Source organism: Homo sapiens, chromosome 7, assembly GCF_000001405.40.
Source record: "Homo sapiens chromosome 7, GRCh38.p14 Primary Assembly".
Classification (NCBI taxonomy): Eukaryota; Metazoa; Chordata; class Mammalia; order Primates; family Hominidae; genus Homo; species Homo sapiens.
In genome coordinates, this window is record NC_000007.14 from 35,945,963 (window position 1) to 36,078,279 (window position 132,317).

Consider the following 132,317-nt stretch of genomic DNA (forward strand, 5'->3'; position numbering starts at 1 on the left):
AAATGACCTAAAGTCATTATTCTGGAAATCAACCAGAGAAATTCCTTTCTGGAGTTTTACATCTCTTTTGGAACTCTTTTGATATGATAGCTGTATGACTTCAACACTTCTGAAGTAAATGGATTTGGTGTTTATATATCAACTTTACAGTTTTAAAAAAAAAAGACCAGCATAATACTTTAACTTTAGATTACAACTTTGCATCATTAAAAAAACAGTAAAGGATGTGGAAACAAGGAGCCATATAGGAATCTAAGAAGCATGTAATAAACATAAGACTAATGTACTAATTATGTATGGTGCTCTTTTGCTGACTACTTCCATTTTAGATAAAGAAATCCAAGAACATAACGTTAAAATACATGAATTTCCAGAAACAGATGATGAAGAAGAAAAAAAACTTGTTAAAAAGATAAAGGTAGGTTCATCCCTGTACATACACTAAAGTAATCTGAGGCCTTAAAAACATACTACAGCGTCCACAGGAAAGATCAAAAGTATCAGTGTTTTAAGTAGTTGGCTTACAAAATACCTAGGGAGATTTAATGTTGAATTCAACTTTATAGTTAACTTTGAAGATTAGCTAGTAGATATAATAAGCAATTGTGTAAACTACTGAGGTGAATAACACAATCCTTATTTCAAATTGTTTTTAATTAACTGGCTTTCATATTATATAATTTTTTCCCTCTTAAGAAACAAGTGATGAGAAAGGAGAGAATTCCTTCTGTTATGTTTTAATTGCCAGACAAAAATTGTATTTCTTTTATCTTTATAAAAGCCAACAAAAATTACAGCTAGATAGGAGGAATAAGTTCTAGCGTTCTGTAGCATTGTAGGGTGGCTGTAGTTAACAGTAATTTAGTCTATATTTTCAAATAGCTAGAAGAGAGGATTATGAATGTTCCCAATACAGAAAAATAAGTGTGAGTTGATAAATGTGCTAATTACCCTAATTTGATCATTACATATTTGTATACAGGTATCAGAATACCATACTCTACCCCACAAATATGTACAATTATGTTTCAATTAAAAATAATAAAAACCAACCAAAAATTCACATCAACACAATTTTCTGTATTTTAATTTATTGTGGTTTTCTAAGTACTTTGTCCCTGAAAATGGTATACTGAATAATGGCATTATGTAGGCAAATACCTTGGAATAATGAAATGCTTATACCTCGCCAGTGAAGAATTTCTGCAGTTATATAAAATAGCTGGTTAGATATTTCCGGGAGCCACAGAATTGTGAAGGGCTATACATGGATGAATACAAATCCAGTCACCTGGATTTGAAGTTCCAAAGTTAGAGCTTAGCAAATATACTATTCCCTGCTTTAGGTACTGTTACAGTTGGTTTGTGATCAAGTAGTCAGGCTAGTCATTAGCCTCCTTTTATTTTCCCAGATGCTAATATATTTTTTACCTTTTTCCCCCCAAGTATGGGACAACTTTCTGTAGTGATTTTTAGTAAATAATTTGACCAGTATATGCTTGAATATTCTTAACTTTAAAGAGAATATTTAATTTTATTTATTATTTACCTTGGTGGTAATATCATGTGATGTCAATTTACTAAATATTGGTTAAATGGCCTATAAAAGCTAATGCAGAAACTATCAAAAGTAATTTTTTTTTGGCTAATCTGTTGAGTCATGTAACTTTTTTTATTCTTGAAATTTGTGAATACTATAGAGATGTATTTGAACAAGAATACTTTGTTTTATAGGACCATTTACCTCTTGCTGTGGTGGGTAGTAATACTATCATTGAAGTTAATGGCAAAAGGGTCATAGGAAGGCAGTATCCTTGGAGTGTTGCTGAAGGTAAGGTTTTCTTCAGTGAATGAGTTTCTATAAGATCTCAAAACTGTGATTAAAAATTTGTATTTATAGTAAGGAGTATAATATGCATACTGTATTGATATAATCTAGATTTCAAGGATAGTACTGATTTCAGGTTCTTGTAGTCTCATTTTCCTCTTAAATACATTCATGGTTTTCAAACCTGTATCCTACTAAGTCAGGCAAGTATGTGTTAAGTCCTAAAGTTGTAGTATAGGTTGAACATTCAAATTTTTTTTTTTTTTTTTGAGATGGAGTCTCACTCTGTCACCCAGGCTGGAATGCAGTGGCATGATCTTGGCTCACTGCAACCTCCGCCTCCCGAGTTCAAACGATTCTTCTGCCTCAGCCTCCCAAGTAGCTGGGAATACACGTGCGTGCCACCACGCCTGGCTAATTTTTGTATTTTTAGTAGAGACAGGGTTTCACCATATTGGCCAGGCTGGTCTTGAACTCCTGACCTTGTGATCCACCCGCCTCAGCCTCCCAAAGTACTGGGATTACAGGCGTGAGCCACTGTGCCCGGCCTAGGTTGAATATTCTTAAAGAGAAAATTCAAAATATGAATTGCTCCAAAATCTAAAACGTTTTGAGCACCGGCATGCCACTCAAAGGAAATGCTCAGTGGAGCATTTTGAATTTTGGATTTTTGGATTAAGGATGCTCAGCCAGTAAGTATAACACAGATATTCCAGAATTCCAAAAAAATTCAAAACACTTCTGGTCCCAAGCATTTCAAATAAGGGATACTCAACTTGCCCCACCCTGGCTGGCATCCCTGCCTCCTTATTAAGTCTATTTCTGTGTTCTTATTTGAAAACATAACTAAAATTGAGGGGTTCTTTACCTGGGGCCCTAAGTTTGCTCCCAGGGAATCTAATGAACCTCCTGGAATTAAACATTTTGGAGAGAAGGCCAGTCACTTTTATCGGAATGTCAGATGGGTCATGGACCCTCAAGAATTATTTTAAAAATGTATAAGCCCAGTTAAAACATTCACAGTCTCCTTTCCTCAGTGCAAAAGTTGCCTTTTTTGACATCGCATATTTAGAGTAAAAAAATTTCATTAGTAAAAGATACTCTTTACTAGTTTTGTAAGGAGTTTTTTGTTTTTTAACCTGCTATCTTAAATTATTAAGGGTTAAGTAAGGGGTTTTAAATACCAAAAAAATCTTATTTATAACACCAAACCTCAGAAGTCCTTCCTCTTGGCAATAGGTTTATTGTATTGGTTTAATCTGATATTTAATCTTCTGTATTATAGTAAGCTGAAACCAAAATTGAGACATGATTGTTTTATGTTTGTTGCTATTATTTTTGAATTTGTTTTTTTTTTTTTTTTTTTTTTTTAAGAGACGAGGTCTTGCTATGTTGCCCACCTGGCCTCAAACTCCTGAGCTCAAAGTGATCCTCCCAAGTCATGCTCCTCCCACATCACATCACTATAGGCACACACCACTGCCCTTGGTTTATTTTGAACAATTCTTTAATTTTTAGGATATTGTTTCAAGTTACTGTCCTTATTGACAATTTTCCCGCCAGTGACCCCTGTACCTTGTTCCCAGCTCTCTCTGTCATGCCCAGGCAACTTTCAGTTGCTGAGTTGAGGCTTTAGAACTTACATACCCCTTAAAAATAGGCACCAGAGAAATTGATTTGCATCTCTCTTTTGTAGTTTACCCCTCTACTCCCAAGTAATATTCCTGTTTGTGATACATTCTTTAAAAATAAAAGTAAAGAATCTTAAAGTTCTTGGCTCCCTTTTTCATTTTGGTTACCTTAAGATTTTTTTCTAAAGTGATTCTCCCTTCACTTACACCACTGAATTTTTTAAATGTATTATATAATAAATATATTTTTTACCAATAATGAGAAAATACGTGATTTCCCCTTTCAAAATTTCAAAGTTGTTTCCGGAGAGCTCATTTTAGTTAGGTTGACATATCTGTTTCTGAGGATTAAACTACAGTAAGGTAATAATATAGTACACTTCTCTGTCATGCCCTTACACTGAGTACTATGTTAGTGTTAAATCTCAAAAAAATTGATCTGAGCTGTTTTGCATTTCCCCTCCCTTTTTTTTACCCCCCAAGTTACTGTGAAATATTTTTTGAAAAGACTAGGCTTAGTGAAAATATAATATTTGTGGTCTATTTTTTTCTTACAGTTGAAAATGGTGAACATTGTGATTTTACAGTTCTAAGAAATATGTTGATAAGGTAAGTGCAAGCAATGATGGAAATAGCATAAGATTTTCTTTCCCTAAATAAGAGTTGGATAGATTTACTTTTTGCCTTCTATAAATGTAGCTAATTTAAATTTATATCTTCAGTCTAGTAATGAAGTAAGCACTACAGGTAGACGATTCTTTCTCCAAGGTTTTGAAGTCATCAGCAAAAGTTACAAAATAATTTGTGTGTCTAGGGATACATAGGAAAATTAGTCTCTTTGCTTTATCGTTATACTTTGTGTTGAGGTTTAATACTGAAATAACTATGGAAAGTGAAATAGAAGAGGCTCTTTTTCTTTCTTAATGTGAAAAACTTGTGAAAACTGTATAAGGGAAGGCTAGTTTTTGAGTCAAAAGCTAGAATTTGAATGTTAAAAGGTGCACAACCTGGTAGCTGGTGAGTAGGGCATATTTTATGTACTGGAACATAGTGAACAAAACCATTCTTCCTATCAGATGAGAAAAAAAAAATCCCTACATTGTGTCTTGCACACCTGCTGAAAGAGAAGGAAAGCCTATGGGAGCAGGACATTGAGGCCATCCCGATTAGAGGACCAGGACTAGTAAAGAGGAGCTCTTACTAATGAATTAGAAAAGCAGCAGCAGAGAGGAAATCATGAAGAAAAAGTATAATAGGACTAGAGATGTTAGTAGACAAGGAACAGAAAGGGCATCAAAATGATCCTCAGTGTTTTCATATTGAGACACATTCCTTCCTCTCCCTACCTCACTCCCCATTTCCCACTTCTCTCTCTTGCTTCTCTATGCCTTTACCACATACTCTCTTCAACCTCCAGTTTTAGATGTCTGTCTTAAGTTGATATCTATTCATTTTCGTACCTCTTACCCACTTTCCCAAAACGCAAGAATCTCTTTAGCTATGTAAAGAAAGGTAGTAACATAAATATGGATAATAATTGGAAATCATGGAATAACAAGAAGGTAATTCTCACAAGTGAGAAGTGAGGGGGAAAATTTAAGAGAGTCAAACTGCTACCTCAAGAAATACAATAGAGATGAGAGTGAATTTTGAAATGAAAGAAATTGACATGTAATTGATCTTTATTTTCAAAGGAGCAGGTGTTTTTGGTAGGAACTGCATGACAGGGTTGATTGAGCAGTTGGGGTTGCCAGGCCTCAATTAGGGGAGAAGAGCAAAAGCACGAGAAGGTCATCCTCTGGGTTTTGAGAATACAACACTTCAGGCTCTATTATGAACCATTCCCTTCCTCTTCCATTCTTAAGGTGTGACTTCAAAAGGATACATATTAATAATATAATCTGCTGTGACAGTATATAAGTAGAGAATGTTTAATAAATACTAATTACCATTGCATTCCTCTTATTTTTAAATCTTCTATGGTACTTGCCCAGTGCTTGACATGGTGGCATTCTATAACTTTTTCTTGTGTATTTTAAAAGTATACAATCAATAATTTCCTACATACCTAAAACACTGTAGAGGGGAAAGCTAGTTACTAAGCCAGAGGCTACTTTGTTGAGATAGAGTCTCGCTCTGTTGCACAGGCTGGAGTGCAGTGGCACGATCTTGGCTAACTGCAATCTCTGCTTCCCGGCTTCAAGCAATTCTCCTGCCTCAGCCTACCGAATAGCTGGGATTACAGACATGTGCCACCACACCCGGCTAATTTTTGTATTTTTAGTAGAGATGGGGTTTCAGCATGTTGGCCAGGCTGGTCTCAAACTCCTGACCTCAAGTGAGCCACCAGCCTTGGCCTCCTACAGTGCTGGGATTACAGGTGTGAGCCACCACGCCCACCCAGCCCAGAGGCTACTTTGAATATTTGAAAGTTCACAGCCTGGCAGCTAGTGAGGGTCCTCCCTAGTATAAGCATTACAGAGCAAATTGACCATGCCTGCAGGAAGATTTAATACAGCAGAGCAGCAAGCCTTTTATGCCTAAAAATTCTAAAGTTATACATTATTAGAAAGATGTATATTTAATTTAGCTCATGTCTTTAAGACAAAGGCGTTTACTGGATATTTAGTAAGTACCTGAAGGAAGGAAATACAATATCAGTATTGCAGATGTCTGTAAATCCCAAGTAATTGAAATCTTCAGGTCAAAGGAGTAGTGATTGCTTCTAAGAAAGAGTCAAGTTCAAAGAAGTGTTTGCTAATCAAGAGAACTGACTTACTCCAGGCAAACCAAAGAAGGCAATGGAAAGGAGGAAAACTATACAAATATTTTCAGGGTGTGGAGATGGGTGTTTCAGAAATCAAATACGGAAAGAAAACAAAAGGAGAACAGAAAGAGTTATGGTACAGCAATGGGAAATGGAAGAGACAAATTCCTGAAACTGTGGGGAAACTGTATTGCTAATTACCAAATTATTTTGAGAATGGAGGAGTGGGTTGAATCATAAAAGGTTAAAGCATATTTAATTAAATGGAAATAAAGACATATAACCTGAAAAAATCAGAATTATGTAGTCATATAGAAGTGAAAGTGATTTTAGTGAAAGGAAAATCATCCATTATCTAAAACATTAGATGACACTAACAAAAATAGCTTAACAATTAGTAAATTCACCTTACCTTTATTTTACACATTCATGCAAACATTTCATGTAAGTATTCTTCCTTAGAACCTTTAATGATTTTTCAGTGATGTAGTGATGATATGTAATATGTAATAATTAAAATTAGGCCGGGCACAGTGGCTCACGCCTGTACTCCCAGCACTTTGGGAGGCCAAGGTGGGAGAATTGCTTGAGCTCAGGAGTTTAAGACTGGCCTGAGCAACATGGCGAAACCGCGTCTCTACTAAAAATACAAAACATAGTTGGGCATGGTATTGCATGCCTGTAGTCCCAGCTACTCAGGAGGCTGAGGCGGGAGGATGGTTTGAGCCTGAAAGGCAGAGGTTGTAGTGAGCTGAGATCGTACCACCACACTCCATCCAGCCTGGGCGACAGAGCAAGACTCTGTATCAAAAAAAAAGAAAGAAAAAAATTACATAAACTTTTTTTATATTGGCATAGGTGTTTATTCTTATCATTCGCCACTTAGAGAAACTGGTAACAATAATTTATTCCAAAAAGTGTTTATCATATCTTAGCTTCAATCTTGAGTTACCAATTTTGTTAAAATTCCTATTTTCTGCTATCTGCATTGGGACACAAAAGGTAATGGTGTGTTCCTTGTAAAGGGGGACTTATAGTTGAAGAGGTATGATGTCACCTGTGACATATACTTGTACCAAAAATGAATGACAACCAAGAAGAAAATGTTCATGGTTGGAATGCTTTGATGTCAAGGCTGGGACAAAGGTTTCCAAAGCAGTTGAACTCTTTGACGAGAGATTGACAAATTAGCATGAACTGTTCAGTGTCAATCACCAGATATGCCAGGAGTAGGGAGCTGTCTGACTTGCCCGAAGTGGAGTAGTAGAGCTTTAGAAGTAACTGTTGTGGCTATAAGAGAACATGAATTTATCAAGGGACAAAGTCTGGGAGATGAGATTTTTGGAAAACTCAGACTTAGGACTAAGGGGAGTCAACTATCAGAGAATTGCATGGAAATGTCAGTACGATATGAATCAGAGTAATTGAATATCACATTTTATTCCCAAAGGGGGAGATTCAAGAAGCTGGATTGTGAAGTAACAGTAAAGGTTTTCTGGATGTAAGGAATGATAAAAACAGTACAACAATACGCTTTTTTTTTTGAGACGGAGTCTCACTCTTGTACCCAGGATGGAGTGCAATGCACGATCTTGGCTCACTGCAACCTCCATCTCCTGGGTTCAAGCGATTCTCCTGCCTCAGCCTCCCAAGTAGCTGAGATTACAGGTGTCTGCCGCCACGCCTGGCTGATTTTTGTATTTTTAGTAGAGATGGGGTTCCACCATGTTGGCCAGCCTGGTCTCAAACTCCTTGAGCTCAGGCAATCCACCTACCTCGGCCTCCCAAAGTTCTGTGATTACAGGCATGAGCCACCACACCCAGCCAACAATACACCTTTATGTTTGTCTCCCAGAAGGGAGTTTTAGTAAAGTGGTGAAGATGAATGATGGCAGATATAGGAAGTTTGAGACAGAATAGATGATGGGAAGAGGGAGAACTGACAATACAGAGTATTGCCACACCGTGTATATCCAAGAACACTACATTGGTAAAGGATATCCATGGAGCAGCTAAGGGTATCTTCAGTGTCTTGAATAATTAAATAATGATGACATCATCCTGTATTTATTGTAGATTTATCTCATATGTATTGATTTTATATATGATGGAAATGCTGTAAGCAAAAATTTGTTTAACCAAAATACCACATTCACCTAGACAGTTTGAAGAAACAGAAATTTACTCTAAAATTCCCTAGTTTGAAAACAACTTGATATGTCATCTGAAATGTATTATTATGTCTTAATAAAAACTCATATATTACCTTAGTAATATTGCTAAAAGGCAGTTACTTTTAGATTTTATGAGCTTCAGTAGTAGCTAATCTACACTCTCTTGTCTAGTATTTAAATAGATAATACAAAAATGAATACTCTTTCATAGAAAGGTCATCCTTCAGTAACTGCTTTGGGAGATTTGTGTTTTTTTTTTTTCTTTTTTGAGGATTCATTTTCTTTATTTAAAAAAATGTTTTTGGCCGGTCGCGGTGGCTCACGCCTGTAATCCCAGCACTTTGGGACGCCGAGGCGGGTGGATCACAAGGTCAAGAGATTGAGACCATTCTGGCCAACGTGGTGAAACCCTGTCTCTACTAAAAATAAAAAAATTAGCCGGGCGTGGTGACACGTGCCTGTAGTCCCACCTACTCAGGAGGCCGAGGCAGGAAATCGCTTGAACCCAGGTGGCGGAGGTTGCAGTGAGCCAAGATTGCGCCACTGCACTCCAGCCTGGCGACAGAGGGACAGAGGGAGACTCCGTCTCAAAAAAAAAAAAAAAAAAAAAAAAAAAACAAACAGAAAAAAAATGTTTTCCCTTATGTTATTTTAGGAATCAAGCAACATGGGACGTGTTGAGGAGACAGCACAATCGGGCAGGGAGGAGGGTTGAAGAGCAGATAGGCTCTCTGGGAAAGCGGAGGACAGGGACGGGGAGAGAGGGTGGGATGGAGAGGGCATCCGAGGGGAGACGGTCAGAGGTCGACTGCTGTCTCAGGCCCTTTTTCAAAGTCATCCCAGCTCTTTGAAAGGGGCTCATTTGCCATTTAAGAGCTGTTGATGTTTCTTTAAAAATGAATCTGAGGGTGTGTGGCTGGGCAGCAGGCACCAGCACCAAGAGGAGGACAAACAAGGTCCCTGGGCTGAGGATCCCACCGTGGGCAAAGCCTGTAGTGCAGAGAAGTGGCGGGAAACTTAGGGCTCCAAGAGGCAGACCTACAGGGAGCTGGCCATTTGCACCCACCCTTCCTATCCTAGGCAAAAGAGAGAGCGAGCTGAGGAAAAGTTAGAACTAGGCTTCTTTAAAGTAACAGATTAAGCACTATTTAATTTCTGCTCTAGACCTCAAAGGAGTTAAACCAGGCGACTTCCACCAGATTTTCTTGATTCTGTGTTTATTCCATGAGAAGCTGTGGGCTCGATCCTGTACAAGTTCTAGAACTTCGTGGAACCTGCAGAACCTATATGGGCAATTGAAGTGAGTGGAGAAACCAGGAATCTCAAAATATCTCAATATAAAGACACCACTCCTTCCCCTCTCTTCACTGCTCCCGCAAAAGCAGGTCCTCCACGCCACTGCTGCCTACCCAGACCGCTGCACTCTCACTAATGAGGCCATTTCTTTCTTGACTTCGCTGTGCTCTTGGCCCAGTGACAACAATCAGAAATAATCCGGCGCGATCAAGCCCATGCTACCCTGGACAGGGAGTAATATTTCCATCCAAGGCCTCCCTAGTGGCTTTCCCTCTCTGAGCAGCGGGGACATGGAGCAGCTGTCAAAACGCCAAGGGAGGCCCAGGAAAGATGCTCATCTCCGGGGAGGAGCGGAGGGGACAGCCAGCATGTCTTCAGCCAGGAAGGGGGATGACAGCACAGGGCAGCCTGTGGGGGGCATGGCGGGGTGAGAAATCTTCCTGTGGCTGTGGAAATCTTGATAAGGTGGCGAATGTGTTGTATAGTGGCATCCTGAGGGCTGCCTGCCCTCCCAGGCACCCAGGGCAGGCAGGCAAGCTGCACGCTGTCATCGCCTAAGTCAGAGGCATTGGGCACGCTTAATTACAGGGGAAGCAGAATCTGACTGCACTTTCTGTGCCAGCTGCTGAGTTCGTTTGCATCGTCATTTTTTTTTCCTTTTTCATACCTCAATGGAATAAATCTGAAAGATGTTTAGAGCTAGATTTTCACCAGCAGGTCTTCAGAAATGAATACAGGGATGAGGAATTTCATCCATTTATCCTTGCGTTGGCTGAGCAAATATTTATTAAGTGCCTGTTTTATCCAGGTACTGTGCTTGGTGCTAGGGGGGTTCTCAGATTTGTTTTCTAAGGTGAAACAATAGGAATTTGGAGCCACCGATATTTTCCATGCTCATCACAAGGGAGAGGGGAGCTATAATATTTGGACATCACAATGAGGTAAACTGGAAGTAATCAGCCCAGAAGACACTGCCTGGTTCCTGGAAGGTGAAGATTGAGATGCAGGCTCATAGGTGGGAAGCTCTGCCTTAGATCTGGGCATTGTGATATTTCCATTAATGAGGCATAAGGTGGAAAGGTGGTGCCTGTCATCTGGGCTTGACAATCTCCTCAGTGCCCTAGAAGAAAGTCTTCCCTCCTATGGCGATTTCTCTTTCTCTTTCTTTTTTTCTTTTTCTTTTAAATTATACTTTAAGTTCTAGCGTACATGTGCACAACATGCAGGTTTGATCCATAGGTATATGTGTGCCATGTTGGTTTGCTGTACCCATCAACTCATTATTTACATTAGATATTTCTCCTAATGCTATCCTTCCCCCAGCCCTCCACCCCCTGACAGGCCCCAGTGTGTGATGTTCCCTGCCCTGTGTCCAAGTGATCTTATTGTTCAGTTCTCACCTATGAGTAAGAAGATGTGATGTTTGGTTTTCTGTCCTTGTGATAGTTTGCTGAGAATGATGGTTTCCAGCTTCATCTATGTCCCTGCAAAGGACATGAATTCATCCTTTTTTATGGCTGCATAGTATTCCATGGCGTATATGTGCCACATTTTCTTAATCCAGTCTATTGCTGTTGAACATTTGGGTTGGTTCCAAGTCTTTGCTATTGTGAGTAGTGCTGCAATAAACATACGTGTGCATGTGTCTTTACAGCAGCGTGATTTATAATCCTTTGGGTATATACCCAGTAATGGGATTGCTGGGTCAAATGGTATTTCTAGTTCTAGATTCTTGCAGAATCGCCACACTGTCTCAATGGTTGAACTAATTTACGCTCCCACCAACAGTGTAAAAGTGTTCCTATTTCTCCACATCCTCTCCAGCATCTGTTGTTTCCTGACTTTTTAATGATCGCCATTCTAACTGACGTGAGATGGTATCTCATTGTGTTTTGATTTGCATTTCCCTGCTGACCAGTGATGGTGAGCATTTTTTCATGTGTCTGTTGGCTGCACAGATGTCTTCTTTTGAGAAGTGTCTGTTCATGTCCTTTGCCCATTTTTTGATGGGGTTGTTTGTTTTTTTCTTGTAAATTTGTTTGAGTTCTTTGTAGATTCTGGATATTAGCCCTTTGTCAAATGGGTAGATTGCAAAAATTTTCTCCCATTTTGTAGGTTGCCTGTTCACTCTGATGGTAGTTTCTTTTGCCGTGCAGAAGCTCTTTAGTTTAATTAGATCCCATTTGTCTATTTTGGCTTTTGTTGCCATTGCTTTTGTTGTTTTAGTCATGAAATCCTTGCTATGGGTCTTAAAATCTCTATGGAATCTAAATTTGGTGTCAAGTTAGCTTATTTTTTATTCTACTTTGGGTGTAAATGAAAACAGATGAATGCCACCTTCCTTAACAATAGTCTTTTGTTCATTTTAAATCTGAAATTTTTGTTTTGGTAACATTTTGAATGTATATTAAAGCTTTTTTCAGCTTCCCCCCCCCAGCTATTAATAGAAACAAACTCTTGCTGTTTATTTATGACAGAACACACGCAGGACTTGAAAGATGTTACTAATAATGTCCACTACGAGAACTATGGAATCAGAAAACTGGCAGCTGTGACTTATCATGGAGTTGATAACAAGAAGAATAAAGGGCAGTTTGCTAAGTAAGTATATATTTTTTCTCCAAAAAAAGGTATTCTTTCTGTAGTCAATAATCATATTGTTTCATTTTCATTAAATTTCTCCTGGCTACTCAGTAGAAAATTTGGATAATATTCTCTATGCACAACAGCATAAATTTATATTGTTATGCTTTGTTAATAGTAGAAGCTTTTTTGAATGAACCATTTTGATAGAGTTTTCACTTACAGATTGTGTGGAAACAAAGGACAGGCTTTAAGAAAAGGAATATTTAGATGAATTTATTCTTGGTTACCTTCTCTAATCCTATTCCAGGGAGTAAATTACTTGGAGTTTCAGTTTCTTCTTTTGGTTGTTAGAGTGGTGTAAGTGACTATGAAGTGTGTAGCTTTGCCCTATTGAGCTTATATCTCAAGCTGTGGTAGTTTCATGTTGGGGTCAAAAAAAGAGATGTGTGAGGAAGCTGATAACCATGTCTGTGCCCTACTTTTAAAAAATTTGTCATTATTGAAGATCACAATTACATCATATGTCACTTAGCAATGGGGATACATTCTAAGAAATGTGTCATTGGGCTATTTCCTCATTCTGTAAACATGATTGAGTGTACCTACATAAACCTAGATGGTAGAGCCTTCTGCACACCTAGGTTATGCGGTCTAGCTATCGCTTGTAGGCAGTAAACCTATACAGCATGTTACTGTATGGAATGTTATAGACAGTTGTAACATAATGTTAAGTATTTGTGTATCTAAACATAGAAAAGGTGCAGTAAAAATACAGTGTAAAAGATTACAAATGGTATATCTGCATAGGGCACTTGGTGTGAATGGAGCTTGCAGGACTGGAAGTTGCTCTGGGTGAGTCAGTGAGTGAGCGGTGAGTGAATGTGAAGGCCTAGGACATTACTGTACACTACTGTGGACTTTATGAACACTGTACACTTAGGCTATACTAAATTTACTTTTTAAATTTATCTTTAGTAAACTTATTTTGCTGTAACTTTTATAATAAATTTTTAAAAACTTTTTGATTCTTTTGTAGTAACACTTAGCTTAAAACACAAACACATGAACAGATGTACAAAAATATTATCTTTATAATCTTTATCCCATAAGCTTTTTTCTATTTTAAAAGTTCTTTCTTTTTTCACTTAAAACTTTTTTTTGTTAAAAACGAAAACATAAACTTACACATTAGCCTAGGCCTATTCAGGGTCAAGATCATCAAAATGCTACCGGGCAGTAGGAATTTTTCAGTTCCTATGGGCCACCATCATATATGCAGTCCCTTGTTGACTGAAATATCATTATGCAGTGCATAGCTGTATTACGAAACCATTTTAAATAATGTGCATTTGTAGCTCGGTGTTATCTACCATTAGACAATAATCCTGACGGATCAACTATATAAATACATAATACAAGTTCTCAAAGTAGCTGTGGTGTTTTCCATAGTGGTTAACATGCTTTATCATGGAATAGAAAAATGTCCCTTCTTAAATATTTAAAATACAAGATTCTGTTTGAGGTAAGCCTCAATACATGAACAGAAGGAAGGCTTTTTATCTCTTTTTAGCAAAATGTTTATTGAGCAACTTTGGCACAAAAATGTAAGGATCCATCATAGTGAATATTGTTCATAAAATCCTAATTCACTTTAAACTCATTCTCATTAATGATGAATGTTTTAACTCATTAAAAGAAACACATACACAAAGCTACTGATAATTTTGTATATTAAAAGAAAATATACAAAATATACAAAAAATATATGTACTTATACAATATATTTTTTAAAACATTTGTTATGTTGTCGATATAAGGAATTGTTTAATTGTTCCCATGTCTCAAATGTAAGGCTTTTTAAAGTAGTGCTGTTGGATGCAGGTAAGATAATTCAGAGAAAAATAGTAAACTTTACAGTATCATTAAGTTTTTTTCCGCATACACAAAATTCTGTGTAGATACGTGAGTTAAACTATATCCCAGGTGAAAACATAAATAGTAGAATTCTACTGGAAATATATCTCTTAAAGAGAGGAATCATACCATACTTTTTCTATGCGAATAAGAAAAGAAATGTTTGCATTGCTAAAAAGCAAATTGCCCCAGGAGCTAGCATAATATTTTATTTTATGTTAATAATAAGTAGGAAAATAAACATTTGAGAAGATCAAGCCAACTAGGGAATGGCTGTAATTGGAATAGATATTTGATATGATTTGATAAATTAGATTGTTACTACTTCATTGAATAACACATACTGAATCTGAAAGAAATCGCTTAGAAGTTTATCTATTGGTTGTATCTTACATTGTCTTGAAAATGTTAGCAATTTCAAAAAATATTTTTGTTAAATTTTTCTTTAAAAGTCATTAACAACTTATGGTGCTTTAGCTGATGTAAGGTGCTTTTCCTCATAGCTCAGTACATATCCATGAATAACTGAAAAGAAAGACTAATGTTTAAGTAAGTGAAGTAAGCAGGTATGAGTTAGGCTTCTTTTAATGTTCTTTTTGTATTGCTCTCATGCGACTCTCCATAGCAATGTATTCTTTAACAGTGGTAGTGGGGAGGGGTTGAGAGTTGCAAGAATTTTGGAATGGAACATGAACCTATTGAAAATTTATAGTTAAATTGATCTTTGGCAATGTATGCTTCACAAAGTGCTAATCACACTTTGGTTTTAGAATATAAGCTAAACTTTTTAAAGATGTTAGACATTGAATAGTAAAATACATTCATGTGCCACATAACGATGTTTTGGTCAATGACTGACTGCATATATGACAAGATCCCATAATATTATAATGTCTATACCATAGAGCCTAAGTGTGTAGTAGGTTATACTATCTACGGTCATGTAAGTACACTCTGTTGTTCACACAATGACAAATGAATTTCTCTGAATGTATCCCCATTGTTAAGCAGTGCATGACTGTAGATCAATTTATCTTATATTTAAATTTTCTGAGGTAGTTTTGGGCAAACTGTAGAGGCTATTGAAACATGAAATAAAAATAAAAATTAAAAATACATGTGTAGATGTCTGAAAATGTGCCTTTCTGTTAATAGCCCTGGAACAATTCTATTTTAGAGGGACTTAAAACAAGAATTAGATGCGTTGTTTAAATCTGAAGAATAGCTGAACTTGTCCAGTCAGCTATAATTTGTCTCAAGGTTAGATCTGGAGAAGCGGATGCTGTTCTTAGCAGCTATCCAGTAATTACCTGTTTCTGACAAAGAACGTATGGAGCCATCAAAGTACTTCTTAACTCCTTAGAGAATATATCTTGCATCCCTTATGGAGGGTAGTGGGTGGCTGAAAGCCACAGAAAGGGTAGCCTCTCAAATCAAAGGAAATTCAGCAAGGGTCTGTAAAGGAAAGGGGAGAAGAGTTGGTCATATCAGATTGCTGATCTCTTAAAGGAAGTGATTCCCAATAAGAGGAGGGCCATCTTGTTAAACTTCCTTCTTGAACTTTTATCTGCCTCCTTTTTTCTTGATCTTCTTTGTACCTTTTACTTAAAATCACATTTGATTGGTGACTCTTTTTCAGAACTGATGTCTATCATTGGTACCAATTGTGACAATAGATACCTTGCTCCAAGTTGGGGCACACCCTAGTCTCTCTTTCCCTTATGTTAATTTATTTTTCTGTTCTCCATAGCCTTTTCCATCAGTCATCTTGGGAAAACTTTATAAGTAAATGACTAAAAATACAGGTTCCAAAGGCAGATCCTCAGAATTCTTCATACAAGAGTTTTCATTGATCTAAATAGAAATAAAGACAATTTTCTGAAAATTTCAAGTTGTTTCAAAAAATTAAACTTATTTAGTTATATCTTTTACTCTTTATTCAAGTGTCCTTTCATAAAATTATAATGATAGTAGTTGGAGTTTTGTTTATGTTTGGTTTTAATACTCTTACTTGGCAAAACAAGATGTTGGCAACCATTATTACTCAAAATTTTTGGAAATTTTTATTGATCTTTCAAGTTATTTAAGTGAAATTCCTTTGGAAAGTTTTGCACATAGTGACCTACTAACCACTGGAGCAAAAAAGTATGTAAATCTACTTGCTTAATGTATTCTTTAGGAAAGACAACCACACATAATTTAAATGAAACATGATTGTTTTTTATTATACTCCAAGGGTGGGTCACATGTAATGCAGCAAAGTAGAACTTGACTAGGTCATCCTTCTGTGGTGGCTGTAATTCTCTTATTGGTCACATGAAGGGGTGTGGCTTGCAGGAATTTTAACCTTATAAAGACAATCCTAGAAGGAGCTAAATCTTTGGGGATTTAGTTTCATATTCGGGTTATGTTGTAACCATTTTCTTTTGCTTGTTTTACTAGGCTTTTTTCATTTCTTTGGGTTTTTAATTTCGCTGATAGGTTTATAAGCTTTACTACTATATGTGTGTGTGTAAGAGTTTCCTATTTAAAAGCAGGCAGGCAATGATATAACTTAAATGGTTTTTCCAGCTGTTTAATAAAAGGTTTTACTTGGAAAAAAATAGTAAATGTGAAGACAAAAAGTGATTTCCCTATATTTTCTGCCTTGTAAGCATAATTCTTTATTTCAATTTTCTAAAAATTCATAAAGATGTCTAGAAGTGAGGTGTTAATTTACAAATTAAAAATGTAAAATATTTTTACTGGTGAGAGACTTCAAAAAATTCATTTTAAATATGCATGAACATTTTTTCACAGTATTTGAGTATGTTCGGTCAGATTATTTTTACAAGCCTAAAAACTTACAGTATCTTAACTGTTAAATATTGCAAATTTCTTTTAGAAAGTACACACATTTAGCAGGTTTAGAACTTTGAACAGACTGTCAGAAGATAATTGCACAGCATATTTATTTTCATAGTGATTTAGTGTAATGATTACAAACATAATTTGGGAAATAAATTAGCTTTAGCGAATTTTACTGTAAATTTTTTATTTATGGCACATACCTTCATAATTTAATTGTGAAAGCTACGCATTTGCCTTCAATTGAAGCTTTTAGCATGCTTTACTTTTAATGTGCTAAATCGCTAATTTTTGTTCCTTTAGATATGATACAGTTGAAGGCATGTAAGGCGGGGAATTGTTTTTCCAAAGACATAGTAGTTTTACTATACAGGGATTTTTAATACTTAAATTTTGAATTTAAAAGAAGTGTTTTTTTTTCCCTTCGAGATGGAGCCCTGCTCTGTCACCCAGGCTGGAGTGCAGTGGCACGATCTTGGCTCACTGCAACTTTTGCCTCCTGGGTTCAAGCAATTCTTCTGCCTCAGCCTCCCAAGTAGCTGGGATTACAGGTGTGCACCAGCACATCTGGCTAATTTTTGTATTTTTAGTAGAGATGAGGTTTCACCATGTTGTCCAGGCTGGTTTTGAACTCCTGACCTTGTGATCTGGCGGCCTTGGCCTCCCAAAGTGCTGGGATTACAGGCGTGAGCCACTGTGCCTGGCCTAAAAGAAGATTTTGAAACATCATTGAATGTTTTCTCTGCAGTCTCTTATTTTCCCCTTGTAGTTATTTAAATAATAATTTAGGTAGCAAAATTACCTGCTCCTTCCCAAGGATAAAGTAAAATAAACATTTTATAGATGAGTTATATAAGTAGGAGTAGATATTTAATTATATCTGATTTCTAATTTAATGTACTTACAATCACAATTATATTGTTGAATAATCTTAAGTTGCTTAAATATGCATATTCGGTTACTTAAGATTAGCAATTAATCGTTTTTAGATTATTTATTTTCTAGAGCCTAAAAAAGATTTTTGGGGTGTTAGGGGACAGTGGGAATTATAGACTCTTTGAAAATGTAACAAAAGCTTTGGACCCTTTCACTGGAAGAATGCTGGCAAACACATTTGGTATGCTGTTTCAGGGCAGTCACTGACGTTGTGTGTGCTCAGATCAGAGGCAACTATATTAAAAAACACCTGCCATTAATATGAGAAATATATTATTAAGAAGGATCTCATCAACTTTTAACCAAAAAAAAAAAAAAAAGATATTTACACTTGAAAATGTATTTCAGCTGACTCCACTTTTTTTGTTTTTTTTTTTTTTTGGAGACGGAGTCTCGCTCTGTTGCCTAGGCTGGAGTGCAGTGGCATGATCTCCGCTCACTGCAAGCTCCGCCTCCCGGGTGCCACCACACCCAGCTAATTTTTTGTATTTTTAGTAGAGATGGGGTTTCACTGTGTTAGCCAGGATGGTCTCGATCTCCTGACCTCGTGATCCAACCGCCTTGGCCTCCCAAAGTGCTGGGATTACAGGCGTGAGCCACCGCGCCCGGCCTCAGCTGACTCGCTTTTAAAATGCAGGTTCTTGTTCTAAGTTAATATGTCTGGTTACTTTCATTTTCAGAACTTTTGATCCATTGCTTAATTGGAAAAGTATATGGCAGGTTTGCATGTAGAAGTAAGTTTTCTTTCAGTGAAGAAATATCCTTGAGTTAAATAACATTTTATTCTAATTTACGCAATTGCGAAAACAGATCATCTTAATTAAGAAAAACTGATAGCCAGTATTCTGTCTTGTTTTGTTTTTAGCATTTTCACTCTAGCTCTCTTGCCTGCTTCCTTTATAGAAAAGATTGCTGTGATGGTTAGAAATATTTAGCCAAATAAGGAGAAAAGACACCATAATAAGAGTGTGTCAAATCAGGGTTAAAAGTTATGGGTGAAATCCAAGGTCTGGTTTTTGTTTTTAAGCCATGAGTTAATTCTTTTCTTAAAATTAGTGTATTACAATAAAATTTACCCATTTAAAATATAAACCTTAATGGTCAAAGCCTGTTTTTATGGAAACAAAACAAGCATGCTTTATTAACAAATTCAAAGAAGGATCTACCTCATTTAATTTGTCCCAGGGTATTGAATAATTTTCAGAGACTCTCAAAGCTAAGAGCCCACTTATCTTTCTGCTCCTGGGCTGAAAGCACTAGGTAATTTGGTATTCTCTTGTGTCTCTGTGAGTAAGTATATTGGCCTTAACATAAATCCCACCTGTAAATATATCTCAGTGTGAAAAATTTTGAACACAATTGTCCAAAGAGATTTGAGTCCATGGACTTTAACATCAACAGAGTGAATATTTTTTTTTTATTTAACTATGCTTATGTGTATATTCTGGCATTTAAAAAAATAAAATATTTGCTTCTGATTATCTCTAAAGTATGTGTGTGTGTGTTAAATCATTGAATTTAAGACTGAAATATTTGAGTTAAGTGGAATTAATTTTTTTTTTTTTTTTGAGACAGAGTCTCTCTCTGTCACCCAGGCTGGAGTGCAGTGGCGTGATCTCGGCTCACTGCAAGCTCCACTTCCCAGGTTCACGCCATTCTCCTGCCTCAGCCTCCTGAATAGATGGGACTACAGGCGCCCGCCACCATGCCCAGCTAATTTTTTGTATTTTTTTTCAGTAGAGACGGTGTTTCACCATGTTAGCCAGGATGGTCTTGATCTCCTGACCTCGTGATCCACCCGCCTCGGCCTCCCAAAGTGCTGGGATTACAGGCATGAGCCACCATGCCGGCCAAGTGGAATGAATTTTCAAGAGCACTGAAGTTACTATAAGAGGCCTAGAAATATTCTGTATACCTAAATAGTGCTCTAGGTATTGACTAGTAGTGATTTCCAACGTATCAGTTCAGTTACCAAAATAAATAATAATATTGTTCATTTTTGTGGTGTTAGTAGCTGTCTTAGAAGAGATTGTAACACTTGAAATTTTGGTAAAACTAAAAATACTCTACATACATTAACTTCATTACTCATTTCCTGTTTTTCATGTTAAAATGTTGTTTAAAGAACAAAATTAAATGATTTTCTTCTGATATTTTATTCTGTAAATGTATTTTGGGAATTTTTTCCCTCATTTTCCTTCTACAGTTTATTTGGTATGTCATCATCCTTAGATTTGATATGTAGTAGGTTTAGAGAACATCTTTGCTTTTTACATTTTTTTCATAAGTTTTATATATGAAATATCACAGAAAGAAGTTCTAGGTTATAAATATATTAATAATGGCATATATACATATATAGCATCTCTGTTTTCATCAAACTGTTTCATATTTCTATTATAATTTTTATTCACAGACATTTAATGATTACCCTTAATATTCGTGACAGGAGCCCTCTGGCACAAATGGAAGAAGAAAGAAGGGAGCAAGTAGCTAAAATTAAGAAGATGGAGATGGAGATGGAGCAGGTGTTTGAAATGAAGGTCAAAGAAAAAGTTCAAAAACTGAAGGACTCTGAAGCTGAGGTAATCAGTCCAATATTCCAGCTCTTAGCAGACATTGTGTTCCTTTTTAAATAGTATCTTCAGTAAAATTTATAGATAATATAACCTTCTTATACATATTTTTTAGAAATTAATACCCTAGCGTAACAAAATGGAGAAATTTCTAGAAGCAAGCCCTGTTTACAATAAAATAATATAGACTTCAATACATAAGTGCTTGGACATAGTGTATTAGGTAGGACAGCATAGTAGAGTACTTACAATGAATTATTAAAGTTATAATGAACAAGTGTGAGTTGTGAAAAATAAAATTATAAGCCATTCCATACAGGTGGCATAAGAACACTAAAGATGAGAGTTTGGGGGTGGATTTATGCACAAAAACTAGTGCTAGGATAATAATAATTGACCAGACTTACTTGTGTATGAATGAAAAAGAGGGAAATAACCTTTATTGAACTAAAGACATGCCTGGATAAATTACACACAGTTAAAGGAGAGAAAATTAGGGAATGTGATATTTTTGTTAACAGGTTGGCCTTCTTTATTTATAATGTAGTGTCAAGGTAGTTCCTGGTGTTACAACATTGGGCAGGGTAATGACAAAACATCCCAGCAGACATATCTACTATCTTGAAACCCTTCTAGATGTCGAGTTATACATTTAGTTTCTATTAATCAAAAAGACCTTGGAGACATTTCCTTCAGTAGGTGGCAAGAAAGAAAAGATGGAGAAAAGGATAAACTTAACATAAGAATCCATAGAGCAGTAGTTTGATAGATATCTGAGAATAGTAGAAAAAAAATTGGGTAATCCCAAAATAAATCAGTGATTTCAGTATGAAGTTTTCTCAACATAAATCTGTTATAATTAAAAATTACAGGCCCTTGGGAAGCGTGGAGTCTGGGACGCCCAGCGCGGGCCCGGAGCAGGGGGAAGGGAAGCGCAGCTCGGTCCGCGTGGGTGGAAGGGACGTGAGGCCGCCCTAAGGTGGTGGTCAAGGAAGGGCTCTACGGCTCCCAAGCTAGGCCAAACGCCTCCGGCGGCCGCGCCCAGGCGCCCCTTCCCCTGTGGGGCAACCCTAGCCGGGGACGCGTGAACCACCTCCGTAGCCGCCCCGCCAGCACCCCCAGCCGTGCGCCCCTGCACCACGCAGCTGCCCTGCGCATGGAGCCCAGAGGGACAGCAGGCCCGGCCCCCAGCACCACCGGCCTGCCGGGAGGTTCGGGAAACTGGCGTCGCAGCGGAGAGGGCATCAGGCCAACGCCTCCCCCGAGGCTCAGCTGCGGGCTCCCAGGCGTAGGCACCCATGGCCCTTACGCTGACCGTAGCTTGGACGCCGCTGCCGCCGGGGTCCAATGCCGGTCATGCCCATCCCGCGGGGGTTGTGCTCCTTCCATGGTCCACACACCACCTGCCTGCATGCGGTCTGTGGGCCCGTGGGCGCCTCCCACCTGGCCCGCACCAAGTACAACAGCTTCGAGGTGTGCATCAAGACGCGCTGGCTGTAGGGCTTCATCCACTTCCTGCTCTACTTCAGCTGCAGCCTGTCACTGGGGCACGCTGGCCGCCTTCTTCTGCCTGCAGTACTTGGGCGTTAGCGTCCTCCTGTGCTTCCAGCACAAGCTGTGGGTGCTGCTGCTGCTGCTGGGCCGCTGGCGCGTGGAATTCCGCCTGGTGAACGAGCTGCTCATCTACAGCATCCACGTCACCATGCTGCTGGATGGGGGCCTGGGCTGGTGCCTCATGGTCTTCGTGGACATGTGAGGGCCGTGGGCGCGAGCTTGATGTATCGTCCCGGCCTGTGGCTGTGTCCTCTCCATGGGTGGGATCGGCCAGGGCCTTCCCTTCCGCCCATCCCGCAGGCAGTCGCTGCTGCCCGGCGCCCATGGAGAGTAAAGAAAGGGCTAAGACTTCCGTGATGGTGCGAACGCCGTCCCTAGGCTGGCTTCCTGCGCCCACCCTCCCCGTGTGCACTCTCAGGGGCGGCGCCCACCTGCTGGTGGCTCCTGCTCCCACGTCTTCAGGTCGTACTGCGGGGTGGGCCTCTCTCCAGGACCACAGCTGCCAGGGACTTTAGACATCACCCTGGGAGGCCGCTGGACACAGAGGGCTGTGTGCCCAGGAGCAAATCCAGACGGGGGGGGCCCGCCTGGCTGCACAGCCCCTTCCTGCGTGCCCTGGTCCCAGCCGCAGCCAACGGGACACGGAAGACTCCCCTCCCTGACACACCACACTGCCACAAAGCTGCTTACTCTGCCCTGGGCCGCCTGAGGCCTGGCACTGCCCGCGGACCACCCTCTGTGTCTCACCTGAGGGGCTGTGTGGGTTCTGAAGCCCCAGCCAGCCTTCAGGGTCACCTTGGATTGTGTAGATGCAGTCTAGCAGGGGGCCGGAGTGGGGCTCAGGTGGGAGGGGTCTCAGCAGGCTCCCAGCTCGGGCTGGCCTGGGGGAACCCCGGGAGCCAGGGGCCAACTCCAGCAACACTGGCCTGTCTGCCTGTTCCTGTAGGGCTGTATGTCCTGCAGATGCTGTGGATTTCTGGGGAGGAACCTCCATTCCTTTCTGGCTTTTTTTGCGGGGGAGGACTTTGGGCCTCTTTCTTTGAGGGAACACCCTCAAAGAAAGCCTGGGAGATTGAGGCTGCAGTGAGCCAGGATGGGGACTTGCGCGTCCGAGTGTCCGGAGCAGGCGGCAGAGGCTTCAGTGTGGCAACCACAGCCCCGGAGCTTGTGTGGCACCAGCAGCGTCTTAAAGCCTCGGGTATATGCTGAGAACTACTCTTTGAAGGATGGAATGTTAACATTTAAAGGACCCGTGAAGAGCTCTGGGCCAAGTTCCCACTAATACTCTAAGCCATTAGAGAATTAGGCATGCTCATTCTAGATGCTTTGTCTTTTATGAAACCACATCTAGAGTGTGTTTACCAACATCCCTGTGGTAATGAGTTTGCAAATCATCATGTATATGATACATGTAAATACATAAATAGGTAAAGAAACCCTTTTAGCCTTAATACAGTTTCTCCTTAAATTCATTATGCTGGAAATATTTGGGGCACAGCCAGCAGCACAGTACATCAGCCACAGCACCAAGCAACTTTCATTTATTGTGTCATCTAGTGCACACCACAGCCCTACAAGGATATTATTGCCCATCTCCCCTTTATAGATGAGAAGAAGGATAAGTTAACTTAGTATGCCAGCATTTAAACCCAGTTAATTTTTAGGTTTGCTGTTAATTGCTAGATAGGTCTACAGTCCTGTTTTTCACAATTTCAGAATGGAAAAAGCTCTGAAAACTGCAAAACCTAAGATGAACTAAGTTTTAATCCTACATATTGTGAATATTTATATATTTTACTGAAAAAAATAAAAAGTAATGTGTTTGATTATGTTTGTTGCCCCAGATAGCCCAGGAGGTATTTTATAAACATATACTCCTTTCTAAGCAGTGTTGTCATTTTAATAACAGAAAAATGTTGAACTTTGAAAGGCATCTGACCCCATGGGTTTCTTAAGAGTGAGATTGTGACCTATACCTTTATCTACATGCAGTTAACACAAAAGATAATTACTTACATATGACATAAATGTAAGTTAAGGAATGATGAACACTGTAAGCCCCACCACCAGCTTAAAAAAATAGAATGTTATCAACTCATTTGAAGACCCTGTGTGCCTGTCCCCTATTGTATCCCTCTCTCTCCATTCCCAGAGGTAACTACTATTCCGAATTGTGTATATGTGGTTCCCTTGCATTTAAAAAAAATAACTAGAGACACTTTCTTATGTTCCTACTTTCTGACATTTTCTTAGTAACTTGTTTGCTGTCATCAGGAAGATTTCACCTGATTTGACTCATGTTTGCTTAAATGTGTCTTACGTGATTTTGTTTTGTAGGAATTGCATGAAATAATTGAAATAGGAATAAATCTGAAGTCACTTCGGGCTTGCAAAAAAGAAAACAAATTGTATGCAAAATTATATTATAATCCAAATTCAAGATGTTAACTCACCAATGTAGTAAAATCTATAACAGAACATAATTCCTGGATAACTGAAGGTTTTGAATAGCCCTTGGGTATTTGGCATAGTAGGATTTAATCTGATTTTTAAAATTTGTTGACTTTTTTCAGAAATGGATTGACTTGCGCCTAAATGAAATTACTTATCTAATGATCTCTTGGACGTAAAGCTCTTTGTTTCTTCAGTTATTTTGCATGAGTGTTTCCCACCTCTCAGTCAGCATTCTTTACAGCATTAATACACAGCAGAGGAAGGACCACCTGCATTAGAATCACTGTAACTTGTTGAAAATCCACATTTCCAGACTTAACACCCAGATATTCTTTTTTTTTTTTTTTTTTTTTTTTTAGTTGCACCAAAGGCGGATCCTAGCTAAAAAGGGCCCGCGCTGCAGATTCAATATAAAAACACAAAAAGTCCCACCAGTTTAGTAACAAAAACCCCAAAAGTGAAAACTGAGGGGGCAGAGGAAGAGACCCCGGGCCAGGGGCACGAGGAGCCCTGCTCATGGCACCAGGCCTGGCCGTAGGGTCCCCCAGTATTGCTGTTGCTACGAGGTCGGGGGGCAGCTATTGTCCTGTGGCAGCCACCGTTTGCCTGGGTCGGGGACCCTCATTTCTTCTGGGGTGTGCTCAGCTTCTGCATGCCCCAGATCTTGTCCAGGAGGCCAGAGACGAAGGCCTCTGTGGGTGTGTAACAGTCAACCAGCAGCTCCTTGACCCTGGCAGCCCAGGCATCGTCAGTCTCCATGTCCAGGAGCTCATCCACATCAATCTCCAGTTCTGGGATCTACTCTTCCTGGCAGTCGCAGAGGCACGTGAGCTGCTCCAGGATCCACTCCTCTAGGTTGAGGCGCTTCCGTAGCTCCTTGCCGTCATACTTGACGGTGACCTTCCCTTGGCGCCTCACTGGGCTGTCTCCTGCGGCCCCAGAGGGGCTCTGAAAGTAGACGCGTGGTCCTGGGCCGCCACTGCCCGGCCCGGGGGCCAGGGCCGCCAACGCAGCGCCCCCGCGCGGTGCCGCTGTCCGCCTTGGCGGCCGCCGGGACCACGAGCACGCGTCGGGCCGTTCCCTGCGCCGCCGCCTTCGGGAGGCCGGCCGGCTGGCTCTGGTTAGGTCCCCGGCTCCTCTCCATGCTGCTCGGCGGCGAGGGCAGCGGCGGGGGCACCCGGGGGCAGCTGCAGCATGCGGAGCCCCCGGGCAGGGCCTGGCCGCGCCCCGCTCCCTCCCCGCCGATCCGCCTGCCCTTTGTCCCCGTGACCGCCACCCCTTAACACCCAGATATTCTAATTCAGTACATCTGAGTGAGGTCCAGGATTCTATATGTTTAACAAACATCCCAGGTGATTTGAATGAAGACCAGTGTCTGAGAACCACTGCTTACAGGAATCGGAGTACTTCACTGGCATCTTTGAGCTCTTAGGGTCCTAAACTACCTGCTTTCTTTTCACTTGTCTTAGCTTTCTACACTTGGAATTGGGTGGCTTGTTCAAGTCCTGGTTCTTCCACTTTCTGGCTAGCAGTCTTGGGCAAGTCACTTAAATTCTGCAACTATTTCCTCATCTGTACAATGAGAACAGTGATCACTGCCCAGCCTCCAACATATTTGTGATTAAAGAAAAAGGAGATAAGATAGTAATTTTCCATTATAAAGTACCACACATTGTTAAGTTTATTGCTTCTTTTTTTCCCCCTGTTTCCCAAGATTATTGTCTTGGGTCACTGGCCTTTTCCGTGGCAGGTCCTAAAATAGGAGGAGTCCTTGACCGTGCTTTCCAGGTAGTACTCTGAATTTACAACAGGGCTATTCAAATAGTGCTCATACTCCTTATCATTAGGGTGTCTGGATGAAACATACCTCTGCTTCTGGTTTCTTAAATAGTTTTGTTTTATATATTGTGCTATGATTTAGCTCCAGCGGCGCCATGAGCAAATGAAAAAGAATTTGGAAGCACAGCACAAAGAATTGGAGGAAAAACGTCGTCAGTTTGAGGATGAGAAAGCAAACTGGGAAGCTCAACAACGTATTTTAGAACAACAGAACTCTTCAAGGTAACTAATAGCAGATTACTAAGAAATGTGTGTATTAATGTTTTAAAGAATTGTTTTCCTACTTATTTAAAAAACATTAGAATAACACTTAAAAAGTCATCACCCATTATCATGCATTCCAAACACAACGGTTTCCATGGATAAATATTTTTATATGGATGGATACAGTCTGTGTCCATTAGCAGTATTTTTTCAGTACATCTTTCATGACTTAATATTCATAATTATGATTTAGCAACTTCATAACATTCTCCCCAGTTAACTCACCTGAATTGGATTTCTTACCTCCTCCCCCCAATTATTGGACATAAGGGTTGTTTTCAAATTTTGGCATACAAAGGGAACATTGCTCAAAATCTATTATATATTTAGGGGTACATTTTAATTGTGTTGAATTATGTTTTTACGATAAAATTCTTAAGACAAAATGTTAGATATTTAATTTCCAATACAGCTAATCAGTTACTTTCTCTCAATTTATACAAAATTCAATATTTGTACCTTGATTTTCTTTTCCTTCATAGTTTCATTTAAAACTGAAAAGTGGGATTCCTATAAGGATTCTATAATTTATCCTCATTACTAAACATTTTCAGATTTGACATTTGTTCTACTACACTAGCCTACTGTTAACATTTTCCCCAAAGAAGAGGAAAATAGATTTGTAAAAGCAGTTGCACTTCAGAATGCAAATGACAGTGGGGGAAAAGAACACCCTGTTTGATGCCAGTTGATGTTTTTCAGTTTGTGCTGTTTTATTTGGGAAGAATTGTTCTTGTATATTAAAGTGGGATTTTGCCATATTTTTTACTGCTTATCCTGGAATTTTGTCAAATATTTGATTGTCTAAGAAAATACTACTATAGGTTAACATTGTCTTAGTTGTTTACTTCTAAATCTTGTAATTTCTTTAAATGAAAAAGTAGTATCTGAAAATCCCAACATTGTTGTAATTGGGTTAGCTATTGTTGTTATCATGTTGTCTATCATGTTTATAAAATGGTCACTCATCTTGATTATTTTCCTTTCATCATTTAGAACCTTGGAAAAGAACAAGAAGAAAGGGCAGATCTTTTAAACCCTCTATTGACCACCAGTTACGTATTAGTTGCCAATATGCCAGCTTGGACATCAGCGTTGGATCCGTTTGACCAGTTTGCACTAGTTTTATCCATAATGATGGATTTAACAGCATGACAAAAATTATTTTTGTTGTTGTTGTTCTTGATGGAGATTAAGATGCCTCGAATTGTCTAGGGTGTTCTGTACTTAGAAAGTAACAGCTCTAAGTAGCTTTCCTACATTTTCTTTTTTTTTTTTATTAAACAGATATCTTTGGTTTAATGCAAAAGAACATTTTACAGTTGTACAATCATGTTCTGGTGGTTTGATTTTTTACAAGATATTCCAAAAAAAAGGACTCTGGAAGGTTTTCATTGAGGATAAATTGCCATAATATGATGCAAACTGTGCTTCTCTATGATAACTATAATACAAAGGTTCCATTCAATGCAGCATATACAATAATATAATTTAGTCTAACACAGTTGACCCTATTTTTTGACATTTCCATTGTTTATAAATACACATGGGGAAAAAAAAACCCTATATGCTTACAGTGCACCTAGAGGTTTTTTTTTTTATAACAGTCTCTTTTTGTTTGTTTGTTTTGGATTCTTTAAATATATATTATTCTCATTTAGTGCCCTCCTTAGCCAGAGTCTCATTACTGCTTCATTTTTGTAATAACATTTAATTTAGATATTTTCCATATATTGGCCCTGCTAAAATAGAATACAGCATCTTTCATATGGTAGGAACCAACAAGAAAACTTTGCATTAACTCCCTTTTTACACTTTATGGTAAGTAGCAGGGGGAAAATGCATTTATAGATCATTTCTAGGCAAAATCATTTCTAGGCAAAGCTAATGACCAACCTGTTTCTACCTATATGCAGTCTCTTTATTTTACTAGAAATGGGAATCATGGCCTCTTGAAGAGAAAAAAAGTCACCATTCTGCGTTTAGCTGTATTCATATATTGCATTTCTGTATGTTTTGTTTGTATTGTAAAAAATTCACATAATAAGCCATGTAGTGATGTAATAGAGTGTGGGGGCTTCAATATTCCACAGTCGATGTACAAGAGTAGAGTATGTTTGGGAAGAAACTTTTCAACTTGAATTTGCCTCCTCTATGATGACATCTCTTATATGCTTGTGCTGATTTTCTAATTTAAGAGATACCATATCTCTCTATTCATTTCTATCTCTCATTTGTATGCTTATTTTTCTGAGAACAATTTTTTTTTTTTTTCCAGACAGGGTCTTGCTTCGTTGCCCAGGCTGGAGTGCAGTGGCACAAACGCGACTCACTGCAGCCTCAACCCTCTGGGCTCAAGCAGTCCTTCTGCCTCAGCCCCTTGAGTAGCTGGGACTGCAGGCATGCACCACCACGCCTGGCTAATTTTTGTATTTTTTGTAGAGATGGGGTTTCATTATGTGGCCCAGGCCGATCTCGAACTCCTAAGCTCAAGTGATCCACCCACCTCAACCTCCCAAAGTTCTGGGATTACAAGCATGAGCCGTCATGCCTGGCCTCTGAGAAGTTTCTAACTCATTCAGATTAGGTATACTCTCAAGTCCCTGGAAACTGAATTTTTTAACTGGAAAGAGAGTGGTGTAATTTCTCAAGATCAAATGATGTAGATTTTAACATAATACATAATTTAAGTGTAATTAATGTAGCCCAGTTTATTATCTTGAAATGTTTTACCCTATTTACTTTTTAAATTAATGACCTAAGCAGAGGGAATAATTATAAGTCAATATCAGAGATTGTTGTTTGGGTGTTTTTTATTTATTTTTTTCAGTGTTTGTGTTGAGAGATTGGGTTAACACCTCTAGCCAAAAATGTTTGGTTTTAGGGAGGCTAAGAACAACCTACTGAATTTGGAGAATGCAAAGGTAAAAAATTTATACAGACTGCCTGCCTAACTGATTAAGTACTACTGCTTCTGGGAAATATTATTTCAAAATTGTATATATTATAATAACAGATTTCTAAGACGCATTCATTATTCTACCATCCTAATGAAAACTTCAGAAGTTTTTATCCATGGCATGCCCAGGGTGTCACCTGAATCTGATGTAGGATCTATATAACTTTACTAGGTCTTTTTATTGTTGACTCCAGTCTTAAGTATATTAGAAGGCTCGTTTTGCTATTTGGTCTGTGGATTTCTGAAAGGATCATTCACAATACATGTAAAATTCAGGTAGGCCTAAGGAAAGGCCAGCCTGTAGAAAGCAAAACGGCAGTGTCTGTTCTCCACTGTCAGAGGCATTATGTAATTGAAGTATCCTGTTAGCCACTGTCTTTCTGCTAATAAAGTGGGGCTGAACAAGTTAGCACTAATAATACCAGTGAACCACTTGGGCACCTTGTGGGTAAAGTTTTGCTGCCACCTAGTGGAATGGGATATCATTGCTTCCTTATCAGGTTCAGAAGCAAGTTGTGAAGTTGCTAATAAAATGGACACAGAGCTTCTTTCTGTGTAGCTCAGGCTGTAATCTTGAAAGCTGAGGAGATACAGACCCATGCCTCTCACACTCATTAGCTGGGTGTCACCACTACCACCTGCACATTCTGACCCACCACATCTTAATATGTTCTGTCCTCTTGGAGAAATTAATCTAGGAGTAGAAGTCAGAATATGGTAGGTGAGGGGAAGAAAGGAAAGATGGCTTGATAGCCATGAATGCATCAGGAGCAAAATGTTGACTCAGAAAGTTATCTAGATCACAGCCTCCAAACCTGATGTTGTTTCCTTATGAAAATATTTTTGAGTGTCCATAGTTATATGTATTGATATCGGGGAAACTGCCCCAATATTCATGTAGGTTCTTTTCTATTTTCCCTAAGCATTGGCCAGCTTCAGAAATAAAGGGACAGAGTACAAAAGAGAGAAATTTTCAAGCCGGGCGTCAGGGGGAGACATCGCATGTCAGTAGGTTCCGTGATGCCCCACAAGCCACAAAAACCAGCAAGTTTTTATTAGGGAGTTTCAAAAGGGGAGGGAGTGTGCAAATAGGTGTGGGTCACAGACATAAAGTACTTTACAAGGTAATAGAATATCACAAGGCAAGTGGAGGCAGGGTGAGATCACAGGACCACAGGACTGAGGCAAAATTAAAATTGCTAATGAAGTTTCAGGCACTGTTGTCATTGATAACATCTTATCAGGAGACAGAGTTTTGAGATCAACCATCGGACCAAAATTTATTCGGCAGGAATTTCGTCTTCCTAATAAGCCTGGGAGCGCTATGGGAGACTGGAGTCTATCTCACCTCTGCAGTCTCGACCATAAGAGACGACCACGCCCAGTGGGGCCAGTTTAGAGACCTACCCCCAGGTGCGCATTCTCTTTCTCGGGGATGTTCCATGCTGAGAAAAAGAATTCGGTGATATTTCTCCCATTTGCTTTTGAAAGAAGAGAAATATGGCTCTGTTCCACCCAGCTCACTGGTGGACAGAGTTTAAGGTTATCTCTCTTATTCCCTGAACAATTGCTGTTATGCTGTTCTTTTTTTAAGGTGCCCACATTTCATATTGCTCAAACACACATGCTGTACAATTTGTGCAGTTAATGCAATTATTACAGGGTCCTGAGGCGATATACATCCTCCTCAGCTGACAGGATTAAGAGATTAAAGACAGGCATAGGAAATCACAAGGGTATTAATTGGGGAAGTGATAAGTGTCCATGAAATCTTTACAGTTTATGTTTAGAGATTGCAGTAAAGACAGGCATAACAAATTATAAAAGTATTAATTTGGGGAACTAATAAATGTCCAAGAAATCTTCACAATCCACGTTCTTCTGCCATGGCTTCAGCCGGCCCCTCCATTTGGAGTCTCTGACTTCCTGTAACATATTGATCAATGAAAATATGTGTCAACAAATGTACTGCTACACTATTATGAACATTATGTAATAAAATTTGAAAGAGTAAAACAAAAAGGTTAGTTCCTAAGCCCCAATGAAGTATTACTCTACACCTTGGAGGCCATCGATCGATCTAAGTAGTATGTGGATAGTTAATAGTTACTGTTGAATCACCAAGGAAGGTCCTAGTGAAGACTGCTGTGGTGTCCTACTTGATTTGAAAGAAAAATTTGCCACACCAGTAAATTGAAGTCCTTTCTAATTAAAAGCTTGCAAATGTAAGTCCTTATACTTCATTCAGAATTTTACCTGCCTCTTTTGTTATAACAACTTCCCATAACTGTCCTGTTCCAGATGGTAACCTAAGTAGTTACATGTATTATCATCATTTAATCCTTAATAGATAACAATTGGATAAGTTATCTGTTAATATAACTTAATATGTTATCTAATAATTGAATAAGTTAGTAAACATTTTAAACCCTCAGTTTCCTCATCTGCGAAAGGATGAGGAAACTGAGGGTTTAAAATATTTAGTAGCTTATTCAATAGGTGGTAACTGGCAGAACCAGAGTTTGAACTGGTCTTGGTGACACCAGGGCCTGTGTGTAAATCTTATGCCTTACTAGCACCTAGTCTGCTCACTGCCACATTTCTGAAGCATGATCTACGGAGTTGTTAGCACAGAGCAGATGCTCCCTGATTAAGAGGGGCAGCTGGCCACCAGGCAGCCTGGAGAAGCAGAAAGCACCGGACACACTAATTGTCTCAGTTTAGACCCCAACTCTGTGAATTGGGCATGTAACTTTTCTGAATGTTTCCTCAGCTATAAAATGGGCCCCATGCCTTTGCTGTTTGGAGTGAGGATTACATTGTGACTGGAGTGAGGATTACACTGTGACTGCACACATTAAGGTGTCCGGACCTTGAGAATGTGATAATCTGCTGGGGTCATGACAGACCAAAAAGTATTATTTCTTCTCAGTTTTAGTGACAGTTTATTTTTAGGAAGTGTGCATAGTGCCATGATAAGTCTCTGGATCTGCTTCTTTGTGCACAGAGATAGTCTTTTGAAGTTAATTCCATGGAAATAAGGTAACTTTGGTCAAAAGAGGAAAGGTGTTAGTAATTGGAGTTATAAAATACGTCATTCTTTGTAAGTAATGCCGAGATGGTTTATCATCTTTAAAGTCTCTCATCTTTAACAAAAACTTTTGCTGCTTTTCAAGCAAACTTGGTTCCTGTAATTTGGGATTCATCCATAGAATGTTCAAAGTTTAGTGTCAGCCATTTTCAGCAGAAAATAGGGGCTGACAATTTCCTGTGTTCTTTAGACGACTTTGAAAGCTTCATGGGAAGAATGAAGACTATTCTTGGCCTGAATATTTGCCCCATAGGGTGCTGGACCCAGCCAAGCAGGCTTGTATTAGCAAAGGAGGGTCAAGTGAAAAGAGACCTTGTTCTGTGCCAGGCTCCCAAAGGGTAGCCTGAAGCCTTATTGGCCACACGGAACCTCTGTTTTAGATGCTGTTTGTGGACCTGCCGAAATCGAATGCCACTCAGGCTTTCTGAAACCCTTTTGGGGTGGGAAGAGGCAGTAGCTGACACCTCTGAGAGCAGAGGTTTGTGAAGATGTGGCATAGATGAGGAGGCTAGCAGAGGCAGGGTGGTCAGGCATTACCAAGAAACTTCCTTTTTGTTCTCTTTGTTCTCTCTTTGAGGTGGGCCACCCCGCTTAGCTCCCTTTTGTCCAAGTGTGTTGCAAGGGAGCAGCATTTCACCGGGAGATTTGCACGTAAGTAGAGCACAGATTCCCCTGGGTTAGGGGCTGGCTCTCACCCAAGTGTGGGGATACCAAACTAACTTGTTCTGGCAAAGGCATACAACTTTTTTACTCCTCATTTAATTCTGTTGTCTTTGAATTTTTAATGATCTCTTTCATATTTAAATATATGCTCTACTCTAGTGTAGCACAGAGAAGTTCCCTGTGCCTTGGATAAGCCAGTAGTTTTAGGCAACTTGGCAAATGGTGAGTGAAGCAATGAGCACCCTGGCATGGCCTCTGGTGTTAATGTGAGCTGTTTTCCCTGCGTTTCAGAAGTCAGGGAATATATCGGTGGGACGTAGTGGGAGCTGTAGAATTTTTTTTTCCATAGGGATAAATCTCAATGTGATTATACAAATCTCTGGCTTAGCCTGATAAAGTTAAAAAACAAAACTAAATATTTCAGGAACACAGTTCTCTCACCCAGACACAAATGAAATCTTCCTTAGACCTTTGTATTGCTGGGCAGAAGTGCCACAAACTCAAATTGGCATTTTCTGTCTCAAATCTCCACCTCATTAGTGCCTAATTAGACCCCATCCCTAAGAGTCGGGTGCTTGGAAGATGGAATGGAGACCACTGATAAAAATTCACCTTCTGTAGTCTCCATTCAGGTATGATTGGCCCGATTATAGCTCGTGTCCTGAAAAGGACATAGGAGGCTTTTTTCTCCAACTCGTAAGAACTGATGAACTAATCACACCAAATGCAAATGTTTTAGACAGTATATTCAAACTGGGAAAAATACCTGCCTATCAAGGGAGTGAGAACTCACTTTGAAGTCTAAGGGAAGGAAACAAAATTGGAAAAGCACAGCAATAAGCATTTGTGGAGTACTTGCTGTGTGCAAACACAGAGCGTTCACATAGACTCTAAACTAGAGCTCATGAGAAGGCTATGACATGGCCATTTTCACCTCTTCATAAAAACAAGCAAGCTAAAATTTCACTGTGTGATTCCCTAACATTTGTATTTGTTATCCATTTTTCCACAATAAATGCCCCTCAATCCTATCAACAAAATTTAAACCACAACAATCTGTAATAGTAACATTCATTATCTTAGTTTCTGCAGGTTAGGAATTAAGTGGTTTAGCTGGGTGGTCTGGCAGGGTGCGTTGCAGTAAAGATGTTGGCTGAGGCTGCAGTCAACTGTGGGCTTCAGTGGGCCTGGGGTATCTGCTTCCATGATGGCTCACTGACATCACTGGCAAGTTAGTGTTTACCATTTTTTTTTTTTTTTTGAGACGGAGTCTTATTCTGTCACCCAGGCTGGAGTTCAGTGGCGTGATCTCCACTCACTGCAAGCTCCACCTCCCAGGTTTGCGCCATTCTCCTGCCTCAAACTCCTGAATATAGGTGCCCGCCACTGCGCCCAGCTAATTTTTTGTATTTTTAGTAGAGGTGGGGTTTCACCGTGTTAGCCAGGATGGTCTCGATTTCCTGAGCTCATGATCCGCCCGCCTCAGCCTCCCAAAGTGCTGGGATTACAGGCGTGAGCCACCGTGCCCAGCCTGGCAAGTTGATGTTAAGTGTCCTCAGCCCCTTGCCACATGGACCTCTCTCCACCAGGGCTGCTTGAGTGGCCTTGTGACATGGTGGCTGGCTTTCTCCCTGAGCAAGTAATCCAAGACAGAGCAAGGCATAAGCCACATGGCTTTTATGGCCCGGCTCTGAAAGTCACACACATAATTTCCCAATATGCTGTAGCTAATGCAGCTTAGTCCTGTTCAATGCGTGAAGGGACTGTACAAGAGTGGGAGTACTAGAAGGTGGCTGCCACAGTATTTTATCCATTTTCTGGGTAATAGACATCTGTTCATTTTTACAAATAATGCTGCAGTGAATATTTCTATATATATCTTGCCTAAATATTCAAGTGTTTCTATAGGCTTCTGTACCAACATGAACAAAGCCAGCAAATGCATCATTTTTAGGTTCATAAGCCTCTGTATGGGTTTCCTGGATGCATCATGCAGAATGTTTTATTCCCCTGCCTCTTCCCCACTCAGACCAGATCTCTCTAAAGGCCACCTTACATCCCTTATAGTCTCTTGACCAGAGAAGGGAATGGGATCTCTCCCTCTGCCTTAGAGTTTGGAAAGTCTCAGGGAAGAACTTTGACAGCTCCAGTAAGGAGGGTGGTACAGATGTGGTCACTGAGAACCACTGTGAGCCACACAGCACCTCGGATAGCCTGCAAATCTGCCTTCCCCCAGGGAATGGATAAATGAGGTGCCAGTTCTCCAGCCAACCTGGGCCTTTGAATCAGACTCACCCATACCTCATGCACCAGATCCAGGCATAACAGGTGGGCCATCCTGGGGCTTTGGCTATGTTGCTGTCATCCTATACTCCTTTTCCCCACATGCAGGCAGGCCATCATGAGACTCCAAGTCTTTCCACCCCTCCTTGCTGCCCAACCTGGATGTAGGTTTACACTGGCCCCTACTCCATGGCCATGTATACAAACCCTGCATCCCAGCACGTGCTCCCCCTCATCCCAGTGCTGGCTTCCTGCTGGTACCCCCAACAGATTGCCAAATGCCCCTTCCCCATTTACAGACTGTTAAATGGACTTTTCACTTCATATTTTGGCATAATTTCAAACAATTTACAAAAAGGTTGCTGAAAACACTTTTTGGTCTGAACTATTTTTGAGTCATGTGCAGCCTTGATGCGCCTTATACTAAATATTTGTGTGTATTTCCTAGAAACTCTCCCGTAATAACAGTACAATGATCAAAATGTGAAGAAATTTAGTGAGCTTTTAATAAGACTTAAAAACATGTATAGAGCTCTTAGATAATTCAGTATGTATTCATATTTATATACTTTGCATTTTGTATTAAGTTCAAAGTCCCCAATTCAGGCTGTTGTGCTTGCATTTTCCTTCAAATGAATTCAAAGGGGGGTCACCTCAGTGTCCCTGGGCCTGGCCCCCTTTGGTGCCAATAGACCCTGTGGGTTGATTGGATGGAATCAGCAGCAGGATTGACACCTGTCTAGGGGTCAGGCTCCCAGTTCACTTCTCCCTCCATTCTGTGAGGCAGCCTTTTCTTTTCCATCCCTCCCTCCTCTGAGCTCGAGGTCACTGGGGGCATGGGTGCAGGTGCCCACTCTGCACCAGACACGCACATACACTACGCTTCTGCCCTCCAGGACCGCGTGGCCTCAGAGAAACAGGCACGAAGCATCATGAGAGGGACGCTTTTTAGCGCAGGGTCACAGTCTGCAGAAAATCAAGCGTGGTCAAAATCAGTGTTCCCTTCCGAGGGCCCAGTAAAGACTCAAACCCTCAGGCTTCCGTCCCCACGTCCTAAGTGGCACTGGACCCCAGCCTGGGCTCTACGTGTCCCCCGCCCGCGCTGGCCACCTCCGGGTGGACCCTAGGATTCCGTAGCCGCCCCCTAGCCCCGCGCCTGTGGGTCCCTTCTCCGTGGGGCCTCTGGTCTCTTAGGGTCGCCGGGGGCTGGAACCCATGGGGCCACCCTCCGAGGGTCAGCAGCGGCCGAGGCCGTTGCCACAGAAGGTGGCAGCACCTCCTTGCGGGTCGCGAGGAGTGGGCTCCCCCAGGGGGCTTTTGGAGCGCGACCCTGCGACCCACGCCATTCAGCAGTGGGATTTTATTTTGTTTCAGAAATACTCCAGGGCCGTCTAGTCTCTTTCTCTATTTAGGGAAGAGGTTTAAGAATGTTACAAAAGCAACAGACGCCTGAAACAGAACGTTACACCCCAGCATGAAGAAAGCACCCACAGAGTGTGCTTCCCCCAGGGGTTAAGCATAGAATCTCCCCGTGGCCCGCAGTCCCCGAAGAGTAAGGCAAGGACCCAGCGGATGGAGGGGCAGTACGGCACTGTTCCCCAGGGCCCGCGAACAAACGTTAACAGGCTGAATGGTAAGCCAAACGTGGTATTCCCTGCTATGGAATGCTCTTTAGCCTTAAAAAATGTGAGTCTGATGCGTGCTGCCAGGTGGGTGAACTGGGAAAAACTTAACTAAAAGTGAAAGAAGCCAGACACGAAAGGACAAATACTGCATGAGTTCACAATGAAATATCTAGAATAGGCACATTCACAGGGACAGAAAGTAGGTTATGGCTTACCTGGGGCTGGAGGGAGAGGAAAATAGAAAGTTATTGCTTAATAGGTACAGAATTTCTGTTTGGGGAGATGTCATGCCTGCTACTGAATTGTAAGTTAAACATTGGTTACATGGCAAATTTTATATAATATATTGTTTCCCATAATTTAAAAAATAGTGAAAACCCATTGCGTTTACTCCTCTACCTCCCATTCACCTCTTTTAGGCCAGGGGCAATTGAATGACTTAACTGGAGTCATGCAAATGGAAGGCACAGGATTTGAGCCCATCGCAAACCCAGCAGGACCAGTGAGGCACAGCGTCCCTCTGAGCAGCCAGCAGGCGCCTGGGCCTGGAGGGGCTGCACCCTCACACCCCCTCACATCCCTGGGAACACCATAGGTTACTCATCAACTTCCTCATTCTTCTCCCTGTGCTTTCTTTGGCCTGGGCCTGGTCTGGGCCTTAGGGTGCTGGTCCCAAGCTTCCCCAAGTCAGGGAGTGACGGGACTATTCTAGAATCCCATCCTGTCTGTTCCCTGCCCAGGTCAGCACAACAAGAGGGAGACTCTGGTAGCTTCCCAGAGACCCCTCTCTCCTCCTTAGCAGGTGGGGGCAGGAGTCAGGCCAACGTGGTCCCCTCATCTCCAGGAACTTCTCCTGCTTCACTGCAGCCCCTGCCTGTGCCCTGTCCCTCTGAAAGCACAAGCTCACTCTCCTCTCCCACCACTGGTCCTCACCCACTCCTGTCCTCACCTCAGGGCACCAGGCCCCAGGTCCCCACGCTTGGCCTCACCTCCCACCTCCTCAGATGTGTGCATTGCCCAACAGGCACATCAGATGCCGCTTAGGTTGCTAAAGCTTTGGGAGGCAAAAAGCTTGAAGTTTGATACTGTTTTAGAAAAAGACATCAAATCACTTATGGGAAACCAGGATTTGTTGACCTTCATTGCACCTGTGTAGAGTTTAAGCTGGTTTTTCTTTTGAATTGGATAGGTGGGTGGTGGTGGCGCTCATCTTGCAGGGCTGACAGCCCCTATACATGTTGTTCTGGCCCTGGCCAGCCTGCATGCGGGTCAGTCCCTTCTCCAGCTTCTCACTTACTCTCACCAGGGCCTGAACATCACAGGGAGGCCAGGGCATGAGAAGAGCTGGAGAGAGGAGAAGGTGGGAGAGCCCTTCAGTCTGGAGTTTGCTGACTGTGGGATGGGGTGCGGGGCAGAGTGCAGGGCACAGATGGGAATGCTGGGGAGGGGTGGGACTGGGCCAGGGAGAAGCACAGGGGATGACAGATCACCCTAGGGGTTCCCATTTTGGATAGTGGTCAAGGACCACAGACGGCATCAACTCCCTGATGGCTACAGAGGGGGAAGATACAGGCCTGTCCTCAGAACATCAGCCTGGCCATTGGAAGTGGAGCACTGGATTAAGAGTCCCCAGTGACCTCATCATGTCCTTGATGGATGTGGGACCTCTCTGGAGAAAGGCAGTGTCGGCTTGGGTTTGACAGACACTCATGGAAGGACCTCCATGGGTTGTGACTGCACACACTGGGCTCACCATGCTTATTTTGACCACATGGACAGCCTGTTGGTCCCAGCTACTCAGGAGGCTGGGACAGGCGGATGGCTTGAGCCCAGCAATTCAACTCCAGCCTGGGCAAGACCCTATCTCTCAAAAAATATAAATAAATTAATAAAAATATGTCAACACTGTCTGGTAGGTGGTCTGGTTATGGGAATGGGGGTGTGAGTGGAGGCCTTTGAGGCCCCTCCCTGTGCCCTGTCGCCTTCTGTCCATTTAGAGGAGTGTGTATGTGAGGAAGATGAGGCAGAAGAAGCCAAGTATGGGCCCCGACTCCCCTATCAGGTGGGAGAGCTGGGGACATAACTCCCAGTGGGCACCAGGAGGCAGTGCAGCCCCAGCATCAGGCCCTTCCCACAGGGGAGCCCTGGCTTCAGCAGCTGCAGAGGCAGTAAACTCCTGGGGCTAGATCAACGTTTTTGGATTTTAAGAAGTAAAAGACGTTTTGAGGGTCATGAACTTGGTGCAGGTCTTTGCAGTACCAGGTGGACAAACCTCATCTGGGGAAAAAATCGTGAGACCAGGTTCTGCTCTCCAGCTCTGATGAGAAAAGCAAGTTTTCCCTCCTCTCTTTGCCACAGTTTCTCTACTTATCAGATTGAAATGGTGTCTTCCCCACCTACTGCTCAAAGATCTCTCGTGCCATTGATGTGAAACACTTTTCCCATGTTCAAGGTGGCTGGCCTAGTCATTGGCATCCCTGTGGCAAAGAAATGTACCAACGTTATGCCTTTACAAATGGATTCATAAAGAGTCCGTTTTTTTTTTTTCAGGCTGGGCACGGTGGCTCAGGCCTGTAATCCCAGCACTTTGGGAGGCCAAGGCGAGAGGATCACTGAGGTCAGGAGTTTGAGACCAGCCTTGCCAACATGGTGAAACCCTGTCTCTACTAAAAATACAAAAATTAGCCTGGCGTGGTGGCACGCACCTGTAATCCCAGCTACCCAGGAGGTTGAGGCACGAGAATCTCTTGAACCCAGGAGGCGGAGGTTGCAGTGAGCCAGGATTGTGCCACTGCATTCCAGCCTGGGTGATAGAGTGAGACTCGGTCTTAAAAAAAAAAAAGTCTGTTTTTTGGAATTAATTTTCCGTAGATGGAAAGATGCAGCAGATGCGTGATGCTCTGGCTTCCATGGCCACAGATGGCCCGGAACAGTCACTAGCTAGTTTGTCCTCAAAAGAAGTGAGACCCGCAGAGAGTCAAAGTCATCAAACCTGGCCTGCAGGAGACCTCAGCAGCACCTGGGAGCCTCTCAAGTGCAGGGGTGGGGGACAGTCTGTGGCTATCCACTGCTGAATGTCCACTGCTAGGGCCTTCCCTTTACTAGAAGTTTCTATCGCTAAAAAGCAACAATCTCTCAAAGTGAGAGGAGGGAGAAGAAGGATATGAATTTCTGCGTGGCCAACCTGACAACATTTTCTGAAAGAGCTTGGGTCTGTGCAGTCTGAGGAAGGCAGTGAGGCCAGCACAGGACAAGACAACCACAGGATGAATTCCTAGAGCCAGGTTTTGAGCACATCCCCTGGGAGGGGCAGGCAATGCATGCTGGAATAATCCAGTGAGGCCATACTTGCTTACTGAGAGGAAGACTTTGCAGGTAGATGCGACTTTCTAATAGGGCATCAGGTTCTAAAAGTCTATTCCGCCCAGATAATTTATATGAATCTCAACCATGTGCATCAGGTAGGTGCCAGTTCTCACTCGATCCTGAGAAAGTTCCCTAACTTGTTTTTTTAAGAGTCAAATTTCTTATTTGGAGAACACGGATGATTGTCTCTACCTCATGGCATTGTGGTGAAGATAAAATGAGATTATATCTACCAAGCGCCTAGCAGAGCATGTAGGATGCAGTATAAGCTCAGTAAATGTTAGTGTGGCAGGTTGCTGGGTGAGCGACTGTGAAATTTTGGTTGTTTAGTTCAGGGGTCTTTGTTTAAGTGCTTCTGGTAATCCTTGTTGGGTGGGGGCAGAAGAGTGGGTTTGTGGTTTATTAGGGAAAAATGAAAGGTATTTTCCTTCTTCCAGGAAAAGAGCCAGACTTTCCTGTTCAAGGTCTTGACCCCTGTTCCAGCCCCACTTATAGCCAAAAGTAGGAATGAAGATGGCCTTGTGGTTTTAAGGCTGATGCCCTGTCATGGCAAAAAGAGGCAGAACGGATGCCTTGTGTTGTGGAGACTCGAAAAGGGGTGGTGGCCTGAGGCTGTCATCTGTCTCCTGAGGACTGGAGAGAGCCAGCCTTCCCTTCGGCATGGCCTCTGAGGAGAGGTCAGCTGTTGCATACTGTGGGGCCTGCGCAGGCCCAGTGGGGAGGGCGGGGGTGGCCTGGAGCCCTTCTCCTTGGCACTGCCCCGCCAGATGCAGAGGGGAGGCTCAGGAGTGAGTGCTGTGGCTGAGGCTGCAGAGCTGCCCAGGTGGCGTGCAACTTTCCTGCCAGATGTGGGGAGCTGCCCTGACCTGGGACCCCGGATCTGGACCACTGGAGGACCTTTTCAGGGCTGTGTAACCTCAGCCCCCACCCAAGGTTCTTGTGGTATCCATAGGGGGAGTCCTCATGTGCCTGATTTTAAATACGTGCCAGTCTTAGTGGGTAGGAGAAGGAATCCGTTCAAAATAAACCAGAGGACAACACATTTGACATGACTGGCCCCTTGGGAAGAACATGGATAACACTGCCCTAGGTCTTGGGATCTCAGCAAGTCAGTGCCAGACAAAACTGCTCAAGTGATTTTCATATGTGGTTTTGATGTTCTTGACATAAAATGGGCAGAGGCCTGAGGAGTCACAAACTATACACACACACACACACACACACACACACACACACACACACAGCAGCAGCAGCAGCAGCAAGTAAGAAGTAGAATGAGCCAGGACTAAAGCCGAGTAAAATGCAAATATAAAATATACACACAGTGACACCAGACAGCCAGGTACACATCCAGGGATACATCTCAAACATACTGGTGAGGAGATGGGTATGGGAGCAAAAGGAATCTTAAGCAAAAAAAAAAAGCCAGAAGAGGGGTCACGTGCCCTGTCAGTGATGATAGTGTTCCGAGGCTGGGAGGATGACAAGCACAGTTCTCTGCAGACATGGCCCACAGAGGTAACAGCCAGGCAAAAATGGTGGGCAGAAGCCCCAGAGGGTCTCTCCAGATGCCATGAAACCTACAAGAAATGCCATGAGGCTGTGGGGAATTTGTTAGGCACATGGAGCGATTTCCAGGCCTGTGTCTGCCCTTCTGTCCCTGTTGAGTTACCAGTGTTGACTCACACCCTGGCACCTGGATGGATTTGTGTGGGTCGCCTGGCGATCGCGTAGGTTCCTGTAAATACAAACAGCCTAGGTCTGACAGGAATTTCCTTACTGCTTTCCTTCAGAATTGATATTAGAAGTAAATTGCTCTCTTTAAAGTGTTCAACCCTAACATGTCCCACTGGGAAAACTCTCTCTTTTTCTGTGGCCAAACACTATCAGGCTTTGTGAATTTTATAGAAGAACCAGAATTGAGGGCCAGACCTCACCCTGGGAAGCCCTGGCCATGTCTTTAAGTGATGGGGCTTGTCTGTGAATTGTCCTTGTTGGAAAGATGGAGGATAGCTTTAGTGCTGGCCACCATTGCTGGTGACACACAGCCTTATCCAAGGAAGTACATTAAGAACTCAGTGCTTGTGGCCATCAAAGAGATTCCAGTCTCTTTTTGGAGGAACTGGTTAAATCTATTATGATCTAATCAGACAATGTAATATTTTGCCCCTACAAAAAATCCTGCTTTTGAGGCCTTCTTATTGACATTGGAAAATGTAAATGTTACATCTGCTGAAATAATATTTAGCGAGTGCCTTTGCCCAGAACATGAACTGATTAGGGCCAAGCTGAAGCACAAACAAGTCACATAAGAACCTGCTGGGAAGAACTCTGGCAGTAAAAACTGTTTTCCATACCATAGCTGACTGGTTTGCTTTTCAGACCTTGTGAGCCAGAGGAGATGTTCCCAGAATCACACAGTGCAGGAGGCTTGGTCCTGGAAAACTGTCAGGTGGTCAGCAGTGAGTGATGAACGATGTGATCACAGCGGCGTTTCCCAGCCAGGCCTCGTGCAGGGGCCACGCCTTCCTACCTCCTCATACACCCTGGTCCCAAAGTCATCTTGGAAGCACAGGCTCTGAACCCTTATCTAAGGATTAAAGAATAGCAGAAAAACCAGACATTTAGAGGTATTTAGACATTTAAAAGAGCCCATGAAATCCAGGCGGCCTGTGTGACCTTCATTTTCTCCTACGAGAGAGATGCAGGGACTTGGGTGCTGTGCTGTCCCCGAGGCCATGGGACAACCCCCCTACCCCGCAGGAGTAGGGGTGCTCTGTGTGTAGCTGCACTCAGTCTCTCCACCGCCTCCTGTTCCAGGACACCGTCATTCAATAAGGCTAAGATTTTGTTTTTAATGTTCATAAAGCCTCTTAATCCTGAGAACGGCTTGACTGTGCATTGAGTTCCTGAGAACAGGACTAAAATATCTATACAATATGAGTCCAATTATATTTATGGCTAAGCATCCAAATATACCTAGAAAAAAAAAGCTTAGAAGGAAATGGGCCAACATATTAACAGCTTCCCTCCCACCTTCCCCCGCACACAAATGTGATGGTTTTAAGGGAAGTTTAAATGTTTCCTTAAAAACAGCTTTATTGAGATATAATTGATACTGAACTTTGCTTTAAGCAAACAAAAAATGAACATTAAGATTTATTTTTTAAGATTTAGGGTATAAGAAAATGAAATAAAAGGCATCCAGATAGTAAAAGATGAAGAAAAACTGTATTTGCAGATGATATGATCTTATATATAGAAAATCCTAAGGAATCCATGAAAAAACTATTAGAACTAGTAACCAAGTTGGGCAAAATTGCAGTATACAATGACAATTTATATACAAATCAATTGTATTTCTTTTTATTTTTATTTTTGAGACGAATCCTTGCTCTGTCACCCAGGCTGGAGTACAGTGGCATGATCTCCGCTCACTGCAAGCTCCGCCTCCCGGGTTCACGCCATTCTCCTGTCTCAGCCTCCCATGTAGCTGGGTCTACAGGCACCCGCCACCACACCCGGCTAATTTTTGTATTTTTAGTAGAGACAGGGTTTCACCATGTTGGTCAGGCTGGTCTTGAACTCCTGACCTCAGGTGATCCACCTGCCTCAGCCCCCCAAAGTGTTGGGATTACAAGTGTGAGCCACCGCGCCCAGCCAAATCAATTGTATTTCTATACACTGGCAACGAACAATCCAAAAATGAAATTAAGAAAACAATTCCATTTATTAATATAATAAAAAAGAATAAAATACTTAGGAAGTTAATAAAAGAAGTACAAAACTTATACTCTATAAACTACAAAACACTGTTGAAAAATGTTAGACAATGTAAAAAGATGGACAGACATCTCATGTTCATGGATCAGAAGACCGAATATTGTTAAGATGGCAATACTCCCCAAACTGATCTACAGATTTAACAGAATCCCTATCAGCACACACAACCACCCCCTGCCCCCCAGCTGGCTTCTTTGCAAAAATGGGCAAATTAATTCTAATATTCACATAGAAACTCAAAAGACCTAGAATAGCCAAAATGATACAGAAAAAGAAGAACAAAATTGGAGGACTCAAACTTCTGATTTCAAAACCTATAAATCTACAGTAATCAAGACAGTGTGGTACTGGCATTAAGATAGACATATAGATCAGTAGAATAGAACCAAGCATCCAGAAATTCTTACATTTACAGTCAACTGATGTCCAACAAAAGTGCCAAAATAATTCAATCAGAGAAAGAAGAGTCTTTTCAACAAATGGTGCTGGGACTAGATATCCACATGCAGAAGAATGAACTTGGACTCCTAATTTACTAAAAATGGATCAAATACCTAAATTTGAGAGATAAAAAACTCTTAGAAGAAAACACAGGGGTGAATCTTCATTACCTTGAATTTGGCAATGGTTTGTGAGATATGACATCAAAAGTATGAACAACAAAAGAAAAAAATAAATAGAAATTCATCAACATTAAAAATTCTGTGCTACAGAGGACACTATTCAGAAAGTGAAAGACAACACACACAATGGAAGAAAATATTTGCAAATCATATATTTGTTAAGGGACTTGTATTCTAGAATATATAGAACTCTTAAAACTCAACAATAAGACAAACTCAATTAAAAAGTGGGCAAAGAATCTCAATAGACATTTGTCCAAATATACAACCACATGAAAAGAGGTTCAGCACAACCGTCAAAGAAATGCTAATAAAAACCACAATGAGATACTATTTTACATCCACTGTATTAGTCCATTTTCATGCTGCTGATAAAGACATACCTGAGACTGGACAATTTACAAAAGAAAGAGGTTTAATGGCTTACAGTCCACATGACTGGGGAGGCCTCACAATCATGGCAGAAGGCAAGGAGGAGCAAGTAACATCTTAGGTGGATGGCGGCAGGCAAAGAGAGAGATTGGGCAGGGAAACTCCCCCTTATAATACCATCAGATCTTGTGAGACTTATTTGCTATCACTAGAACAGCATGGGAAAGTCCTGCCCCCATGACTCAATTACCTCCCACCAGGTCCCTCCCACAACACATGAGAATTCAAGATGAGATGTGGGTGGGGACACAGCCAAACCATATCATCCACTATGATGGCTTTCCTCAAAAAAGCAGATAACAAGTGTTAGTGAGAATGTGGAGGAAGCAAAAGTTCCACACGCTGCTGGTGGGAATGTAGAATGGTGGATCTACTTTGGAAAACAGTCTGGCAGTTCCTTCAAAAAGTAAACACAGGGTTATCATTTGACCCGGCAATTCCACTTGTTAAAAACAAACTGAGGGCTGGGGCACGGTGGCTCATGCCTGTAATCCCAGTACTTTGGGAGGCTAAGGCAGGAGGATTGCTTGAGTTCAAGAGTTCGAGACCAGTCTGGGTGACATAGCAAAACCCTGTCTCTACAAAAATACAAAAATTAACCAGACATGGTGGCACGCACCTGTGGTACCAGGTACTCCTCCCACCCAGGAGGCTGAGGTGGGAGGACTGCTTGAGCCTGGGAGGCAGAGGCTGCAGTGAGCTGAGATCATGCCACTATACTCCATCTTGGGTGACTGAGTGAAACCCTGTCTAAATAAATAAATACTGAGGCACATGAAAATTTTTAATGAGTTTATTTGAGCATTCAGTGATTCATGAATTCATCAGTACCAGACCACAGCAGTTCAGTGAAGGCGTGCAAGAAGAAACTTTTATAAGGTGTTTGTGGAAGCAAGACAATGAAAATACTTGATTGGTTAAGGTGGAAAGTCCTTAGTTAGAGGTTAGTTGGTGGCTTCTGATTGGTTAAGCTTTAGTTTCATTTACTGTTTACATCAAATTGGGTTTTGGTTTGCTTACATAGGAACCCAATGTGCTGGAGCTGTCTCAGCCTAATAGCCTCCCAATTAACTATTTTAACACATTCCTAGGTGTATACCCAAGAGAACTGAAAGCATGTGTTTACACATAAACTTGCCTGTGAATGTTTGTATCTGCATTATTCATAATAGCGTAAAGGTGGAAAGAACCTAGTGTCCATCAACTGATGGCTAAACAAAATGTAACATGTCAATACAATGGCATCTTATTTGTCATAAAAAGGAATGAAGCACTCATACATGCCACAACATGGATGAAACTGAAAAACATTTTGCAAAATGAAAGAAGCCAGTCACAAAAGACCACATATTCTATGATTCCATATATAGGAAATGTCCAGAACAGACAAATCTATGAAGATGGAAAGATTAGTGGTTGCCTAGGACTGGGAGGTGGCGTGAGGAGATTGGGGAGTGATAGCTAATGAATACAAAGTTTCTTTGGGGGATTATAAAAATTTACTAAAATTGATTGTGGTGACGGTCACACAATTCTGTAAATGTACTAAAAACCATTGAATTGCACACTTAAAATTGAATTGTAAAGCATGTGATATCTCAATAAAACTGTTATAAAAATATTTAGGTGCTAATTAGTTTGGAAGAGTCATTACTTTAAAATAATTCACAACACTATTTCCTTAACTATCAAACTTAAAAAGTGCATTTAAAACTATGGTTCAATTCCAAGGAGATATAAGATCTCTATGAGGAAAACAAAAACACTGCTGAAAGAAATCATAGATGACACAAACAAAGGTAAACACATTCCATGCTCATGATGGGAAGAATCAACATTGTGAAAATGACCGTACTGCCCAAAGAAATCTACAGATTAAATGCAATTCCATCAAAATACCATCATCATTATTCACAGAACTAGAAAAAAAATCCTAAAATGCATATGGCACCAAAAAAGAGCCCACATAGCCAAAGTAATACTAAGCAGAAAGAACAAACCTGGAGGCATCACACTACCTGACTTCAAATTGTACTACAATTGGTGGCTCACGCCTGTAATCCTACCACTTTGGGAGGCCAAGGTGGGTGGATCACTTGAGGTCAGGAGTTCAAGACCAACCTGGTCAATATGATGAAACCCCATCTCTACTAAAAATACAAAAATTAGCTGGGCATGGTGGCATGCTCCTGTAATCCCAGCTACTTGGGAGCCTGAGGCAGGAGAATCGCTTGAACCCAGAAGGCAGAGGTTGTAGTGAGCCGAGATTGCACCACTGCACTCTAGCCTGGGCAACAGAGTGAGACTCCATCTCAAAAGCAAACAAACAAACAAACAAACTAACTAACTCATTCCACTTCTGGTCTGCTTTATGCTTCTCCTGGGACATTGACAGGAAGTTGCCAAGTCTAAGTAAACAATGAACCAAATATGTTTGTACAGACATGTAGGGAAGAGGTGAACCGCAGGGCTGGGCCTGCCTTGGGAGTCCAACACAACGAATTCATGGCTCATGAGTGTTCTGTAAGCAAGAAATAGATCAGCCATGGTCCAGAACTGTAGCATGGGAAGACAATCCATTCAGACTTATGAATAATCACTGTTCACTGGCTTATCATCACATCCACTCTAGAACACAGGACTCCTCAGGGATGTAGTTTAAGTTCCCTACAATTGGGGTCAAAGGTCACTCCTTTACAATGGGGAGACTTCTATTCCCCATTCATCGAACCTGAGTGGGTTTTACTTGTTTGTATTTTTAGAAAAAGAAGCAAAACTGTATATTCCTCCTTAAATTTAATCTTAAATTTCTTTATGCCCAGCTTCTTGGCAGATACTTCTTCATGAGACTGTTTTAGATATTCGCATATATCACACACTTACATACACATATCTGACATTCCATTCACAGTGTGACATTTTCCATCAGTGCCTTTCCTGGGCACTGATGAATTCACAATTGCACTTAAGGGAGTAGATAAAATTCTGAATCCCGGATTGGCCTGAATTCACATTAAGACAGCCATGATAAGTCTGTGAGCATAATGAATGTCTTCTGCATCTTAGAATTCCGGAGACCTGGATTCTTATAATAGACTCCCTCCCCCACTACCATTTACCAGCAACCAGACTCAGGGTCTTCAGCTAGAATGAGGGCTGATCACACCTGCGCAGCCATCCTCGCCGATCTGGGGAGGTCATGAATAGGAAAGTGCTTTGTGAGCTGCACAGGCAGACTTGGGTTTGAAGTTTGTTTCCATCTTTTTTTTTTTGAGACAGAGTTTTGCTCTTGTCACCCAGGCTGGAGTGCAGTGGCGCGATCTTGGCTCACTGCAACCTCTGCCTCCCAGGTTGAAGCAATTCTCCTGCCTCAGCCTCCCGAGTAGCTGGGATTACAAGCGCCTGCCACCACGCCCGGCTAATTTTTGTATTTTTAGTAGAGACAGGGTTTCGCCATGTTGGCCAGGCTGGTCTCGAACTCCTGACCTCAGGTGATCCACCTGCTTTGGCCTCCCAAAGTGCTGGGATTACAGGCGTGAGCCACTGTGCCCAGCTGTTTCCACCATTTATTGATGAGGGGACCTTGGAAATTTTACTTTACCTCTTTGATCCTTAGATCTTTTATCTGTAAAGATGGACACTAGTATCTGCCCACAGATGAGCTATATAGATTAAATGGGATCAATGTATTTAAACAGCATGAGGTAAGTGCTCAATAAATGGTAGTTATTGTTATTGCTATTACCCTGGCGTTTATAGCAGTTCCATCAATACTATCACCAGTTTTGTCAGCCTCATCCGTATGCTTGGAACAACAAAAAAGATATTTTTGGAGTAGAGGATGAGAAAGTTTGGAAAATGCGGAGAAGGATGCATCATGGGTACGGGGAAAGTTAGGAGGAAATGGCCTTTCTGAAGTGAAGGGCTGTGGAGAGTGGAAAACTGGGGCCAAGAAGTCAGGAGGAGCCAGACAGTGAATGCCTCGGAAAGCTGGATTCAGACCTTTGATCTTAGTCCTGAAAGCGTCAACCTCTGTGACTGGTTTTAGTGCTGGCCAGAATGACTGGAGCCCTCTCTGGTGACCCAGACCCTGGAACCAGGTCTTCACAGCAGCAGAGCTTCTGAGCAAATAAGGCAGTGGGCAGGGCCCACGGTAGAGAGAGGTCCCAGTTGGGTCTCCTCACTTTGCCAAGGACTCTCATGGTTAGCCCCAGGGGTCAGTGGCTCCCTGTGGCCATAGCACTAGCTGGACTCACTTGGGCATCAGGCTCTCAGGCATGGCCTAATACCCTGACTATGCTTTTATCTTTAAATCTTTTTTTTTTTAAGTAATAAATGATTAGTGTGGAAAATCCAGAAAATTCTCCACATGGCAAAAAAGAAAATAAAAACAGCAATTTCATATTTTAATTCTAACTACTGACTTTTTGCATCTACACAGTTTTAAAAAATAGTTTTGTAATACACTTTTTTCATTATGATAGAGCGTAAACATTTTCTCAAGCCTTAAATATTCCTATTCAATCGCACTCTAATCGATCACATAGGCTAAATGAGTTAATATATGTATAGCTCTTAAATCAATGAGTGGCATATGGTAAGCACTCAGTATATCTTAGCAATGATTATACTAGGGATATATATTTAAACCACATGTATAATTAAATCAGCCCTTTATTATTAGACTTGAGGATGGTTTTCACTTTTTCATTTATATTGTAATGCTCCAGTGTGCATCTGTGTGAACAAATGTGTACTCAACGTCTCTGAGGACTTCCTCAGGATGTATTCCTAGTACAATGGCTGGGCCACAGAATATGCAATTTTTTTGATTATCAGTACAGGTTCCTAAGTACCGTTACCATTTATATGTGCTCTCAGATATTTAAAAAAAAAAATTTTTCTCTCCTGATGAGGCTGGGTTTGGAATTGGTTTCCCTCCTGAGAGAGAGGAGTTCTGCAGCTGAAAAAAACAAAAAAAATTGACTGCTCCATTTTATGACAGCAGCTGCAAGTTGTGACCCCAGAGGCTTAAAGAAAAGCTGAGAACAGCTCTGCCATGTAACCAGTTATGAGGTTTTGGGTAAGGTAACCAACTTTTCTACATCTCAATTTCTTGACCTGTAGAATGGTTTTAACAACACCTGCAACCCTTAAAGTTGATGAGATGATTAAATGAGAATTCTAAATCTCATCCAACGGTGGTCAGCACATAGGGTTCCTACATGAGAGTACACATTAGTAGACACAGAAGTTGCACGATCACAGTACAGTAGCATGCCAGCAATAGCTGTACCAGCCAGAACTGAAAAGCCCAGCCACAACCCTTACCACTGCCTCCTCTAACGGCTCTAGCCAAATGGAGACAATATCGGTGTGCTTTGGGCTGGCCCTTCCCCGCGACCCCAGCAATCTGGACAAGAATACGAGCCTTCGTCTCTCCCCCACCTCTTCTGCTGGCCACAGTGGGAGACATCAAAAACCTCACAAGTTTACCCCTCCCCACTGGCCATGGAAGTGTCAGAGACCCAAGCCTGGGCGGCCTGAGGCCTACCTCACCCTTGGGAAGCCAGGAAGCGGTCCTGATCTGCCGGCAGTGGGCCTGATCTGCCAAAAGTGAGCCTAATCCCTCAGAAGCCAGCACTATACTGTATTCCGGAAATGAGGTGATTCTCCCGAAAGAGGCCTGATCTACCAAAAGTGAGCCTAATCCATCAGAAGCCAGCACTATACTGTATTCCGGAAATGAGGTGATTCTCCAGAAAGAGGCCTGACCTGCCAGAAGTGGGCCTAACCCACGGGAAGTAAGCTTGATCCTGTCGGAAGCTGACTTGGCCAGCCAGAAGTGAGGATGAGGCTTAGTTGGCAAGGTTGGGATGAGAGGGCCTAATCCTTCTCAGGGGCCTTCTGCTTTCTGCCAGATGCAGTGCAGTTTCTTACCTTTTTTTTTTTGAAGATAGTTTTTTTTTTTTTCCTGAGATGGAGTTTCACTCTTGTTGCCCAGGCTGGAGTGCAATGGTGCGATCTTGGCTCACTGCAACCTCTGCCTCCCGAGTTCAAGTGATTCTCCTCCCTCAGCCTCCCAAGTAGCTGGGATTACAGGTGTGTACCACTATGCCTGGCTAATTTTTTTTATTTTTAGTAGAGACAGGGTTTTGCCATGTTGGCCAGACTGGTCTCGAACTCCTGACCTCAGGTGATCTGCCCACCTTGGCCTCCCAAAGCACTGGGAACACAGGCGTGAGCCACCGTGCCAGGCTGAAAATAGTTACTTTTAATAGTAATGTTATTCATGTTAGCATATAATAGGTTCGTTGTTATTTTTATAATAAATGAATTAATGCATTTCTTTAAATTCTCAATTTTAATTTGTAATATGGTAAATACAGATAGATTTAACCCATGTAAATAAAATTTATTTGGGGTCTTCTGATTTATTAGAGTATAAATGGATACTGAGACCAAAAGTTATGTACTGTTCTAATACATAAGGCATGTGCCTCAACTTATTTAGATCTTCAGTAGTTTCAACAAATGTTTATAATTGTCACTCTACAAATCTTGCACATCTTTGATTATATTTATTGCTAGATATTTACATATTTTGATGCTATTGTAAATGCTATATTTAAATTTACATTTTTAAAATTGTTGTAGGTATGTAGAAATACCATTTTTTTCCTGTTTTGCATACAGTGACCTTGCTAAATACTCTTGTTCATTTTAATAAATATAGTGCTTTGGGTATTTTTAATAGGTAAACTAGGAATAAAAGGGAATCTTCTTTACCTGATAAAGGATATCTGCAAATATAAAATTAAGCAAAAATTATACATAATGATGAAATGATAAAAATAATTCCCTTTAATATCAGAAAGAAGACAAGAGTGCTTTCTATTCCCTACTTCTATTCAACATTGCAACTGGAAGTTCTAGCCAGTGCAGTGAGGCAAAGAGGGAAAGAAAGGTACAATGATTGGAAAATGAAATAGGGGGCATATGGCTGTCAGATAAGTGGCAGATGTCCCTACTGTACTTTGCTGTAGTTTTTTTGTTTTTTCAGACACCTTATCAAGTCGAAGAGGTTTTCTTCTAATTCTAGTTACTAAAAGTTTTTTGATCTATTTTAGAATTAATTCATGTGTCCTTGGCATCTACCACTGATGTGGTTTGGGCTGTGTCCCCACCTACATCTCATCTTGTAGTTCCCATAATTCCCACATGTTTTGGGAGGGACCCAGTGGGAGGTAACTGAATTATGGGGGCGGCTACCCCCATGCTGTTCTTGTGATAGTGAGTGAGTTCTCACGAGATGTGATGGTTTTAAAAGGGGCTTCCCCCTTTGCTCGTCTTTCATTCTCTCTCTTGCCACCCTTTGAAGAGGTGCCTTCCGCCATGATTGTAAGTTTCCTGGCTGGGCCAGTGGCTCATGCCTGTAATCCCAGCACTTTGGGAGGCCGAGGCAGGCGGATAACTTGAGGTCAGGAGCTTGAGACCAGCCTGGCCAGCATGGTGAAACTCCATCTCTACTAAAAATACAAAAAAAGATTAGCCACGTGTGGTAGTACATGCCTGCAGTCCCAGCTACTGAGGAGGCTGAGGCAGGAGAATCGTTTGAACCCAGGAGGTGGAGGCTGCAGTGAGTCGAATTGCACCACTGCACTCCAGCCTAGGCAACAGAGCGAAACTGCCATCTCAAAAAAAAAAAAAAAAAAAGTAACTTTCCTAAGGCCTCCCCAGCCATGCAGAATTTTGAGTCAATTAAACCTCTTTTCTTTATAAATTACCCAGTCTTGGTATTTCTTCATAGCAGCGTGAGAATGGACTAATACAACCATAGATGCAGACTCTTTTAAAATTTTTTATTCCTAAACAATTTCAAATATACAGGAGAATTATTGAATAAATAATACAAAGAACTTTGGTATATCCTTCCCTGAGATTCACCAACTGGTAACATTTTACTACATTTGCATCTCTCTGTCTAGATATCTACACAGACATCATTATTGTTCTAAAATAATTTGACAGTAAATTGTAGACATTATGCTCCTTTGCCCCTAAATACTTCAGTCTGTATTTCCCAAGAGCAAGGATATTCTCTTTACTAACCACAATGTAGTCAACAAAATCAAGAAACTTAACACTGATATAATACTGTTATCTATAGTCCATTTTCCACTTTTGTCAATTTCCCCAATAATGTCCTTGATAGTAATTTTCTCCTGATCCTAAGATCCAATCTAACATCATCTATTGCATTTGGTTGTCATATCACTAGTTTTCTTCAGTCTGGAATACTATGAGTTTTAATCATGAGTAAATGTTGAAACTTAATAAATGTGTTTTTCTGCATCTATTAAAACGATAACATAGTTTTTTCCTCTAATTTGTTAATGTGAATTACCTTAATTGATTTTTCTAAAGTTAAATGAACTTTGCATTTCTTGGATTGATCCCAACTTAATCATTATGTATTAATGTTTTAAAATATTACTGGACTTACCTTTCTAAACTTGGTTCAGAATTTTTGCATCTACTGATAATTTCATAGTGGGATTGGCCGTAATTTACTTTCTCGTTATTTTTCAGGTTTTGGTGTCTGATTTATATTGATTTCATAAAAATGAATAGAGTGTGTACTATCTTTTGTACTCTTAAATCATTTCTGTAAGATTATATGTTTCTTTACCTGGCTAGTAAACCAGGTAGATTGTTTGTGGAACTATTTTAAGCTGGTGATTCAATTTATTTATTTTATGCAATAATAATAACTTCTTGTTTTTATTTAATTTTTATAGGGGAAAAGCTCAAACATGTTCAAAATAGAGAGAATAATATAATGAACCCATGTGCTTATTAGTCATGTTCATCAATGACCAACACATGGCCCATTAAATTTTGTCTTTAACCTCATATACTTCCTCCTCTTTTTACTGGATTATTTTAAAGCAAATCTAAGTTAGTGTATCATTTCATTTAAAAAATATTTTGGTAGGTTTATCATTTTTAATTAACAAATTTAAATTTTCATTTTGAAGTAAACTTAGCCTTTGAAAAAGTTGCAAAAGTAGTGTGACAATTTTCTGTGTAACTTTTACCCAGCTACCCAAGATGTCAACATCTTATGTAACCATAGTACATTAATGAAAAACAGAAAATTAACATTCTTATAATACTATTAACTACTCTATACACCTTATTCAGATGTCACCAACTGTCCAACGGATGTTCTTTTCAATTCTGGGATCCATTTTAGGATTCTGCATTTAGTTGCATTTAGTTGTCATTTGTCTTTAGTCTCCTGAAAGCTGGTACAGTTCCTCAGTCTTTTCTTGTCTTCCATGACTAGGCCCATTTGAAGAGTATGGCCAGTTATTTTGTAGAATCTCCCTCAATCTGGATTTGTCTGATGTTCCCTCATTATTAGATTGAGGTTATGCATTTTTGGCAAGAATACTACAGAAATAATGTTGTGCCCTTCTCAGGGCAGCATATCAGCAGGCACAAGGTATCACTATGTCTCATTACTACCAATGTGAATGCTGATCAGTTGGTTAGAGTGGTATGGTAGGCAGAATAATATCCCCAAAGATGTCCATATCCTTATCCCCAGAACCTGTGAATATGCTACTTTACATGGCAAAAGGGATCCTGCAGACGTGATTAAGTTAAAGATCTTGAAATGGGGAGTGATATAGGCAATGTTCGTGTCCCTCCCCCCTCCTCCCCCTGGCAAATTCATCTGTTGAAATCTTAACCCTCAGTGTGATGGTATTAGGAGGTGGAGGCTTTGGAATGTTATTAGGTCATGAGGACAGAACTCTTGTAAATGGGATTGGTGCTCTTATAAAAGAGACCCCAGAGAGCTCTCTTGCCACTCCACCATGTAAGAACACAGCCAGAGGAGAGCTGCCTGTGAACCAAGAAGCAGGCCCTCACCAGACACTGAGTCTGCCAGCACCTGGATCTTGGACTTCCAGCCTCCAGAAGTGTGAGAAAGAAATTTCTGTGGTTGATAAGCCACCCAGCCTGTAGGACTTTGCTATAGTAGCCCAAACAGACTAAAATTGGGAGATTATCCTGGATTATCCAGGCAGCCCCAACATATTCAGGAGAGTTCTTATAAGAGAAAAGGGAGGCAGGTGAGTCTGAGTCAGAGAAGGAGGTGTGATGATGGAAGCAGAGGTCAAAGTGATGCGGGGCCATAAGCCAAGGAATGCGGTCAGCCTCTAAAAGCCGCAAAAGGTAGGAACCAGATTCTCCCTGGGTATTCCACAAGGAATGCAGCCTGGCTGACACCTTGCTTTTAGTCCAGAGAGACTCATTTTTGGCTTTTGACCTCCAGAACTGCAAGACACTACATTTGTGTTGTTTTAAGCCACTAAGATTCTTCTGGTAATTTGATACCACAGCAATAGGATGCTAATACAAGTAGTGACTGTAGATTTCTCTGTAAAATTATTTTTCTTTGCAATTGTGGGAAGATATTATGAGACCATGTACATATCCCATTTCTTTTTATTTTTATTCACTGAATTTAGAATTTAGAATCTACTAATGATTGTTGCCTGCAGCAACTATTATTATGGTGTTTGCCACATGGTAATTTTCTATTTCTGTCAATCCTTCTGTCTTTATTAATTGGGATTCTACTGCAGTATCTCAAGGACTCAGTTCTTTTTTTAAAAAAAAAAACACAATACTCTTGTTATAGCTAAAAATTAACAGTAACTCCTCAATAACCTCAAATATCCAGTTGGTGTTCAAATTCCCCCAGATTGTTCTGATAAGATTTTTTAATTGTAGATTTGTCTTAAACAGGTACTACACAGACAGGGTTGGCACACTGCATTTGATTGATATGTCTCCTAATTCTTCCAATCAAAAGGTTCCCTCTTTTTATTTCCCTTGTCAACATTATCTATTGAAGAATCATGATATGCTCTAGAGAACTTCTCACATTCTGGATTTTTCTGATGGTATCCTGTAACTTGTTCCTGGTTCCCTCGTATTTTCTGTAATTTGGTAATTCAGTTTAGGATCTTGATCAGATTCCAGTTCAATTTTTTGGCAAAAACTCTATGTAATTAGTATTGTATACTCACAATTGTACATGCCAGGTGCGTATAATTGTCTAATTGTTGCTCTTTTGTGATATGCAGTTTGACTGGGGGTTCAGGTGTTGCCAGCCTGATCCTCTATTATAAAATTCTGCCATCAACTTTTGCCAAATGGTTTCAGGAGCCAGTGATACTCCTTGACTCAATCATTTTCCAAAATAGTAATTCTGTTTGTTTCTTTATTTGTATTTTTAGAGAAAGAATATATGTATTGGTTAGTGAAATCAGTCAGAAAACTAATAAAGGCTTACGCAAATAAAGGATGATTTTTCTCACTTAAGAAGGTTGGAGGTAGGCAGTGCAGGGTGGGGGCAGGGATTTGATGTGAAAGGAGTGAAGGACATGCCATCCCCAAATACGCTCAATTGGCATATTGATTATTTTGAGTTGAAAACATTGAGAAATTGTAGTTTCAGAAAGGACAAGCTGACCTATCTCTTCCTGCATGTAGCAAGCTATAAAGATTCCTCTGGGAGGAGTACCCTCTCCATACCAGGGAGAGGAAATAGCCCTTATCACCAGAGACTTGGAATTGAATGCTACGATGAACCTGAATAAACATACCTAACAAAGCAACCTTTATCTTCCACCTATTGTATACTCCCTCACATATATCTACTAGTGACTTCCCTAGACAATTTTGCTGCCCTGGCCACATTTTCTTTGTTCTGTCATTTCTTCTAAAATTTATTGCTCTTTTTCTAAAAAGTATAAAAGCATCTGGCTTTGGCCAGTTCTTCAGGCTTCACTCTCTTGTGAAGTCCCCATAGACATGTAGTAAAACTAATAAACTTTGTATACTTTTCTCTTGTTAATATGCCTGATGTCAATATGGTTTCTAGATCCAGGTAAAGAACTCATTAATAGCTAAAAGGAGGATTGGAGGTGCTCTCTAGCTCTCCTACAATGTCATCAAAACCCTGTGTATCCTTCATGCTTTCTGCTTCACAGTCACAAAATGGCTGCATAGTTCCCGGCATCACATACTCACTCAAGACAAGAAGAAAGATGTAGAGGTGGCCTGGGTTGCTTTCATTCTTGTTATTAGGAACATAAAAGTTTTTCTTGAAGTTATTCATAGCTGCAAGAGACTGTGAAAGTGAGTTCTTAGATTTGTCTTTATAAAGGAAAGTAACAAATGTGAAGGGGCTTGGGAATGGATGGGAGCGAGTGAAACAATGTCACAACACTGGAGTCACTGTAGGAAGATTCACGAGAACTAACCTCAGGAGTACAGACTTTCTTCTGCAGAATATGAAGAACCATTAAAGATTTTGGTCCAGGGACCAACATATCCAACACGAGGTTGTAGAGACTGAACCCAGCAGGGCTGAGTTCAGCCAGGTGGACTGTGGCAGTGGGGCCTCAAGGAAAGGGCTCAGTCAAGAGGTGACTGGAGCTGTCCACCAGGGCAATTTACACAAGGAATTTGTGCCTTGTGACTATTAAAAATTATTATTTCCATTTGTTTTGTAAACAGGAGAGATGACAAGCTCTAAAGCCCAGAATTTCTTTCTTGTTTTATTTAAAATCTATTAAGGAATTAAGAATAGCAATATAGTTTGGATATTATTCCCCTGCAAATCTCATGTTGAAATTTGATCCCTTAGAAGTGGGGATTAAAGCGAGGTGTTTGGGTCATGGGGGCCATCATCCGCCCATCTTGGCCTCCCAAAGTGGTGCCATTCTTGAGGGATTGAGTGAACTCTCACTCTCAGTTCCCTCAAGATCTGGTTGTTAAAGAGTCTGGCACCTCCCTCCTCCCTGTCTTTCCTCCTCTCTTGTCACATGATGCCATCTCTTATTCCCTTTCTGCCATGAGTGGAAGCTTCCGGAGGCCCTCACCAGAAGCAGATGCTGCTGCTATGCTTCCTGTAAAGCCTGGCAGAACCATATTGCCCAGCCTCAGGTATTCCTTTACAACAATGCAAAATGGACTAAGACAAATAGTGTATACTGCTGCACAACAATGTAAATGCACCTAATATCACTAGGCTGTATACTTAAAAGTGGTTAAGATGGTAAATTTTGGCCAGGCACGGTGGCTCATGCCCGTAATCCCACACTTTGGAAGGCTGAGGCGGGAGGATCACTTGAGGCTAGGAGTTCAAGACTAGCCTGGCCAACATAGTGAAACCCCCATCTCTACTAAAAATACAAAAATTAGCCAGGCATGGGGACACATGCCTGTAATCTCAGCTACTCGAAAGGCTGAGGCATGAGAATTGCTTGAACCTGGGAGGTGGAGGTTGTAGTGAGCTGAGCTCACACCATTGCACTTCAGTCCGGGCAACAGAGTAAGACTTCATCTCAAAAAAAAAAAAAAAAAAAAAAAAGACGGTAAATTTTATGTTATGTATATTTTACCACAATTAAAAATTTTGTTTTTAAATATATTGGGGAGAAAATGCTCAGAGAATAAATAATTCATCAGTAAATAAGAGATCAGGGTAGCAGGAAAGAAAAGAGGTACAGTATCTGACAGGGGCCACATTTAGCCCCCTTTTGGGACAAGAGGAAATGAGGAAGAGAGGGCATAGAAAGAGCACTGGCCTTGCAGTTACTTGGGTTTAAAGCATGGTTCTGAATTTGAACTATTCTGTAACCTTCATAAGCTTCAGTAACACTTTCTGTACAATTGGGATAATAGTACCACTTTCTGCCTATCATAGGGAGGATGTAAGGAATCAAACCAGACAGTGAAATCAAATAAGTAATACACTCTGAGTATACCCATTTTGTAAACTTTACCTCTCCACATTCCAAACAGGTTCAATTTGCTGCCAAGTCAAGCTGCTGCTATGAACCAGCCAGCTCTGACCTACCCATTGAATTTCATCTCAAGACACAGAACATTTGATTTCAAACCATAGAGTGAGGAGGTAGACCAGGGAGGAAGCAGCATCTGTATAGCACGTTTCCTTTCTCCTCCCACTTGCGGGCACTTGGGAAAGCAATCTGAGTGTTCCAAAAGGTCACACACTGTCTAGGCCATGTCAGTGGTGGCTATTCCTCGCTACAGCTGGTAAATTGATATTTAATAGATTTAATAGTTTTTCATTACTTTTAAGAGTCTGATAATGGAAACATTAAATAAATGTAACATATATAAATATAAATACAAAAGAATTGTGTGCCTCTTTTGCATGTGGAATTTAAGAACAAGAGCTTCATCACTGCTGGGTCTGATATCAACATTGCCTGCTTAAAACATAGCAGTGGCTTACAAGGATCTTGACACTACACAGGATGGATGGCTTTTGGTAACATGGAAACTGGTCATCCTGTTTATGGATGGCTATTTTTCTGCCCTCCTTTCATCCCCTTTTCTCAGACAGTTCTATTGGTGAACATATTCACCAAAGTAGAGGAAGGGAGAGAAGATGAAAAATCATGTAGATGTTACAAGTGCTGTCTCCAGCAAGGCTTAGATAAGAGGATTGAGATCATTGCACACCATCTACAAATGTCAAATATTTGTATTATTCAGATCCCCATTATGGCAGAAAACTGCTGAGTTATCTCCTTCCCTAGTCTTTATCTAGAAGGATGGTGTTTCTCACTGTATGTACTTGGGACTGCTAATGGCCCATGTGGATGAGCCAGGAGTTAGTCTTACAGTATTAATGATTATGACTTAGTTTCTTGGCTTGAATAGATAATTCATTCATCATTGCTTGACTGTACAAGACCAGTCCTTCATCACTGGGTGCACACACAAGTGGCTGTTCCACAGTGTTCCCAGGAGGCTTAAAGACCCCTGATTCCATATTTTGCCTTCAGATATCTGGGTTGGGGCCTAGTTTTCATGACTGGTTTAGACTTTCTGCAACTAAAGAGCTTAATCTTTGGTTCTTGGACCTCTGTGGATTTTGGTGGCCTCCAAAAGAGGAGTTGTGAAGGTTTCTCTAACAACCCTGACTCCACGGGTTCCTTACAGTCTCAGCCAAGTTTCCATCTGCCCCATCTCCCCCAGCAGCCAGTGGGAGAGGGTCTGACACCTGTGTGTTTATGAGAAAGTGGCATCATCTCGGTGCCTCACGGAGAGCTATGCCAGGCAGCTCCTCATTGCAAAGATGTGGTGTTTTTAACTAATACGGTATAACCTAGATATCAACCAGGGTCTCAGGACCTTTTCAGAGTTAGATAAGATTGATTCAAACATTTTCCCATTGGTTGTAGAAGTACAGAGCTGTGGCAAGATTTATCTGAATTCCTGGAGGTTTTTTAGTATCAACTCTTCTCTAAATTAGTTTCTTTGCCAAGTTTTGTTCTCCTCTCTGCATCTGGCAGCTGTTCTTCATTTCTGCTGTTCCTTTGATCCAACCCAGGGTCACAGAGCTTTCTTCTGCTTTGCTACTGCGGTGGGTGGCAGCGGAGACAGAGGGAGACTCTGAGCCCTCCCATTAAAGCCCCTCTTCCAAAGCCTTGAGACGCAGAGTAGGCTTCCAAGCACCCAGTGGGAGGGACTCAGCACACAGAGAGCGCTGCTGAAAGTCCTTTTCAAAAGCCCTACCTGTCCTTGCCATCAGCCTTTTCACTCCTGATTCTGATGAGGAGTTTAAGGGTTATGAAACCAATATTTGGGTATCTTATTTGCATAGTTGCCTCTCAGACTGCCCCCCCACAACCACCACATTGGAATATCATAATTAGTGTGTCTTATTCAGGTATGGGGTGGTTTTAGGGCCCGCACCTCACAGTCGTTACCGCCTCCAAGTCCTGGCTTGAACCTCAAGTTGATCTTCTTCTCTTTGCAAACCAGCTGAATGACTGCAGTTTGGAAGACAGAACTTGCTGGGGGGAAAGAAAAGCTTGACTATGTGCTGTTAAACACCCTGCTTAGAGAACATTCGTTTGTTGAGTTCCAAATAATTCAGCAAAGAAAAACAATCTCACTGTTTCAAAAATGTAGTTTCATTGTTGTAAAATGAATTATTTGATTAATGGCAGTATTTTAGATTTTTTAAAATGTCTTAATTACTTACTATTTTGAACTGAAATATTATTATCAAAAGATTTTGTCCCACTTAAGAGGCAATGGCTTGTCTCCCAAGGGTTGTGCAGAGGCACCAGTGGGATGTTAATAACCCATGGTCATTTATATATTTATTATTATTTATGATTACAACTGTAATTCCGGGTTCAAAATATTTTGAACATGCAGAGTTGAATTACATAGAATGTGAAAATCCCAGACCGGGCGCGATGGCTCACATCTGTAATTCCAGCACTTTGGGAGGCTGAGGTGGGTGGATCACCTGAGGTCAGGAGTTCGAAACCAGCCTGGCCAACATGGTGAAACCCCGTCTCTATTAAAAATACAAAAATTAGCTGGGCATGGTGGCAGGCGCCTGTAATCCCAGCTACTCGGGAGGTTGAGGCAGGAGAATCGCTTGAACCCGGGAGGCAGAGGTTGCAGTGAGCTGAGATCAAGCCATTGCACTCCAGCCTGAGCAACAAGAGCAAAACTCCATCTCAAACCAACAAACAAACAAATAAACAAAGAACGTGAAAGTCCCTCAAATACCCCAACCTAATCACCAGAAATGGTTGCTTTGATTACTTCCTATGTATATATTATCTTAAAATGTTATTAATTTTTTTTTTTTTTTTTTTTTGAGACGGAGTCTCGCTCTGTCGCCCAGGCCGGACTGCGGACTGCAGTGGCGCAATCTCGGCTCACTGCAAGCTCCGCTTCCCGGGTTCACGCCATTCTCCTGCCTCAGCCTCCCGAGTAGCTGGGACTACAGGCGCCCGCCACCGCGCCCGGCTAATTTTTTGTATTTTTAGTAGAGACGGGGTTTCACCTTGTTAGCCAGGATGGTCTGGATCTCCTGACCTCATGATCCACCCGCCTCAGCCTCCCAAAGTGCTGGGATTACAGGCGTGAGCCAAAAATGTTATTAATTTAGTATGACCAACAAATTTGGGTGCTCACTGGACATACTCTTCTGCAATTTGCTTCCTTTTTAACTTAACAATACCTCTTGTCCATTCTCAATGTCAGTTCACAAATTACTCATCATTCTGTTTTTTGGGTGTATAACTTGTTGATTGACTTTTTATTATTTCTGGGTTTTCCCTTTTATAAACAAGTTGAGTAGAAAAAAATCCTTGCACATATATCTTAATGAACTCGTCTGAGAATTTTGCAGTATACATTCCCAGAAGTGGGACTCCCACATGGAAGGATAGGCATATTTCAGGATAGTGCTAAGTTGTGTGTTAGTTTTACATGGGCAGACATGATGCCCACACCCTCATTGACATCAGGTATCAGTCATTGAAAAACATCTTTGTAATTTTTTTTTTTTTTTTTTTGAGATGGAGTCTTGCTCTGTCACCCAGGCTGGAGTGCAGTGGCGTGATCTCGGCTCACTGCAAGCTCTGCCTCCTGGGTTCACGTCATTCTCCTGCCTCAGTCTCCCGAGTAGCTGGGACTACAGGCACCCACCACCATGCCTGGCTAATTTTTTTGTATTTTTTAGTGGAGACGGGGTTTCACCATGTTAGCCAGGATGGTCTTGATCTCCTGACCTTGTGATCCGCCCGCCTCGGCCTCCCAAAGTGCTGGGATTACAGGCGTGAGCCACTGCGCCCAGCCTGTAATTCTTATAGATGAAACTGATGTCCTTATTTAAGTTTGAATTTTTGTTTGTTTGTTTGTTTGTTTTTTTGAGACAGAGTTTCACGTTTCACTCTTGTTGCCCAGGCTGGAGTGCAATGGCACAATCTCGGCTCACCACAACCTCCACCTCCTGGGTTCAAGTGATTCTCCTGCCTCAGCCTCCCGAGTAGCTGGAATTACAGGCGCCCTCCACTACATCCAGCTAATTTTGTATTTTTAGTGGAGACGAGGTTTCTCCAAGTTGGTCAGGCTGGTCTCGAACTCTCAACCTCAGGTGATCCGCTTGCCTTGGCCTCCCAAAGTGTTGGGGTTACAGGCGTGAGCCACCACACCTGGCCTTAGTTTGAATTTCTTAATTCTCATATTGTGTCTCCTGTTCTACAAAATGCCTGTTTATGTCCTTTTCACTCTTGGCTTGTTCATTATTTTCTCATTGATTTGTAGAAACTTTTCACTTATTTAGGATATTAGGATTTTGTAATATATAATGTAAGTATGTTTTCTCAGGTTGTGGTTACATGTCTTGCCTTTGTTTATGATGTTCTAATGTTAACAGAGAAGTTTTAAAATTTTTTGTAGCCAAATTTATCAATCTTTTCCTTTATGGTTTCTAGCTTTCCTGTGACGCTGGAAAGGCCTCTCCCTCTTGAAGGTTATAAAAATATTCAGCCATGTTTTCTCTGAAACTTCCATGGTTTTATTCCTTATATTAAAATATTATTTCCTTTGGGAATTTACTCTGATCTGATGTTGGAAGGCAGACAGGGCTCTGGCCATATTTCCTAACAGTGGTCTTGGGAATCCAAAGACAACCGGGTGTGAATACAAACTGCGTGACATTAGGCGAGTGGCTAATATTCTCTGTGTCCTCGATTCCTCCTCTGTGAAATGGGAATAACCATGGAATGTATTTCATAATTGTGCAGTAAGAAGTCAATAAGACTGTAAAGCAAAGAACAGTGACTGGGACATAGTAAACCCTCAGTCTGGGCTGCTAGTTCTGTGTCATTCTTCCGAGCTAGCCTGTCTTTCCAATGCCACAGCTGGAAGAATCTTCTTTCCCCAGCTGTGAAATGCCCCCTGTTAATGGAAGACACATGCCAGGCTCCCAGGGGCCCTGTTGGTTTCTGGGCTCACTCTTCTGTCCATCTGCTTCAGGGCCAGTTCCTCCTCCATGTCCCTAGGGTTTGCTCACTCCTGGCCTGGGAAGTCTCGCCACCCTCTCACTGCTCAGAGCCTTCTCACCTCCGGAACCAACTTGCTCTCCTGCTCTCATTCCCTTCAGCTCCTGTAGCTACAGCCAGACCCATCCACCTTCTGGCATCTCTTCCTAAGTTTTCTTTAAATGTACCAAGAAGAGTGAGACCTTTGGTTATCCTTAATTTTCAGATTTAAAAACCAGAGAATTAGAGAGGGTAGCTTTAGGGTAGGACGGACTGTGTTCTTTTCTCAGCTCTGCCATAGACTGGTCAATTCACTTACCTTCTCTGAGCCCCAGTTCCCATCTGTAAAACAGGGACAAGAATGCCTGCCTTTGGGGGTTGTTAGGAAGATCCCGTGGAGATGCACACACCCCTAGCATAGTGCCTAACACACGGGAACCAGCTTCCAAGTGACAAGGCCTGACAGTCAGAACTTCTGATTCCAGATCCAGGACAGGCTGGCCCTACCATCTGCCTTCCTAAAGCTGGCTGGCTAGGAAGATTGGACTATGTCACAGGATGGTCTTCGGATCTCATCAAAATCTCATCTAGGCCCTTCTCTGGGGATTGCACCTTCTTCAGGATGCTCATTCCAGCCAGTAATGTGCTCCAACTGAATGCCAACTGCAGCCCAGCTAATTGCTACTGCTAAATATATAATGAGCCCTGTACCGCTCAAGCAGCATGTCTTCTTCACCATGGTGATCAGGCGGCTTCTGTCTCCAAACACATTCCTCTGCAGCATATGTCTAGAGACAGAAGGAGCCAACAGAACTGTGCGTCTGGCAAAGGAGGGTGCCCCCACCCCCGAGCCCCTGGCTGTTAGAATCCAGTGGCCTGGCTCTGCCCTCTGGGAAGTCCGTTCTTCGGAAACCCTCCTGTCAACACCAAATTCACAAATTTCCATCACCTAAAATGGATTCAGGAAAGAAGCACCCAAGAGCGGGAGACTACACAGGTAACAGCTGCGAAGCTGGGGTAAATCACAGAGGCAGGATTCACTGGGATCATTCAGAAAGTGATACAGCAAATCCTAGAAGCACCCACAGGAATCCTCTCTAGAAGATTCTCTTTAAGGATGAAGCTAAAAAATGTAGATGCCTCAAGAGAGCTTCTTGCTTCTAAAGTAATTGTAAGATAAGCAATTCTCAGGGTCCTTTTGGAGCAAGGGACAGACAGAAAGCAGTGTGTGGGGGCTGCAGCTGGCAGGGGCCAGCCCACGTGTGATGACTGCAGCTCTCTCTCCTGGGACTCGTTCCCATGGCCTTCTCTGCCATCATCAGCCAAGGCAACCTTGCCTGGCCCCGATTTTCATTTAAGTGCCTTTGGGCTGCCTCCCATGGAGTTCAGTGGCACCATGCTGGTGCCTCACGGAGCTTAGTTATTGAATACTAAAGCCGCTCCTGCCGGCCCTTCCCCTGCACCATGCAGTGAAGCTCTCAGTTCACGGTGAAGATTCCTTACCTCACATGCTGCTGCGTGGAGCTGGCTTTAGTTTCCATGTTGCTGATTAGGAAGCCCAATTCATGGATTGAAGCCTTTTTCCCCAAGCTGCCGCCTCAGGTCCCACAACCACAGAACCAGAGGATTCGATGGCCCTGCTTCAACTCTTCCGAGGGTGCTGGGGGCTGCCTGGGGTGGAGGAAGCGAATCAACAGGACGTCCCCTACGCAACTTAAGTAGGGGTCTCAATTTTATCTGTTTTACAGATTTTTAAAAATCCATATAAGATTTCATTGGAAAAAGAGTTCAGAGGCTAAAAAGATGGGGAAAGTCAGTGCTTTGGGCACGTGATCTTTTTAATTAATTATTTATTTATTTAAAAAAATTTTTTTGAGAGTCTGGCTCTGTAGCCCAGGCTGGAGTGCAGTGGTGCGATCTTGGCTCACTGCAACTTCTGTCTCCCAGGTTCAATCGATTCTCCTGCTTCAGCCTCCCGAGTAGCTAGGATTACAGGCACCTACCACCACACCCAGCTAATTTTTTGTATTTTTAGTAGAGACAGGGTTTCACTGTGTTAGCCAGGCTGGTCTTGAACTCCTGACCTCAGGTAATCCACCTGCCTCGGCCTCCCAAAGTGCTGGGATTATAGGCGTAAACCACTGTCCCTGGCCGTGATCTTTTTTAAAAACAGCTATATTGAGATATAATTTACATACAATATAACACGTCCTTTTTAGTAAACAGTTCTGAGTTCTGTGAATCACACACTCATGTAACTGCCACTGCAATCAAGATGTAGAACATTTCTATCACTCCAAAATTTCCACCTGCCCCTTCGTGGCCAACTACAAGTCAGCCCACCCCCAGCTCCTGGAAGATGGAGATCTATTTTCTGTTCTTATAGTTTTCCCTTTTCCAGAGTGTCATATAAGTGAAGTGATAACATATGCTGCCTTTTTATTCTGAAATAACTGTAGATTCACACACAATTGTAAGAAATGTTTCTGAGAGATCCCCTATATCCTTTATTCAGTTTTATCAGTGGTAACATGTTACCAAACTACAGGATAATATCACAACCAGGATATTGACATTGATACAGTCAAGACATAGAGGATTTCCATCACCACAGAGATCCCTCTGTTGACCTTTTTTTTTTTGAGACTGAGTCTCACTCTGTCACCCAGGCTGGAGTACAGTGGTACAATCTCGGCTCACTGCAGCCTCTACCTCCCAGGTTCAAGCAATTATCCTGCCTCAGCCTCCCAAGTAGCTGGGATTACAGGCACCCACCAACAAGCCTGGCTAATTTTTGTATTTTAGTAGAGATAGGGTTTCACCATGTTGGCCAGGCTGGTCTTGAACTCCTGAACTCAAGTGATCGCCTGGCCTCGGCCTCCCAAAGTGCTGGGATTACACCCGTGAGCCACCGCGCCCGGCCACTGTTGACTTTTTATGACTGCATCTGCGTCCTTTTCACTCCTATTTCCTTCTTAGCCTCTGGCAAACACTATTTGTTTCTCCATTTCTATAATTTTATCATTTCAAGAATGTTTTGTAAGTGGAATCATACAGTATGGAAACTTTAAGGACTGGCTTTTTTTCACTCAGCATAATTCTCTGGGGAGTCATCCGGGTTGTTGAGTACATGAATATTTAGTCCCGTTTTATTGCTGAGTGGTATCCCATGGTAGGAGGTAGTACAATTTGTGTAATCATTCACCCATAGAAAGACATCTGAGTTGTTTCCAGTTTGGGGCTCCTATGAATAAAGCTGCTATAAACATTTGTATACAGTTTTCTGTGTAAACCAAAGTCTTCATTTCTCTGGGATAAATGCCTGTAAAGTTGCTGGTCATATGGTAGTTGCATGTTTAGTTTTTAAAGAAACTGTCAAACTGTTTTCCAGAGTGGTTGTACTGTTTCACATTCCCACCAGCAACACATGAGGGATCCAATCTCTCTGCACCCTGGAAAGCATTTGGTGTTGTCACTATGTTTTATTTTAGCCATTCTGATATGTGCATGTTGGTCTCTCATTGTGGCTGTAATTTGCATTTCCTTAGTGACTTATGATGCTACCCATCTTTTTCTGTGCTATCTGTGTATGTTCTTTGGTGAAATGTCTCTTGACATCTTTTGTCCATGTTCTACTTGGATTGTTTTCTTTTTTACTGTTGAGCTCTGAGAGTTTAAAAATAGGCCAGGCACAGTGGCTCGTGCCTGTAGTCCCAGCACTTTGGGGGGCTATATGGTTTGGCTCTGTGTCCCCACCCAAATCTCATCTTGAATTGTACTCCCATAATTCCCATGCGTTGTGGGAGGGACCCAGTGGGAGATGACCGAATCGGGGGGACAGTTTCCCCCATACTGTTCTGGTGGTAGTCAATAAGTCTCATGAGATCTAATGGTTTTATAAGGGGTTTCTACTTTCGCTTCTCTCTCTTCTCTTGTCTGCCACCATGTGAGGTGTGACTTTCACCTTCCTCCATGATTGTGAGGCCTCCCCAGCCATGTGGAACTGTGAGTCCATTCAACTTCTTCCTTTTGTGAATCGCCCAGTCTTGGGTATGTCTTTATCAGAAAGGTGAAAATGGACAAATACAGGGGCCAAAGCAGGAGGGTCGCTTAAGCTCAACAGTTCAAGACCAGCCTGGGCAACAAAGTGAGAACCACTTCTCTCCAAAATTTTTTTTGAATAGCCAGGTTAATCTTATATGTATTTTTTAGTTATTCATTTTTTGTCACATATGTGATTTGCAACTATTTTCTGTCACTCTGGCAGCCTGTCTTTTCATTCTCTTAACAGGATCTTTGTAGAGCAAAAGTTTTTCATTTTTATTGCTCACTGAGGTATTTCTATCAGGGCTTCTTTAAAATTTTTGTCTAATGATCCTAGCATCTCAGTCATCTTAATGTTCACATCTATTGATTGTCTTTTTTCTCCAAATTTGACATTTTCCTGGTTCTTCAATAGGCCAAGTGATTTTTGTAATCGAAAATGAGACATTTTCATATGATGTAATGAGACTCTGGCTCTGATTTCAACCTCCTGTTGTAGCTGGCTTTTTGTGGCACTGCTCCTGCAGGGGAGGCGGAAGGCACCACCTGATTACCGCCAGGTGGAGGTCACAGCTCAGGCTCCCCACCAAGCCTCTGCTGACACCCAAGGGGGGAGGTTCCTTGTTACGGGGCAGGGTGGGAGTTCTGACTCCCTCGTCTCCGAGGTCGGGGTGGCCTCATTACTGCCAGGAGACCGTGAAAGTTCTGACTCTCCATTTGGCCTCCTCTGACACTGCCCCAGTGAGGAAGGGAAGGGGCACCCCGTTACTGCCAGGAGCGAACGGAAGGCCAGGCCCCCTGTAGGGTTTCCTCTGACACTGGAGAGCTGGGGTTTCATTTCCAACTGACAGGGATGGAAGTGCAGGCTCCCCAACTTGGTTTTTTTTGACACCACCTCTGGACAGGTGTTAGGAGCCTCCTTACAGCCTGGCTGCCAGCTCCCCACTTGGTCTTTGCTGGCATGAATGGGGAGAGCACAGTTTTTTTCTATGATAATTTTGCTGGAGTAGAGCAGTAATTGTCTAAAAGTTTTCTGTCTTGCTAGGCTGCCCCTTCCCTGGTGCTTTGCCTTCGAGAGGAGGGGCCTTTCTTGGGGCTCTTCTTGTCTATGATGGTTGGTGTTTCTAGAAGGCCACCTCTTCAGCTCCAAATCTGGGATATACAGGGACAAAAAGAAAACCCAGTGTCATCACTCAGGTCCCAAGATGTCTAGCCAGTCTGTCACCTTCTCTCTGTCTTTCAGAATCTTGTGTTTATTTTACACATACATATGTAAAATATATATATTTTATATATATAAATCTTGTGTTTATTTTATGTGTATATATATATATACACACACACATATGTATATAATGTCTAGGGCATTTATTTGTAGTTAGTGAAAAGAATAGGGAAAAGTTTATCTACTCCACCTTCCCAGAAACAGAAGTCACAGTATATGGCCTTTTGAGTCTGACTTCTATCACTCAGCAGAATGCACTGAAGATTCATAATGCGATGAGTTTTGACAAAGGTATGCAGCTGCATAACCTCTATCACAAACATGACATAAAACATTCCTATTATACCAAAACATTCCCTTGGGAACATGTGATTTTGTTTTAAATGAAAATTGGGGCTGAGCATGGTGGCTCATACCTGTAATACTGGCCCTTTGGGATATCGAGGTGGGCAGATCATTTGAGCTCAGGAGTTCAAGGCCAGCCTGGGCAACATGGCAAAATCCCATCTCTACCAAAAATACAAAAAATTAGCCAGGTTTGGTGGCACATGCTGGTAGTCCCAGCCACTTGGGAGATTGAAGTGGGAGGATGGCTTGAGCCCAGGAGGTGGAGGTGGCAGTGAGCCAAGATCATGCCACCGCACTCTAGCCTGGATGATGGAGTGAGACCCCATCTCCAAAAAAAAAAAGAAAGAAAAACGAAAAGTAAATAAATAAAAAAGACGGGGAAAAAAGAAAATAAAATCGGAATGTGCTCCCTGTGGGTTCAGCTTCCAAGATGACCCCAAATGGTTCCACACCTTGCTATGCTCACTCTTATGGGACACTCTCCCATTAGTGTGGACTGGACTTCATGATACCTTCTGACCAATAAAATATGGCAGAAAGGATGGTTTGCTGCCTCTAAGATTAGGTTATAAAAGGCTTCAGCTTCCCTCATGGGTCTCCTCTCCCCTGGATCCCTTGCTCTGGGAGAAGCCAGCTGCTACTTCATGAGCACATTCAGGCGGCCTAACAGAGAGGCCCATGCAGGGAGGAACTGAAGACTTCAGGCAATAGCCAAGTGCAGGAGCCCTCTCAGAAGCAGATCCTCCCCAGTAGAGACATCCTAGATGGCTTGACTGCAACCTCATGAGAGGCTCTGAGTTAGACCCACTCAGCGAAGGTGCTCTGGACTTAGCACCTTCAGAAACTGTGAGATAATACAGTTTCGTTGTATGAAGCTGATAAGGTTTGCAGTAACTTGTTACACAGCAATGGATAACTGATACATACTCGAGTCCTCACCTCGCCCAAGTCTGATCTCTGCTTTCCAGCCCCATCCTGCCTCTCTCTCTTTGTCTCTCCACACTCCAGCCATATTGGTCTTTTGGGTTCCTCTCCCTCAAGAACTCCATGCCTAGAATGTTCTGATACCTCCTAACTTCTCAGCAATCCTTACCCTCAGTGAGTCCTGTCTGTCCTGCTGATCAGCTCTGATGTTGATTCTCCAAGGAAGGCCCTTCCTGGTTAGGCAGGTTGTCCAGTTATGCCCTTCACTTAGGGGTTTTCCTTGTCTTCCATTTGAAACACTTGCTGTAATTGCAGTGTAATACATAACTGAGTGATTCCTCATCTAACATGTCTCCCTCATTTCCAGTGGACCCTCCCTGAGGGCTGGGACTATCTGTCCTGTTCACAGCTGTGTAGGGACCAGCCCCACAGGGTCGGTGGATCTCTCCCTGTTTGCGGCGATGAGAGAGTGTAGAAAGAAAGACACAAGACAAAGAGACAAGAGAAAAGGCAGCTGGGCCCGGGGGACCACTACCACCAATGTGCGGAGACCGGTAGTGGCCCCGAATGTCTGGCTGCACTGTTATTTATTGGATACAAGGCAGAAGGGGCAGGGTAAAGAATGTGAGTCACCTCCAATGATAGGTAAGGTTACGTGGGTCACTTGTCCACTGGACAGGGGGCCCTTCCCTGCCTGGCAGCCGAGGCAGAGAGGGAGAAGAGACAGAGAGAAAGACAGCTTATGCCATTATTTCTGCATATCAGGGACTATTAGTACTTTCACTAATTTACTACTGCTATCTAGAAGGCAGAGCCAGCTGTACAGGATGGAACATGAAGGCGGACTAGGAGTGTGACCACTGAAGCACAGCATCACAGGGAGACGGTTAGGCCTCCGGATAACTGCGGGCGAGCCTGACTAATGTCAGGCCCTCCACAAGAAGTGGAGGAGCAGAGTCTTCTCTAAACTCCCCCGGGGAAAGGGAGACTCCCTTTCCCGGTCTGCTAAGCAGCCGGTGTTTTTCCTTGACACTGAGGCTACTGCTAGACCACCGTCCGCTCGGCAACAGGCGTCTTCCCAGACACTGGCGTTACCGCTAGACCAAGGAGCCCTTCTGCTGGCCCCGTCTGGGCATAACAGAAGGCTCACACTCTTGTCTTCTGGTCACACCTCACTATGTCCCCTCAGTTCCTATCTCTGTATGGCCTGGTTTTTCCTAGGCTATGATTATAGAGCGAGGATTATTATAATATTGGAATAAAAAGTACTTGCTACAAACTAATGATTAATGATATTCATATATAATCATATCTAAGATCTATATCTGGTATAACTATCCTTGTTTTAGATTTTATTATACTGGAACAGCTCGTGTCCTCTGTCCCTTGCCTCGGCGCCTGGGTGGCTTGCCGCCCACACAGCTGTATCCTATGTACCTGGCACAAGGCACAGCCCCTTGTGTGTGATGAATGGATGGAGAGATATATAGATTTCTTCTCAAGAAAGAATGTATGAGTGTAGCTTTGGGGACAGAGCATTTCCTGTAGAACTCCAAAAAACTTTCCATTTCTGAACAGAAAGTGTGTGAGTTCTTAATTAAAACAAAAAACGTGTGTGTGTGTGTGTGTGTGTGTGTGTGTATGTTAAAAAAAACACACTTACTACAGGCAGAGAGGGTGACCTTTCACTCTGGTTGTCCTCAATACAGAGTGACCCCAGAAGCTTTTACAAATTCCTGCTCTTGGGCTTCTCCTGTGTTAATTGCATCAGAATCTTGTGGGTAGAAGTGGGCATCAGGGTTTTTACAGGTGAGGGTTGAAAGCCTTGACAGGACGTCTAGGTGAGACCCTGAGGATGGTCACCTGCTTGAGGGAAGCTGCCGGAATTGAGAGTGTTCTCCAAGGGCCAGCAAGGAGGCTCCAATCTCAGACCTGGGGGTCACATTTGTGACCATGCCCCTGGTAGTGGGCTGTACTGGAGGGTATTGAGAACAGCTGCAGGGCTAGAGTCCTTGCAAAGGAGAGGGCAGTCAGGATTTGGAGGAATGGGGGCAGGGGCCCTCCTACCAGTGGGCCTTGGTGGGGCGGGGGGTACCTTTTCAAAAGGACTGGAGAAGTTCTGGTAAGAACCACCCTCAGTCCTGGGCAATCGTAGTCCTGCCCTGAGCTCTATACTTCAGGGGACCCTGCTCTGGTCCTCTCCAGGTACCCCTCTCTCAGGAGTCCTTGGGGCTTAGGGGATCTACTTATCAGAGCCTTTGCACCCCTTTCAAGACCACGCGCCAGGTCCCAGGATTCTGGAATACCTGTCCCAACGCCCTGAGCCTGCTCCCAGCTCTGTGAGAACCTCCTTCCTGGCTCCATCTGCTCCAAAGAAGACTGTGCGGCAAGTCATGCACCCTAGGCCTGAGGGTGGACAGCAAGGTGCTGTCTGCAAGCTGGTGTGGAGGGATTGGGCTGACCTGTCCATATACATGCTCATGGACCATTTGTGCTAAGAAATGGTGGCAGGGTGGGACAGGGAAGGAAGAGAAGGGAATAGACCAGGGGCCGGGCACCTCCAGTCCCCACAGTTACTGAAGGCAGGCCTGGAACATGCCCCTAATCTCTTCTCTCCTATTCAGCTCATCCCTTGAATGCATTAACCTTGTTCTTGAAACCACACTGATTGTCTCTAAGCCTGCTGTGTACCCCCTTCTCTCTGCAGACAGTGCGCCGCTCCTGGTCTGCTTCCTGGCCCCCACCCCAGCCTCCAGGCTCAGTTCTCCTAGGCCAAGCGTCCCTGGCCTTGCCAGGTGGAGTCCTTCCCTCCCTCCTTGGTTCCCCCAAGACTGTGGCTTGTCTATTGCCTCTGGTCTGAGGCCAGTCACTCTAACCTGTGTATATGGGCATAAAGCTTTGTCCCCTCCATAGATGGCACCTTACTTCTCCTGGGTCCCCAGCCCTGGTCACTGCATCTGGCACAGGAGCACCATTTATGGACTGGCTCATGAACTGGATTGAATCATTTTGGTAATTCCGCCAGGAAGGCTTTGGAGGCCTCCTTTGATACTGACTCCCAAATTCTGGTTTCTTTTAGGAAATACAGTGCTTGTTTTGAAGGGTCCGTGTCTTCAGCTGAAGTGAGGGCTCTGCGGGATATTGATCTACACCAGCCTGTCCAGCCTCTGAGCTGTCTTAATGCATGTTGAGCCACTGTCTATCTCCCTCACTTTCCTCACCAACTACATGGCTGGGTGGGCAGCAGGCATGTGCACTCGTGTGTCCGCACTGCCTGCAGCGCAGAAGTGTTCTGGGGAGCTTAGCTGCCTGTGGAGGAGGAGACATTGTGCCCTGTTTGCCCGGGACAAGCTGCATGTATGTCTGCTGTTCCAGCATCATTGTTAATAGGGCCCTTTCCACTCTCAAAAGCATCTCATCCCTCAACAAGATAAACAACAGGTCCTCAAGCAGCAGAACCTCGTGTCTTGCTGTCGAGCTCATCAGCCTGAACATTTGCAGTTTTTCTTGAGTTCTGGGAATTCTCAGATGGACTGTATTTTTAGGAAAGGTTGGCAGAAAGCTGGGTGATTTTCTTGGCCCCATTATACATTCTAATGGGTTCTCTTTAAAATTGAAGGAAGTGGTTTTTAAATATTTAGTCAAATCTACTGGCTCTAAGACTACGTTTTCAAAGAACATTGGTGAAGCAGGCCCGGAGGAGTCTTTCTGTGATTTAATGCTGACCACTGTTTTCCAAGTCACAGGAAAAGAGGCATGGACTGACAGAAGAAACTTTTCCAGCAAGTGCTTGTACACCTTTGCTAGTGGCTGGTCCTCTCGTCTGCTACCAGATAAACACACAAATGCTAAGTGATATGAATTTTTAAAGTTCAAGAAAGTATAACCTAAGTATAATTAATGAGGTGAGAATGCTTGCATACTTGGAACATGACCGTTTTTGCATTTGGTAAAATTATTCAGAGTTCGTATGATGGAATTTAATATATCAACATGTCATGGAGTTTCAGTATTCAGCTAATATCTAACACCTGCTGAGTCCTCATATGTGCCAGGCGTGAAGTGAGAAATAGACATTGTCTATTTCATCCTTGCAACAGCCCCATGAAATAGGTACACTTATGGTTACTCCATTATAGAGAAGAGGAAACTCGGGTTTCGAATGGTAGAAAACTTGCTCCAGGTCTCATGACTTCTGGGTGCCCTGCCACCCACACTCGTTTGAAATCCTCTTTGAAAAGTCTTAAATAGTCACTATCGTCCTAAAATCTTCTATCATTTGGTTTTTGCCCGTAGGCTGATTCCATAGCAATCAGAGACAGCTCCTGAAGGCACAATGATTATCTGAATTTTCCTTTTGACTCTGAAAAGGCTTCTTTTGCCATATTTTTTTTTCTTTTAAGGCACAGACTAGTGAATCTGTGGAAACTGAGGCCACATTATACTAAATGTCACACTGCTGGATTGCCTGGGGCCCTCGCCAAGCCAGAAGTTCTGCAGGCTGCCCCTTAGCTAGATCTCCACCCAGACCCCACTTAGGTCGGCCCTGTCCATTTCTTAGCTTGCCTGAAGAGGGCGCTTTGGGATTGGTGTCATCTAGCACGTAGTAGGTGCTCAGCAGATGTTGGTTTTAAGCATGAAAATGTTAAGTGAAGGAGCAATGACCCAACCTCACTTTCACTAGGACTATGGAAGGGAATCGAGCCAAAACCACTGCATTTGAGCAGATCCCCTTGCTGTGAGTTTCTGAGTGACTGCCAGGAAATGGAATCCCTGTGTTCTCTGACTGATCTATCATAGGAGATAAGCTTGGCTGTGCTAAGGCTTGCCCTTGGGCCCATGACCTCCAAAGGTGGGGAGAGAAACCTTACCCAGCTGTGCTCTGCCCGTGGAGCTGGACCTACACAGGTTGGCTGCTTCTCCACCCACCTCTGAGCCTTTTGCTGCTGTGCGAGGGCAGGCATGCTTCTCACTCTTGCCACCTATTCTCCCTGTACTTACCTTCATTATGGGACTGGGCATGTCATTGCCCCCAGTAGACAGGGTGCCATCAGGCAGGACACACCAGTATCCTTAACCCTCAGCACTGTGCTGGGAACACAGCGGGGCTCCAAGAATGATGGACGGGTAGAGAGACCCCCCTGAATGCACCTCAGCGTTGCCTGGTCTGGCCACACTGTCCTGTCCTGGCCATAACTGACAGCCAGGGGCTGCTCTGCCTGCTTTGCCCCTGCACACTGCCCACTTCCCATTTGTCCTGTTCACACCAAGTAGCCAGACCACATTTCTGCTCTTCCCATTTCAGGGCCTGGCACCAGGCCACCTGAGCCTGGAAAACCTTCCCTGCCTCCTGGCTGCACATCTTCCTGGCCGTCGAAGGACACGGAGAGAGATGCTTTTCTCTCTGTGAGATGCTTTTCTTGCTCACGCACGGAGTGTACTTTTGCCAAAAGTTCTCAAGGCCTTTTTGTCCCACTGTGGTTCACAGCCTGAACGCACTTTGCATTGCAATGCTTGGCTTTCCTGGAAAGCTCTCCATTTCTCTCCAGCGTGCATCTCATTGCCTTTTCAGTGCCAGCTTGGACTACAAGGGTTGCGGTCTGCTGGCCCTGGGAGGACTTTTCTGAATCCAGACCAGAGTATGTTGCTTTTTCTCTTTATGATTTTTAAAATAGTTAAATACAATTATTAATATATGTATATGGAAGGAAATTTTAAAATACAGGAAACAAAAATAACATCTATTACTGCCTTGCACTAACACTAGCATTTTATTATTGGATATGACTAGTTTAAAAAAAATGTGTGATTTGAAGCAGAAAATCAAATACCGCATGTTCCTACTTATAAGTGAGAGCTAAACAATAGGTATACACACCAACATAAAGACGGAAACAATAGACACTGTGGACTTCAAAAGTGGGGAGAGAGATGGAGGTGGGAGGGCAAGGGTTGAAAGGCTACATATAGGGTACTATGCTCACTATTTGGGTGAGGGGTTCAATAGAAGCCCAAACCTTAGCATCACTCAATATATCCATGTAACAAACCTGCACATTTACCCCAAATCTAAAATTTTAAAAATTAAGTTTTAAAAAGTCATTGCAATGAAAAATAAAATGTTCTATGTATTGATTATCAGAAAAAAAAACTCTGAATAGCATTACACCAGACTGAATATTTGCTTAACTGTAGACTCATTTTTAGCATTCCCTCCATTTAAACATTTTAAAAATTTGTAATAATTTTAGGTTTACAAAATGTTGTAAAGACAGTACAGAGAGTTCCCATTACCCTTTACTCAGCTTCTTGTAATGTTGACATCTTACAAAACCACGGCTACATTTGTGAAAATGGAGAAGTTAACACTGGTACAAGACTATTAACTAAACTACAGATTTTATTTGGGTTTCACCAGTTTGTCCATGAATGTCCTTTTCCAATCCTGGATCACATCCAGGACTCCACAGAGCATTCAGTCATCCAGTCTCCTCAGTCCCCTCCACTCTGTGAGTTTATCAGTCTTTTCTTATTCTTTGTGATCACTGCATTTTTACGGAGCACTGATCAGGTTTTCAGTAGGATATTCCTCAGTTGGGGTTTGTCTCATGTTTTCCTCATAATGGCACTTGTGTTAGGGATTTTGGGGGAGAACGTCACAGGGGTGCCCTTCTTACTGCAGTGTGCCAAGGGGTCTTTCTGTCCTTGTTAATGTGTATATTCATGTAATTTTAATTAACAAAAATTGAACATCTTTACATATCATTATGTGGCTTTTTATCACGGGGATGGAAAGTAACCCATCAATTATGACATTGCTCCCACCCAGAAAAAACCTCAGAAACCTTCCCAACACAGCCCTGCAGGCAACCCACTTGAGAAGGCTTGCACGTTGAAGCATTTTTCCAGTTCTCCTCTCTTACATCTTTTTTTTTTTGATGTTTGAGGCGGGTCTAACTCTGATGCCCAGGGTGGAGTGCAGTGGCAGGACCATCACTGCAGCCTCAGCTCCTCAACTCCTGGGCTCAAGTAATCCTCCTGACTCAGCCTTCCGAGTAGCTGGGACCAGAGGCGTAAGTCACCACACCCGGATATATTTTTTATTTATTACAGAGATAGGGTCCCAGTATGTTGCCTAGGCTGGTCTTGAACTTCTGGGTTCAAGCAGTCCTCCCACCCTGGCCTTCCAGAGAGTTAGGATTACAGGTGTGAGCCACCGCTCCTGACCCTCCTACATCATTTTTAAAGGCTGCAAAATAGTTTATTGAATGGTTGTGCCCTGACATGTTTTACTAATCCCCTATTTTGGTATTCACGGCTTCTTTTCCTTTCCTTTCCCTTTTCCATTTTTTAAAGGAAGAATTCCTAGTACTATTATTGTTAGATCGCAATAAATAGATATTTTTAAGTCTTTTGAGGTATATTTTCAAATTGGCCCCAGGAAGTTTTCATGGATTTATATCCCTATTAGCAATGAGAATGCTGTTTTTCTAAGATTTTGCCAAAACTATTACAGTGAACAACGGCAAATAGGAAATTTTGTCTTTCAACAGTTAATTATTTTTTATTTGTTTGGATTTGTACTTCTTCAATTAGTGCAGAAGCTGAACCTTCTTTTTTTGGCTTATTGGCTATTTATACATTCAGTGCTTTTAAAGCCTATGTATGCCCTTTGTCCATTGGGAGATGTCAGCAATTTTCTCACTGATTTGTAAAAGCCCTTTATAAATCAAAACCATATAGCATATTTGTTACAAATTTTTCCAATCTAAAGTTTGTCCTAAAATTTTGTTAATAGTGTTTTTAGTATTGCAAAGTTTTAAAGTTTTATGTAGTGAGGAGTTAAAATGTTTCCCAAAATAACTAACCAATCATCCCAGCCTCATTTTTTAAACAATATTCTCTTTCTTCACTGAATTAAATGCCACATGTCAGACACTTAGTTCTTCTTTTACTTGGGTTTTTTCCCCCAGTGGTATCTACTTTGTTCCACAGAGTTAAGCATCAAATTCCCTCTTCTATCTTCCTGCATCTTTAGCATGGCTTCATGACACTGTTTAATATTATGTAGAATAAGACCCTTCCATTACTCTAGTTTTTAAAAACTTTCTAGCTATTCAGATTATGATTTTACTTTCTGATGAATTTCAGAGTTATTTAGACAAGTTTTTAAAATCTCACAGGAGTATTAAATGTACGATATATTAATCAGGGGGAAATTGGCTAGCCTAACCATATTCAATTTATCCATTCAGTTACATGGTCTTTCAGTTTATTCACATCTTCTAGGTCCTTTTGAGAATCACTTTGCTTTTTTTCTGCATTTTCTATGTCTCAAATTCACTAGTCAAGTTTTAACTGCCGAATTGAAGCAATAATGTGAGGAAGGAAATGCTCCTGCAAAATAGTCTTTTAACTACATCAATGTGAGCCCCAGATAAGGAGAGAAATGACCCAATGCTCTTGTCAAAGGAAAGGCCATTTGCATCAACAAAAACCATTTAAAAGGGCATTGTGACCAAGTGCGGTGAGCAGGCTTCTGGGAGCCAGACAGGCTAGGGCTCAGTTCCCAGGACCCCCGTTCACTGGAACTGGGATTAACTCCTGTGGGCCTCGGCACCACCACTGTGAAATGAAGGTGGCCACTACAGAATTGAGAGCAGAGCTCATGTGTGTGAAGTATCCAGGATAGCACCTGACATACTTAAGTGCTCAATAAGTCGTTAAATATATGTACATTTCAAATACTGAAAAAGATTAATAAAAATTGATCATACACTAAGCCACAAAGAAATTCTTAATTAATTTCAAAGAAATTATTTTGGCAACATTCTCTGACCACAATGACAGAATACTAGAAGTTAATGATAAAAGTTTGAACAAACAAAAAATCCAAGTGCTTAGAAGTCTTAGAGAAAACAATACATTGCCTACATTTTTTTTATAACACATATACCATATCATTCACCCATTTAAAGTGAATCATTTAATGGCTTTTAGAATATTCACGGAGGTGGGCAACCATCACCACAATCAGTTTTAGAGCATTTTCATCATCCCAGATGAAACGTGGTACCTGGCAGCAGTCAGTCCCTTCCCCATCCACACCCACCTCCGGTCCTAGGCAACCATAGACGTACTTTCTGTCTCTATGAATTTGACTGTTCTGGACATTTCATACAAATGCAATCAGAATTTATGATGCTTAGTGTCTGGCTTCTTTCACTTAGCATGTTTTCAAGCTTTGTCAATGTTGTAGCATATATCAGTCTTTCAGTCATTCGGATTGCTGAATTAAGATTCCATTGTTTGGATATGTCACAATGTATTACCCATTCATGAAACGATGGACATTTGGGTTTTTTCCACTTTTGGGTTTTTTTGAATAACGTGCTATGAACATTTGTGGACAAGCTTTTTTGTGGACATATGTTTCAGTCCGGTTAAATTGTAACTCTAGCTGGGTGAGGTGGCTCACACCTGTAATCCCAGCGCTTTGGGAGGCTGAGGCAGGTAGATTGTTTGAGCTCAGGGGTTCCAGACCAGCCTGCGCAATAAAGTGAGACTCTGTCTCTCAAAAAAATACAAAAATTAGCTGGACGTGGTGGCACCTATAGTCCTAGCTACTCTAGAAATAGCTACTCTAGAAAATATTTGCAAATTACATATCCGATAAGGTGTATCTGATAAAGCTTTTTCTTTCCATTGCAAGGGTAATGGTGAGGTGGGAGGTTGAGGTGGGAAGATTGCTTGAGTGTGGGAGGCAGAGGTTGCAGTGAGCTGAGATCCTGCCACTGCGCTCCAGCCTAGGTGACAGCCAGGCCCTGTGCCAAAAAAAAAAAAAATTGTTTAACTCTATGCTTAACCTTTTCCATTAGCAGTTTCTACCAGCAAAATAAATCTTTTCCACCACCACCAAATATTTTTCCGCATCTTTGTCAACACTTGTTCTTGCTGTCTTTTTAAATTTTAGCCACTCTGTTAGGTGTGATGTGGTATCTCATTGTGGTTTTGATTTTCATGTCCCTGATGGCAAATGGTGTTGAGCATAGTTTCATGTGCTTATTGGCCATATGTTTACCTACCTTGGGGAAATGTCGATTCAGACCCTTTGCTAACGGTTTTAATTGGGTCATTTTTTAAAAAAAATTATTAAGTTGTAAGCGTTTATCAGATATGCCTTATCAGAAATGTAATTTGCAAATATTTTCTCCCATCTTATGGGTTGTCTCTTTACTTTCTTATGGTGTCCTGTGAAGGACACATACACATGTGCTCGCTCTCTCTCTCAAAACTTTTGGACCAAAGAGGGAAGTAAAACTGTGATTTATTAAGCAGCCCCTTGAAGGGTAACAGCACATTTTTGACCACTTTGTATGTTGGTGCCAGCCTGGGGTGCCCCAGGTAGGTGCTCCCTTGGGGTGTCTGCTTCAAGGATGCTGTGAAGGTAGGGCTTCTCCAGCTGGGAAACCATGGAATAGTTGGCAGCTGCTTTGTACGTCTTGAGAGACAAAAGAGAGAAAGCTCAAAATCAAGAGCAGACACTGGATTTGCACTGAAAAGAAATATATCATTTCCTTGAAGAGAGAAATACAAGATGTGAAAAATGGAAGCAAGGAAAGAAGAGATATAAGGAAAGAGAGATTAGAACACCAACTGCTGTAGATCATTTCATGTCCCAATTATCCCCAAGTTCTTCCACCTTCTGGGATCACCAGCTGTTTTAACACCCAAAATAACTCTCACTCTTTTCCCACATAAATGTGTTAAGTCCAGGGCTGTCCCTACTCTGTCTGAGGAGTTCTGGGGCAGAAGGCAAATTGGGGACTCTCTTGCCGAAACCTGTCCCCAGCCCCTCCGTGACCATCTTTGGGCACATTCTTGCCCCCTCTCCATGTTTCTGTGGCCCCTGGCTTGCTCCAGAACATTCCTCCAGCCCTCCCTCGAGTGTGCTTTCCAGGCAGGCACACCACAGGCATTACTGAAGGTTTGGAGGTGTTGGAGGGGGGTTCAGGAACTTGAGTATTTGACATCGCGTCCTTGAGCTCACCTCCCATCTACAGCACGGAGGGTCTCCGGCCACTTCTCCTTCGACCCAGGCCAGCTGCCTCGGTGCTGCCCCCTCTTCCTCCCAAGACCTTTATTCCCTGCCCACCGAAACCCCAGCTTCCCCAGTCCCCAGGCCACCTACTCACCCTCTCTGCAGCATAGCTCCTCAGAAAATGGACGTTGTCTTCCTTTGCCCCAGCCACCTCATTCAAACTGTGTCCTGGGCCTCAACTTCCACAACTGAAAAGGCAGCTAATATCTTTTTATCAAGCAAAGACCTATCCGGAAGTTGCCATCTTTGGCAACACACACACACACACACACACACACACACCCCGGCCAAACCTTCAAAGTTACTACTTCTTTAACTGTTTAAAGTGATGTCGAAGATAGTTTTGGTCAGAGCCTCAGGCCAGAGCACCTGGGCTTTCTCCTCTGAACAAGTTTCTGTCAGTAAAAGTGAAAGAAGAAAGTGTCTGAAATCCCAGCTACTCCGGAGGCTGAGGCAGAAGAATCGCTTGAATCCGGGAGGCGAATGTTGCAATGAGCCGAGATCGTGCCACTGCACTCCAGCCTGGGCGACAGAGCAAGACTCTGTCTCAAAAAAGGAAACAAACAAAAAAAAGAAAGTGAATTGGCCACCTTTTCAGAGCAACCCCGTGGGCCAGGGCTTTTTCCTTCCATCGCAAGGGAAATGGTGAACTTGGCGGGTGGGGTTGGAGGCAGTGGTCCAGATATGTGATGAATGCCTCGAAAAGAAGTGAACATTGCCTCATTTCTTCCTTCTGGAGTGCTGTCCGTAAGAGTTTCCGAGGCCATTGGTAGCTGCAGAACCCCTTTTGAAATAAAATCTTATACAAGCCCCAGTATACAAAGGCAGGTAAAAAGGGAGCTAGATTGGTTTGGGGGACTTTGAGAAATCTTAGCTGATGGATTTTACAATGTTGTTAAAATGCCCAGTGAAGAGAGAAAGGCATGTGAATTCATCTTCCAAAGCCCATGGTGAAATGTGAGACAAAATATCCACTCTAAAAAATTAGCAATCAGGCTGGGTGCAGCATTTCTGTTGGAAGACATTTCTGGAGGCCAAGGTGGGGTGATCACTTGAAGTCAGGAGTTCAAGCCCAGCCCAGCCAACATGGTGAAACCCTGTCTCTACTACAAATACAAAAATTAGCTGAGCACAGTGGTGCATGCCTGTAGTCCCAGCTACTCAGGAGGCTGAGGCAGGAGAATGGCTTGGACCCATGAGGTGGAGGTTGCAGTGAGTGGAGATTGTGCCACTGCACTCCAGCCGGGGTGACAGAGCAAGACGTCTCAAAAAAAAAAAAAAAATTAGCAGTCAGATGGCACTGACTTCTTTTATTGATTTTCCAGAATGCTCTCTTCAAAGCCTACACGTTTTCATCTTTGGGTTCAGTTTTCTTGAGGGCAAAACTAGTGCCTAATTAAGTCTTATTTTTGTGTCTGATTATCTTTAACACCCTTGAAAAGTGTTTGCCAGTTTTCTAGAAAAAAATTGATGACTTGCTCCTCCGCTGGTTCTGCTGACTTGCTGTTTTGGAAGAGATGTTTTTCTTGTTTTTCTTTTCATTGGTGTCAAGGGAGATGGAAACAGTGAGGGCTTTAACCTCTTCTCCTCTTTGCCAGGCTAGGAAGACCCAGTTGAGACAGCGGACACTAGAGCAGCCTGGAAGGGAACACCTGCCTACGAAGCCCCTAGGAGCATGAGGTGTTTCCTCCCACAGCTTCCTGTCCTGCCCAGGGCTAAGAGGACAAGACTGGCAGAAGGACAACCAGCAATGCTGAGGGACTGTGGCTCAAGGCACTGATGTCATTGCCTTGGGTTGCAGGTAAGTGAAACCTACCTCAAATGAGCTTCAGCCACAATGGACCTTTATTGGAAAGCCGTCTTAGAGAGACCCAGGGATACAGGCCTGATTGCCCCCTGTCTCATTTCTCTGTTCTTCTCATTCTCCCACTCTACAGACAGACTCACTGCTTTGTCCTACGTGAGGACAAACCCAGCTGCTTCATAGCCTCTGGGTTTATGTATCTGCTCAAGCTAACCAGCCCAATCTGAGACCAATGCATTAGTCACAATTCCAAGCTCCAAGGAGAATGAATCTGATTGCCTTCATCAGGTTACCTACTGTGGGGAGGTCATTGTCATGTAATAGAAAGGCAGCTCCCAGGAGATTATTGAGGGCTGAAAATATACCCCTAAAGGTATCTATTATCAGATTGAGCATGTCCCTCCAAAATTCTGTGCCTTTGTACAGTAGCTCCCTCTGTTGTGACAGCAGTGTGGCTGTGATGATGGGAGTGGCTCAGACAACAAGAAAAGGTTTTAAGTATTTCCCAAGCCACCAGCATTAGACAGTTGGTTCAGCTCACCAGTTGAAATATCTGGTATGTGTCAGATACCCTCCGAGGCTCTGAAGAGATTGGTGTAACCCAGATACATTTTGGGGCCCCATGTGGCTTAGTTTAGGTATGGAGACACATTTAAAAACACACAGTCCCAAAATAATTAAACTTAATTAAAACTAAATTATAATTTTTCTTTTGCATAGTTTTTCTTTTTTTGAAGGAGTCTAACTCTGTCACCTAGGCTGGAGTGCAGTGGAGCAATTGCGGCTCACTGCAGCCTCAACTTCCTGGGCTCAAGCAATCCTCCCACCTCAGCCTCATGAGTAGCTTGGACTACAGGTAAGTGCCACCTAATTTTTACATTTTTTTGTAGAGATGGGGTCTTATTATGTTGCCCAGGCTGGTCTCCAATTACTAGCCTCAAGTGATCCTCCTGCCTCAGCCTCCCAAAGTGCTGGGACTACAGGCAAGAGCCACCATGCCCGGCCGTCTTGCATCTTTTAAAGACTATTAATGGGGAACAAATTCATAACCCCCCAAACCTTTCCAGCTTCTCTTTTGTCTCTTTTCAGCAGATAGCAGATGCCCCAGAACATCCTACTTGCCCAATTCCCTCCAAACACTTCCTGATGCCTGGCCTGCTTGGCTTCCCTACTGTCTTCCTTCTCTGCTTTTCCCAGGATCTGTCATCTTTCCGCCTGTAGCTTAACTTAGCCTCTCTGGCTGTATCTTACTCTCTTTCCTCCTGCAGTTGAGGTTCTGTTTCCCTCTACCTAGGTTTCCACAGACATTTTCTATCTTGCCCAGTATAGACTAAACTCTTTTTTAGAGGGTAGGAAAGAGGGAAAATCTGAGTAGACAAAGGGAAAATTATGTTGAGCTGGTTGGGGGTAAGAGGAGGGAGAGAACACTCACTTGTGGACAAATCACGTGTCCCTCATACAGAGATGAATGAGGCCAAGTACTGGCCCACAATGTGCTCCCTATTTAGTAAAGGAGCCTGACACAAACACAGATCAAAGTCCAGCACACCTCTCCTTGGCGTAGGGGCGTGCATCAGAGAAAGCCACACACCTGTTTGAGGGGTGCATCAAACAGGGTAGGAGTGTTGAGACCAGCTAAAGCACAATGACAGGTAGGGTTATTGTTTCTGACTTACAGATGAGGTAAATGAGCTCAAAGGTGATCTACAGCTTCCCCCACTATGATACCCCAAGTCATAAGTGGTATCAGTAGGACTAGAGCCCTTCTCTGTCTGACTTTAAGATCAAATTTTTTTTTTTTTTTGAGATGGAGTTTCGCTCTTGGCCAGGCTGGAGTGCAGTGGCACAATCTTGGCTCACTGCATCCACCTCCCCAGTTCAAGTGATTCTCATGCCTCAGTCTCCTGAGTAGCTGGGACTACAGGCATGTGCCACCATGCCCGGCTAATTTTTTTTGTATTTTTAGTAGAGACAGAGTTTCACCATGTTGGCCAAGCTGGTCTTGAACTCCTGACCTCAGGTGTTCCACCCACCTTGGCCTCCCAAAGTGCTGGGATTACAGGAGTGAGCCACCACGCCCAGCTGAGAACCAAACTTTTAATCACTGCACCATACCACTGTCCTAACTGAGACCTCCCTTTCTCCAAATTTTACCACTTGTTTGGATGTTGGATCTCAGACCACAGAACCCACTGAACCTCTCAATGGTGTGTGGTGAGAAATGACTGGACAGTTGGGCACAGTGGCTCACCCCTGTAATTCCAGCTACTCGGGAGGCCAAGGTGGGAGGATCACTGAGCCCGAGGGTTCAAGGCTGCAGAGTGAGCTATGATGTGCAGCTGCACTACCGCTTGGGCAACAGAGCAAGACCCTGTTTTCAAAAAAAGAAAGAGAAAAATGACTGGACTCCTCATCCCGTTATAATGTTATTTTCCATCTCACAAATACACAAGTGACAAAATAAGCAAAGAAGTTATCTTTCTTTCCCAAGGAACTAAACTAAGATTGGAAAGAAATTTATGGTGTCTTGCAAAGGAAGCCCTGCTCTCTCTTCTTACAGGCGATTGTCAGCACTGTTGCCCGGGTGCTGTTCTGCCCACTGTTTGGAGACTTTCCACCCTCGTGACTGCCTAGAGAGAGCCCTTCTCTGAGCTGAGCTGCTGAACATTCTGGAAGACGTGTGCTCTGATGAGTGGAGAAAGTGGAGTAGGGCAAATTGCATTCTAGGTGGAGCTGTCAAAAGGCATCCATCCATTCATATGTTTATTCATGGTCCCTTTGGGTTCTCAGATTTTTCAGATCAGCTGCTTGGCAGCTTGCACTTTGATGTTGCAGTGGAGGCTCTGTTCAGGCTTCTGCCCCATAAGAAAAATCAAAGCTTCATTCCCTGCCGATGCATTGACTGGGACATCATCCAGGTCCCTGGGGCAGGAATGTTATTAGACACTCAATAAATATTTGTTGAATCTTGAATGAATTTACCTCCTGAAACCTGCTCAGAGACAGTGAATGGACAGAGGGACGTGAAAAACACAATGCCCTTCTCTTCTCCCAGGAGATTGATTTGGTTATTATGTTAGAAATAGACATGCAAATTAGCATATGCTCAGCACTGAATGGAAATTCATCCCTTAACCTAAATAAAATTTAACAAACTCCATAACTCTTCTTACTATCCCTGGATTAGGTTTCTGGGATTTTAAAATAATACACCTACAAAATTGAAAGCCAGAAAAACTCCAAAGTGATATAAGATCCATCTAAACAAGGAATAGATACAACCTTGACCCTCAAGGGCTGTGAGTGAGGATCACAAAGCCAGGCTGGAGATGAGAAACATGAAACATTCCCCAGAGACTGTCACAAAGTCCCATGGCAGTTCAGAGGAATGAGATCACTTTGGCCAGTGGTAGTAAGTGAAGTATTTGTGCAAAGGGTGGGCATTCATTCATTCTTTTTCTTTCTAGAAATATTTCTGGCCTGGTGTGGTGGTGCACACCTGTAGTCTGAGCTACTCAGGAGGCTGAGGCAGGAGGATCACTTGAGCCCAGGAGGTCAAGGCTGCAGTGGGCTGTGATTGTGCCACTGCACTCCAGCCTGGGCCACAGCGTAAGACCCTGTTGAAAAATGGAAGGAAGGAAGGAAGGAAAGAAAGAAGGAAGGAAGGAAGGATAAAAGAGGAAAGAGAAAGAAGGAAGGAAGGAAAAGAGAGAGAAGAATGGAAGGAAGGAAAAGAAAGATTTCTGAACACCACCCCAGCTAGGCATTGCACATAGTGGGGAGAGTAATACACAGTTCTTGCCTCTAGGGAGCCCACAGTATTGGAAGGGCAAGGAAGTTGGCCAGTACCTATGGTACTAGTTGATGCTGTTGTGTGTAACATGCAGTGGGCACCTAATGAGGGTATAAGGGAAGCCGATTGAGTTAGCTAGACCATAGGGGAGGCTTCCTGGAGGAAGTGTCTCTGGAAATCAGTCTTGAAGAATGAGGCAAAGACAGTGAAGGATAATTCCAGGCAGAAAGAACAGCATCAAGGGGCATCAACTTCAGGGAGCAGAAACATTTGACTTTGCTCCAGTGAAAGTTTCCGATGGGGAAGAGCTCTGAGTTGGGACCAAGAGCAGTGAGTGTAGGTCACAAGGGCTTTGTAGGCTTTGCTGGAGGATCCACTTCAGACAGAGGTAGGGGCAAGGGGTCCTGTGAAGACACCTGATGTGAAGGGAAGCCTGAAACACTACTTGGTTTGGGAGAGGAAAGAAATGAGATAGACAAAGAGACCTGTGGGTATTCTGGGTGTCGGCAAGAGGCTGAGGGAGGAATTTCCCATGTGTCTGTGGCACATACATAGGCTGTGGCAGCTGGAAGTGGTAGTGACTAATGCTGGATGCCAAGGGCTGTGAAGAGCTGAGATGGTCCCTCCTTGTAAGCTAATGAGTTGGCCTGCCTTGGTGCATGGGGCTGCGAGATGAGAGACTCCTGAGTCAGGGACTAATGATGGCCTTACTCACAGCAAGAGCAGAAGCCAGAGTGTCAGCATGATCACCTTGGCTCCCTGAGCTCCAAGGCCATCAGCGGTGATGCAGGCAGGTCTAGACGGGAGCCCACCCCCCCCCCCACAGTGGGCTACACCTAAGAGAGGACACAGGGCCAGGGGAACCAACTGCCCACAGCAGCCTGCTCATTGTCTGGGGAAGGGACACTGTCTCATCTCCCAAAGGTGCTTGTTCCAACACAACCTTGAGAAATGGCCAGATAAAGAGACATCAGAGCTTGACAAGCTGTATGGGAGAGGGAGAGACCATGGGAGAAGCGTCTCCCAACATTAGGAAGAAAGTCGTCTTAGTCAGTTTGGGCTCTGTCACAAATTCCCATAGACTGGGTGGCTTAAACAACAATTAAATTGTCACAGTTTTGGAAGCTGGACAATTCAAGATGAGAATGCAATTCTAAAACCTTCTATATCCTGGCCGGGCGCAGTGGTTTGCACCTGTAATCCCAGCACTTTGGGAGGCCGAGGCAGGTGAATCGCTTGAAGCCAGGAGTTTGAGACCAGCCTGGCCAACATAGTAAAACCCTGTCTCTACCAGAAATACTAAAATTAGCCAGGCTTGTGGCGAATGCCTGTAATCCCAGCTACTCGGGAGGCTGAGGCACAAGAATCGCTTGAACCCGAGAGGCAAAGGTTGCAGTGAGCCGAAATGGTACCACTGCACTCCAGCCTGGGTGCCAGGGCGAGACTCTGTCTCAAATAACAACAACAAGAACAAAACAAGCCTTCTATGTCTAGTTTCCATGTGGCTGTTCCCGCCAAGTTCTGCCTCTGCCTACTATCCTTGGGGTAAACCTCCACCCGGACAGTGTGCTGGGCCGGGGCACCCACCCTCTGGGAGCTAGGAGTGTGGGCTCAGGGCGCTCAGGGTTGCCCTCCCCTACAGAATTGTCATCAGCCCAGCAGGAATTGGCTCACCCAGGCACACCCACCACCTTCTCCAAAACCCAGAGCTAATGACTGACTGGCACAGGGTACAAAAGCCTGGCCCCTTTGTCTTCTGGTAAAGCCGACACGGTGCTGCGGTTCCTGCTCTGGAGCTCTGTAGGAAGGCTGAAGCTCGGCTCCAGCTGAGACTGCATCCCCTGCCTTCTCCTTCCTCCCTCACTCCCCTGGGCTTGAGAGGACCCCTTCAATAAATCAAGTGCACCGAATGCCTGCCTTGGGCTCTTGGGAATTTCTTGGGACTTGGCCCAGAGTTGACAGTCGCTGAGTTCTTGATCCAGGCTTCCCCGCAGACACTGTCTGTGTGTCTTGGGCTCCATGCTTTTGCTCTGGACCCAGGCCCCCAGATTCCTAGGATGGGAATAGGACCCAGGTTCCTGTTGGAATGAGACAGTTTAGGCAATGCTCAAATCGTGAAGCCCCCTAAGCCCTCACCTGACTCCCCCAGGCAGATGTTTGTAGCTCGCTGTCACCTGTCCTATCCTGTGAAGTGACTGCTCTGGGATTGACTTACTGCTCCTCTCTCTCATTTGGCCTTGAGTGCCCGAGGGGCAAAACTGCAGCAGAGTGGCTCCTGTATCCTCAGCACTCAACATGGACCCCGTTGTTGGTGTTCAAGAAACATTTGAGGAGCTGCACTTACTTGGAATGAGAAAAAGTTACACCCATGACCTCCAGGTAAAGCAGACAGCAAATGGCATAAGTGAAGGGCCCTGCAGCAGCCACAGACACAGGCCTGGGGAAATAGAGGATCCCAGATGGAAGAGCTGCCACTTACTGGGCACCGCCCTGTGCCAAACCCAACACCGTGTGCACTCTGTAGACTCTCATTGAATCCCTAAATCCTTCCGTGGTATGGATTATTATCTCCATTTTACTAATGAGGCCATTAAAGCTCAGAAGATTAAGTAACGTGACCAGTATAAAGTACAAGAAAATGACAGATTCCGATTTTTTTTTTTTTTTTTGAGACAGGGTCTCTCTCTCTCTCTCTCTCTCTTTCTCTCTCTGTTGCCCAGGCTGGAGTGCAGTGATCCAATCACAGCTCACTGTAGCCTTGACCTCTAGGTTCAAGCAATCCACCCCCACTCAGCCTCCCACATAGCTAGGACCATAGGTGTGCACCACCATGCCCAGCTCCTTTTCTTTTTTTTTTCTTTGGTAGAGACGGGGTTCTCACTATGTTGCCTGGCTGATCTTGAACTCCTGGACTCAAGCAATCCTCCCACCTCAGCCTCCCAAAGTGCTGAGATTACAGGCATGAGCCACTGCAGATTCAGATTTTGAGCACTTGTCTAGCTGATTTCAAAGCCTGTCCTCTTTCCACAATCAGGTCTTAAGTCATATCCTGAAGAGTTTGTCATTGCTCTTCCAGGAATCCGATCCCCACTGGACAGGCTGGGAAGGTCTGGGCTGCTAGTGGTGTTGCAGATAGACTCCCAGGCAGCTGATGGAGGTGTGGAATGAAGAGCGTGAGAGATAACAGAAGCAGGCATGGCAGTGCTACCCAGCAGAGCCATGTGACAGAGGCGGGGATGCTGCCGTGGGTTGTCCAGCAAATAGAGATGCCAGGCCTGAGGCTTGATTCTCTCAGACCTTCTGCCTCTGGCAGCAAGACTGCTGGACCCAGAGCTGTGTGACTTTCACCAGGTTCCATTTCTCATCAATGGGGGAGCAGGGTGACTGCACCCAAAGAGTGTCAAGGTTTTCTTCAGTTCTGAAAGTCCCCAGTTCTCAACCAGTGAAAGGTCTGACGTTTCCCATCCCTCTTTGCAAATCCTGGGCTGAAGACCAGGGATCCAAGTCCCTCAGCCCAGCCAAGGCGACAGAAAGCCTGACTTTCCCAGCCCTGAAAAGAGTTGACGGGCTGTTCTCTGGGCTCGCCTCGGCAGCAGCATTGACAAGGGCTGGGAGAGGGAGACTGGCACAGGAGCCTTCTCAAGTTGCTCCACAAAGGGCCTCTTTTTCCCAGGCACAGTGACAAATACTGCCGCTCCCTCTGGCTATAAAGGCCGGGGGTGCGGACAAGGTTCCCATGTCTGAACTCTTAAGAAAGTTGCAAGCAAAGAAAAAAATGTGTACGGGCTTTTGGCTGTGCTTTTTGACTTGATGCCAGATAGCCGGTGGGTTCAAAATTACATCACTATTGACTATCTGAGTTGTTTCTCTGTTTGACCTTCTTGGAAGAATGGTTACCTTGGCAACAGATGGTTATCAGTTCCTCAGCAATTTGTGCCAAGGAACAGTTTCCTGCATGCTGAAAACCAGTGGCTTAAAAGCTGTATCTGGCCGGCCTCACCCTCCCAGGTCTCTGAGCGGATTGTGCAGTAGGGACAGCCCTTGACTTACAATGTTTCCACAGATGATTTTTCAGCTTTATGATGGTGCAAAAGCAGTACATGCTCAGTAGAAATCATACTTCGAGTATCCATACAACCATTCTGTTTTTCACTTTCGGTACAGCGTTGAAGTTACATAAGCTATTCAATATTTTATTAAAGGCCAAGCACAGTGGCTCACGCCTGTAATCCCAGCACTTCGGAAGGCAGAGGCAGGTAGATCACTTGAGGTCAGGAGTTTGAGACCAGCCTGGCCATATGGTGAAACTTCATCTCTACTAAAAATACAAAATTAGCTGGGCGTGGTGGCACATGACTGTAATCCCAGCTACTCAGGAGGCTGAAGGAGGAGAATTGCTTGAACTCAGGAGGAGGAGGTTGAAGTGAGCTGAGATTGCGCCACTGCACTCCAGCCTGGGCAACAGAGTGAGACTCCATCTAAAAAAAGAAAAAAAGGAAAAAATTGCTTTATTATAAAAAGGGCTTTGTGTTAGATAATTTTGCCGAACTGTAGGCAAATGTTTTCTGAGAACGTTTAAGGTAAACTAGGCTAAGCCATGATGTTCGGTAGGTTAGATGGATTAAATGTATTTTTGACTCATCATTTTTATAACTCATGGTGCATTTATTGGGATGTAACCCCGTCATAAACTGAGGAGTATTTGTATTTAGAAATAGAGCTGAGTTTGACAGCCAACTTTGTCTGTTAGGCAGTGGGTGCCAGGCCAGTGGTGCTGGGATTTCCAGTGTCCCCTGCCTCCAGCAGTGGACCCAGCTGAGCCTCTGGGATGCTCTGCCCCTGGCACCGAAGGCTGCTTGGTGCCACAGGAGAATCTGATAGGAGACATCCAGGGCTGCTGAAGTGGCTGGGGTGTCAGAGGCGTTTGAATTAGAGCAACTCCATCTTGAATAAGGACTAGGTAAAATAAGGCTAAGACCTACTGGGCTGCCTTCCCAGACAGTTAAGGCATTCTAAGTCACAGGGTGAGACAGGAGGTCGGCACAAGGTCCAGGTCATAAAGACCTTGCTGATAAAACAGGTTGCAGTAAAGAAGCTGGCTAAAACCCACCAAAACCAAGATGGCAATGAGAGTGACCTCTGGTCGTCCTCACTGCTACACTCCCACCAGCTCCATGACAGTTTACAAATGCCATGGCGATGTCAGGAAGTAACCCTATATGGTCTAAAAAGGGGAGACATGAATAATCCACCCCTTGTTTAGCATATCATCAAGAAATAACCATAAAAATGGGCAACCAGCAGCCCTTAGGGCTGCTCTGTCTATGGAGTAGCCATTCTTTTATTCCTTTACTTAATAAACTTGCTTTCACTTTATGGACTTGCCTCAAGTTCTTTGTTGTGCGAGATCCAAGATCCCTCTCTTGACTGGGTGCGGTGGCTCATGCCTGTAATCCCAGCACTCTGGGGAGGCCGAGGTGGGAGGATCACGAGGTCAGAAGATCGAGACCATCCTGGCTAACACAGTGAAACCCTGTCTCTACTAAAAAATACAAAAAATTAGCCAGGCGTGGTGGCGGGCGCCTGTAATCCCAGCTACTCGGGAGGCTGAGGCAGGAGAATGGCGTGAACCCGGGAGGCGGAGCTTGCAGTGAGCTGAGATCGAGCCACTGCGTTCTAGCACTCCAGCCTGGGCGACAGAGAGAGACTCTGTCTCAAAAAAAAAAAAAAAAAAAGCCCTCTCTTGGGTCTGGATCGGGACTCCTTTCCGGTGACAGGGATGTTCCTTTCCTGACATGTCCGCTCTCCCCTGCTTCCTGCTGTACCGCCCCCTGACTCACCGGATGCTGCACACTGTCCTCTGTGCTGCTTTCGCCAAATGGAGGTCCACTCATCCCAGCATTATTTCTTAAAAATTCCATCTTTACCTCAGTGATTTGAGAGATAATCCATCCTCTTTTGAGGAATAAAACAACAATACTATTAACTGCTAACATTCTTTCCAGCATTTATTGTGCCGAGTGAATTAAAAGCATTGTCTCATTAAATCTTCACAATTCAGTTAGGCAGTTCATATTAGTAACCCCATTTTACAGATGAATAAGCTGAACCTGGACAAGGTAAGTAACGAATCCAATGTGACAGATCTAATGAGATTAAAATACAGAGCTGTCTAGCTCTTTAGAGATAAGAGCCTATCCTGGGAGATAAGCTGTTCTAATCTTAACTTCAATGTGTCTGTATTAAAACTCTTTATTGGCTATGTTGAACTCACAGCTTTGAGGCCGAGTGAATTCTGGCTAAGGTCACATACCGTTGGTCACATGGATTGGGGTGTTTTTGATTGACTCCTCATTCTGAGATGAGAAGAACAGCTCCTCCTTTAGAACAGTGGGCTGTGAACCTCTCAAAGCAGGGCCTGCCTCTCAGCTTCTCTATCCTAGGAGGGTGAACTAGACAAAAACAAGTGATAAAGCATCATGCGTGAAGATGCTATAATGAAAATGAAATTGAGTGCTATGAAGGAGAGTGGCCAGGTGGTCCCTTTAGATGGATGGACAAGGAAGATTTCTCTGAGAAATCTGCATTTAAGCTCAGACCTGAATGACAGGAAGCACCTTGTCATGACAATAGGCCATGGACGTATGTTTTAAAATGTACAGGGGATTGGTTTTCATCAGGCAAAGAAAGGTGATTGACACTGAGATAATTGCGTTGAAAAAGAGTTTATTACTCGGTGTTCCCAAAAGGAGGGGGCAGGCCCTGCCACACAGGGCCACATGGGCAGCACCAGGGTCAGTCAGGAAGCACAAGGAGCTCAGGAGAGTGCGGGCCGAAGCCTTGACTGGGATTTTTGTGGGAAGGAATAGAAGTAGGTTGGTATGCTAACAGAGTTTAGGACTAGATAATTTGAATAATTTCGGCAGGCTCTGGGCTACAGGGGTGGTCCCTAGTTATCCAGTACCTGACTCCCAGGGCAATTTAGGGCAGGGGGAATATTGGCTTGGTCTGTGAGAATTTGACAAAGAGGGTAGTTCTGAGGTATGGGCTCTGGATTGGTTGGTTTGCATATCAAATACATGCTTTAAGGAAAGTTGCTTGCTATCTCTAGGAATTAGCTCACCTTGCAAGGGGCAGTTCCTCCTGGGTCTGCAAGGCCCCCAGATGTCAAAGTTTTATAAAATATCGAAAATAAAAAAACATGATTAATATAGTATATGTGGAGGAAAAGCATCCCAGGCAGAGGAACAAGTAAATTCCAAGGCCCTGAGTCAGGACTGAGTTTGATGCACTGGAAGAATAAAATGAAGGGGAGTGTGGCTGGAGTAGAAAGGACAGGCAATAATGATGGAAAATCAGGGTACCAAGCAGAGTCCGAATCATATAGGGCACTGTGGGCCAGGATATAAAGTTTCTCGTGCAATGGGAAACCTTTGGGTAGTTAAAACAGGAGTGGCATCAGTTTTGTATTCTGTGAATACCACTGTGGAGGGTCTCTAGAGAATGGATGTGCTGGAGCTGGAGTCAGGGAGGCCAGTGAAGAGCCTTTGCCATAGTCCAGGGCAGTGATGGGAGGGCCTGGATTAGGGTGCTAGCAGTGGAGATGGAAAACATGTTTTGAGATTGAGTCAATAGGAATCCTGAAATGCTTAGGTGTAAGGAGTGAGGGAAGGTTAGTGGGTAGAGAATGGTGCCATGGTGCCACATGGGATGGCCTGGAGAAGTGTGTGTAGGGAGGGTGGGAAAATCAATACTTCAGTTTGGACAAGTTAAATTGGATATGCCTAATGGATATCAAGGTGGAAAAGTGAGTAGATAGACATGAATTTGAGCTGAGCTGGAGATACAAATGTGAAAGTCACTGTCAAACTGATGGTATTTAAAGGTATAGATTGGCTGGGCACAATGGTTCACGCCTGTAATGCCAGCCTTTGGGAGGCCAAAGTTGGCAGACCACCCAAGGTCAGGAGTTCGAGACCAGCCTGGCCAACATGGCAAAACCCCGTCTCTACTAAAATTACAAAAAAAAAATTAGCTGGGCATTGTGGTGGGCACCTGTAGTCCTAGCTACTTGGGAGGCTGAGGCAGGAGAATCACTTGAACCTGGGAAGTGGAGGTTGCAGTGAGTCGAGATCACACCACTGCACTCCAGCCTGGGTGACAGAGCAAGACTCTGTCTCAGAAAAAAAAAAAAGAAAAGGCGTAGATTGAATGAGATTATCCAAGAAAGCATGTAGATAAATGACAGCTCAGGAACTGAGCCCTGAAGAGGAAATAAACCTTTAGGAACTCAAATAGAAGACGATTGAGCAAATGGGATGGAGAAGGAGGATCTAGTGAAGGAGCAGGGAGACCACGCAGTGGAGTCAGGGACATTTCAAGGAAAGGGCAGTGTTGACTATCACTGAGAGGTCGCAGAGGAGGACCTTTCAGTAGCAAATGGATTTGCCAACCATCGGTGATCTTGGCAGGAGCTGATTTGGGGACAAGTGGGAACAGAAACCCAAATGGACTGGGCTGAGGAGAGAATGGAAAGGAGAAATGAGGACTAACTATAGTCAATTCTTTCAAGAAATTATGCTGTGAAGGGGAGCTGAGAACTTGGGGGAAGAAACTAAGGGGGTTTGTGAGCAGCAAGAACAAGTTTATCCAAACATTAGAGATACTAGCTTGCCTGGTGTGCCTGGAATGGTCCAGTGGAAAGGGGCAATTGCAGGAGGGAAGTCCTGAGATGGTGAGGGGTGATGGGCTCCAGGGTGGACACAGCACAGCCAGTCGGAGGGGGCAAGGCACAGAGTGTGGTTCAGCTGCAGGAAGGGGGGCCTACTGGGAGACAGGACATGAGGGAATCCCTGTCTGAGCACTTCTGTGTGCTCTGAGAGGCATGGAGCGAGATTGGCAACGAGATGAGGAGAGGGACACAGGTGGCTTCATGGGAGAAGTAGGGCTTGGTGTGGGGAAATGGGAGGCAGCTGTGCCGGTGACAGAAAGAGACTGGGGTGAGCTTCGAGGAGGTGGCCTGACCAGAGGACAGGCTCCATGCAGAAGGGTACTAGGAAATCAGTGTGAAGATGCAGGGGTCCCAAAATGCAAGCAGAGGCAGGCTGATGCATTTCGAGAAAGGAGGTGATCACTGTTAACTTTGGGCTGGAAACGGCTGGGCACAGGTGAGCTATCAGGGGAATAACAGAGCCAGGCTTCAGAATGAGGAAGAGGAAAGGAGGAGTCACTCCAAAAACATCTACAGGATTAGCAAATTGAAGGGGACCTCTCTTCCACCCCTCATGGCCCCAGAGGCTCAGGCCTAACACCAAGTACACTCCGTCTCCAAATTCAACCCTGCCTCCCTCATAATCTCTGTCTCATTGTCAGCGCCCAGAAGCACCTACCTCTGGCTGTCATCATCCACTCCACTGCCAAGATGGGCTTCCTCCAGCCTGGGAAGTACAGTGAGACCCCATCTCTACAAAAAATAAAAAATTAGCTGGGCATGGTGGTGCTTGACCGTGGTCCCAGCTACTTGAGGGGTGCTGAGGCAGGAGGATCAGTTGAGCCAGGGAGGTTGAGGCTGCAGTGGGCCCTGATCATATCACTGCACTCCAGCCTGGGCCACAGAGGAAGATCTCATCTCAAAAAAAAAAAAAAAAAAAAAAATAGATAGGCTTCCTAAAGTCCAAACCTGGTTCTGACGTGTCTGAGTATGACAATGACTGTCTCATGTGCTTGCTTTTCTCTACCTCCTCACATCTTACAGGATTTCTTAAGAAACATTGGCAGCTCTAAAAACAAAACAGGCTGGGTGTGGTGGCTCACACCTGTAATCCCAGCACTTTGGGAGGCTGAGGCACAAGAATCACTTGAACCCAGGAGGTGGAAGTTGCAGTGAGTTGAGATTGCACCACTGCACTTCAGCCTGGGAGACAGAACAAGACTCTGTCTCAAAAAACAAAAAACAAAACAAAACAAAACAAAACAAAAAAACAGAAACAAAAAACAAAGCAAATGTCTTAAGAAAAACACAACTTTTTTTTTTTTTTTTTTTTCTGTGAGAGGGGGTCTCACTCTGTCACCCAGGCTGGTACTGCAACCTCCACCTTCTGGGCTCAAGTGATCCTCTTACCTCAGCCTCCTGAGAAACTGGGACTACAGACATGCACCACCACACCTTCACTACACCTGGTGAAGTTTCATATTTTTTGCAGAGAAGGGGTTTTGCCATGTTGCCCAGGCTGCTCTTGAACTCCTGGGCTCAAGTAATCCCTCGCCTAGGCCTCCCAAAGTGCTAGGATTACAGGTGTAAGCCATGGCACTCAGAGAGGATTCATTTTCCAATGCAAAAGTTACACTCCCATTGGGAAGGGCTATTTCTTACGCGTGTGGCAAAGACCTGCATTGATCTCTGAAGCCCTGCGTGTGTCCTAACTGAGCTGAAATACATGGAGAGGTTTCCTCTTGAAAACGCACTATACCATACTCCTAGAGCTTTCAGTCTGGCCAACAATTAATACTTATGCAAATGTATTTAGAACTGCTAATCAGGAGGTTATGGTCACTCATTCATTCATTCATTTGTTCACTCAGCAAATGTTTATTGAGCATCTACTAGGTACTGGTTGCTGCTCCAAACACTGAAATGAGTCAGTGGAAATGGGAAAGGCCTTCCTGTTGGTGGGAGAACAATGAATGAAAATCAAACGAACAGGGCAATTACTTATGAGGGAAATAAACAGGGAAATATGATCATCAATCAGAAGATTGTCAGCAAAGGCCTCTATGTGAAGGAGACATTTGAGCTGACAATGGACAGAGCAGGCTGTGCAAACCTCTGGGGGAAGAGCATTTCTGGCAAAGGAAACAGCAACTGCAAATGGCGTGAGGTAGAAAAGGAATGTGTGGGGTAGAACCGACTGGCTGCTGGATGGAGAATGTAGTTTCAAGCACCTATCAGGCTTGGCAGAAGACAGAGAAAAAAAATCCTGCTACTTCCAGTGAAATAATTTAAATGCAGAGATCCCCACTGAAAAAAGAGCTTCCTCTATACTTTCTTTACTAGAAGGCGAGTACCTTGGACACCAACCTCCAGCATCAGCGCAGCTCAGCGGTCAAGGGTGTGTGCTAGAGCAGACCCCTGGGGCAGAAACTCTGACCCTAAAGTCATACTAGCTGAGCAACCTTGAGCCAAGTTGCCTATTCTCTCCAAACCTGTTTCCTTAGCTGTAAAATGGGGATAAGAATAATCCCATCACAGAGGATTGAATGAAATTATCCATGTAAGCATTGTAATCACTTAACAAAATGAGCTAATGTTATAATTATTCCATCCAGAGATGGAAAGGTTCTTTCAGCAATGAACCTATTGCACCCGACTTTGTTAAAATAGTTCAGCATTCTGCTCAACTCCTGAGTCAAATGCATTTTCACATCATCTCCAAATCCTTGAAATAGTTTGAATGTTAGAAGTGAACTTTGTTTCTGTTGTGGTAGATTTTACTTTGTCTTTAACTGGTTTGGAAGGAAAAGAGGATTGGGGTCAGGATTTGGTGGGAAGGGAAGCTAGGAGCGGGCGAGAGAGATGGGACAGATACTTATTGATCCCCAGTGACCAAGAGTACTGGGAACTCAGAAATGACAAACTACTTCCCATGTGGCCTCAGTCCCACCACTGACTAGTAGCACTTCAAAACTTGGAATTTAAAAGACAACGATAAATGACAGTCTGCAAGGACTTTTGACATAAGAACTAATTCTTTGGCAAAGTCTAGATCATCAAAAATGAAGGCAAAACAGGAAACCATCAGCAAATGACCTCTGTGTTTAAACAAGAGAAAATTCTGGCATCCCAGGATTTCCTGTTAAGAAATCAGGCCTTTATCCCAAACTGCAATGAAACTTGAGTGAAATGCACTCCGACAGAGAGTGCCATGTGCACAAACCTCTTCACAGCCATAACCTCCTGATCAGCAGTTCTAAATAAATAGCAGCCCAAGCGCATGTTTCTCAACCTTTTTGTGGATGGATTTGCTCTCACTCCCTCAGTTTTTGTATAAAATCAATCAAATCTCTGGGCTTCAAAAAAACCTTGGCCCTTGTTAAATCTCCCAGGCACAGTTATGTAATGAGATGGAGAAATGTCATTCCTCAGGCTCCCCCTTGCAGAAGAAAATATTATATTTTGGAAGAAGAAATTGTTTAATATCCTCCCTTGGGAAGAAGAGTAAGGCCCCAAGTTCATGGCCAAGTACCAAAGACTGTTGCAGAAGTGAAAAGGACAAGGAGAGGCGTCTGTCACTCCTGAGAGAAACAGGGGAGGAGACAGGGAAGGAGAGGGTAGTGGGAGTGGCTTTCACTCTATCGCCCCTTGCTAGTCACTAAAGTGGCTAATCTCAGGCCATGCTTGGTGCAACTGAGTTTCTAATTTTGTAGGGTTGAAACTGGTGAAGGGACTGAACTTTGCACTGGTGTGATGTGAGTGAAACTAAGAGGAAGGACTTACTGCGACTGGAGGGGCAGAAGGCCTTGCTGGAGCCTGCATTATAATTACCTGCAGCCACATCTGCCATCCCATTAGCACTTCCAAAAGCCACATGAGGCCCTCCTCAAGAGTCTGAGCTGCAGAGAGACATTTAAATAGGCTTGACCACCTGGAGCCAGTCACCAGATTATCATCCAAGACCAGCAAGCAGGGCTGCCTCCATTCTTGTGAGCCTGGGCCAATCAGAGCTCTTTCTGCTTTGAGTCAAGACTTCCTCCAGATACATTTAAAGTGAGCTCCCAGTTCACCGCAGAGCCATATAGAACATGCTGTTTGGGTTCGAATCAGGGCTGGAGTGTTTAATTCCTTTAGATATACATACCAACTTTATTCCAAGGGCATCAAAGAGCCCATTAAACATTCATTATCTGTGCCCTCTCAAAACACCAGCTCAAGGCTTATCCCACCATTGCATTCCCTGGTGACCACAACCTAGTCCCAGTTACTGTGATTGGTGAGCACTTGGAATCCTGGTTTGGCCACTTTCTAGTTGAGTAGCCTTTGATGAGTTACTTGACCACTGTATACCTATATTAATTTTCTCAACTGGAAAATGAGTATAATATGTATTACCACTTTGGATTGATTAATTAAATATGGTAATATGCAAAAAGTGTCCAGAAAATGTAACATAGAGTTGTCCTTAAGGAATGACAAGTTTTCTTGTTTGTTTTCTTTTTTCTGCTATTTCCAAAAGAAATCCCAGGTAAGTTTTTTTTAAATCTGAAGAATCTCAAACGATGAATTTTATTATGTAATTATTATGTAATTAAATTAGCTGATATCCATCTACTATTCGCAAAACAAACAAATTTGATAAAGTATGAATTCACCAATGAACTATTTAAAGGTTTGTTTATTTAACTAAAACTTATTTTTGCTCTAAGGATTCTTCTTTGTAACTCCAAAATTGCCTATAACCAATTTCATTCAGATCTTTCTAAACCATCACTTGTGGTTCGAATCAGGGCTGGAGCATGAGGGGGTCATGCTCCCAGGTAGAAGCAAGCACCTATCTACCTACTGCTCTCAGGGAAGCCTGAACCCAGGAAGCAAATTATATGCAGGTGTTTCAGGCTGAGATGTGAAGTATGCTGTTTATAATGTCAAAGTCTATTTTCCTGGGCTCAGGAAGATCTTACAGAGATTATTGTGGTGTAAACTGTATCTGGCTGGAATAGATGAGAGAGTCAGTAGGAGAGTCCTGGAGTTGGATAAGAAGGAGCTGGAGAAGTAGCTTCCAGTTCAGGGAAGGTAAGAACCAATGCAATATGGCAGCAGGATAGAGCTAAGTAAGACAGCCAGCAGGGAGCCCCTTGTGGCTGGATGTGGCTGACAGTCTGTAGGGGCACTGGGTGGAATCTAACAGTCAAGCGTTTCAGTTTTCCTCTTCTGCATTGTAATTCTCTTACATCACCCTAAGGCTTCAATAAAGTTGGTTAAACACAACTGTCTTGTGCTAATTATGATTTGAGAGAATAAAGGAAGGAACTCAGCCTACACTTAGGGATGAAGCTGACCTGGAAGAGGGGTCCCACACAGAGAAGCCTAGAGCATCAGGGCCGGGCACAGTGGCTTATGCCTGTAATCCTAGCACTTTGGGAGGCTGCGGTGGGAGGATAACTTGAGGCCAGGAGTTCGAGACCAGCCTGGCCAACACAGTAATATGCCGTCTCTATTAAAAATACAAAAGTTAGCCGGGCGTGGTGGTACACGCCTATAATCCCAGCTACTCCAGCCTGGGTGACAGAGCGAGACCCTGCCAAAAAAGAAAAGAAAAAGAAAAAAAGAAACAAAAGCCTAGGTAGGGGAGAAGCCTGGGGCCACTCACAGAGAGAAGGGACAAGCAAACCCCAATCTCAGACTTCCCATTTTTTCTTTAGGCTTTTCAGCCCCTCTCCCCATCAGTCGTGTCTTCTCCATCTCCCTTCTAATTTTATACTCTCTTTTATTCTCTCCTAGAATGAAGGCACTAAACACTAGACCTGAAACAACTTTGACAATATCTCAAAGCAAACTCTGGGCCCCTGTCCTCCCTCTCTGTTCATTCGTTGTGCTATTTGGAGCTGAACCAGTCCACGAGTCTACGCTGATTTTGCAAGCGTAAATAGTTGTGGTTCAAATAATCTTGCTCAATTTTTCAGATCTGGAGATTCTGCCATATAACTGTTCCAATGCCAAGAATTCATACCCCAGAGGCCTTCCTCTCATCATTTAAGATTTTCAAAAAGATAATTTCGCCTCAGTACTGGTTGCCAGATTGACAGCCTTAAAAACAAGAGGTGAAATTCAATCTCAATGGAGCTTGTGCCTGCTCTCTATTTTTAGGGAAAAGATTATTCACCCATATGGGCAGCTGGGAATAGAGCATTGCTGGGGGTGGTGTGGGGGAGGGTAGACATTTAAAGCAAACTTGACCCTAAATCTCCTGCCCTCAGTGGGGTGGGGGTGGGGAGTGTGGAGTGTGGAAGGAATAAGAATTGTCCCCAGGTTGGGAGGGGTGCAATGTAGGATTTCCCAAAAACCATTGTAAATTTTGCAGAATGATAAAAATATTTTTCTTTCTAAAAATAGCTCTCTCAGAAACCAGATGTCTGGATTTAATTACAGTCACTATGTATTGAGCATGTACCAAGGTACCAAGCCCCATTTTGGTTCTTTGCAGATATCTGGTACAACCCTGCTGCAAGCCCATAAAACAGGTTTGCTTCCCTATTTTCACTTGACAAATGAGCACACTGAGGGTCTGAGAAGGAATTCAAAGCCAGTGCACCACTTAACCCCAATCATTTCCAATTTTCTGATATCTCCCAGGCCAGAAGTTCCCAGACTTGGTTGCACATCAGAATAAACACACATTCCTGGGATCTACCCCAGACCTGCTGAATCACGATGCTCAGCTGGGGCAGGAAGTGATTGTAAAGTTCCGGAAGTGATTGTAAATTTCCCAAAGTGATTCTGATGCACAGCTGGGTTTCAGAATTGCTGTCCTAGAGACAGATGGGGACAGGTAATTCCAGGAGTGCACAAGGAACACCACCTTCAAGTCCTTTCAACCTGGGGCCTTAAGTGTCCTAGGCTACCTTAGGCTTCTCTGAGTTGCTCGATGGAGCTGTATTTCCTGTGACCTCAGAGCTGGCCCCTCTGGTTGGAAGGGTCCCCATGTAGCCTCTGCCTCTCCACATCTCAGCTCTAGGGGCACCTCCCTGTGGATGGCAGCCCTGTCCACCTGCACAGGGTGAGATGCCCTGCACTTTCTCAGACCACATCATGGGCTGTAGTTATACATTATGGGGATTTCAAAAATTCATGTTGGCCTCACCTGTTAGATGGTAAGCACTGTAAGGGCAGGGACTAATTCTACTTCACTCAGAATTGTACTCCTGAGCTTTATCCAGGGGTGGCACATTGTGGTAGCTCCTGTGTTTGAGTGAAGAAGGGAATGAGGAAACAAACTGGAAGGGTGGAGAACTAGGCATAGGAGACCCGGGTTCCAGTCCAGGTTTGTGCCAATTTGCTGCGTGACAATTTAGTGAGCCCCTCCTCCTCTCTGAGATTCCACCTCCTCACCTGATAAAAGAGGGGATGGATTAGACCTATTGGATTAAACCTAGATATCAAACTTGAGTAAGTGTCAGAGTTGCTTAGGGAGCTCCTGTAAAGGTGAATCCAAGCCCCTCCCCCAGGCAGCCTCCTTCAGCAGGCCTGGAGGGGCCATCTGCACTATTAATGGTCCCCAGAGATGCTGCTGCAGGTGGTCTCTGTGTGGTGGGGCACATTTTTAAAACCCTGGACTGAGTGAATTCTGAGATCCTCTCGAGCTGTGCCATATTGTCATTTCGTTAGCATACAGTTAGTGAGATCTGGGCGAGAGGAAAACAAAGGGCATTGTGGAAAGGTGGTGACTCCCTGGAACGTGCATTCCTCAAGCTGCTACCAGGCAATATCGCCCGTAAGAGCTGGAAGAGAGACCTTGGTTGCCAGCCCCTCTGTAACACACCATACTTGGAATCACTACTTTTTAACATATTGGAATGCAAGACAACGCAGTTCATACAAAAAATATCTAAAAATATCCTGGAAATATTAAAATGTTCTCAGAAGACACCAGATACCATTCATAACCTCTAAATGCTGAGACCATCGTTGCAATGAATGGAAGTCCTGCTGTGTTGTGTGGGGGGGGTGCGGGGAGGCTTTATAATTCTCTCTTTTCTCTGCCCTTTTAAAAAATTGTCAAAACACATACAGTCAGTTCACATCTGAGATTCAACCAACCACAGGTTGAAAGTATTTGGAAGATATAAAAATAAAAAATAACAATACAATAAAAATAATACAAATTAAAGAACAATAGAGTATGACAACTACTTACATAGCATTTGCTTTATATTAGGTATTATGAGTAACCTAGAGATGATTTAAAGTGTATGGGACGATTTGTGTAGATTATATGCAAAGAGTATGCCATTTTATACAATCTATCTCATTTTATTGTGCTTTGCTTTATTACACTTCTCAGATACTGTATTTCTGACAAACTGAAGGTTTGTGGCACAGCTGCACCAAGCACGTCTATTGGCGGCATTTTTCCAACAGCATGTGCTCACTTCGTGTCTCTGTGTCACCTTTTGTTAATTCTCATAATATTTCAAACTTTTTCATTATTATTATACATTTTATGTTGATCTGTGATGAGTGGCCTTTGATGTTACTATTGTAACTGTTTTGGGGTGCCATGAACCGCACCCATATAAGATGGAGAACATAATCCATAAATGTTGTGTGTGTTCTGACTGTTCCACCAACTGGCCGTTCCCCATCTCTCTCCCTCTCCTTGGGTATCCCTAGTCTCTGAGACACAACAATATTGAAATTAGGCCAATTAATAACCCTACGATGGCCTCTAAGTGTTCACGTGAAAGGAAGAGTCACATGTTTCTCACTTTAAATAAAAAGCTAGAAATGATTAAGCTTAATGAGGAAGGCATGTCCAAAGCCAAGACAGACTGAAAGCTATGCCTCTTATACCAGTTAACCAAGTTGTGAATGCAAAGGAAAAGTTCTTGAAGAAAATTAAAAGTAAAGTGAAACAGCCTTATTGTTGATATGGATAAAGTTTGAGTGGTTTGGATAGAAAATCAAATCTGCCACAATATTCCCTTAAGCCAAAGTCTAACCCAGAGCAAGGCTCTAACTCTCTTCAATTCAAGGCTGGGAGAGGTGACGAAGCTGCGGAAAAAATGTTTGGAGCTAGCAGAGGTTGGTTCATGAGGTTCAGGAAAGAAGCCATTTCTACAACATAAAATGGCAAAGCAGCAAGTGCTGATGTAGGAGCTGCAGCAAGTTATCCAGAAGATCTAGCTGAGATCATTGGTGAAGGTGGCTACACTAAACAATACATTTTTAATGTAGATTAAATAGCCTCCTATTGGAAGAAAATGCAATCTAGAATTTTTATAGCTAGAAAGGAGAAGTCAACACTTGGCTTCAAAACTTCAAAGCACAGGCTGACTCGCTTATTAGGAGGTAATTAGGAGTCGCAGCTGGCTACTTTAAGCTGAAGCCAATGCTCATTTACTATTCTAGAGCCCTTGAGAATTACGCTAAATCTACTCTGCCTGTGTTCTAGAAATAGAACAACAAAGCCTAGATGACAGCACGTCTGTTTCAGCATGGTTTACTGAATATTTTAAGCCCACTGCTGGGAACTACTGCTCAGAAAGAAAGATTCCTTTGAAAATATTACTGTTCATTGACAATGCACCTGGTCACCCAAGAGCTCTTATGGAAATGTACAGGAGATTAATGTTGTTTTCCTGTCTCTAAAACAATATCCTTTCTCTAGCCCATGGATCCAGGAGTCATTTTGACCTTCAAGTAGTATTATTTAAGAAACACATTCAGTAAGGCTATCGCTACCATAGATAGAGATTCCTCTGAGGAATCTGGGCAAGGTCAATTGAAACCTTCTGGAAAGGATTCACCATTCTAGATGCCATTAGAACAATCGTGATTCACAGGAGGAGGTCAAAATCTCAGCACTAACAGGAGTTTGGAAGAAGTTGATTACAACTTTCATGGGTGACTTTGAGGGGTTCAAGACCTCAGGGGAGGAAGCAACTGCAGATGTGGTGGAAACACCAAGAGAACTAGAAGTGGAGCCTGAAGAATTGACTGACTTGCTGCAATCTCATGATGAATCTTCAAACTGATGACGAGTTGCTTCTGATAGATGAGCAAAGAAAGTCGTTTCTTGAGATGGAATCTATTCCTAGTGAAAATGCCACAAACATTGTTGAAATGGCAAATAAGGATTTAGAATAAAACATAAACTTAGTGGATAAAGCAGCAGCTGGGTAAAATGCTATCAAACAGCAGCCCATGCCACAGATAAATCTTTCATGAAAGAAAAAGTCAATGAATGTGGTAAACTTGAATGTTGTCTTATTTTTTTAAATTGCCACAGTTGGCCTGGCGCGGTGGCTCACACCTGTAATCCCAGCACTTTGGGAGGCCGAGGCAGGCAGACCACAAGGTCAGGAGATCAAGACCATCTTGGCCAACATGGTAAAACCCTGTCTCTACTAAAAATACAAAAATTAGCTGGGTGTGGTGGCACGTGCCTGTAATTCCAGCTACTCGGGAGGTTGAGGCACGAGAATCGCTTGAACCCAGGAGGCGGAGGTTGCAGTGAGCCTAGATTGCGCCACTGCACTCCAGCCTGCTGACAGAGCGAGACTCTGTCTCAAAAAAAAAAAAAAGTTGCCACAGCCACCCTAGCCTTCAGCAACCACCACCCTGATTATCAGCAGCCATCAACAGCAAGGCAAGACCCTCCAGCAGCAAAAAGATTACAACTTGCTGAAATCTCGGTTGATCATTAGCATTTTTAACAATATTTTAAAATTAAAGTATATGTACATTCTTTAGACATAATGCTATTGCACACTTAGTAGTCTACAGTGTAGTGTAAACATAACTTTTATATGTACTGGAAAACCAAAAAATTCACAATTCACTTTATTGTGATACTCACTTTATTGTGGTGGTCTGGAACTGAACTTGCAGTATCTCCAGTGTATGCCTATATGAGGGACTTGAGTGTCTGCAAATTTTGGTATCCATGGGAAAACTGGAACCAATTCTCCAATACTGAGGGATGACTGTATAGAAACCCAGATAAAATAAGTGTATAGCTTTATGAGTTATAAGGTGAACATCCTTAATCACTACCAAGTCATGAAACAGAACTTCGCCAGGCACCCCAGAAGCCTTCTCCCCATTGTCCCACCCTCAACTCTTTCCCTTTCCCTAGAAGTAAATGCTCTCCTGACTTTTAGAGCTATCACTTCCTGGTGTTTCTTTACAGTTCTATCACCTAAGTGTGCATTCCTGGTCACTATAGTTTAGGCTTGCTGTTTAAAACCATTTGTTATGTCTTTTAAGTATCATTAGATTTACAGATTTCTCCTTTATTTTTCTAAAATACAGGGACACTTAACACGTAGAGTTCCTCACAGTCTGAGTTGTGCTGATTGGGTACTCATGGTACAGTTCAGTGTGTTCTTCTGAGCTCTGTATTTCCTTAAAATTGACAGCTGAAATCAGAGGTTTTATCTGTCTCATTTCCAACCCCTTTGGCAAGATTACAGGTGGTGGTATGTTCTTTCACTGGGAAGCACATAATGTCTGTGTTCTCTCCCTCCCACCTCCTCCTCTTCCTCCTACATTCTTCTTCTCCTCGTCCTCTTCCTCCTCCTTCTCCTCCTCGTCCTCTTCCTCCTCCTTCTCCTCTTCTCTTCTTCCTCCTCCTCCATCTTCTTTTACATCCCTCTCTCTCTCTCTCTTTCTGCCCCTTCCAACTCATGCTGTTGGCCACAGCTGATATTGATGTCAATGACTGGATCCATTAGCTCATTAAGGACTCTAAAAGGGTGACAATCTAATTCTATAGTTTCTTATTTAATTAGTTAAATACTTTTATGAAGAGATATTTTCTCTCATCTACAATTTGGCCACCCAGTGGATGGTACCTTTCATACAGGAAAGGCAAGATAAATGCTTCATTCTTTCCCTTTATTTACTACTTTTCAAGATAATGAATTATTTCTCTATCATGCTATGAAGGTGACCATCTGCTTTTAAAAATATCATTATGAACTTGCATATGTAAACACATTTGACGGGTTTTGATCTATTTTAATTATTATTCTTGTTGGCTTTCAAATTGCCCATCTTTAGCCTGGGAACCTCTTCAGGTTGGCTCCTGAGTGCTTTGGGGCACAATTCCACTGGTCTTTGGTAGCTTTCTCACTGCCTGATATGACAGAGGCTCTAGGCTCACCTTGTACATTTCTGACCCAGACATGCAACTGGCCATTTCTCCCAAGACGCTCTGTTTATTTTAGTGAGAAATAGTATTTCAAGCCCACAATCTGGGTATCAGAGATGTCACTGCTACTCAGAATTAATCATTGTTTCTAGGCCTCTTCACTAGACAGAGCTAGAAAATTATATTTTTGAAAAGTTAAAATACCATCACACTGATACTTCCAATTCAAATTTAGGGCAACAGGGTTTTTTTACTTCATTGCCTTAATGTTACATTTTTATCTCCTTTCTTCTACATCAATAATTCTTGATCTCAATGACCCAGGAAATGATGGGATTAGAATATCCCACGATGACTCATTTACTTTATCCCAAAGCACACACACAACAGTCTCAGAATAACAATACCAATCTACAGCATCTATATGATTCTTGAGAGCAGTTAAATTTTCTTTTTGCATATAGCTTCCATCATTCTTTCCTTGTCCCATTTTTTTCATATTGGTGCTATGTCCACACCAGATGAGCTTTGGGGCATTACACATTATGTACGTCCCTTTCAGCCCACATTTCATCTTAGTTCTACAAGAGACCATATGTTGAACACACACCACCAGTTCTTATGTGGATGTCCCTTTAGACATTTTGGTTTTCTGAAGCTCTTCTCTAGTAGATTTTTAAGGAAGATCTCCTGGATCTTCCCAAAGGAAGAGCACAGGGTTTGTGTGCTCAAGAGAAGAGGGAAATGAGTTTGGTAAGCAGCTATCCAGTGTCTGCCAGGGTCTGAAGATCAAGCAGACAACCCGTGCAGAAGGCCCGAGTATAGGGCCTGGCATGTAGAGGAAGCTGCAGGCTAAGTATCACCATTCAAATGTCAAAAGTTGGCTTGATTCTAGTTGTAGTCTACTCAAGTGTGACTTGAGGGCTCTTCAGTCTGTCCCTTCAGGAGATAAAGCGAGTCTGTGACATGGCCACAGATGCCTGCAGTCCCAGCCCCCTGGCCAGAAGCATTTCTGTAGGTTACAGCTGAGAGCCTTCAGCCAGGTCAGTATGAAATGAAAATGAAAAGCTCATATTTTGTTGTTTTTTTTTTTTTGAGGAGGGAGAGGGTATATTAACGGCATTCTTCAGTAATGATAAGAATATGTTTCTTTTCTTTTTTTTAAGACAGGGTCTCTCTCTCTGTCACCCAGGCTGGACTGCACTGGCATGATCTTGGCTCACTGCAACCTCTGCTCCCCAGGCTCAAGTGATCCTCCTACCTCAGCCTCCCAAAGTGCTGGGATATACAGGCATGAGCCACCATGCCTGGCCAAGAGAATGTGTTTCCTAAAAATACTCAATACTTTCACTTAATTGGTACTTTTCTCTGCTTTTCCTTGATATGTATTTATTTATTTCTATTGTGGTAAAAAGAAAACACATAACATTAAATTTACCATCTTAACTATGTTTAAGTGTACAGTTCAGTAGTATTACATATATTCACATTGTTGTGCAATAGAGCTCTAGAATTTTTTCAAAACCCCATACCCCTTGAACAACAACTCCCAATTTCCCCCTATTTGTAGTCAATTTTATGTATGGTTTCTGTTGCAGGACAGTAATATTTGATTGCCACATAACTAACTATCCCATGTTATCTATCATGCTTTCAGATTTTGCTCTTCCTTAAAGAGAGCTACCCCAATCATTATAGACATATTCCTGATTATTTTCTCCTCATAGTTGTACATGCAGCCACATGTATATGTACATGCAGTTGTACATGCATCCTTTACTTTCTACACGCAGCTCTTCTGTTTCTCCAGCATGTCTGCATACAGGGGTGGTCAGTTTAAGTCTTCTGGGGTACAATCATGAAATTGGGGTTAAAAATGCAAGAGATTTATTGGGGATAATGCCTGGGAACAATAAAAGGAGAAGAAGCAGGAGGAAGCAGGGAAAGACTTCAGACTATGAGGAAGGTCGGATATCTATGAAAGGAGAAGGGGAAGAAAGGAGAGAGAGCCTTGGACTGTGGAGCAGCCTCTGAGAAAGCCTCAGCCAGGCCACAGGGAGTGTTAGAGCAAAGACAGCCTGCAGAGGAGACCCAGGCCAGGGACAGGAATTAGCAGGCTCAAGTTCCCCCACTGTGTCCTCAAGGGCCGGCTGTCTGGGAGAAGCATGGCCTCACCTCCAGTGCTGCAGGTGACCCAGGGGGCTGCAGCTGGGACCTATCAGGGAACTACACCCTCTGTCACGGGGGCAAGCATAGCAGTGCCCTTTCATGGCTGCCACTGGCAGGGAACAGGAATCCTTAATGTTTTTCCCAGCAGATATCCAACTATTCCAACATAGTTCATCTTCAATGATACAGAACACGCTCTTTACCATATTCTAAATTCCCAAACATACATTTCACTAATGTTCCACTATTTTAATGACAGTAGCTAGAATACACTTTGATATAAAGTAGATTAAGTTTCCTCCTATTGTTCTACCTCTTTCACATTTCTTAGTTATATTTATTCCTTTCAAGTAAACTATGGGACTTTAGGCAAGTTACTAAATCTCTGTGCTTCAATTTCCTCATCTATAAATAGGGGATAATGATAGTGCCTTTTCATAGCATTGTTGAGGAATCACATGAGATAATGCATGCAAGACACTTAGTACATCCAAGAACTGATAAATAGTAAGCAACCAAAAAACAGTAACAATAAAAATAAGGGATTTTATTGTTGTAAAAGGGGTCCTTCTTGTAGAGCTCATAAACATCATTGGGATTGCTTTGCATTTGTAGGGTGATTAACAAAAAACATGTATTTTTTTTAAAATTTGCATCTGAAATATGTAATGTTTCAGTCTATTTTTATGCTCTCTTGAAAGTTATTCCTTTCTGTTCTCCATCTGTACTTGCTTCTTGGTGAACCAATGCAGACTCTGGGCTTTACAAATCATCTACACACCAACCACCCACAAGCTGCAACTCCAGCCCAAACCTCTTTCCCAAGCTCCAGATTCTCATGTGCTCAACACATCGCCACATATATCTAACACAACATGTAGACATCGCCAAGTTAATAGGTCTCAAACCTGTTCTTCCTCTAAAAATGTGCTCCGCTCACAACTGTCTCTGTCTCAGTTCATGACATTTCTGCCCTTTCACTTCCTCAGGCCAAAAAACTCTTATCTCTTCCTTGTCTTTTTTTTTTTTTTTTTGAGATGGAGTCTTACTCTGTCGTCCAGGCTGGAGTGCAGTGGTGCGATCTCGGTTCACTGCAATGTCCACCTCCTGGGTTCAAGCGATTCTCCTGCCTCAGCCTCCCGAATAGCTGAGACTACAGGTGTGTGCCATCACGCCTGGCTAGTTTTTTGTATTTTTAGTAGAGACGGGGTTTCACCATGTTAGCCAGGATGATCTCGATCTCCTGACCTCATGATCTGCCTGCCTTGGCCTCCCAAAGTGCTGGGATTACAGGCATGAGCCACCACGCCCGGCCCCTTGCCTCCATTTTTACTGTCACACTCCACATCTGATCCTTGGGGGAAATTCTGTTGTTTCTACCTTCAAAGCCTTCAAAGCACATGCAGTATCTAAGCACCGGTCATCACATCCATTGCTACCGGCCAGCCCCAGCCACATTGTCTGTCCCTCATCTGGCCTCCAGTTTCTCACCCTACTGAAGGCAGCAGCCAGAAGGATATAATGAGAAAGTGAAATGATTCTAACCCTCTGCTCAGAGACCTCTAAAGCCTCCACCTTTCACTCAGAGCAAAAGCCACGTTTTCACAATGACTTTTAAGAGCGTTATGATCTCACCCTGTGGCTGCCCCTCTGACATTGAAAGGTGACCTGCTGCTGTCCCTCCCTCACTGTGGGAGGCCACCAGCAGCACAGGCCACCAAGCATTCCAGGGACACGAAGCTCCAGGCCTGTGGGCCGGCTATTCTCTCAGACCGGAGCACGGCAGATGTCTGCAGATGAACTCCCTTCTCTCCTTCAAGTCTGGGGGCAGGTGTCTCTCAGAGTGGCCTGCCCTGGCCTCCTAGTTACAACTGGAGTCTTCGCTCTCCTCCCCCTTCCTGGGACTCCTGTTGTGTCTGCATTTTGTTTTTTATTAGGTTGGTGCAAAAGTAATCGCAGTTTTGCCATTAAAAGTCATGGCAGAAACTGTGATTGCTTTTGCATCAACCTAATATCTCCCTATCAATGATCACTTTCAAACATTCTAAAGAATTTACTTATTGTAATCGTGGTTTATAGTCTATTTTTAAATTCTAGAATGTAGGCTCCACAAAATAAGAGATCTGTTTTGCTCACTGCAGTATCCCAAGCACCCAGAATAGTGCCAGACACATGGTAGGTGAACAACAAATACGTATGAAGTGGCTTCCCTCATTTAGATCTCTCCCAGTTGAAAGATATTTTTTACATTTTTATTCAAGCATATTACTCTATGTATAATAATGATGCAACCTTAATTTTTTTTTTTTTTTTTGAGACAGTCTTACTCTTTTTCCCAGGCTGGAGTGCAGTGACACCATCTCTGCACACTGCAACCTCCCTTCCCGGGTTCAAGCAATTCTCCTGCCTCAGCCTCCTGAGTAGCTGGTACTACAGGGGCGTGCCACCACACCTGGCTAATTTTTTGTATTTTTAGAAGAGATGGGATTTCACCGTGTTAGCCAGGATGGTCTCGAACTCCTGCCCTCGTGATCTGCCTGCCCTGGCCTCCCAAAGTGCTGGGATTACAGGCGTGAGCCACCGTGCCCGGCTGCAACCTTAATTTAATGATTAACTTATTCTAATGCTTATCACTAGTCTTTCATATTACAATTTCTTCACCTTGAGATTAACAAAAAATTGACCATCACCTCTCTTTTAGCAAGAAAAGAAGGCAGTTCAGTGGTGGCTCCCTCTCAGGCCCTGTGTTAGCACAGGCTGTTCAAGCTGCCCCTCCCTGCCTCCTCTGCCCTCCAATCCTCCAGCATCCAGCACAAGGCCCTTCCGCCCCAAGTCCCAAGGCCCACCTCATTTCCTGCTTCAGGAAGATTGACAGGGAACCTCGGTGCTCCCAGCAATCACAAAAGGTGTGATGTTGGCATAGCTACAACGTCTTTTGTTATCTTGTCAAATCCATACTTTACTCACCTCACAAGATTGTCGGGAAGACTATAGGAAAAAGTCTAATAATTTGATAAAAAATGTGCAAAAGATTTAAATAGACATTTCTCAAAAGAAGACATCCAAATAGCAAACAGGCATATGAAAAGGTGCTCAACATCACGGATCATCAGAGAAATAAAATCTAAACTGCAATGAGATATCATCTCACCCCAGTTAAAATGGCTTTTATCCAAAAGACAGGCAATAATAACAAATGCTGATGAGGGTGTGGAGAAAAGGGAACCCTCATACACTGTTGGTGGGGATATAAATTAGTACAAACACTACAGAGAACAGTTTGGAGGTTCCTCAAAAAACTAAAAGTTGAGCTACCATATGATCCAGCAATCCCACTGCTAGGTATATACCCAAAAGAAAGGAAATCGGTATATCGAAGAGATATCTGCACTATGTTTGTTGCACCACTGTTTACAAAAGCTAAGATTTGGAAGCAAACTCTGTGTCCATCAACAGATAAATGGATAAAGAAAATGTGGTACCAGATACACAATGGAGTACTATTCAGCCTATCCTGTCATTTGCAACAACATGGATGGAACTGGAGATCATTATGTTAAGTGAAACAAGCCAGGCACAGAAAGACAAACATCACATGTTCTCACATATTTGTGAGATCTAAAAATCAAATCAATTGAATTCATAAACTTAGAGAGTAGAAGGTTACCAGAGGCTGGGAAGGGTATTGGGGGATTGAGGGGAGGTGGGGATGGTTAATGGGTCCAAAAAAAAAATGAATAAGACCTACTATTGGCCGGGCGCAGTGGCTCACGCCTGTAATCTCAACACTTTGGGAGACTAAGGTGGGCGGATCATGAGGTCAGGAGATTGAGACCATCCTGGCTAACATGGTGAAACTCCATCTCTACTAAAAATACCAAAAAAAAATTAGCCAGGCATGGTGGCGGACACCCGTAGACCCAGCTACTCGGGAGGAGGAGGCAGGAGAATGGCATGAACCCAGGAGGCGGAGCTGGCAGTGAGCCAAGATCACGCCACTGCACGCCAGCCTGGGCGACAGAGCAAGACTCCATCTCAAAAAAAAAAGACTTACTATTTGATAGCACAATAGGGTGACTATAGTCAATAATAACATACTTGTGTGTGTATATATATACATATGTAAACATATATACACACATATATACATATATATAGATATATATGCACACACATATATATGTGTCTGTGTGTATATATATAGAGAGAGAAGAGAGAGAGACAGGATCTCACTCTGTCACCCAGGCTGGAGTGCAGTGGCATGATTTTGGCTCACTGCAACCTCCGCCTCCTAGGCTCAAGGAATCCTCCCACCTCAGCCTCCCAAGAAGCTGCGACTACAGGCACGTGCCACCACGCATGGCAAATTTTTGTATTTTCTGTAGAGACAGGGTTTTGCCATGTTGCCCAGGCTGGTCTCAAACTCCTGAGCTCAAGTTATCTGCCCACCTTGGCTTCCCAAAATGCTGGGATTACAGGCATGAGCCACCACGCCCGGTCTTAATTGCATATTTTTTAATAACTTTAATAATGTAATTCGATTATTTGCAACTCAAAGGATAAATGCTTGAGGGGATGGATACACTATTCTCCATGATGTGCTTATTTCACATTTCATGCCTGTATCAAAACATTTCATGTACCCCATAAATGTATACACCTACTATGTACCCACAAAAATTTATAAAAATTAAAAAAAAATTTCCAATGAAAGATTGTTGGGAAGATAATGTCTGTGCACAGGTTTTATTTCATGAACTGCAAAGTAGCCCTGCAAAGTTAAAATGTTACATCCATTTGATTCTATAATAAAAATGTGTCTGCCTGCTTGTGGTGCAGCCTATACCCTGCACCTTTTTCCAGGGAGCCTATGTGGAGGACACAGTTGTTGGAGTGGTTCCCACAGCTGCATCCAGAGCCCTAAAACCAAGAGGCTCACTCAGCCTGCTCTGTGGATGCTGCACCCATCTGCATCTAATGCCTCCTCCTGCTACCTTATGTCCCAGCAGGGTAGAGGAGTAACAATGGCACTTTCAAGGAATCTGGCCTCAAATCTTAGCTGCCTTCCTTTGTGGAAGATACTATTTGGAAAAGTTCATTCCAAAACATCTCTCAACGGCCAGATTAGTGTGCCTAGGCTGAAATATCGTCGCTTTCCTGATGTCAGAAGAGAGGTTTCATCCTTTGGGATTCAGATGAAATTGGCTTAAAGTTAGACCCTGTGCGGTAGAAGCCCCCCATATTCCTTCCCACAGGTCCCAGAAACCCAGAAAGAGGGTGTTTTGCCCTAGAGAGTTGAATCCATCTGGAGGGCAAATTGGGGGTAGAAAAGGGTTCTTGGTAGCTGGGTCACAGGTCTTCTTCTCCCTCTCTCATCACACTGATTGTCCCGTTTGCTCTAATTCTGAGCCTGTGATTAGAGGTTGGTGAAGTGGTGATAAGAACCTCACAGCTGTGTCACAGCTGCCTTTTGGGACTGAATTTTCCAGGCCAGCTGCCTTACAAGACGATGGGGTGGCAATCCGCTTGTACTTGCTTCTTAGAATCCCACTCATCTAGAATGAGTCTTTCCATAAGGCTGGCCCACATCTGCTGGGGACAGGCAGGGAAAGCGGATTCAGAATGAAGAAAACACTCCAGTCAATTCCTTCCAGCAAGCTGGCTCCTGCTGCGGCTCTCTCTTTCAGGGAAGACATTCAGTTTTTGTCATTTGAAAAATTATGGCTAATTCCTGTGAGTTCAAGTAGCTCTTGTTGTGTTTGGAAGCAAAAGAGTCCTAGTTACAACACAGCCCCAAACCCCAGCCTGCTGAGTTGAAATGAGATGAGTCTTAGGATAAAATGAAACAACACCAAGGGCTGTGCAGGGATGAGGCAGCCCTTTCTTCTCCATTTGGGCCCACTGTTTTCTCTCTCTCATAGGACTACAGAACACACAGCTGTAAACACAATTTTTTCTACTTGTGACCATTTCCGTGTTGCCCTCAAGGTGGCCAGAGTGCAGGGGCATCATCTTTCTGAAGGGTGAGGCTTTGCTGTGGGTCCACAGGGCTTTGTTCTGTCTAAACCTCATTGCTGTTTTACCTTTTAGGATGTCATTGGCTCAAAGAAAAATCTAAACAGGGAACAGTGGCAAGAAAGTCAGTAAATAGATTACCATGTTTGTCTCCTTTCAGCCGTAGATTCCATGGCAACTTGAAAATACGACCTTTGATTTGCTGGATGGCCAAGCCAAGTACTCTAGCTAAACAAGAAGAGGGGTCCTGGGCAAAAAGCTTCCCAGAGACCCCCAACCTCATCTGAGTTGTCTTTAACCCTCTCTACCCTCCTTAATCAGCAGGGCACTGAGTTATGAAGAACAACTCAACTTTGTCAAACTTTGTCTAAATTTGTGGATACGTGAGATTTCAAAGCTGTCTTATGCTTCTAGTAAGCTTCCCCAGGTAACCCGCTAGAGACCCTGCGGGCACAAACCCACTTTTCTCTGCCAATGGAATCATGTCAATAGAAAAATTTAAAAGCACCCTTTTATGGGCCAGGGATCAGCTAATGATGGTATACTGGCCAAATCTTGCCCACAGGTATGTTTTGTGAGTAAAGTTGTATTGGAACATAAATATGCTCATCATTGGCATGCGTTGTTTTCACACCACAACAGCACAGTTAAGTTGTTACAACAGAGACAGCTGGCTGAGGAAATCTAAAAGATACTATGTGGACCTTTACAGAAAAAGTGTATATAACTCTGCCCTAGGCTAAATAATTGGAGAATTAAAATAAACAACAACAACAACAAAAAGAATTGGAGAATTAAGGAGTCATGAGCCATGGCTCATTAGCTAATCAATAACTCAAAAAATAGCAAGATAAGAGGGATAACTCCAACCCACACATGCACGGAACCTCGTGTGTCAACATTTGCCACATCTCTCCCCCTCGCTCTTCCTCCAGGATTTCCCACGCAGCAGGTGGGAAAGCGACCCCTGTGGATGGAGCAGGAAGCAGGGCTCCAGGAAGGACACCTGCAATTAACACCTATTTAAAAAGCGAAACAACACTGATTAATTCCAGGAAAAAAAAATCTAAGTACAAGAAATGACTCTATTGTTCTACTAGACCCAGTTGTGAAGAATATTTGCAATCATATAGAACACACATGTTGAATCTTGATCTAAGCTTTAAAATTGTGCTGTAACTTTATCAGGAGATTGAGGAAGAGTAAAAGTGAGTGAAGAAAGTATAAGAGAATTAAATCCTTATTTTGTAGAGTAGAAAGTCAGTAGAAGCTACACTAAAGTGAAAACATGGAGCATGTTTTCTGAACAGGAGCTAAACCCCAGAATGAAAAGAGTTGAACTTGTTTTCGTCTTGTGTGGGGAGAGGCAATAGCAGGGACAGGTCAGGGACGGAATGCTGAATAGCATTTGAATTTCAAGTATGATATGGATAGCTTTAAAAACAATGGTTGAAAACAACAGTAGGAAGGGATAGAAAATCAAGTCTACTACCCCAGCATGATGGGCTAATGGTGTCCTTCCAAATTCATATGACCTCAGCATGCGACTATTTGGAGGCAGTCTTTAAAGATGAAATAAGTTAAAATGAGGTCATTAGGGTGGGCCCTAGTCCATTAAGACAGCTGTTCTTGTTATGGTAAAGGGGTCCTGATCTAGACCCTAACAGAAGGTTCTTGGATCTTGCGTAAGAAAGAATTCTAAGTCCATTAAGTGAAAGCAAGTTTATGAAGAAAGTAAGGGAACAAAAGAATGACTACTCCATAGGCAGAGCAGCCCCGAGGGCCACTGGTCGACCATATTTATAGTTATTTCTTGATTATATACTAAAAGGATGGATTATTCATGAGATCTTTGGGAAAAGGGGTGGGTAATTCCCAGAACTGAGGGTTCCTCCCTTTTTAGACCATTTAGGGTAACTTCCTGACGTTGCCATGTCATCTGTAAACTGTGCTGGCACTGATGGAGTGTCTTTTTAGCATACTAATGCATCATAATTAGCGTACAATGAGCAGCGAGGATGGCAAGGGGTCACTTTCATTGCCATCTTGGTTTCAGTGGGTTTTGGCCAGCTTCTTTACCATGACCTGTTTTATCAGCAAGGTCTTCATGGCCTATATCTTGTGCTGACCTGCTGTCTCACCCTGAGACTTAGAATGCCTAATCTCCTGGGAACGTAGCCCAGTAGATCTCAGCCTTATTTTACCCAGCCCCCACGCAAGATGAAATTATTCTGGTTCAAACACTTCTGACATCCTGCCAAGAAGCAGACACATGCAGGGGGTGACCATGCAAGCTCACAGGGAAAAAACATCCATCTGCAACCCAGGATCCAAATTTCAAAAGAAAAAATTCTGCCCACACATTGATCTTTTAATCTCCATAACTAGCAGACAATTTGTAAAGCGCCCCCCTGAAGCACTTTGTTAACGCAGCTGAAACAGACTAAGGCCCCCAGATTCCCTGAGGTGGAAGTGGACTGGTCTGAGGTGGGTATGACTGGCCCTGATGGGGGGGAGGAACTTCTCAGGTCCATGCCTTTGGGGCAGCTGCTGAGCTAAGCTTGTGTCCAGAATTGGTTCCTTCCCGTGGGTTCTTGGTCTGGCTGACTTCAAGAATGAAGCCGTGAACACTTGCGGTCAGTGTTAAGGTTCTTAAAGATGGTGTGTCTGAGTTTGTTTCCTTACATGTTCAGATGTGTTTGGAGATTCTTCCTTCTGGTGGATGTGTGGTCTCACTGACTTCAGAAGTGAAGCTGCAGATCTTCGCCGTGAGTACTACAGCTCTCACAGATGGAGCATCCACAGTTGTTCTTCCTGGTGGGTTAGTGGTCTTGCTGGCTTCAGGGGAGAAGCCAGAGACCTTCTTGGTGAGTGTTACAGCTCATGAAGGCGGCACTTCCAGAGTTATTCCTTTCTCCTGGTGGGTTCATGGTCTCACTGGCTTCAAGAGTGAAGCTGCAGACTTTCCCGGTGAGTGTTACAGCTCATAAAAGTCCAGAGTTGTTCGTTCCTTCTGGTGGGTTCATGGTCTCACTGGCTTCAGGAGTGAAGCTGCGACCTTCCTGGAGAGTGTTACAGCTTCTAAAAGCAGTGCAGACCCAAAGAGTGACCAGCAACAAGATTTATTGCAAAGAGCAAAACAACAACACACTCACAAAGTCCAAACAGCTGTCCCAGGGCGTTCAGGTGGCCTGCTTTTATTCCCTTATTTGGCCCCACCCACATCCTGCTGATTGGTCCATTTTACAGAGAGCTGATTGGCCCATTTTACAGAGAGCTGATTGGCCCATTTTACAGAGTGCTGATTGGTCCGTTTTTACAGAGTGCTGATTGGTGCGTTTACAAACCTTTAGCTAGACACAGAGCACTGATTGGTGCATTTACAATCCTTTAGCTAGACAGAAAAGTTCTCCAAGTCCCCACCCCACCCAGAAACCCAGGCGACTTCACCTGTCAAGCTGAGCTGAGCTCTTGATTTTTCTCCCACTGGAAGGTCAACATTGTTCGGGATTCCTCATCTTGCCGTGGCTCTGAGTTGGCTAAGTATGACTGCAAAGCATGGCACTTTCACTTGGCAACTCCCTCCCCTCACTCACTATAGCAAACCATTCTTTAGTCCCTGTGCAGAAACTTTGTTTGTTTGTTTGTTTGGGGCTTTACTTTTTGGAAGCCACGGAGGCACACTGTACAAAGGTTTTTGTGGGAAGCAAATTGCCTTTCCTTTTATTTATTTATTTATTTTTCCTTTTTGGCAGATGCCAAGGTCATCTTTCTGTTTGTACTACAGATACGCTGTAATTGATTTTCTGAGCGAACCTCTGCATGTTCCTACGACATTTTGTGATCTTCCAAGTGAACAACCTGACAGTGCCAACATTTATACTGAAGTAAAAGAACTCCTGAAAATTCTCATATAAATGTCAGCAATATTGTGGAAGTTTGACCACTTTCATGAGTCCATACATTGGAAATCAAAGTAATAAGGAAATATCTTAACTCTATTAAAATCATTTTTTCTCCTTTGTATTTTTTTTTCAGTCTGCTAACAAACACAGCCTGACTAGTTATTCTAGCTCAATTTTGTCGTGTGTGTGTGTGTTTGGGTGCAGACATGTATTTGTGTGCTTCTAAACTTAATTCTTGTTACATTGGTTTTCCACCGGGCGTGGTGGCTCACGCCTGTAATCCCAACACTTTGGGAGCTTGAGGTGGGCAGATAACCTGAGGTCAGCAGTTCAAGACCAGCCTAGGCAAGAAGGCGAAATCCCATTTCTACTAAAAATACAAAAGTTAGTTGGGCGTGGTGGCATGCGACTATAATCCCAACAACTCAGGAGAATCACTTGAACCCGGGAGGCGGAGGTTGCAGTGAGCCGAGATCGCACCACTGCACTCCAGCTTGGGTCACAGAGCAAGACTCTGTCTCAAAAATAAAAACAACCCCTCCCATCAAAACATTGTTTTTCGAAAACAGTAGAGACGGAGTTATACTTCCAAATAGCTTGCACTCATTTTAAGCACTGGAAGTACTGTCCTGGGAATCTTGTCAGGACTGAAAATTCACCAGAAGAGAGAAAACAGATTTGATGTGTCCTCTTTCCAACCCAAGCTGCTTCCCATGCTGTGAGCATTATCAGAGAAGGAGACAGAGGAGGTAAGGAGGCCATATTAATGGCTTGGCTTTGCTTTGGGGCATCTATTGAAACTTGCTGCTATGGCCAGTTTTTGTTGCTCCTGTTGATTCTTTGCTTTTGTGTTTTGTTATTCTGGATTTGGGGGCTTTATTTTCTAATAAAGTAGTGTATCTGTATGTTTTCATGAATGGCCCTACTAGAGTCACTGTCTCTTGAGTTATCATGGTGTGGGACGCTTTCCCTCGCTGCAGATAGACTCATGCACACCTAGCATTACACAGGGCTCTGTCCTCAGAACAGCCAAGTGCCTGGAAGGCAATAGCTTTCTTGATTCTCTTTGCAAGTGCTATCTTGTGTTCCTTCATTTTTTTTTTTTTTGATAACTCTCCTAAGCCATTATAATAACTGGGACCCAGCGATTGTGTAAGGAAGACTGCCTTTATTTGCAGAAAACAGAGAATCCCAACAAGTGATATGACTGTCTCATTCACTGGTGTGAGATCTGTAATGACTATGAAGTAGCTAACAGCTAGAACTCACCATTATACGGCAAAGACCAGGCATACCATCTCTGGCAATGTTCTGTAAAAAATAATAATACATGTATCAGATCCTCATTTGCATAATAGTAACAAAATTCAGTTCCTTAAAAATCTAGAGTGTGTTTTCTACATACTTGCTTCCTTCATTTTCACAATGAATTATTTTGCACTGCTCATTTCACAGTTCCACGAAGTTCCTGCCAGTAGCTCATTTAAAGGACAAACTTGCTTTATATATCTCAAGGAATTCAGATGATGAAATCATTTGAACTAACCAAGAAGTGAAATGCTAATGTTCTAGAGGTGTACTTTCACCTCTTTGTTAAATACTGTACTATATTATGAAAATATAGTCAAGGAATTATTAAGTAACAGTATAGGTGACATGCTAAAATAAACTATCTGTAATAGGTATGACCTACATTTTTTAGTTTTGTGGAATACTGAGAATTAACAACATGAAAAAACTGCTTAATATAAGCACATTCATGCAAATCTGATGTGGCTTGAAAAGAAATTAATCCTTGAGACAAAATATGTGGTTCACTTATTCTACATATCTATACTATCCTCTAGGAAACTTTCACAGTATTGAGTTGCTGGTGTCATAAATCTGTGACAACACATAGCAAATCTTACATAACACACAGTTGCAAGTATTTCCTATTGCTGTAAATTTGGTTGATAATACTTTGCTTCATTTAGAGGTTAGAAGAATTGTTCATTTTTCAATTAAGTTTCATGGTTACATGGTTTAAACTGAAGTGACATAAAACAATTATTTTCATTTAATATATACTTTATCATAATTATAAATCAAATAGTCTTTGGAAAATGCTATATTTTTGTTTAATTAGCAATTAAATGGGAGATTCATAGATTTCCCTGAGAAAGTTGTTCTAATATTCAGGATAGAAGATCACTTTTCATACATCTGCCTGCCGCACAAGCACATGCCTTCCGCCTGACTGACCTTTGCCTTCTACGTTACTTACCCTTCCAGCCTGGTTTCTAGGCCTTTCTACAAGAGCGAAATGTGCCTCTTCTTCCCTTAACCCCAGCAGCCCATCTCTCATCCACTTGATGTCCTCTGAAACTGGAACCAAATGCTCCACTTTGCAAATCCCCACAATTGCCAACCTCACCTGACAAGGCACCCTCAGAGAGACTGATCCAAGAATCTGAAGTCAAGCATTTATTTGAAATCACTGAGTCAAATACAAGTAAATCCCCTTGCCCCAATAAAGAGGAGCAGTTATATGACAGAGGTACAGAACACCAAAGACCATACATTTATTTATCAAAAGAGTGGCAACACTGGGGGCCGGGGACGACGGCTTACACCTGTAATCCAAGCACTTTGGGAGGCTGAGGTGGGCAGATCACTTGAAGTCAGGCGTTCGAGACCAGCCTGGCCAACATGGTGAGACCCTGTCTCTATTAAAAATACAAGAAATAGCCATGCATGGTGGTGCGTGCCTATAATTCCAGCTACTTGTGAAGCCGAGGCATGAGAATAGCTCAAACCTGGGAGGTGAAGGTTGCAGTGCGCTGAGATCGTGCCATTACACTCCAGCCTGAGTAACACAGCGAGATTCCATCTAAAAAAAAAAAAAAAAAAAAAAAAGAGTGGCAACACTGAGTAAGCCTGAATTTGTTGTCCAAGAAGTCCAATTACAAGGGTTAGTTCCCCAGGAGACTCTCAGAAGTGGGCTAATCTGTCCAGCTACTGTTCCGGCTCTTCCATATTGGATGTCTGTGGCTTAAGACACCTCTGAAATGCCTAATCAGTGCAAAACAAAAACAAAAGAAAACAAAGACAACTGCCACTAACAGAAACCAATGCACAGGAGCAGGCTATCCCTGTGTATCATTTTTCATGATCTGTAATGTTGGGATGTCCTCATGTCTGAAATTCTGCAGTTACGGATTAAATCTTGTTTCCTGGTAAAAAGTTGCCATGCTGAAAAAGAAAAGGGATACATCGGATCATTTCCTTTTTCCCGGGCCTTGCCCTTGAGCTGAAGAATGCTATTTATTATTTTATACTCCTCCTGACATTGTCTTATTGTCTTGCTGCACACAATCTGTCCTCAAACTGAATCTCCAAATTTCCTGATTCTTTTGAGTAACTCTGGTACGAAGACTTGAAAGACAGCTCAGCTAAGAGAAAAATTCTCTAACCAAAAAGAAGAAGAAGGAGGAGGGGGAGTAAAGAAAGCAAAAGGAAAGACACTCAAGGCAATTAAAACTTTAATTTTTCATGACTCACGTTTCTATAAATGTAAATGACTAATAGACACCATGAAATATTAATCAAGTCAGTAATCCAGGATTATATATGATGCCAAATTGCTCCCTGTTGCCAGTGAAAAAGCTATCAGGCAGCAATTTCTGCAAAGAAACACAAGCTTCCAAATGCCCCGACAGAGGAGTGAGATCTCACTTGGTGCTTCATTTTTCATAAGGAACAGTCTTGGATTGGAAGGCTGTGCTGTTCTCAATCGCAGGACAAAAAGGAGAACGACACGGGAAGATGCGGAACAGACCTACACGGAAATCTAGCAGGGACTGTCATCTGATATTGCAGATGCTTTACCAGAGGGCCTGCTACTCACCAGGATTAAACTCTGGGAGCGTATGTGTTTACGCATCAGGGGATCATATTAGAGGGAAGGCCTTGCTGGGGACTAAACTTGTTTCATTAGTTTCTTTTCTTCAGCAAAATAGGTTACAGGCTATGTCACAGTAGAGCAAATGCTATGAGTAGTGGCCTCTGGAAAGGGTGTTTTGGGGGTTCCTGGAAGTCACGGCATATGGCCTCCCTTCGCAGGTGCAGCTGTGCAGGAAGAAGAGAGAGCTCACCTGGAAGATGGGAGCCAGTGACTCCGGTTCCCTGATCAGAGCTCCCAGGACCAGCTTGAGCCCTGAGAAGAGGCTGATCCCTGGAAGCTGACATTTTGGGAGCAGAGACTGGGGCCTCATGGTTGGCTTAGTGCTAAGGGTGCATGATTGTCTTCCCTAGAACTGCACCCAGGACAGTCTTCCCAGCCAGCAAAGGGTCATCTCATCAGGGGATGAACAACACTGTCATCCGGGAGCCATCCTTCAGCAGTTACATCATGTGCCAGGGGATGAGCACAGAACTGAACTGATCGACTCTAGTTCTCTCTCCTAGTGGCATGTGAAGGCTGAGCCAACCTACTACAGGTGGCCTAAGGGTCCCTGGACTTCCTAGACAATGAAGGATGGAGTGGGATGAGAGCCTCAACAGGGAAATACTGATTTTCTGATAATGGGGAATGTGGAATGAACAATTATTTTGTGGCAGAAACTGTTATCTGTGGACCCAGCAGCCTTTCTCTGCTAGAGCCCACCTCTCATGACAGAGACTTAAAATGCCAAGAACTTGCTCTCCCAGGCTGTCTTCATATGTAGTCCGGTTTTGGCCAATGAGACCCTGAGATAGTTTACTAGGAGCTTGAGGGAACATTTTTTTGTCTCTTGATAAAAATAGAGGGCTAAACAAAGAGAACTTGCGTCTTTCTTCCTGTCTTGAACATGGTTTGAGTGAATACATGACATTTGGAGCTGTGGCAGCAATATTGTGACCATGAGGAAAAGGCTGGGAGAATCACACGTAAGTCAACCCAGAGCCCTGATACTGCACAACCACCAACCAACACTGGAATCACCTACTTCAGGACTTCTCATTAGGTGAGAAAAATATCCACTCCCTTTAGAAGTTTCTTTTAGTTAGATATTACTATTAATTGCAGTTGAAAACATTTCCATTGGTTAGTAATGTCTTCAATTGCAAATGACAGAAAAACCCAGCTAACCCTGGCTTAAAACATAGGAACATATACTTCTTACTTAATAGGAAGTCTAAGGGTAGATAGTCCCAAAGTTGGCTCAGTAGTTCAACCATGTCATCAAGAACCCAGGCTGTTCCCATATTTCAATAGGCTTTGAACTTTGGTTGTTGCCTCATGGTTGCAAAATAACTGCTGCAGTTCCAAGCATTCCATATTGGCATAGGATGGGAAGGGAAGAGGAGAGCAGAGTGGGAGTTTTGCCCCAGCTATTTCTCCATTATCTAGGAAGAAAATTTTTCCCAAGGTCCCCTAGGAGAGTTCTCCTCTTACATCCCATTTGCCGGAATTGGGTCACATGCTCATCCATCAGCCAATCACTAGCAAAGAAGACGAAGACATCCATTATTGACTTAAATAACAGGCACTGCTGAGCATTGGGTCTTGTCCTCTTTTCCTCTCCTTCCTCAGAATGTCCACTGCCCTTGCTTGCAGCTCTCTAAGTGGTCTTCTGGTGATGCTAGAGTCTTTGGGTTTCTGTTAAAGAACAGAGATTTTCCTCCCTTTGACCTTCCCTCTGTCAGTTGAACCCAAAACAGATTGTGTGTTCCCCAAGGCTACTGTTTGCTGATGTTTTTAGGGGAAAAGATACCCCCAAAACAATAATAAAAATGATCTTCAGGCGCTGCTTCCACTGCTTGTCTCCCTAGAGCCAGACCCTAGAACAGTGGTTCTTAACAAGGGGCGAGTTTGCACACAGCCTCCAGGGACATTTGGTAATATCTGTAGACATTTTTTTTTCATGACTGGGGGCTGGGGATGGTAGTACTGTTGGCATTTAGTGGGGGGATGCCAGGGATGCTGCTAAACATCCTACAATGTACAAAACAGCCTCCCACAAGAAAGGATTATCCAGACCAAAATGTCAGTAGCGCCAAGGTTGAGAAAACCAACCCTGAAAGACAGGACTGAGCCTGAGAATCAACTTTCTTCCTTCTCTTAGTGCCTTCTTGCTTCTCCCTCAGGCCCTTATACATAAGAATCTCCATATTCTATGCTTCACTCCAAGGGTACTAACTTGCCCCTGGGCAGTAGCAGTGACCGAGTAAGCACCATGAAGGAGGCACCGAGTACTTGTGTCACGCTAACAAAATCAACCTAATCTCTTCTGAGTCCTTTGGGAAAATTGCAACAATCCCTGGATGACTTTTGTACAAAATTACAAAGTGTTGCAGCATAGGCAAGAATGTGTCCCGTAGCCAGTTCATCAGAGGGAGGGTCTGTAGGAGGATTGTGCCAGATCCATTCCCTTGCTGTTGATGAACTTTGGAAATGAGTGAAAGGGAAATTTAGCACATCCTTAAAAATTAAGCCTGGCTGGGCCAGGTGGCTCATGCCTGTAATCCCAGCACTTTGGGAGGCCGAGGTGGGTCGTTCACCTGAGTTCAGGAGTTTGAGACCAAAAATTAGCCAGGTGTGGTGGTGCATGCCTGTAATCCCAGCTACTTGGGAGACTGAGGCAGGAGAATAGCTTCAACCCGGGAGATGGAGGTTGCAGTGAACCGAGATCGCACCACTGCAATCCAGCCTGGGCAACACAGTGAGACTCTGTCTCAAAAAATTTAAAATTAAAATTAAGCCTTCTGAACAATTTTGATTTGGGACAAGGTCTTCTCTTTTCCTGCTCACTTTCATTTTAACTCCACCAGGCTTAAGTGAGAAGTTAATATTACCTTCTCTTTAGAGCTGTCACTTCTTATTTTCCTTTCCTACATTCTCCTATTGTTATCCCATTTCCATTCAAAAATAGACACGGAGACCAAGTAAAGGAAGACAGAGAAATCAAGCGCACACTGAAGCGGGATTCCTTGCTTGTTGGTGCTGGAGTTGGCTGTCTCAAGAGATGATCCTCCTACCTTCTCTCCTGCAGTTACCTTCTACTTGGAGTCTGAAGATGTTAAGATATAGGTTTGGCTGCTGTTACAAAGAGATTGCCATCCCAATACTTGTTTTGAATAAACTTGAAGTTTCTCTTACATGCCCAATGGGATAGGAGTTCTAGGGCTGGGAGGGTGGCTCAGTGGTATGCAGTCCCCCAGATCCTTTTGCTCCACTTTGCTCAACATGCAGCTTCTACTTAGTTGTCAAGGTTGGCTGTGCCAATTCCCACCCTCGCACCCACACTCCAGCCAGCAGGAAGGGGCAGAGGAAAATGCAGAAGGATGATTACCTTCAAAGGCAATCATCTGCAAGTTACACTCATGACTTCTGCTCCAATGCACCTGGCCAGAATTACCCACACTGCTACATCAACCCACTGCTAGGGGTGGGACCTGGAAAATACAGTCTTTATTTGTGGGGGCCCAGTGTGCTAACTAAAATTGGAAAGTTCTATTACTAATGTTCTGTTACTAAAGTGCTGCCCAAGAGTCATACTCTGTGTTGGCATTTACAGGGGGGTACTCTATTTAATCCTCATGATGAAGACAGATACTCTTCAAATCTCTATTTTACAAATGAGAAAGATAAGGCACAGAAACCCCCTCCTCCCCAAGTAGACCTTCAGTCAAGGATTCTTGTGCAAATGTTTTGTTAAGGGAGTCATGAGGTGGTGGTGCAGGGGGCACTGAGAGGGGGAAGCAAGACAGAGACAGGGGAGGAAGCCAAGCAAGGGCACGATTTCAGGCAAAGCCCCAGCTCCAACCTGACCCCACAGGAAGCTCCAGAGCAGGCGCTGCCTCTCAGTATTTGTCCTTGAGGCAAGGGAGCCCAGTGTTCACACTCCCACACCAGTTGGGTGTTGGCAGTCACTCTGGAGGGGACTAAACTCCCAGGCCCTGTCAGCCTGTGGCACCTGCTGCCCTATCAGGTCCAGGAGCCCAGGGGCAGTCCTCTGTGGAGGTTTATAAGGACCAGCCCTCAGGAGCAAAGCTGGGGTAGAGCACACAGAACCTGTAGGAGGGATTGAGAAGGGGTCGAGGGGATCTTGGGAAGGCACCACAGTGTCCACCACACCATGGGCTCAACAGCACCTCATGGTTAAGACCATCCCTGGAACGAGGCCACTCAGCAGTCCCGCCTCCCCGATCCACACACATACCAATTTTATCACACTTAAGAAGCTGTCCACTATGAGAAAGTCCTTCACTCAGTCACTCAACAAACTTTTATTGAGTACCTTTAATATGCCAGGCTCTGGTTAGTGACCAGACATATGAAGACCAATAAGAAACACAGTGGTCCATTCCCTTACGGAGTTTACAGCTAAAAGTCAACAAAGACAGGAAAATGAATAGACCTTAGATTCAGAATAATCAATGCAATAGTCTTGCTGTATTCAAGAGATTTCAGAGGTGAGAGACACAGGGAAGCAGAAAACATTTGACAGAGGAGGAGACAATTGATTCTGGGTTTTAGAGGTTGAACAAGCACCCTTCCAGGCAGCATGTTCAAAGCTGTGAAGCACAGAAGAGCCGGGGATGTACTGTGGGCCTAGGAGAAGTTGCCAAATGAATGACAGAGTGAAGGAATTAGTGAATGAATGGGTCCATTGCTTGATCATTCTCAGGGGGAGAGAAGATCATTTAGAAATTCTTATTATTGGCCAGGTGCGGTGGCTCACACTTGTAATCCTAGCACTCTGGGAGGCCAAAGCGGGTGGATCCCCTGAGGTCAGGAATTCGAGACTAGCCTGGCCAACATAGTAAAACCCCTTCTCTACTAAAAATACAAAAAATAGCCGGGCGTAATGGCGCACACCTATAGTCCCAGCTACTCAGGACGCTGAGGCAGTAGAGAATCGCTTGAACCAGGGAGACAGAGGTTGCAGTGAGCCAAGATCATGCCGCTGCACTCCAGCCTGGGTGACAGAGCGAGACTCTATCTCAAAAACAAAACAAAACAAAAAACAACAGAAAGAAATTCTTATTATAAGTAGGGTTTTCTCCCAGTGTACACAACCCTCTCCCTCTCATTCTTTTTCTCCCCAGGAGATTCTAACACACCCTCCAGGGCAGCAGATGCTTCCAAATGAGAATGCCTGTTACCCTCAGGAGTGGAGGACAGAACAAAAGGTGGAAACTCAGCCCTGTTGCTCAGTAAGAATGTTCTTTTTTCTTCCATCATCAGCCAAATCTGACCAGCCTGTGACTTGGCTGCAGTGTTAAGTTTCAGGAAGCCTTGCTTCTCCCATTTGAAACCAAGGGGATAAGAATAGTTTGCCCTGGTTCAAAAATTACATTGAGATAGGCAGCACAGATCCCTCAGGATAAAATGCAGATCAAGTATCCCCTATCTGAAATACTTGGGACCAGAAGTGTTTTGGATTTCTTTACTTTTTAAATTTTGGAATTTTTGCCTGATACTGCTTGAGCATCCTAAATCCAAAAATCCAAAATCCAAAGTGTTTCAATGAGCATTTTCTTTGAACATCATGTTGATCCTCAAAAAGTTTCAGATTTTGGAACATTCTAGATTTTGGATTTTTGAATTTGGGTTGCTCAACCTGTAAAAAAATATATATAAATATAATCTCCCTTCTCCCAGACCAACTGGCCAGCCCCTCCCTATCTGTCGTCAAGGTCAGATTCACAAATCCCACAGGAAGCGCAGTCATACTGTCAAGGGCAGGTGGCAGGAGCCCAGGGGGGTGTGTGGTGCGCATGCCCTGGACCTCCCACCAGGGCGTGCACAATTAAAGACTCCACATGCTTTTTATTGATTAGCTACACAAGGTCGCTGGTTTAATGACAATCATATGAATCAAGGAAAAGACCCTACAATTTCAAATAAAATGAGAGGAGCCTGGCTTAATAAAAGAGAGTGTGTTCCACATTGCTTTTGCCCCTACCAGCATCAGCCCCTAGGCCCTCTCTGTGCCAGGAGAGTGGTCTCTGTGAAGTACCACCCTGCCCATCCCCAGGGTCTTTTAATGTCACACTCCCTGCCTGATGTCCTACGATAGTACTTCCTCCAGAGGCCCCTGGGGACTCAAATATGACATTTAAAAACCAACACCTCCTTTAATAGCTAATGACAGCAGTAAGGTGGGAGCACTACGGTGGCCTTCACTGTGCTGTGTCTCTGTCCCCAGATGTGCTGTGGTGAGCACCCAGCTGCCACGCTTGCTGAGGCTGGCAGAGCACTTTGGGTCCTTGGTGACTCTCTGAGAGGCACTGGACAAATTGACAGCATGACTGCATCACTCTCAGAAAAATCTCTTAACTCCAGGTACCAAATATCTGTTGCTAAGAATTGGAAAGAATGCAATTTTCTTCTGGAGAATTTGCAGTTTGGCCAGCTTTGAGGGGAGGGATTTCATTAAGGAGTGCAGACAAAGGGTGGTTCTATGTATTAAGTTACTGTGGTTGGCCTGGTACCTGCTCATTCAATACTCACACTCATACGACCCTGTGCGGTAAGTGTGATTGTCTCCATTTTATAGATGTCTCACAGATGTTTAGGTCACTCACTTTTAAAACTTGGATTTGGCCAGGTGCGGTGGCTCACGCCTGTAATCCTAGTACTTTGGGAGGCCAAGGCAGGCGGATCACCTGAGGTCAGGAGTTCAAGACCAGCCTGGCCAACATGGTAAAACCCTGTCTCTACTAAAAAACAAAAATTAGCTGGGCATGATGGCGGGTGCCTGTAATCCCAGCTACTTGGGAGGGTGAACCTGGGAGACGGTGGTTGCAGTGAGCTGAGATTGCTCTACTGCACTCCAGCCTGGGCGGCTGAGCCAGACTCTATCAATAAACAAACAAACAAACAAACAAAACTTGGATTTGCACCCAGGCCTCTCTGACTTGAAAAATTTACTTTACTACCTCAATGGTACCCTAAATTAAATTAAATCTTTTCTCAAGGTTGAAACCTGTCCGCGTCCTTGCCCCTCTAGAAGTAAGAGCCGGGGTTGCTGTTGGCCCTCTACACATCTGACCATGTCTGGGTGGAGGGCACGTGTGGCTCTGCCCCAGTGCTGCCAGCAGATCGGCCTCCAGGAGAACTTAAAGGAGGGCCCCAATCTCTAGCAAGAAATTCTTGGCCCAGATGTGTTTTAGGATTCAGAGTTTTCCAGATTTTAGACTTATAGAATTATAGTGCATATACCATGTCATGCAGAATACCCAGTAGAGTCGGGGGCAGCACCTTGAAATGAATTACATTCATATCTCCAGAGTGAAATTGTTACCAGGAGCAAATCTGCTCGGGTCTGCGGCAATCTCTTTCTTCTGCCTCCTCAGAAGAAAGAGTTTGACTGATGGGGATGAGGCAGAAGAGACCGAGGCAAGTTTTAGAGCAGGAGTGAAAGTTTATTAAAAAGCTCTAGAGCAGGAATGAAAAGAAAGTAGACTTGGAAGAGGGCCAAATGGGCATCTTTGGGACAAGTGTGGGGTCTGAACTTTTGACTTGGAATTTTATATGGTGGCATGTAAAATTACTTCTTTTATATGGTGGCATATAAAATTACCCTGCTTACTTCTAGGGTCTGGCGTCCCTTCTCCCTGATTCTTCCCTTGGGTGGGCTGTGTGCACAATGGCCTGCTAGCTTTTGGGAGGGGAGCATGAGCAGTGTGCTTACTGGAGTTGTAGGCATGCTCACCTGAGGCGGTCTTCCTATTACTGGTGG

The 132,317-nt window shown here is 43.1% G+C and overlaps 4 long non-coding RNA genes and 2 pseudogenes across 5 annotated transcripts, besides 5 other annotated features; 3 read left to right on the plus strand and 3 right to left on the minus strand.

Annotated features, from left to right (window-relative positions):
• Positions 328-28,930, plus strand: SEPTIN7P3 (septin 7 pseudogene 3; annotated as a pseudogene).
• Positions 21,687-22,186: an enhancer, noted in NCBI's record as "H3K4me1 hESC enhancer chr7:36007259-36007758 (GRCh37/hg19 assembly coordinates)". NCBI's record gives its function as "activates a minimal SCP1, AML or CMV promoter by ChIP-STARR-seq in primed H9 embryonic stem cells {active_cell/tissue: H9 hESC(primed)}" and the evidence as "EXISTENCE:reporter gene assay evidence [ECO:0000049][PMID:30033119]".
• PPP1R14BP4 (protein phosphatase 1 regulatory inhibitor subunit 14B pseudogene 4) lies at positions 24,988-25,800 on the minus strand (annotated as a pseudogene).
• A 2,533-nt stretch (positions 28,931-31,463) lies between the features above and the next one.
• Positions 31,464-45,526, minus strand: LOC107986734 (uncharacterized). Its single transcript, XR_001745010.1, has 3 exons — positions 45,487-45,526; positions 43,011-43,243; positions 31,464-31,551 (listed from the first exon to the last, which is right to left on the minus strand). It is a non-coding gene; the product is annotated as an uncharacterized LOC107986734 (long non-coding RNA).
• Positions 39,314-39,363: a silencer, noted in NCBI's record as "silent region_18099". NCBI's record gives its function as "represses an Ori minimal core promoter by ATAC-STARR-seq in GM12878 lymphoblastoid cells {active_cell/tissue: GM12878}" and the evidence as "EXISTENCE:reporter gene assay evidence [ECO:0000049][PMID:35858748]".
• Positions 47,797-48,091: an enhancer, noted in NCBI's record as "tiled region #2903; HepG2 Activating DNase matched - State 7:EnhWF". NCBI's record gives its function as "activates a minimal TATA promoter and a strong SV40 promoter by Sharpr-MPRA in HepG2 cells {active_cell/tissue: HepG2}" and the evidence as "EXISTENCE:reporter gene assay evidence [ECO:0000049][PMID:27701403]".
• Positions 55,389-90,291, plus strand: LOC105375233 (uncharacterized). 2 transcript variants are annotated; one of them, NR_187893.1, is made up of 4 exons: positions 55,389-55,739; positions 83,649-83,851; positions 84,575-84,710; positions 89,890-90,291. It is a non-coding gene; the product is annotated as an uncharacterized LOC105375233 (long non-coding RNA). The 2 variants fall into 2 exon arrangements; NR_187894.1 differs by having other exon boundaries at positions 55,389-55,485.
• LOC124901616 (uncharacterized) lies at positions 81,260-82,523 on the minus strand. Its single transcript, XR_007060288.1, has 2 exons — positions 82,145-82,523; positions 81,260-81,450 (listed from the first exon to the last, which is right to left on the minus strand). It is a non-coding gene; the product is annotated as an uncharacterized LOC124901616 (long non-coding RNA).
• Positions 111,907-112,408: an enhancer, noted in NCBI's record as "H3K4me1 hESC enhancer chr7:36097479-36097980 (GRCh37/hg19 assembly coordinates)". NCBI's record gives its function as "activates a minimal SCP1, AML or CMV promoter by ChIP-STARR-seq in primed H9 embryonic stem cells {active_cell/tissue: H9 hESC(primed)}" and the evidence as "EXISTENCE:reporter gene assay evidence [ECO:0000049][PMID:30033119]".
• Positions 119,267-120,466: an enhancer, noted in NCBI's record as "BRD4-independent group 4 enhancer chr7:36104839-36106038 (GRCh37/hg19 assembly coordinates)". NCBI's record gives its function as "activates an origin of replication core promoter dependent on BRD2, P300/CBP, MED14 and CDK7 cofactors, and independent of BRD4, by STARR-seq in HCT116 cells {active_cell/tissue: HCT116}" and the evidence as "EXISTENCE:reporter gene assay evidence [ECO:0000049][PMID:35650434]".
• Positions 120,151-120,724, plus strand: LOC124901617 (uncharacterized). Its single transcript, XR_007060289.1, has 2 exons — positions 120,151-120,241; positions 120,454-120,724. It is a non-coding gene; the product is annotated as an uncharacterized LOC124901617 (long non-coding RNA).
• Positions 120,725-132,317: the final 11,593 nt, after the last annotated feature.